General features: G+C 36.7%; 1 protein-coding gene across 3 annotated transcripts; it reads right to left on the bottom strand.

The window, feature by feature from the left end:
- Nucleotides 1–4655: 4655 nt before the first annotated feature.
- Nucleotides 4656–113932, bottom strand: dph6 (diphthamine biosynthesis 6). Of its 3 annotated transcripts, none has more exons than XM_042338264.1 (15): nucleotides 113494–113932; nucleotides 112289–112383; nucleotides 108616–108800; nucleotides 81956–82029; nucleotides 80527–80645; nucleotides 72765–72826; nucleotides 71604–71698; nucleotides 67439–67532; nucleotides 59333–59480; nucleotides 58616–58747; nucleotides 57591–57720; nucleotides 56502–56676; nucleotides 32807–33049; nucleotides 17551–17947; nucleotides 4656–6630 (listed from the first exon to the last, which is right to left on the bottom strand). In XM_042338264.1, the coding sequence occupies exons 1-15, from the start codon at nucleotides 113514–113516 to the stop codon at nucleotides 6512–6514; spliced, it is 2091 nt and encodes a 696-aa protein (XP_042194198.1). In that variant the 5' UTR covers nucleotides 113517–113932; the 3' UTR covers nucleotides 4656–6511. The 3 variants fall into 3 exon arrangements, with proteins under 3 accessions (XP_042194198.1, XP_042194199.1, XP_007886220.2); XM_042338265.1 differs by having other exon boundaries at nucleotides 59333–59477; XM_007888029.2 differs by lacking the exons at nucleotides 4656–6630; nucleotides 17551–17947; nucleotides 32807–33049 and adding an exon at nucleotides 35214–35262.
- Nucleotides 113933–119625: the final 5693 nt, after the last annotated feature.

Here is a 119625-nt window from a genome sequence, read left to right as displayed (position 1 = left end):
ACAATTAGACATGCATAGAATGCACTAACTGAACTCTAGTTTGTTTTTGCATGTTATTAAAGAACTGGAACTAAGACAAGCTTTTTAATATTAACACAAACTTTTATGAACATTTTTTAAAGTTTGAAAGTTCATATGAAATCATCTGGAGCACAAACTAAATTTATTCTGCAAACAATCACATTGATTATATTCCATTGTTGGACAGGTGCTTGCAAATCAATGCCTTTGAAACTGAATGTAAAGTACACTTTCAGCATCAGTTCAATAGAAATGTTTTACATCAACACAAGCTTGACAACATTAATTAGCTATGGTGCTGAATTCCTGCTTCCAGCAGTTGTCAGAGGATATAGATTCTGTGTTTCCTAAACACCGTGTGAGGCAAAGGTAGTTTGAAGCCACAGCTCATCTTTAGAACCAGACTCACGTGGTAGGGTTCAGCTCCAAATTCCTCTATATGTAACATCATATGGATAGATTCAACAGCAAAATTCTCACTAAAGGAATTACTCTCCAATTTAAATGAAGCATTTCTACACCAAAACATTGAGGACTTGATAACGTAAAGTAAAATCAAGTTTTGATGAATTCAATTTTATAGAGGTATTAATTTATAGCAGGAAGTTAAACCAACTGTATTATATAATTGTACAATCAATGGCTCCATTCGTTAATATGCTGAACCCTTTAGCTCTGATTGATATTTTCTCTGCAAAAGCTCAACACCAGAGTGCTAGCTAGTATGGATACAATTCTACCTATACTTAATGTGACCACTATTTTCAATAGCTAGTTATAATAGTGTTCATCAATACTTGATCATCATTTTATCATAATTGACTTTTAATTTTACTAGTTAATATCACTAAGCTGTTACTTGTTGAACATCATTGTTTAACGCGAGTACTGTACGAAGATGTAGGAGGTACTGACAAATACTAGAGAAAAATCATTGTTTAAATTTGTATAAGAATAGCTGAACGTTTAGATATGTCAGAACCAAAGAACAATGGGGGGAGTGAGCAAGGCAACAGGAACTTTGCAAACTTGTTCAAACTCTGCAATGGCAATGTTAGATCCCAGATGCTCCATGAGGTCCACAGAGAGCAGCAATTGTGACCTGGCAAAGTTCAAAGGGTAGGTGCTATTCCTTAGTCAATAGCAGTTATATAAATGCATTAGGTGACAGATGATCTTTAAGCAAATATGAAGCTGTCAGTTATTGCACACTGTAGGCTCATAGGTCAAATGAATTAGCAACAGAAAAGCTGCAATTAGATTTTCTTTGAACTGAGATTAAACTTCTGGGAATCTAGATTATTTGAATTACTAAACACATAGCTGAATCTCAAGTGCACTGTTAATCTATCTGTAAGACCTGAGTTGGGAACTTTAGTTTCTATTGAAACATATTTACGAATGCAAAATTATCATAATTACAGTGCAGATAGAATAGAGCATAATTAAACTGAATTAACCTAAAAATAAAACCATACCTTTCCTCTAAAACATGATAAAATCTGAGGAAGCACATTTGCCTGATAATATTCAATATTTTATGTACATGGTACTGTAGACCAGTTATTTTTTTCTCTTGACTTTATTAATGCATTTACTGCAATAAATATATAATATCCAGAAATCTCTATTAATTTATTTTGAGTGCAAGAATATATGGACCAGATGTGGATATTTTCCATCAAATGATAAAGCTGCAGAATATTATTGTTTCAATGAGATTATTTGCAACTAAATTTGTTACTAGAGAGAGTAAAAAAAAATTCAATCATGACACAGATATTATTGCTTTCATGTTTTTAAAATTAGACATTCACATACTGGTGCTGTTAAGATGCAATCGAAAAATAAATCAATAATAAGATGGGATGTTGCTCTCAACTTCTAGCACTTGGGGGCAGCAGCACCCACTTAATGCAGAGAGTACCACTGTGCTTGTGGAATTAAGTCCAACATCCTGGCTCAACCACCCTCTTTTTTTAGATACTGTAGTTAAGTGTATAAAACTGCAACACAGCTTACTAAATATTGCTGTAAATGCTGGGGTTTACCTACTTTACTAAGACCAACGTAGTAATTGCAAAGTTCAACTGAAAGTTACATTCGTGCTCGAGATCCAATGATTCTGAAAACATACAAGACTAAAGAAGATCACGATCTAGAACACAGGAATAATCAGTGTATTTTGCATACCATATCCTGCTAAAGATCAGTGAATTCTGTGTTGTTTTTTTACAGGATTCCTGTAGAATCTGCAAGCCAAACTAAAATTACAATTCAAAAAAGTATCTAAAAACTGGACAAAGCATTTAAGATATAACCTCAATTATAGCTGTTGTTTTTCACATTCCCCTGGTGTGCTTAAAATGAGCACTTGACTACTGGTAATGGGACAATGTTCTGCTTTATTTACTACTTTGCTTCCAGCCACAGTGGGTTGCCACATAAGGAAAAACAGAGTAATAATGGTTAATGGTAAAGGTCTTCCCCCATTGACTCTGCTGGTAAAATCATTGTAGGTAGAAATGAGTCATACATGTCCATAAGGATTGATCCCTGATCCACAGCCACTATAATTTTCCTCAGCAGGAAACAAGTCAGCCAAGGATTCCTCGCTCACTGGTTACGCAGTGGCCTTCAATAGAACGTGCTTCTGCATTGAGTAAGTTTGGTTCCAATGTCTTCCCTCCTCTTCTACAAGGTGAAATATCCTGGCAACACGAGACATCAAGAATGATCATGGAGATGTGAGAAAATTGTTCTAAAAACGGCACTAATTATCCAACCACTTTAAAAACGTTTATTAGAATAGTTTTCCAGTGCTACCTATTGTGTACATTTACTCAACGCATGCTTGATTAATATTTTCAATGTTTTTAATTTAGGTTTAATTTAAATTTCTACAGATGGTTTAATAATGCCAATAATGCTGAGCTGCCTCTTAACTCTCCAGATATGAATGGCAGCCATCCAAGCAATTCCCCAATGAGAATCAAGTTCATGAGCCTCTGTTGGGACTCAAATGCCATTTCTTCTCAAATGCCATTTACCTATTGAATCAGGGTGATAAATATGTTTGTTTGCTTATAGATTCTAAACTCCAATACAGTAAAAGGAAAGGTCAATTTACTGTTAGTTACTGTATGAACCTAAACTATTTTAAAAAACTAAATACAGGCAATTTACGGGGAACGAAGAGAATTACTTTTAACTATGCAAGCAGCATATATTTTTCACGTACTGTGTTTATGATTGAGAAAATTTAGAAAAAAATGTATGCTTACATAATTGACCATTTAGTAATGATTGGAGCTTAGAATTGCTAACCAAACAAACAAGCATCAGCAGATATGTATCTCACATAAACATTTTTAAAGGTTCCCTGCTTAATTTGCTAATGTTTTAAATCTAAGTGTTGTTACTAACCAATATATATATATATATATAAATAAATCAAACTAACCTACAACATTAAGGTTTGTTGACCAGGCTTTTACTTTCTCTGTTGTAGTTTCATTCTGTTTGTATTTGTGTACATGGTCAGGCAGTTCAATGGAATAAAGTGAAAAACAAATTTCAACATTGCAACGGTTGCACAGTAATTTAAAGAAACACAATATTGAAAAGATTGCTCTTGAAGCAGACTGGCTATTTCAGATCACTATTCTTACCCAAGATATGATCCACTTCTGTTGTCATCAATTTACAGTACCTAACTTTTCCTGTGCTGTGTCAGGTCTGATCCAAGTTTAGCTTTCTGTAAAATGTGCAGAATAAATAGATAATGCCTACTTAAAATAACCTGAGTGTCATTATATCATCCGCTTATAATGGCTTTGCAATGTCATGTCTACACCACCATTACTGCATTTCTGTTGCCAATAAACATGCCTGTGTTCAGAGCTTTCCTGGAAATAATAAGATTCAGTTGTGATTTTATTTTGGAACATTTCAGCAAATGTCTTGACTTTACACAAATAAGATGGTGCTGATATCTTTAGAAAGAGTTTACGATTATACTCAATGCCCTGGCATTTGGAAGCAAAATAGTTTTGCATTGTGATCCAGAGTGCTGGAAGTAACATGCTATATTACATTGTACACATGCAGTTGCTTCCAGTGTGTGAGTGTGGGAGTATATGATTGTACAAGCACTGTATTGTTGCTCCATTTTCCTCCAACTAAAAACTGCAATTGGAGACTACAAATGATTTGGAAAAAATAAAGAAAATTAGATGCTAACAAGAAAAATTGGCACAAGACCAAATATTGGAGATGGTCTTGTTCAAACCTTCATGATTGATGTTGAAATACTGTAGTGCTGGATGCAACACCCTGCACTTCTCAGGCCAGCTTAACAATGATCTCAGCAAGGCATTGATCCTGACCCTGCACTATAATGGAGGTAGGAGATATAATTTCATTTGTCTACATTGCTAATTTTCAATGTTACCAGGTGGCTACATCTTAATATGCTAATATATACAGTCAGTTAATGTGTACTGAAACAGTAGTCACAACGGCAATGTTAAATGAATAATAGAATGGAAACAATTTCAAGCACAGAACTGTGCAGCACTTTTTCTGCATTTTTTTTCCCACAAACCTGTTGGTTGATAGCTCTTGCTGTCCAGCAAACCATGTATATACCTGAAGCACTTCCACTCAATTGGTTACATTTGTTTAAAGTTGATCATTGGTGTATCTCCATTCTCTTCATAAGGCTAGACTGCAGTAGTACTTTTATATAAAATATGGCAAGCAAATAGTTCTATTTGCTTGCTATATTTTATATTCCTTATTGACAACTGTTTAAAATATACATACATATATTCCACACATTACCTTAGAATGGTAAGAATTGTATAAGCAGACATTCAGTTCCATGAGCTACTACTGCCACACTTGCTCATGCCCACAATACGCTGCCAAAAATGAATCTGGTTTCCTGACATCATGCATCTCTTAACCACTAATGGGTTTACATCATTGGATATGTACTTTATTTACAAGCAAGAAGATTTATCCCACGGGCATGATCAAAACAGAAAGGAAGAACACTGTCTCGCAATAGTGAAAACACATCTGTAAGTGTGACCACAGTTCTGTGGTAATATTATGAGAACAGATGCAAACATGTCACTGGACAATGACACTCACTACACAAATTGAGAACCATTTCCATAAAAACATTACATTAAATATGGGGAGGGGTTGGTGGATTTGAATTTCAGCCTTAACTGGCAATCAATGACACAAGCCTTTATCAGTTGACAAATTGACAACCGTTCAAGTTGTCAGGCTCGGCTTCAAGAAATGAAAGCCAATGAGAGAGATGGAAGAAACCTAGTGGCCAATTCATAAGCACTACTAATTGCATTTGCGAATTGGGACATCCTTTGAGTCTTATTAGTCTGAGAAGATCATTGCATGTTGGGAAGGGTGAAATGCATTATTTGCCAATGATACTGGGCGGGGCAGAATGAAGTAATTGACACAATCCAATTTGCTGTAAATTAAATTACACTTGTTGGCTGATCAAGGAACACTCATTGAGAGTCTGTGGTCATGGTTGCCTTCCACTCTTAGTTGGAATGCGTGCAGAAGAAAATTGGATTTAAAAAGTACACATGTGGAAAGAAAACATTAAGCAAGGAATGCACACAGGAGAATAAGGAGACTATGTTATTGGTAATAGTGGTTTGAAGCCATTCTTTTATTTCTTCAAAGTACTATCACACGGGTACTTCATACTCATAAAAAATTACACATAATTCAACCTTACTGGTGGGATATTCTCGATTTCCTTGAAAATCGTAAGTTGCTTAACCTATGCAAAACCAATAAAAATGATTTTTTTCTGAGAGGTTCTACAGTTTTTTTAACACTTTTAAGTCCAGGACAAAATTACTCATCATGCAAACTGAGTTTTACAAACTGCTTTTTTTCGCATTTCAGGAGGAGACAAAGGACATTTACCACCCTTTACGAGTTACTGAAGTATATTTTTCATCAATTATTATGCAGGACTTAAAATGCTAAGCATGCAATACTGGTCGATGGCAATAACATAGTCTTCTTATTTGTGGGTCAACAAGAAAACCTTATAGAAAATGGTTCCAAATTATAAAATTAATTTATACTTGTGCTCTATCCACAAGATATAAAGAATGATTGTCTTTTCTTTGCCAAATTTTACAGAGCAGTCTTTAGACACAACAGTAAAGCCAATAATACATAACACTTTTTTCTCCTTTTATCAGTTGCCAATAAATGCAACAGTGAACTTTGGCTGGAAATAAGAAGGCCATTGTTACTAGGTAGACAGAAGTGTTGACAGAAATGTTATTTGAAGTGATTGCAGATGCATGCTGTTGGATCTGCTAGGATAAACACAGGTGGGGAACTTCTTTGGTTTTCTTTTTTAAAAAGGGAGGAAATTGATTCACAGTAGCTGGCTAGTACTTATTCTCCATCCTGTCTTTAATTCTTAGATGCTTAACCAACAAGCGATGTGCAGTATTTCCAGGCCAGGCAGGTCTGCCACAGGTACCAAAATAAGAGGTGGGAACTTTGAACCCATCAGTTCTTCCAGACATCTCCTGAACTCTGGAAAGATAATGACAACAATGTTAAATATATGGTTCAATAACTTACTCACTGCAGAACTTAAAATTATCACATTTGGAATGCACATAAGCATTGATTGAATCAAAAAAATCAAAGGGGGTGCAACTGAAAAATATGGGCGTCATCCTACAACTGTGCACCATTAAAAGGAAAGCTGGAGGGCAGGCTTGCTTGAAATGCTCTCTCTGATACTGATGATTTTTATATGGTGAGATAGCCACCACATAAGACCCACAAGCTCTTTGTCTTTGCAAAAAAAAATCAATCTGTAATGTCTGAAATATTCTCACTTTGTTTGCAGCATATGGTAGCTGATTTCAAGCACCTCACATCAAACGCTTGAATCACCCAAGGACAACCCCTCAGAGTATAAATCCCATACATGGCTTATGCTGTGAAAACGAGTCCCACCGAGGATTGGATATCTGGTACTAGGATAAGAACGCAGTCCCTAAAGATGTGCCCTATGGTCAGTGGAGCACTTAACCCATTGACCAGGGCCTATATGATTATTCAGAGTTATTGATGTCCCTTAGTCCCTAACAGATTGTGGAATATTCACATCTTCTTACTGTCAAAGCATCTGGACACTAATTGGATGCATTAGAAAGACAGTGGCTTTGGCTTCATTGCTGGCGAATTGAAGACCTGTGGTAAATGATTCAAGTTTGATTGTTCTCAATGGTGGCTTCATTTTTTGCTGGGTGATTGTTAATTATTTTGTATTTTTTCTGCAAAATTTAATCAAAGCTATCTTTAAATAGTGAGTTTTTAGAAAATGAGTCTCTGTGATAAAAAAAACACTAAGACAAATTCTTAAAATGAGATCAAAATGTCTTAGAATTGGCTGCGGGTGCAACATTTGCAATGTGATGACTGCCCCATAGTTGTTAGAATACAATATTAATATTATTTCTGTACACTCAAGGTGATCTCCTTTTATAACATATGAAACACAGTAACCTATTGTGATCAAGATAATATCATAGTGTGAGGATTTAAAGGGTCTAATATATTACAGTATACTAAAATCCATTTTTTTTTAAACAAAGAAAAAGTTTATCTTTGATGGAACTCCTGGCTACTATTTGAAAATACCAACTCACTCGGTTATTCTCCACTTGGTAAATAATATATTCCGACAGTCAGATAATACGCAGAATTATAGGTAATCTTAAAGTGTGTTAGTGACACTGGGTGGCAGTGACAGTATATGACCTCTCTAGCACCACAGCAACATAATTACCACCGATTACAAAAACAACAACAATGTATATTTATATAGCACTTTTCACGTAGGATAATATCTGAGTGCCATTTCACAAAGATGGTGTCAGATACAAAGCAAGGCAGGAGGGGTGGTGACCATAGGCGCGGTCGAAGAAATAGCTTTATAGGAGGAATTTATAGATAGAGAGGGAGCAGATGAAATGGTAGAAGGAGGGAGTTCTCAAAGTTAGGGGCATAGTTACTGAAGGCTTGGTCACCGATAGACTTTTGGAAGGGTGGAGGATGCGCAGCAGGCCTGAGTTAGCAGAGGAGAAGAGGGAAGCAGAAGGGTGAGATAGAAGATCACACAGATAGAGGTCATAGGGCATAGGTTGTGACGCAATTTATAGGTGAAGGTGAGGACCTTGAAATCCATCAGTTGGAAGACAGGTTAGGATCAATCAAGTAAAAGAATTGTTCTGAGAAGTGTGAAAGATCATCTCAGCAATGAAGCAAAGGAACCACATGATGGTAAGCACATGGATCCTTGTGTTGCAGTCATGAGATATTGGAAAAATAAGATTATGAAATCAAGGGAATGTCTCTTTAACTAAGACATATTGCACTACATAATTGTCCCAGGACACCAAGTTGCATCTAAAAACAACAACAAATTGCATTTGTATAGCGTCTTTCACATCAGGAGGAATCCCAAGGCACTTTATCTAAATGATAAAGCTGGACTTTTTTGGTGTGCAACTGGATGTGCCCACTGACTGGTCACTTCTACTTGCTTGTGTTTGTTACCTTAATGTCTATTATGAGCTGGCAACATAAACAGCAGGTGAAGTCACATTCAAATGTATTGCTGAATACCTAACCTCAACCTTTTTCAAATTCTAAAGTTAACAGAATATACCAATGAACCTTTAGTGGTTAAAGGCAGGAAGAAAAGTGTGAAAACTCGTGTGAAGGAGTCACATTTAAGCGACACTTTGCATTGGATCAGTAAGCATCAGCAGCTAAACCATGCCATGACTTCATGAAGTACTCAATGATCTGAAACAAGCAAAAGTAATGGCTAGGAGCTGAATAACAAAAGGTTTGCATTTATTTGTCGAGAGTTGGCTGCTGGATACAAATACGCTGCCTGCTTCATGCAGAAATTTATTCATTTCCAATTGATGAGATACTTCAGAGAATGTTTGTACTTTACAGCAAACTTCCCAATTTCTTATTAACTTATAACTCACTTATCTTAATTAACTTATCTTCACAGTGATCCTGGATGATTCACAAAACCAACAATATTATCAGATCCAATGGTTCAACAATATGAATACAGGGTTTCAATTTAAAGCTTGCAACAATGAGAGATTTCATTCCTCACTCTTCACGTTCAATGCTATAGCACATAGTTCAATGCACTTGTTAATAATATTACTCCTAAAAATAAGAGAAGCATTAAGGAGTTACTCAGATGTTTCAGGCAATAGCATTTTAGACCTGTGTAAAACTGCCTAGTCTTCTGTCCAGGGCCACATTACATGGCACCTCATATATCCCTACTGGATCATTTTGTCGAGCACTTACTGCAAGTTCAGTAAAACTAACAATGTGACTATATTAGTAACTCATTCTCAGATATGGAATACAATGAATGCCTTGAATCCTAGAAGCAGAGTCTAGAGCTGCTCAGTGACAAAAGCTTGTAGTTGAAATTTAAATTTAGGTATTTACACAAATATGGACTGAAGTTATGTGTGGCTATTCCAACCTGGCAATGCAGCTTAATGTAGATACTCTCCATCACTATATACTTGTGTGAGACAAGGCTTAGTGCCGACAGCTATGCAGGCTAAACATAGAACGTGGTTTCAAATGGAAAACAACCTCAGTGGGGCAATGTCCAAAATACCTGGGTGAATCAGTTTGTTGCTCTTCAGGAAAGCTTGTCATCTTTTATAATAGGAGAGTTATTTCTCCTCCCCTTCATTTGTCACTACATGGCAGGTATCGATGCGTAACTAGCCAGAAGACACTGGTGAAGCTATCAATATCATTGCAATACTTTTTCTGGCCAGAAGGAGCATCTGGAACTTAACTTTGACTCCAAGGAAGTGATATTTCTGATCTAATTATTAATTAAATAAGAAAAGTACCAGAACAATACAGGAATGGAGAAGACAGATAATTTAACTTTAATTGCACATATATATCTACAGGATTTAAAAAAATATATAATTGACATTCTTTTCAAACAAACGTAGTTAACAAATACTATTTCTTGACATATGACTGTTTTAAACAAAGATCATTTTAGTTTTACCCTATACTAATTTAATATATTGCATAGTAAATGCGTGTTGATGTAAAATCTGTATCTGACAGGGCTTTGTGCTACTGCAGGCAACAACAAAGTTCTAATGCTGCAGATGGATTTCATTCAATTGAGCTTCAACACTCTGAATAATTGATTTCTTATGTGGGGCATATATGACTGAAACAGGGATAATGCCTAAGCATATGCTTAGAGGCCTGAAACAATTACAATATAACTATGCGTGCCAGAACATATGGCTTCATGCCTTTACCAAAAGAGGTATACTTTCTTTGAAACTTTACACTGGTTAAGTTCTAAGTTCTCTCAGGCGCATCAGAGAAATCTGGCTGATCTTTTAGGATTAACATTTATTCTTGAGAATGCAATAACAGGTAGCAAATTAATTGTCAGATTCTAAAGGTACCGATCAACTGCAGACATGGCTCAGTTGTTTTTTGACGAAAGTCTGCCCTATATTTAGCTAAATCAGTTTCTCATCTGAGAACCAAAAAGGAGTCAAAGGCCCAGAGAATAGTAGAGAAAGACTACTTTAGTACAACAGAGTTAGTATGACATAAAATGAAAGCTCACAAGTATTCAATAGTCAGGATCAGCTCAGTCAGTGCCTCAGGTAACATACCAAGAAACTGGAGACTCAGCAAAGTAGCATGGAAATTGAGGTTGGGTCATCAACCTAGTCCACATAAATAAATCTCAATAAGAATGAAAGGGATGTATACCAAAAGGTAAGAAAGTTTCCAGCTGCTTGCTTTTTTTTAAAAAAATGTTGTTTTTATCCATCTCAACTCTTTCTCAGTTTTAGTCACAGCCAAACCAAATCTGCACACTGTGAAAAGGAATGTACACTTTCTTCTAACAGCAGCGCCACTTCATGCAGTCCAGGGTTGGTAGCAGCACTGAGACTATTTGGCGATTTTCTTCATGCCTCTGGAAGTAGTAAAACAAATCTGTCCCCCTCACTGTTTTTGTTAGTTTTCACCTCACTGATCAAGGAAGGCTGTGTAACTAGAAGTCGTGAAGTCACAATTCAAGACTTCGAAAGCATGCTTGAGTGGCCTTACACAAATTAGTCATTTATATTTTGCCTATTAACTATGCAAATTGGTGAAATTGTGTCACAGCATGACGAATGACAAATATTGCAAGGCCCTGCTATTTTAACATGCTATTAAAGACTGAGGAAGTACACATGAACAACCGCTGGCTTTTTACACTATATTTGAGAAAACATTTCAGAATCATCCAGCCTTCTATCGATGTGTTAGTCATCCATTCACAGCTATTCAGCTGAGAATTACCATAACAAAATAATTGAGATTTCATCTGCTATTTAGGTATGATGCATGCACCTTCACCTCAAGAAACTATTTTAAATGTAATCTCCTTATTTAAAGAGCAAGGAAAATAAACACAATAAAAAAGGAATTATTTTAAGGAATTACTATGTACTCTTTCATAAAAGGGATTGTTCAACACCCAGAGTGAGCCACAGGTCATACTCTGTTTAACGTCTCAGGTATGGCAAATGCACATTGTCTATACTTGTCTCTTACACAATTCATCAATTTGGCTCAATTTACTCTGGTGAACCCACTCTACCACATTGCTTTACTAGTTGGTATTTTAAAACATAAAAGTTTTATCATCCAGCAGACATGATATAATGGGGTAAAAATTTCACTCAATTCTTTGAACCAATAGTTTTCTTAGTTCTATAATTCACTAACCAAGAGTAAAATGAATAATTTACATTTTTAGCAAAAATAATATACGTTAAGCTTAGATACTTTTTAAAATAATTTTGCAAAACTGCCACTGAAATAGCGTATTCCCAGGATCAAATAAGAATAATGTAGTTATAGGTTCTACTATTCCCATTTGTACAATACAAGCCAAGAGAAATAAACCCAGTAAATTTGTTGTCAGTAATATTAACTCAACAGTAATCAAATAATGAATGTCGTCTATGACATTGCACAATGCTTTGGAAAGCTAAGTGAACATCAACTTTAGACACTTTAAATAAAGTAATCAAGAAGGAAAAGATCAAGATGTCAGTATAAGATAGTAATCTAGTGGAAGTATGATCATTAAGCTCTTTAATTCAGATATGGAAAACATATGGCTTTTTCCAAATGAGTATGTTTTCTGAAGAGCTTATTTTAAAACATTTAACACTGCAATATCATTTTATTAAAGCCATCATTTTGCTCTTCATTTTCTACAAAAAACATTGAATCTCTCCTCTAATCAATGCTCTGACCCATAAATAAGCCCCACAGCATCAATCAAGGGCATAACAGCACATTGCTGGAAAAGGTAACAAATTCCAGTTCAATGGCAAGAAAAAAATATTGTATAAAATGAGGGTGCTTCATTTCACTTCTCAGCTACGTACACTTTCTTCTATTGAAGATTTGATATTCATTTGTTTTACTATACAAACTCACACAATCGATGCAAAAGTAACTGACAATATTTTCGAGAGATCTTATTGCAAAACCAATAATTCTATAAAGAAGGCTTTGTGGTAATCAAGTCAGATTTTATCTTTGTTACTTTACTGACTATCAAACTGAGAGCGACAATAATAGGCAGTTGTGGTTGCTCAGTTTTATTCTACTTATTCACATGAATTCAGACTAACAAAAGCACAAACTTTTTTTCAATAAAGTTTGGTAAATATAGCTGGGAAAGCAACAATTTAAACCTGTTCAGAAAATATTTTTCAGTTTTGAGCAGAATGCCTAATTTTAGCAGAGCAAAGGAACTTGAATGTGAAATTACAAACAAAAGATGAATTGGTCAGAATTTAAAAGAAAGGAGTTTCTGGCATAGTAAGTAATATTCTATGCTCGTCTTATGGCTTCAATTGTTCTATACTAAGTACTTTTTTTCTGGAAATGAGAGATAAGTCAACTATTAGTAATGTCAATGTCCATAGTGTAGTAAAATAAGTTATTGGGTCTACAAGTCATACTCTGCAACCAGAATTCCTTCTCACTTAAACAAACCTCTAAATTACAAGCAGTAAAGCTATTGTAATTCCAGCATGGAAATTAATTTATCTTTAGCTCACTCTTTTACTTTATCCTTATCTTATTGTGTCTCTGCCTCCTGCTTATAAGTACCAATTACCATTGCTTTATTTTTCTTAGGCTTTAGTTTTTGACATACCACTGTTAAGTTTCCAATTCTCAAACAATACCTTAGTAAAATGAACAACTGGACAGTTTATCGGTTTGTAAATAGTGTAGTGCAATGATCCATCTTGGGACATGATATCACAAATTTGATTCTATGTGCATGAAGAAATAAATTACTCCACGAAACTGCACTGCAGCAAATTAACACTGCAGCAGAAAATATACAATTTTCCTAACAGCCAATATGGAAGCTATAAAATTGAGTTTTCAAAACAGGCTGTTTCAGAATATAAACATATCCAAAGCAACAATTTTCCCTTTTATCTTGATATTTTCTACTGAAGGAAGCTCCTTATTCCTCATGAATTTCTTTTATATGTTTTCCCTGCAAATCAAGAACATGGTATGCTAAGAATCCACATGTCTTTGCAGCACAATGCATTGATGCACTCATGTGTCACATCACTTGGCCACCAAATGTTTGATTCTGTACTTCTGACAACTGTCTGTTATCCCTTTGTTTTTAAAAATAATCCTTGCTATTTGATATGGTGCCTTATCACGTCTTTTGAAACATTTCACAGAGTAAAGTGAATTGACTGTATATTTTGTGGGCGAAACACAGCAGCCAATTGCACACAGCAGTGTCTCACAAACAGTTGTGAATTGAGTGACCAAATTATTATTTTTTCCTCATTTAGTATGCAATTGGCTTGTTTTTTCGGCATTTAGGACCATTCCGAAGGCCAAAGAATGTAGCATGATGCATGACTAATCCACAGCAGGGAAAGTAAATCTTTGCAATATAAAACGTATTAATTCATAGCACATATCAGTGCACCCTTAATACAGAAAAATTACAGTAATGAGGCACCGCTGAATGTGTTTGTTTATATATGTATTACTCGCTTTTCATATAGTGCCTCGGGCTGTAAATGTTAGTATGTGGTAATGGTAGTAGGAGAGCATTACAAAGAAACAAAGGGTGTCAAAGAGATGTTGATCTTTCTGTGACATTTTCTTGTGAAAAGTTTGCTCACATTTCTTTTGTGCTTAGCACATGGAAATTGTGGACACAAAGCTGCATACTGTCATTCTGTGCTGCATTAGAGTCCTATTCTTTTGTGTTTAAATTTAAAAATGGGATGGGTATATTCCTCTCATTAGGTATAAGTGTTAAAGAAAATAGGTTTATATCTACAGAACCCTTTTTCAGCACACAATGATCCTATCAAGTAGTCGTGATAATACGTTAATGAAGATGTCTGAGAATTTGACCCTAAATGACAGTGGGCTAAAATTATGGTTGAAGTCTTAAGTGAGATTTGATCTCATAGAACAGGAGTCAACAATGACATTTTGTAGCACAGGGAATGGAATTGATTTTGTACATGGCAGACTTTTGACCTGAAGCATAATTTGGTTGTATCACAATTGTTCCAAGTGAGCTCCAATGTATTATTAAGTGGTTATCTGACTGTGTTTAGGGGATAGATCACATGCCAGGCTGGTAAATCCTATAATTAGTCATTGTGCTACAACAGCACTACAGTAATGTGACTGAATGTACAAAAAGAAACATCTGTAGACTATTTTCTTCCAGGGAGGCAGCAGATGCTGGAATAATTCCACAATAACGCCATAGTGTGTATTGTGTATTGGGTAAATCATATCATTACATGTCAAGAATAACTAACTCGGTTTTTATATTACAGTTTTGTTTTGTTATTATTGTTAAAAAAAACTCAAACTTAGGCAGACCCCATGGGATTCATTTCCATGAATGTACAATAAAACAAAACAACTGTAGTACTGAGTCACAATATCGACCAGAAACTAAATCCAGTTTAGAGGATTCTTTTACCAGGTAGTCTCTGCCTAACATTGATTTGTGGTCACAGAAATTTGTGTTGTTTTGTTTCCTTTAAACATTATTATTCAGTCATAAGTCAGATTTTAAAAACAGATTCTAAATTCAGCCCACTAATGGCTTTCTAAAAGAAATTGTATAAAATGAGGGTGTTTTATTCCACTTCTCAGCTACTAACACTTTCTTCTATTGAAGATTTGACATTTATTTGTTTAAGAAAAATTGTTATTCCCCACTGTCACATTTTAAAGAACATTGTACGAACTCACACAATCGATGCAAAAGTAACTGACAATATTTTTGAGTGATCTTATTGCAAAACCAATAATTCTGTGAGGAAGACTTTGTGGTATTCAAGTCAGATTTTATCTTTGTTACTTGACTGACTATCAAACTGAGAGCAACAATAATAGGCAGTCGCTGAGCTTACGCTGAGGTTACGCACTTTTATTCTGTTACTGTTCTGCTTATTCACATGAATTGAAACTAACAAAAGCAGAAACCTTTTAAACAGGGAATCTGGATTTAGATCAATAACTGATAATCAATGCTGACAGTGAGTTACTTAGGACTTAAGTCTATTGGCATCATGAGCTATCAGGTGGACATTAAAGATCCCATGGCGTTATTAGAAAGAAGAAAGGAGTTTCTCCCGGTCCTCTGGCCAACAATCCCTAACTAAAATTAATCTCTCACTCCATGGCTGTTTGTGGATCATTGCTGTGCGCATATTGGCTGTCGCATTCTCCCACAAAACACACAAGTTACTCCACTTTACAGTACACCTTGTGAAGCACTTGGATGTCCTTGTGATGTGAAAGGCACTATACAAAATGTAAGGTTTTATTTATTATGCATACAATGTACATTTACATAGCGCCTTGCACATCAGGAGGACGTCTCAAAGTGTTTGAAGAATAAAGCACGAGCGTTCTGAATGGTGGCACGGTCCCAAACTGAATTCCTGCCATAAACTCACTATTTTAAAAAAAATTGGGGGTCAGTGAAGTTTCCTGATACATTCGGAAATCCATCACCATGCTTATGAGTATCCGAACCAAGCTGAGACTTCCAAGCATCCCATTTGGAAATCCCAGAGATAGATTGTTGGAATGGAATGCACGCTCTCTCCCTGGAGGGACACAACCTGCCCACCCAATTCCGTAAAGTATTAGGCGCAGGTTTACAAGAGTCAAGGCTTGAGAACGCCAGAGTGTGTGTTAGGGTAACTGTGGAAGTCTAACCAGCAAAAACCGGATAGCTTGCCATTGATATTGCTGTCTAGCAAGCATTGCCACTGCTTGTCCAGCTAGGACCACCCTAACCGTTAGGGTTTGGGCTTGCAGGGTTAACAGGAGCTGAGTGGGATGACTCCCTGCCCCCAGTGACTGGTCTGCCCTTCTTGGGTCTGCTGATGAGCCAGGCTGGCTGTGCTATCATCAGCAGTGCCTTGGAATACTGCGGACCAGCCTGGCTCAGGAACCGGATTCCCAAGACCGCTACAGAGGGCTGGCTCGATTCCGACATTCCATTGCCAGGCATGTCACTTTGAAGCCAGTTCACCATTGACCATTAGTTTTTCTTTTTTTAATATCGAATTGTATTGCATGTTTTGGTTTGAAGTGTTTCCTAATAATACTGTGTGATATGGTGACGGCAGCAAGAAGTACGGAAATGCTAATAAATTGCATAGGACCTGAAGTCACATGGCAGCAAGTCACTGATGTGTTATTTAAAGATTTCCCCCATCCAGTGATTCACTAAGAAAATAAACTTCACACGACAGTTACTGTTTGTTAATGGGTTGTTAACAGAGGATCTGTTATTTTTCATAGCTGGCAGTGTACTGAACAATCCTGCATAAAGGTTCAATTTATGGATTTGGATTCTTGATACCCAGCATTTTATATTCAGGTTAAGTATATTTTCATACAACGGTGTAAAAAAATGTCAGTTGTTTATTTTAATGGATACACTACTTTCTCATGCAGTGTTCCTTACTTCTTTCTCATCAGTCTCCTCTTCCCAATGTACCAACACTACCCCCTCATTCAGGACACGTTAACTCTCATAACACCAAGAGATCTGCCTTTGGTTTATCTAGGAGGTATGCTTGATTGGTGCAAAAATGAATGTAAAGACAATTTTCTCTCCCATATCCAGATTATTTTGTGATGACTGGGGATACTTATTCTCCAGGGAAAATCCATAACATCGATAGGCAATCAACCCAAGATTCAAACTCTTGTTGCTTGGCTGCCAGAAGTGTTACAGCTTTACTGTTACTGATTTCTGCACACTAAACATTATTGTCAATGTGATAGTCTTACCTATTTGCATTGAATTAGCATCTATGGCATCTTTCTGGTAGAACGTTCTGAAACACAGTGGAGTTTGGATGATATCTTGGGGGAGCTTATCCAGAGCTTGCTGCAACATAGTAGCGAGTTCTTTCATCACAATGTTAAGGTGCAAAGAAGTTACTGATGGCAAGAGAAGGCTCAGGGTCAATGAGATAGCAGCACTTGACAAGAAGCTTGACTCTACTACTTCACAGTCAATTTTACAATCATCCAGTGTCTGATTCATGCTTAATGATTTCCGCTTGCAGGGGTCATCAGTTAGGGCTACAACATGCCACTCTACTGCTGCGTCTTTTGGGAGGTGAGACACCACTGCCACGATCAAAGGTCCAAAGACAGCCTTTGACTGACCATACATATTCTCCTGTAAAACATAATGAAGAGATATCATTGGTATGTACATAAATCACAAGTTTGGTGCTCACAGACATGATCTATTAATTATTAGTCGAAAATACATGGAATCTGGCAAAACTGGAATTAATAATTGTATTTCTACAGTTGTCATCTTATCAGTACAGAGACACAATTTCAAATGAGGCAACCTGCCTGGCAACTGAAAACACGTACAAATTATTTTCTCGATATTTTTTAAACCGTATTTTTCAGTACACTTAGATTGTATTACAGAACAAAAGTAGAGGGGAGCTCTTTTTTCGACAAGTGTGTGCGGGTCTACATGTGCATGGGTATTTGTATTGAACTAAAAATGTGAATTAGGTCTGGGAATAATTTCAGGATGGCACAAGGGTCATCTGTGGAAAGAGCTGAAAGGAAGCTCATGTGACAATATCCTCTGCACTTGCAATATGTTTCAGAATAAACAGAGCTATCATAACTCACTCTTGGAACTAAACACTTCACTAGAATCCAGCGTTTTTTTACTTGATAAACAAAAGCAGTGAGTTATGCATTTTGCTTTCATTTTCTGAGTTGAACGTCCAAACATTAACATTTGCCAGACCGGTCTTAGTATAAGCAAATAACTTTCCATGTGTTTTTTATTTTACAGATTCCTGCAACTATTGCAGCCATTCACCTCCACGGATTGCTCCAGCTGCTTGGAGTTCAAGCAAATTGCCCAGCCACTTATCATGATAAGGGGTGACAGCAAACATAGTCAGGATTATGTTCCATTTTGACGGCAACATTTCCCATTTCCCAGGGCAGGAACAACATCAAAATTTAACATTTAGCACAAGTACATTCAAATGAAGCCCCAATCCCCGTCTCACATTAGTTGTACTGTACTATACATTGCCAGTATACTATTCCCATTATAACTACACATCTGCCTGTTCTTACACTTGGGAACAGGTCCCAATTTTGCTGCATTTTTGGGGGGCTCATGTTTTCTGAGCCCAGAGTTAAAAGAAAAATCACAGTGCTTTACTTGATTCTATAAATGGCCATTTACTTTTCATACAAGGCCTGCTAAACTCATTGTATCAACAGAACCCTTTCTGAAACTTGAAATCTTTGTACATTGATGCTGTGTTTTTAGTTCAAGGGCACACAAAGAAAAACCACCACAACAATTTGCACTACAAAACTATACAATACTGAAGAGATCATTTTAAATTAATTACAGAACAGCCAACTGCTGAGGACATTTTCCGTCTTAATCCAAACAAAAGAATCCAGGATAACATTATCAAATAGATCTTCAATTTAACACCATTTCTCTGGATTTCCACTATCGTTCAAAGCATTTGCTCAGGTTATTTTTAAGAAAAGATTAACCTACAGTCAAACACAAAGAGGAAAGCTCAATTTCTTATTGAAAATGGCACATTCAAAACAATCTAGGATTTGATCATGATCATATTCTGATACCTCTTTAATATCTATATAAAATAACAAAAATAGAAAATACAGCCAATTTTGAATCAAATGTCAGCATTTGCTTGTTGCTGTCCTGTTGCCAATACTTCAGGATTCACACATCTGACCTGGATTTGATTCTTTAAACAACAAGTGATAATACATCCCAGAAAAAAGCACACCTCTTTCTATGGTTTACTTTTCATGAACACATCATTATTTTGAAATAATTTTTGAAAATTAGGAAAACAAAGAGAAAATACACAGATCAAAGTCATTTTAAACATTTTTAGACTGTCTTAAATGCCTGGAATCACATAAATTTTATGATGGAAAGATCATTACAACTTTCGCATCTCATGGACCGTACAAGGACAGTATTTTACTTTGTACAGCATTAAATTTCAAGTAATTCCTTGTTACAAACAAATCGTTACAATCTAATCTCATAAAACCTTTAACGTAACAGTTAAAATTTAGAAAGTAATGTTAATCGCAGTGACATAACAGCAAGGGATCTATACGTAACTCTAAAAAACAATTGTACCTACAATAGGGATTCATTTTCCCCAATTGGTGTGCTTGGTTTTAGAACTCGATGGGAAATAAATTAGTAAATTAGTAAGAGAAAAATAAATAACTGCACGCACATCTGCAAGGGCATAACACTTACTCCTCTTTCAATACACAGGATCAATTTTCACCCACTTGCACTTTGTGAGTGGTGCATAATAATAGGTTACACATACTCCGTTTCACAACTCAGTTACTAAATTACTGTAAAGAATGCCTATAGCATCTTTCCACTGTGAAATGCATTGCTGCTTGATTGTGGTGTGCTGTTTAAATGAAAATCACCCTCACTTGTGGATTAAGCTTTAGCACAGACTAATTGTATATCAATAGCAATAATCACACTAGTATCTTTGTTGTATGAGGTATGGCAAAAATAGGAATGATTTTCCTCAAATTGCTAGCACTTCAGACACAATAACGTTTCACAGAATGTAGTTTGCTTTTGGTAAATTAGGTATGGCAGGGCAGCAGTGTAAAGTTACCAACAGATAAATGTTGCATTAGCACTTATAGAGACAGGCTATTCTCCTTCAGGAGACAAATTCTATCCTTGTCAATACTAATTCCACTCCAAGTGCTGGAAAACAGTTTGAAAAGATGAAAATTAGAGCTCTGTGCTGGAAAAAGCTATGCTCACTCAGGCTTAAAGGCCATTTTGTTGGCCCAAGGTGCTGAGGTGCAGCTTGAAAAATCTTGCACAACTTCCAGGTCAACCCATTCATTCATCGGCAGTAAACTTTTCTCTTTTTCACTCAACTTGTCACCGGTTTCAACATCAATACCCTTCCACTTAAACGGACTGTTGATGTAGGAGCATAAACAATATTTTGAGAGTATTTTTAAAAAATACATTGCCTTAAAATATACTCCATAGTATTTTGATGGAAATAAATCAAACAATTTTCTAATGTGAATTTTTGTGACAAAAAGCACAGTGTTTAACAAAAAATTAAATAATGCTGCTTTCCTACTATTCTTTAAAATGTAGTTTTTAGACTATTGGGAATAAAGCATAATAATTGTTTCAGTCTGATTTTTCATACATCTTTGCCCTTTCCAGCCATATGATCATTTCTTTCCATTTTCCTTTCCTATGCAGGTTACACTGCAATGCACATTCACCTGCGATAAGGAGAGCGGGATACTCTCCAGCTAAGAGTTTCTCTGCACATGCGTTCAATGCCATTCTATGACCAGCCAACATACATCCTGGAAAATAAAAACCTAAATGGTGTAGAGGAGCAAGACCAAAACTAGGTGCCATCAATATAAAATAGTCACAAATAGATCAAATAGAGAAGTTAGAAGAAATTTCTTCACACAGAGAGTAGTGGGAATGTGGAACATGCTACCACAAGGAGTTGTTGAGGCAAATAGCATAGATGTATTTAAGGGAAAGCTAGATAGGTACATGAGGGAGAAAAGAATAGAAAGTTATGCTTGAAGGCTTCGCTGAGGAAGGGCAGGAGGAGGCTCAAGTGGAGCATAAACACCAGCACAGACCAGTTGGGCCGAATGGCCTATTTCTTTGCTGTATATTCTAATGTATTCTAATAGGAGGCAAGGAACAATGACAGCATGCTAGAAGGTACCTTTTCTTTCCTTCTCTCACAAATGGATGCCAATTGTGCCAAAAATTCAAGAGGGAATTAGACTGAGCAAATAATTCAACTGTGAGTAGGAGAGAACAATTATATTTAAATTATTTTTAATTTCGACATAAGTACCTCAAGATCTTTTCAGGTCCTGTGTATTCCTACGTTCCCATGAACTTTCCAGTTTAAGCTTGAACTGGCATGTAGTACAGATTGGTCTCCAAAGCTTACTTGATCTTGCCAGCACAGCTCAATGTTAAGTTTCAGGCCAGCCTGGACCATTGAGGAACAATAGTGGAATGCAGAAAAAAAAAATTGTCTGAACGTGATTTTGCTGGTGAAATTGAATGATACAAGGTGTTGATTCAGAGGGGAAAAGATTCAAATGAGATGAGATGTCAGCCAGTGAATATAATTTTCCTAAAGTTTTAAAGATTAGCAGTTAGAAGATTTGTCAAAATGTCCCCCTCCACATTGAAAATAATTTTAATAATATTTAAATTATGAAGATAATATGGAACATGTTAAAACTGCTCAATTTAAAATATTGGTTCTTACGAATACCATTAAATGTAATAATACTACAGTATGTATCTTACAGGAATACTGCAGAACTTACTTTCACTACTTATCTGGCTGAGCCTGATGAGCAAATGTCTCTCTTGGTTCATGAAATACATTTTGATATCCACTACCTTTTTATAGCTGGTCGGCTGCAAACTCAAGTGCTATTGTTCAACAACCTAGTGATTTCACATTGTTGCTAGACAGTGCAGCCTCACATCACTAATAATTGCCCCCAGATGGCTCATTTTAATAATCAGCCACAAAAGCGTACTTTTATAAGGATATATAGATAAAACTGCTGTGTTATTGGGCATGAAAATAAGAAAATAGAAGCTGCATGACTGCTGGTTGCTTTAGGGAAAAGCATGATGTTGGTCATCGGTTGTAAATAGAGCAGGAGTTCAACAGTATTCTGTTTTGTGAATCTAAAGTTTTAAACTGACTGAATTCTTTAAAAAGCCTTTGGTGATGAAAATCCACAGGATATTGTGTATCTTTGAAAAGTTGAGGCTGTGAATTTCATAACTGTCATTGCTGAGGGCAAAATGATATGATCATACCAGAGGCCATATGGAAGCATTAGGCTCTGTTCAATTTGTTCCCTGCCTAAGGTCCATGGCAATGGACAACAGCTCAGACTACAGAAAGCTACATATTATAATGTTTGCTTCCTAACTTCCATCCCTATTGGTTTTAGTAATCTATTTTTGTTTGCTTCCTACTCCACAGCAACTTGAAAACAAACATTTAAGGGTTTAAAAACTGCTGGTGGAACATAATAATTGGGGCAAGGGATTGCATGTGTTTTCTCCACTCCTGAAAGTGGTATCTCATGCTGGGGTACAGATACAGCAGCCCTCCAGTATCGTGTCCAAGAGACATCTTCATGTGTGAGACAAGACAATGCGTGTGCCACCAAACTATTCAGCTCCAGAAAGTCTCTAACCCAAGCCTATTTATACTTCAAATCCATACATTTCCACTTTCAAATCAGCTCAGTGGACGGTAATCAAGAGCAGAAAAGTCAGCTGAATTGTCCACTCTTTAGCCCAGGCATATTGAGGTCAATTTTGTGCCTCTACTGCAGTCATAGCTGGCGTTGGTTAATTCAGTGTAAATAAGTAATCATCTTGGGATTTTCCTGATATTCAGTGTATTATGATTTATGAGCCACCTGATGAATGAGACAATATATTCTAAATACTTGGGGGGGAGGGGATGGTATCCTTGTCCTAGAATGAGAAACAAGCTTCCATAAACTGAAAATCCTTTTCTAGAAAAAGTAAAATGCACAGTTGATACAAACTACATTTTCAAATATATATAGAGGGATGAGAGAGAAAAGAGAAAGTGGGAGAAAGAGTGCTGGACAGCTTCCAGTTTTCCAAGTTGATATTTTTGATCTTCAAAAACAGAAGCAGGATATCATCAGCAGGAAAGGCTCTAACTGTCGTTGCCAGAGGTTTCAGGATCAACCAGGAAGAGATGAAAGGTTAAAGGAAAGCCTTCCATTGTTCCTCTGCTATACTGGCACATACAATGTGTGTAAACCTGGTGCACAATATCTACATCTATCATCAAAGCACAGGAGCAAACTCAAACATCTGCACTGATCCTTCCCAGTCCTCTCAATATAGAGACTATCTCGTAGTTGAACACACTGAGCATCTTCCTGCGATTTTCTTATGAGGCTACCTAAAAAGTACAATTCCTAAATACTTTAGCTGCATCTTGAATCGGCTTTTTAAAATATCTAATTTATAAAAGAGGTGGTTTTGATTCAAGCAGACATAATTGGCCTTTGCCCTTCTTTGGGTGAATGGAGCTCTAGACGAGGACCAATTTCTGACAATAGCCTGCTGACACTTCTTCTGAAGTCTCCTGGAGCACAATAACTAATCAAAGTAATTCTCCTGAATTCATGGTCCTCTTGGCAGCCTTACATTTTTGCAGTTGGGGGGAAATAGGAGGGGGAAATACCTCAATATCAATCTTATGTGACTCTTAGTCAGAACATTTTGTGTTGTAAGACTTATCAAATTCATCCTTAATGGTGATAAGACCATCCCAACTATCTGCTTTAGAGTGAGGACAACAGCCATACAAGTCTTTGTAGTCATTCTTATTCCAGCAAGTTTCATGCACATGTCTGCTCCATCCTCTCTTCCATATTGCCCTCTCAAGCTTTTTGAGTTTACCCTCCAAAAACTGGATTATTGACCTGTTTTTCCTTCAAGTGCAGCCATAATAGATTCTTCTTCCTGCAAAGACAGACTTCACCCATAGCAGTATAAAGATGTCAGTTGATATATTGATTAGAGAACTCCTTAGTCTCCTTCTGATGAAGACACAGAACTACTCTGGACTAGAAAGGCATTGAACCTTTTGCACTGTTTTCCCAAAGTCAAAGTCATGCAAGTGAAACGAAATCAACAGCAACTCAGAATGATACTGTATTTGGCTTAGGTCCACTGGTACAGTTGCAGAGTTTATTTGAAAAGAACCTAAGTAACTTGACACTGTATTTTACAACAACAAAATTACATTTATAGAGCGTCTTTCACGTCGGGAGGATGTCTCAAAGTGCTTTTATACCAATTTCAAAAGAACACAAACAGCAACTGGATTCAACTCAAGGAATACCAAGTTTTTCTGGTTAATATAAATTTCAAAGATATCCTAGCATTAGTATTTAGCCAGTAATCATCTCTTTCTACCCCTTTTATCGACTCCCCTGGCAGGCTAAACTAGATCTCTTTTTCTGAGATCCCTTGAACCGAAACAATCTCTCTAATAGCAAACCAACTGAACCTAACCAATAAATCCATGTAAAGAACAAACACTCACCACTTCTTTACTTGCTCTCCTGCTCTTATTCTCGTTCTTATGAAAAGAAAGACATTAAACTATCTTTCCTGCTTTTAGAATGTCAGCTGTCTTCAGGTCAACTTATAAGCCAGCCTGACTTTTTCTTAAAAAAAACCTCTAAATGGAGGAAGAAAAGTAAAGGCAATGAACAACTCTTTTTAAATAGTATTATTCTTTTCACCATAAATTTAAAGCTTGCCCCTAACTGAGTTTTTTTTTTCTCAACAGGCATTTCTGGCTCCATTCTTTCCCTGGGTGCTATCAAGTTGCTTTCAAGTTGTAAGTGTGAATATGTTCATCCTACATCACCTTTAGACTGTCTGGTGCAGATCCTCTAAGAGGACAACTCAACTTCTGGACTACTGAAATGGTTTACTGACACTTCTTCTGGTTGGGAGAGAAAACAGAAGGCATGCCATAAAGAAACTTCTTTCTGGAAGACTGACAGGCCATTGAGGTTCTGCAACAGAATCTTGGCAAGCATTTGTTCTGGGAGGTCACCATCAGATCTATCTTGAGACAGCGCCATTTATCAAAGATGATCTGGACTGATTCATGTTGCAGGGTCAGAATGAGGCCACACCTCAATCCGCTGAAAGCCTTCATCACAGTGTTCTTTATCCGATAAAGTATTAAGCAGAAAGCTTTGGCCGAGTGGCATATATGTATTGCATCAAGAGAAAGAAGAAAAGATCTAGCTTGAGTCTGCTATATGCCTTGAATATTTTGATTAGTTTTACATTCCTTCGAAATCCTCATTCCACCCTGTAAGAGAAGCATTGACTCCTAGGGCAAAAAGGAAGTATAAGGATTACAAATGAATTTACAGAGTACATATGCCTCAGTAGAACAGTGTAGGTGAGCATTAAATCCAATAATGGTCCACATCACACTAAAGAAGCCTGTTCTCCAAATAATATTGGATCAACAATATGATTAAAATAAAATTAAAAGGTGAGACAGAGCCCAAATGTTCTGAATGGTGTGAAACATCTTTTATAAAGCAATTGCCTGGAAAGAGTAGCAGAAATAGGAGTTCATAAAGTCATTATTACAATGTTTACTAATAAAAGTTTGTAAAATTATGAAATTACTTGAAGAAAATAAGCCTCTGGAAATGTTTAATAAAATCTTTTGGTTGTGCCCAAAAAGAGACACCGTCACAGTCACAACGACCAAGTACCTTTAGACATGTGGCAAGAAGCTGGAAAATTATTTTGTCCTACTCATGAATCTCATACAGTAAAATAATAAAAATATATGTTAAAATGGTTGTTTTTTGAGAATGCAGCATCTAATTTTGCACCAATTGTCCTGAAACTTGCTTTACTCCATTTATAGTATGGGCTTTTGGATTTGTTCCACATAGCTCTTATTATTTCGACTCTGCCAAAACATTTTTAACTAAGCATCTGGACTGAGAACCCCTAGAGTCCCTGCCACCATATTGAAAAGCAGGCTCCTTGCTCATTATCTCTTTTAATCTCCCTTGATAATAGTTTTTAATTTTTAAATCATGATACATAAAACTCTTTCTTTCATGTTCTCTCATGGATATAGGTCTAATCTCAGAACGGTGATATTTGCATGGTAAATGCAATAATCAGGAAACAGGTTAAGGCCTATTAGCAGCAGGGAACATATGTAGACAAACTATGCGAGTTTCCCCCACATTTCCTACGCAGCAGGGATTTCTAATCACACAGTGAAGCAGCTCCTCAGCACAGCAATAGACGGCTGTTTAAGCAACAGCAAGCCTACTTCCTCCTCTTTGATGCTTCGCTGCAGAACTAAATAAACGGTTTACATATAAACTTCAGGTTGTCACAAGAATATTTCCAACGTATTCAGTAAAGGGAAATACAGTACTGAATCATCTGTGGACACTGCAGTGTAGCATGATTCAGTATTCTATTTTGCTGTTTCAATTATGTTCGATGACCTGCATATGTATGTATTAAATGCAGATCATTCTTATATTTGTATTCTAAAATAATTGCCCATTTGTACATTTATGTATAAATGCCGTCAATAATAAATTATAATCATTTTGTGTTGTATTTTTTTCCCCCAAAATTTAAATGCCTCCCTAATTATGTGAATTCAACATGCAAACATGTTTTAAATTTTTCACACCTTGTGTGCACTATTTAGAACATAAACAAAAGGGATCTGGTTACATTATCATGGGGAGATGGTGTTAAGTAGCTCCTTAATTACAATACCTAGGTCTGTGAGTAAGGCCGATTAGTTTAATAAGCATCTGTGAATATATGAATATTAACCCTTTATGTTACCAGCCCCATAATTTTAACTCTTATATCCTGTGATCTGATTTGCTGTTCTTTAGCTTTAACTTTTTTTTAAGAACATTTTTGAAAGATTTAATTTCTTACTTGTAGATCTGGTGCTCAATTCTGCTTCATCTCCCATTCCATTTAATGGTTTAAGGTCGACTGGAGCAATATCAAGCAGCAAAAAAGCCCTACCATCATCAACAACAACAACTTGGATTTATATAGCGCCCACACGCCGGACGGCGTCTCAGAGCGCTTCACAGTAACGGATCCCGGGGCCAAGCCAGGGGGCGGGGGAGGAAGGTGACCAAAGACGCGGTCGAAAAGAAAGGTCTTCAGCAGAGACCTGAAAATAGGAAGCGAGGGCGAGGGCGAGGCGAAGGGAGTGAGGAAGGGAGTTCCAGAGCCTCAGGGCATAATGGCTGAAGGCACGGCTGCCGAGGGTGGAGCGGAGGACTCGGGGGACAAGGAGGAGGCCAGATCCGGAGGAACAAAGGCAAAGGACACTGTTTTGAGGAGAGAGGAGGTCAGAGAGGTAGGGGGGTGCAGAGGAGTGGAGGGATCAACCGAAGAGGGAGCAACCGAGTCTTCAGACATAATTTCACACTGCCACGATCACAAATAATTCATAAATGTTTTCATGAAACTTGCTGGTCATTTAGAAGCCAAATTAAGCTCATCTCTTTGTGCTGAACAGGAACCAATACCTCAAACAAATGTTTCTGTATCATTAAATACCCAAGAAAATACTTTATGTAGCAATCAACCTATTTGTCAGGTAAATTTAAATTATTAAATGATTATAAATGTAACAAGCAGAGCCATATTCCAGGTGGAGTCCTTTCTTTCCTACAATTGAACAGTAATGAACAGTGTAAATAGTGATAACATGGGTTCAGTTTTCCTAATATTATTTTAACACTCAGGTATCCAGGGCACCTTTATTGTTGCGTAGAGAGGTATGAAACTGCTGCTGAAGCACTGCATTTCGAAATGGCGGAATTATCCTTCAATTAATAGGGATGTATGTCTGACTTCTGAGCAAGAGAATTGTGATAATGGTCTCACATCACAAGATTAGATTAGATCAGAAGGCTAATCGGATCTCATCTTTCCAGAATACCCATCCTATGTCATTCATGCTGAGTGATGCTGCTCACAAAGAAGCTCGCAGGGAGTTCCTGGTACCTGCTGCCTACCTGTGCTTGTCAGATGTCAAATGACCAACTCAAGACTATCTTCCTTCACTGGGATGTGGGATGTAGGTCTATCTGGGCTGAGTTGGCTCCAAAATGACATGATTGGCAACAAAATGTTGAAATTAAGTCAACCTTCTGTGGACTGCCTCAATTTCAAAACCAGGCAGGTCTGCAGAAATCCAAGATTCTGCTTATGAATGACCAGCCAACCTGGCTCAGCAGCAGACCCATCACTGGGGGTAGGGATTCTGCCCATTCTGCTCTTAATAACCCCGCAAGCTAAAGCCCTTATGAGTGGGGTGGTTTTACCTGGTTAGATTCCAGCAATACCCCAACGCACACTCTGAAGTCCCTAAACTGGGTTCTTGCCAATCTGCGCCTAATATTTTACACAATTAGGTAACCAGAATGCAATCCTACAGGGAGAGAGTGAACATTCCATTCGTGGCTCATATGTGAAACTCTCAGACTGGTTGGGATAGACTTAAGCATGGTAATGGGTTTCCACATGCATGAGATTCACAACAGACAAAAAAAAGCTAATTTATCACATTTACAATATTTCTTTAAGGAAAACCACATCATCACCTTTGGTTCAAAGCAGTCTAAGGTGGGGAGAAAGAGAAAATATTCAATCTGCTATTTCTGCCATCTGCATTTGACCTCTGCTAAGTATTCTCCTTACATTTTCTTCAAATGAATACAAAACTTTTGTCTAATCTGAACTCCAGGGAAATCAAACATACCACATAGCAGATAAAAGTCAACTATGTCTTTTAAATTCGTTGTGCATACTTCACACGGTCTATAAAAAGACCTTTGGAAATGACAATGACCAGTAAAGCTAAAGTAGCAAGAACCCAAGAGTAAAATGAACAGAAATTAGATGTGGTGGTGCTTCTGCTAGGCAAAGCACAGCAGTAGCTAATTGGCAGCTTAGAAAAAGAAGTCATAATTTCTTAAAAAGCTGTGGATCCAGCCAGGGCCATTAACATTTATCTGGTTGTACAAATTATTGCATAAACACTCTAAAGGTTAAAGCTCTATTTAATGCTCATTAGGTTTATGCCCAAGGTGCATTTCTCTCCTTCGTAGCTCTCAGTTACTGCCATTTATTATTTTTTGGTAGTTTCATTAGAACGTGGGTGTCTGGTTTCAATTGCAAGAAGGATTAAACTTGTGGGAACCTCTAGAGGCAATTTATGCAAGGCACAAACAGGAAGAAGGCTACCAAAATAGTCAATAGCATCACAATAATAAAGGCAACACGCCCTAATTAATTATAAAGGTTGCCTCTATTTATTTGTGATATTTTGCTACAAACAATCACAACTAACATAGCAACAGACTTTGCATCTGTAAGGAAAGGTTTGAAATATTCCACGGCATGCATTTGTAAATAAAGGTTAATTAATTTGAGTGAGAGTTAATTCATTTCTCACAAGAGAGTAATAATTATTTATTATGTAGGGTTCAAGTGATTCTAGGATGCAAGTCCATTTAAAATTGTAAAACACTTTTTGATCATTTTTGTATAAGTGCACTAGTATACCGTCATAACCAGGAGTATTATTCTTAAATAATCACAAAATTTAAATTTCTCCAAACCAATCAATTCCCAGAGTTGTTTTTGTATCTTGCTGTTGTAATTTGTTATTTAAGAATAAACTTGTGAGATGTAGCAAGGTTATCACCAGCTCAAATGTAAGTGTTAATTACACAAGCCAATAATTGTGTTCCAAATGCCAGCAATCAGAGAAGTGCAAGCTTGTCAGGAAAAGAAACATGTACAGACCCATGGGTCTGAAAAATCTATCAGAGCAGCAAATTAGAGAAGGCCACAGGTGAGAATCACAAAGTTAAGGTAAACACTTGAAGATACCGAAATAAGTACAGAATGACAATTCTCTGAAAGCACAGAATGAGAAACAAACTGTGATTTGTGCTTTTAATTAACATGGAAAACTATTTGTATGAAATCACAAGCATTCCCAGAAATGTGGTTTCAACTATGATTTTTATTCTGTTGGATTTGTACTGTTAAGTTCTGTGTAGGAGTCAGATTTCATTATTCAAATACATAGGATGCCTGTTTTATTTCATTTTTTTTGTGTGTTCCATTTCCAATGTTGGCGTTTGCCATCACATTTCCTCCATCAACTCCGAGGCAGGCACACTCTGGGCCATCACTCTTCACAGCAGATGTCAATGCTGTTTTGCAATCAGCAGATAAGAGATGTGCTCTGAAGAGTTTTTAAAGATTAGTGATCCTGATGCTCTTTCGTCTTTCCCCTTCATTCCAACAAACAGTAACCAACAAGAGTTCTACTTAATGAGGCTGCCAAGACATACTGAAATTCTGTAATTGAGTTGATATTGCAACCATTGAAACCTGGGCTTTGAATTCATGTCCTTTCAAGACAATTATTGTATATTACTTACCCAATTCTACTCAATATTGTGTTTTTTTTTGAAAGGTGCTCATGATGAGCTTGCTGCATTTGAAAAAATCTAATCGTTATGGGTTACTGGCTTTGTAATCCACTATACAGTATGAACACTTTACGCACATGTTTAACACAGACATCATTACAAAAATATCATTGACCTGTATGCAGGATTGGGACCCTAGGTGCACTGTGATCTTTAGAATCAAGATCCATCCTCAGTCCCAAAATGCTGTAATGATCAATAACCTCTTAAAGTGGATCGTTATCAAATAATTAAAAAACATTTTTACAGCTTTAAACACCCTCCTGTGTGACTAAACTTTTGCATAAACACACAGAGGCACATTCAGCTTCTGTCAGAGGGTTTGTTTTATTTTACCAAATTATCAAAAGCTAACAAGCTAATTTATGAAGTACAAACAGAAGTTATTTAGGCAACTGAACAGGGCTACACATTAGAAAAAGGGCATGCTGAACCTGGGATTTGTACTGTTAAATTAAGAATTTTCAGAAGATTCAGTTTTCTAAAGTAAACCCAAAATATAATCTGGTAGAATAATCAAGACAATTGAGATCTATTGAACATGACATGAAGGGCGCTATTGAAATGTAATTTTGCTGTTTTGCTAAATCAGAAATCAAAAATATATAAATCTTTAAAAAGCTTCAATATTTGTTGGATGTAAAACATTTCTTTCCTGTTAAGGGGTCCTGTTACTTTAAGTGGAATAGATTTATTTGAGTCCCAAAGTTGTGGATTGTTGCATTTCCAGATGACGTTCAAGGAATGATGAAAGCAGCTTTAATTCAGGTGGTTTTGCATAGTTACATTAGTATAAGATTTATTGGCTTTGAAAAGTATTGTTGATTGGGTAATAATGATTGAGTCTTTTAAAGGGCAAGTCCATCCTAATTAGCTGAAAGGTCACTTATCAACATAAAGTGGCTTTTTATTTGTGTGCAATTGATAAAGGCTTCTGGTGTAAAATGCACAACTCTCTTGGGTGATATTTCTCTGCATCCTTTTTCAGTGTTCTTCACTCGAATCAAGAACACTTTTGCTTCCGATTTGGAAGCACCAACGTAGTACATCCAGTCTTTCTTAGAGCTGCAAATTTTTTATACAGCAATTTATTTCTATTGGTAGAGCAATTCAGAGTGGAGAACTAGAATTTATATTTCTTGCTCCAATCGGGCTATTGGGGGCCAAGGAGAAGGTGCAATCTATTGCATAAACATGGCGCGTTAACAGTCTCATTTTTCTGTTCAACCTTTTCCTATTTGTTATTGTAATTCTCCTTAGCCATTGCTTTTGTTCTGTTTAAACAACATGGTCAGAAACTATGAATAGACAATCTGTATACTACCAAGTTATCGTCATTTAGATTATTAGTTGGCACTTTCTTTAATTCTCATGCTGTCTTGGACTTTTGGGTAGTGCAATCTTAAGATGTTCGGTAATTGAATATTTATTGAAACTGCATTTAATATGCACTTTGTACATTGAAAAACAGATCTGAAACCCAGGTGTTGTTAAATGTGAGCTCACATTATACATGCACATTTTTAGGAAAACACAACTTCGAATTACTTTTGCATATACGACTCCCCATTTTACTGAAAAGTAGACAGGAAATACAGCTCAAGCAAAACAAAACAGGATTCTTTTTGATGCAAAGCATCACATCACTACATTTTGAGATATATAAGTTAGCCATATTTTGTATCTATTATTGTAAACCGATGTAAATTATTGCAGTTAACGAACTTACATTGGGTTAATCGTATGAAATGCAAACTGTAGATTAAAATTTAGATGTTTTCTAAATGGATGCATCACTGCTTACCTCTTTAATATTTTCTTTTATGGTCTTCTGCCAGATGTTCTGCACAACAGAAACATATTTCTTGTCTGTGACATAACAGTTTGCCAGGATGATATTGCTCAAGTTTGTTCCACTCTTCATAGCTTCTAGAACTTTCTGAATATGGTTGAGAGAAACTATAGCTTGAGATCGAACTCCTTTGACCAGCTGCATGGTGCATGGAACTAATCCAATCTGACCAGCACAGAATATCACATTTGCAATCTAAAAAAGATCAAAATAATTTGGTACATACTGATTTCTATTATATGAAAGATTAGATCATTCAAATAGTAGCCACATCAGATAGATTCATTTTAGAGCACATATTAAGACTCATACAAAGGACAAAATATTTAATGTAACAGAGATTTCATGTTCTTTGGTAATTTATGATCAAACAATATTGATTAAACCATTCTGCTTCAACAGGTGCCCCACATTTAAGGGTAGTTTTGTACTGTGAGCCCACATCTACTTGGAATTGGTTTGAGAAAGCCAAATTTCACTTCATATAGGAATCTTGGAACCAAATATAGATTTACGCAGACTGTACAGCATGGAAAAAGGTCATTCAGCCCAACCAGTCCGTGTTGGTGTTTATACAGAGGAAGTTTTCCTCCCATCAACCTCGCGTCATTCAACTCAGATCCCCGGGTTAAAATCACTCTGTGCTGTCCAGTGCCTCATAAACACATTTAAAAAGTCGCTATTACAGTAGTTGCATTTGATTTTCAAATTATCTAACTGACATCGGAATTCAAAACTATTGGAAGTATTTTCAGATATATCCACGTTTCACTTTAGAAGTCATTACTTTTGGTAATTTTCTCCTGGTGATACACCACTGATTCCTTACCTATAATGCAAACTACAAATGCAAAGGATGATTGCAATTGCAGAATTGAATTGTCAGGAGATCTGGACAGGATAAAGCTTTTCCTTTTTTTCCTCAATTTAAAAATCAAACAAAATAGCTTTTTAATCATTTAGCAACAAAATATTGTTTTGAAGACAGAGGAAATCAAACTTTAAAGGAAATGTTGGTTTTGGAGTTTGGTAAAAAAAAGTTTTTAGATTAATTCTCGTATTTGGGAGACTGAGATCCTTAACTACATGAGTATATTAAAAAGTCAATTCCCACCACACTATTTAAAAATTAACCTTAGCTCTTTTTCCTTGCTACTCAAGCCTCAGGTTAAGAAAAATTAAATACTGTGGAGGGAATTGAGTTTCGCAAATGCACACATCCTGACGATTTCAACTTAGAGAGAACCCGAGGAGAACAAGAGAAAGCGACAGAAAATAGCCTGAGCAGCTTTATAATTAAGCAATGTATTGCTGCCAGTCATATCTGTATGAAAGGAAAATTCAATAACATTTAAATAATTGGCCCAAGGTTTGTTTTAGATGTTGTAGCAGGAATTGTCTTTGTGTTCCCCTTCAGCAACCTCTTATTTTGATACTTTACTTCAGTCTGTTGATTTGTTTTGAATCATCATGCACAAATATGAAATAGAGCTCTTGCATGGATTCCACTTATAGCTACCTTCCCTATATAATGCAAGGTTGCGAAGCACTGTGGGTAAATTGAAACACGAGCAGAGGAGCAACAATTTCAAAGGTTTTCGCTCTATAATCGGTGCTCATCTATTTCCTTCTCCACTCTCCCAAGATTCACTTACGTTCCAGTTATATCACAGGCATTCGGTCTATGGTAAAGCAATTCAGAGTAGGAAGCTATGACTGGATAGCCACCTTCTCCAATCACTCTCACCTGGGGCTGAAGTGGAGCTTGCACATACAGAGGACATACATATCTAGATGATACACTGAGCTTTGAAATAATTTGCAAGTTGAGAGCGAGTCAAGCTTTCAAATACAATTAATATACACAAAAATGATTCATGCCCATTTAGCTTTGTCTCGTACACAGGTATTAATTTTTTATAAAATAGAATTAGTCCAACAAGAACAACAACAAGATTCCATTTATAGAGCGCCTTTCATGTAGGGAGGACGTCCCAAGGTGCTGGACAGTTGGGTCAGGACCCGAGCACGGGGGGAAGAAGTCTGATTCACAAGAACTACTGTTATACCTTTTAGAGGACGCAGCAAGGTTCTTGCATTACACTCTGGTAATTTTGTTGTGAAGCCTGGCATCATTAACAGTGCTGGTAGAAAGCAAGTATAGAGTGGCTGGAGCTCTGTAATTTGTCCATTCACGATAAAGTGATACACATCAGAAAGGCAGGGGGCGCGGGCGGGGGGGAGGTATTTATTTTAAAATGACTAAGTTTACAACGTTTACACTACCTACTATCTGTGCAACTGGAAATAACACTATTATTTCTGCTTGTTTTTCTACTCCTTCCAGCATGCCCTCTCTCTCTCTTCATCCTTACTTCATTTATCCCATCTTCTTCATCTCAATATTCCTATTGAAAAACAAACACCAAAGTTATGAAATGACCCCAGGCTGCTAGTATGACCTGAAATTTGTTTTATTTTCAATGTCATAATCGCCATAACTTAAGAAATTAGAAAGTAAACCACTGTACCTTAGTCCATATCTGAAATAATTTAATTTTCATAACAATGCTTTGAGTAGGGAGAGCTCGATAACCCAACTTGTACCTGAGGGATATTGTCTTCAGAACACCTTTATTTGATGCCATTTTAATTGTTCTTTTCCGGTTTCATTGCCTATAATTTATTAAAATATATCTTATTAGTTTGCGTTATGCCTGCTGTTTCAATAGGTCACAAGCTCAGATAATGCCCATTGACCCACTGACCTGTCAGTCCAATACTTGCTTACAAGATATTGCCAATGTAAATAACCACAAGTGACAATGTGCTAATTGCTGGTTTCTGCAAAGCCATGCAACCTTATGACCTTAGGGTAGACATCAATGGCTGGATCAATTAATACCTCGGGCAAAGAATCCACACTAATATGTGCGGATAGAAAATCTCTTTATAACAAGATTAAAGATGTTAAACTTGTAGCATCACTGGTAAATAATGCTAGCTATTTAGGTTCAATTAGTGTCCGAATGGTTGAAAATTCTATTATTTATTTTAGTATTTCCTACTGCATCAAGCTAATGTGAAAGAAAATAAACAGTCCTCAAGATTACAATTTTATGAGACATGAATAAGGAAACGTGGCCCATCATGTGCATTGCATTAGAGCAATAAATGGATCACTCTTCTTCAATGATTTAGGTCTCCAGTCTAAAAGACTAAATTTAATAAATGAGATGCTAACTAAAATTATGTTCATCCTGTTGCTTCAAATGCAGAAATTGTTCATAATTAGTGTAATTATACAACCGGTTTTTGCAGCTCTTGGGTAATATGTTTTTAATCATGTTTTGTAGTTGAATCTTGTGAAAATCAAATTATACTTTTCATTAAAAGGCCTCAATTTGCAAAAGCCTATATCCATTCAGGATTCTGTGAATTGTGTATATAATTATGAATATTACATACCACAATTTGCTTTGTTTTCAGACTCCATCAAAGCAACATTTTCTGAAGTGAAAGAATGCATTTTTATGGCTCAAGTTCTTAAGTTATAGCGATTACGACATTGAAAATAAAACAAAAATCAGGATTTTGCATTTGGCATCATTTCAGTTCTCATCTGACATCGTTGTCTCATTCACGACATGGTTTAGTTTAGAAATGCACAATGAGAACTCCAAAAATATGACATCTTTAAACTGAAGGCCTGAGTTCATATTCCAATCTATACCGACATTCAACTTTCACTTACGCCAATTGTGTCATTTCAGCAAGGAAAGTACAATGGGACAGACTGATCTTCATCACCTATTAGTAATTCAGCCAACAAAGGAATACTGAAAGTGTCTAAAACATATCTACCTGGTCTCTTAACCAAACAGGATGGAATCGATGTGAGGGAATTAATATGTTCATAGAAGATATATCCCTTTTTTTTAAAAAAATCCCTCAAAATGTTTATAACTATGGGCTCTGTACTCTATCCTCAAAAACACAAACGTAAAGTTATAAGGCACTGGCAGTTTGGTGTCTTTGACCTCTCAATGAGAAGCACCAGTTCCAGTTCCACTCCACGAAATTCCAATCAGAGACTTGGGCTGCAGCCTCCACTCGGCTGGCTCAGGCCTCCTGTGTCTCTCGTCCCCTCCGTTCCACAATCAGTGGCCGTGACTTCAGCCGCTGTGTGCCGAAAGTCTGGAACTCTCTGCCTCAATCCTTCCACCTTACGCCCTCCCTCCCCACTTTCAAATTCCGCCTAAAGACCTTCCTTTTGGATCGTGCTTGCGGCCATCTCCCCCCTCCTCCCACTGGCTGGGTGTCAGGCTCCACCACTGTCAAGCGCTCCAGGACTCTACTCTGCGTGAAGGGCTCTATATAAGTCAAGTTTGTGTTGCTGAGCAGATGCTGTGATATCTACCAGGCAAGGGAGAGGCAAACTCAGGGGCAGAAAATTATGCCTGTGGAGTCCTGATGATCTGTTACGAGGAGGAAGGGGTATTGTTGACATCTGGAAGCAGACAACCAAGCTTCCCCTGTCAGCTCCAAGCATAAGAATCGGAAAGAAAATGGAATGGAGCTATAAAAAGAGAAGGGGAAAAAAAAAACAAAGACGAAAGTGGTTTTGAAATTGACATGGCAAGTGGCTAATCAGAGTTGAACAGTTCGTGGTCTTGCCACTTACGTAAAGGCAGCAGAATTAGTACAACTGAGAGAAATGTATAACACTTACAAATCATACATGTCAAGGGAAAATAGTGCAATGAGATTTTCAAGTGTTAAAGTACTATTAATGTTTCTCAAACATAGGCTTAGACAGCGTCTTAACACCAACGTTAAGCACTCCAAGACCCTGCCCTGCGTGAAAAGCTATATAAATGCAATTTGTTGTTGATACCAAGGAATTCAGTTTGCTTGTGTTTGTAGAGCATACTCATCTCTTTATGGGTTGACTCCTTGATTATAATACCAAAACTAAACTTCAGCTTTATCACAACCTGTTCCCTAAAGTGTTGCTACCATTAAAGAAATGCAATGAGAGCGTAACCTGGAGATCTGTTGGCTTACCACAAACAGAAAATGAGGGATTCCTTTATAAAAGAATGACCTGAGCAGTGTAATTTTTATTTGCATCAAAGTTGTATCACTGTGTATTGCTGATGTACGTTAGTGATCTAGAATAGTTGTGAACACTATATTCTTGCTTACAATTGCTCTTCCAATGTAAATGAATTCTGACTGCTATTCCCATTCTCTTTCTTTTCTATCCCAATTTTATAAAATAATTAATTTCAGATCTATTTATACACTCAAATGGTGTTAGATGTCTAGCAATTAATTACAGGACCATAAACCAGTCAAGGAACTCAAATGACATCAATAAACTGTGGGTTAGAAGGTCAAGCAGTTCATTCACCTGTTGAACCCCAAGCTTGAATTACTCCCAGAATTATGCAGAAAAAAAATTCTATGTAATGTAAAAATGATGCTTCATGGCAGCTGTTTTTCTGTGATATTAAGTGTTGTAGGACTTCAGAGGATTTACGTTATTTAGGATATGAAATAAAGAATGCACCATCGTACATATGATACAGTGTGGTTGTGAAATATAGAATCTGTTGCTTCAGATGGATGCATGAAAGCTACACAGTTGTTTCCAAAGAACTGAAAAGACATTGGGAAACCAGAGGAGCAGTGAATGTAACATCATTTGATTTACTATGCTCCTTTTTTTCTGCTGCAGAACAGCTGTGTTAACTATTTGTCCTTAAGACATACAAGAAAAAATGTCAACAACAAAAGACACTTGCCCTGTAACGGGACAGAGTAACTTCTATCTTTTTACATGACAATGGATAAGTCAACAGATACAACCATTCAGTCTGTATTCTATTGAAGAGATACCCTTCAAAATGAAGAGACGGTGGTGCAGTGCCATATGTTAGTTAAAAATATATTCATTCCTGTTCATTCGTGTTAGGTGAACCTTTTTTTTGGCAACACAATATATTTTAACATTTTTGTCTCTAATCATAGATTGATCGTTCTTTGTTCCTTAAGCCATTTAAAAACAAAACATTAACGGCAGTATTATTTTGGTTACATTTGGTTAGTTATTTAAGAGATTCAGAATCATTTTGCATTTTTAGGTAAGACTTTTGATATATGAATGAAGTAAAAGTTACTTAATACTTAGCCTTGCATTTGATATAGCGCCTAATCACGTCATTCAGATGTCTCAAAGCACTTCATAAATATATTGTAAAGTGAATTGACTATTTTGTGAGCAAAATGTTTATTTAACATCACTTGTTATTGTAATTTTGGAAAGCATTGGACAACGTCCTAAAACTGCAATGATGCGAATAAAGATTGTTTGGTATAAAATGTACTAAATTATTCATCCCTTGTTAAAAAGCCCAGCCACAAAAACAAATTCCAGATAATCTGTTAATTTAGCTCAACCAATATTTGGTCCAAAATATAAAATTCTCCACTAAATTGTTAACCTCAATCTCAGAGGTCAAAAGGATTGCTAGTGTGGGAAACAAAAATGTCACACTGCCACAGTAGGGGACATTCTTTTGTGGTTGGGGTTAAGTATTATTGCTCTGACAGAATTTCCACTCTTCATCTAATATACCGGATAGGATATCTGATCTGGAAATTACTCAATGACGACAATGGGTGCAAAAAATACTGTAAACGTGCATTATGTTTTCAATTGCAAGCCTGAAAATAATGACTTTGTGTTGGATGTTTCAATGTAAATCATAAAGAAATCACCAGACAACTCAGGATTGATGTTGGACCGTGAAGGGGTATATTTAAGTTGCGCATGCTTCCATCATGCAATATAATCACTGTAATTGCCAATCTGCCTAGGGAGGATGAACTGAAACTAGTTCACATATCCAACAGGATAACATTAAATTGGATTGCTAAATTCTCTGTATCATTTATGCAGTGTCAAGTGTGTACAGGGCCGACTGTCACATGAAGTTCAAAAAGAAGAGACAAATACAAGTTCATTCCTCTCCAAATCAGCAAAACACATAAAAGAGGAAGCTGAAATCTACAAAGCTGAAATAGATGAATGCTCTCTTTGCCTGTGAAAATAAGGTTAATCAAATACCGGAATGTCAGAGAAGGTGTATTATATTGTTGCAAGTGTTAATCCCATACTTTGAGCAAAGCGGGAGTTCTGGAATCAGCTCCATTTCCACTGTATTATTTTGTGAATACATACTTAATACGTACTTAAACTTACTTGGTATAACAAAAGTAGCAGCTTGAATTTGCATGGATAAATATCTTCGATAAAAAGATTAAGTATCTATCAGGATTTATATGCACATTACTAATGCGGCAACACTCAATATGAAAATTACGATTTGCCAGCATCAAACTTATTTTAACAAAATAAAGAAGCACGATCTTCTCTGTAGACAAAAAACCTATTTTCAAAGGATTAGCTACTTTCCTCGAGACATATTAAAATTTTAGCTGAATGAGAAATGCAAAGAACAAAACTAATCTTTAAATAATAAGGAAGTTTCATCAATTTAGTGCAATTAAACACTACACTTGCACTATGACCAGAGGGGCCCGTTATACTGCAATCGTATCACATCATGAAAAGCAATCAAGTTTATAGCTTTGTTTCACATTTAAATAATAATTCTTGTATTTGATATAGCGCCTTATCATGTCTTCGAGACGTCTCAAAGCGCTTCACAGAATATACTGTAGAGTGAATAACAAAGACTGAGGTTTTCCCAAGTTATTGTGCAGAACATGTTTAGAATTTTAATGGCTTTTTATTACATCCTCAGCACTGCTATGGCTTTCCATGTAAGGTAGCAGAGCACTGCATTCTTTTAGTGGGTGCAATGGAAGCTTGCTTCCCGCATCACGCTTCCCATGATGCTGCTCCCGTCTGTCAGATTTGCCTGTCAACTTTGATGCTTTTTTAGAGCAGCAGTACAAGCTTAAATTACTATGACTGCAAACCATAAATGAGAACCTCATGCTTTGAAACCATCAGATCAATCAGAAGATCATTTACTTGGAAGGGTTATTTGGTAAAGTGAGAGATGTACATCAACCACCCGCACCTGAAGGCTGAGGCAGCAAAACGACAACAACAAATTGTCATTGGCATTCCATTTATGATCCTTCAGACAGCATCAGAGTTCTGTTCCACGGGAAACCAGATAAGGTCAGACTTGCACTGAATATTTCTTAACAAGCTACCATCAAAAGAAGTTATGATTTGAATAAAAAGGCTATCATGCCTCGATTTCAATATCAAAGGGATCAACTGTGAACTCTCAGTGCAGGAAAATCTCCCCAAGCTGCATCAGGCAGGTGTTTAATAATCTATTATTTAGGATTTATTTTAGGTTGGTATATATAAAAAAAAGCCGTGTTACCAAGAAACCACAAACGGATAGCACAAAGGAAAGAATGTTATTAACATACTATTAACAGTTCAAAAGAATGATATGACACACCAATCAAACTTGTTAATTGACTGTCAATGATCTGTCCTTAAAAATGCAACATGAGTGCATAATGCAGCTCTAAATCTGACAGGAAGACAGTTACATTTGCATTAGTCTCATAAACTAATCAACAATCAGAATATAATGTACATTTTTAATGCGTTAGGCAATTGTTTGAATATGCATTCTTTTTCCACTGGGCAATGAAAGATTAAATGAAGAATTCTTCTGAACTATTATTGACATTAGCATTATCCCTTTTGAAAGTCCTGTATTTAAGTAATTTATTACCATAGATTCAATGGTTTCACTTCATGAAAGTTAACATTTCCTTTACTTTATTAAAAAATGAAATCCTGAAAATGCCAATACCCACCCAAAACACAATCACAACATATTAATTTAATTTGCATTAATTGTTCCTAATCGTGTCTTTAAAAGCAGATTGTAAACAAAATTAAAATCTTCTGAAACTTCTTTCAGAGGAAACTCAGTGTGATAACTTACAAGTAATAGGGTGTCTTGGTAAGGGAGAGGGGCAGACAACTTTCCAGAAAATAATTTTACTGACTTTTAAATTAGCTGTGTTTTGAGTGAAATACAATTAATCCAGTAAATACTGATGCTCTGCAGCTTGCTCTTAATGTGCATTTCCTCTTTGAAGAGAGGTGAAATGTTAACAATCTGGACTAAAAGAGCATTTTTACATTTCTAATAATACAAGAGCTTTTTTTAAACTATAAACTTGTGATTTTAGTTTGTGCATTGGTTTACAACTCAGTTACATCTTTGAGGGCCTCAGAGGTTAGGATGTGGGTTCTTGACATAATGAGCTCCTAATCTCAGTTACAACATTGGGGAGAACAATGAGTGCAGGGAGCAGAAAAGATCACATTGTGAGTTAGGTTGAGCTGCTCGCTGTACTTTCTAGGATCTGATTCAAGAGTGGAATATATACAAAACTGGGGCAGTTTGCTGACTCTCTTCCATTGGGGAATGGTGTGTAATCAAATGTTCCTTATGTGNAAAAAAACTCAGGAGCAAAATGGCTTTTTTAAATTTAAGTAAAGCTTCATACAAAGCTTTTAAGCAAAACAAGAATTATTGCACCAGACTGCATTCCGAAGATAAAAATGTACCCAGGGTCCCAACTGAAAATCCAAAATCTGCATAACGTATAAACATTTTAAGTACTGTACCACAGCATTTAGATTACACATAAAAATATCTGAAAGTTGTCATTTATTTACAGATTTTATGATTGTTCTGACTAGAATGTTAATGAGCGCTCAAAGTCTGGCCATATGGAGACAATGTCATATGGTGGAATAATGAACCCAACTGGGAAATGGTTCTGATGAAAACAAAATCACAAATATGCTAACAGTGAAACACCGTACTAAAGAAATCAATTATCGCAGTAAACAAAGGATAGCTAGGAGTCAGTCACCACATTTATAAATCATATAGGAAAAGCCTGACTTGATATAGCACTGTAATAATCAAATTCCTTGCTTTCATTCGATGCAGTAAGCAAATACATACATAGTGCAAGTGGTTTCTCATACAACAACACATTTGTGGAATGCATGTGTATATGTCACTGTTAACTCAATAACTATTTTTCAACACACAACACCCTACTTACAGCAATAATAAAAAATAAAACTTACCAGTCAGCATTCTGGACTGGATAAGTGTGATATTAAATTTATTCACAGAACATTTCCTACATAAGCCCACATTTCTTCCTTTCTAACCTGTGAATATTTTCAACTGTACTGTTAAAAAAATTGAATTTTAATTTTTACCAATATGACTATATGAATTACTGCTAGACATCAGTCATTGGTTTCTCATAATTTAGGTCAGAGCAGGGGGTGTTCTTATTTATTCAACACAGTTATATGCGATTGAAAAGAGAAACCACTGGAGACTTATTAAATAGTTTATTGAAAAAGATTATAATGGTCTTGCAACCTAAATTAAACATGCAGTGGGCTGGGTTTTTAAGAAACATTATTTAAATCCTCTCTTTTGTAATACGTTTTTTGTTCCACATACAGGTACATTAGTTGATAGCCTCTAATGTATTGAAATGACTGTAAAATACAGGGCATACATCAATGACGCTCTCGTAATAAACTCAATTAATTCAGATAGGGATTTTAAATCATTCATTACTATGTCTGCATTCTAATATTATCACATAAAACAAGATTATTTTAATATAGCTGATCTAAGAAGCACTGAACGTATATCTTACTGTAATTTAACTGACTGGGCAGTATTTTTGCATCACTTAGATTTTTAAAAATGGTATAATTTGCAATTCCAAGGATTTGATTACTTTAAACCTAGGGCGCAGAGTAACTAGTGCATCAGGAGAATGGTTTAAACAGGTTGGCAAAAAACGGATCTGAATAGTGGATTAGTATAGGAATGCTTTAAATCCTTGTAAACAAAATGACATTTTGTATCAGAACTGCCTGCCAATAGTTTTAGTTTTGTACTCATTTCAGAAGGAAAACTTCCCATTTAAACACTGGTTGCGAGATTTCTAGGTGCAAACTTCCACCTATATTTAAACCAGCAATGGATGGAACTTTACTGTAAATAAAGTGGAGAAGAAATGGCACGTCTACCTTCACACCAAAGCCCCTAGAATTGCTTAAAGGTCTAAGATTAGCAACCTAGAATGTATTATTATCTGGAATGAATACTAACAGTGACATTCTTCAGATTGAGATTAAGAAAATATTAAATGGCAATTATGACAAAAAACATAGCATAGCTATCCAAGAAATGGGACTAAAAGCAACGACTGCCATAATGCTACTGATATAACTGGCTTAAATCTGTGTTGAAATTATTTCCTTAATTTTTAAAATGCAAGTACCTTGATTCTACCTCCCACCCTCACCTCACCAATTTATTAGAATGTTTCTTTAAGTGAACTTGACTGCTGAAGCATTTTATTAGTGATTCTCTTGCCCGAAATTGGCCTTGCCACAAGCAAGAAAAGTCAATTTAACATGTTAACAAATGGCAACAAAGCATTATAATTAAAAAAGATGATACATCATTTAAAGAAAATTCTGTAAAAGAGAACAACTGTTCCTTGATTTTAAGACTTCACCATTCATAAGTAGCCATGACGTACCAGACAAAGAAAATAAACACTTCGAGATGATTAAATTATAAATAAATTAGACATTACAAAATTATATTTGACTCCATTACTTTACTTCTATTCTCCTTTTTTCCTGTAGCAATTATCCAAATAAAACCCTCAGTTTACTACAGTTGGCCTACAGGGCCTTATTCCCTTTCTTGCACTTTTAATTTGTATGCAGGTTTTGTTGCAGTATTAATTGAATCATATTGAAATTGATTTCCAATGCACGTGTTTGATATGCCTCATTATAAAAAAACGGATATTAATATCAAAAGGTGGTTACACATACAATTCAACAAAATTGTGCAAAAGATATTGCAAAATAAAAGCTTTTCAATCTTCAAAGAGAAGTGTCTTTCCTGTTAACTGAATACTTTTAGTGGTTCAACACCAATTTTTATTTTTCCAGTTACAGTTAACATTGTTAATTTAAAAAGCAGTTCAAGAACTAAATTCTTGCCAGTAGGATTTAGCATTTTCAAATAATATTTTCAGGTGATAAACATAACATGGATCTCATTTACAAATTGCACAACATTTTAAGGAGATAATACATCAATTAGGTCAATTTTCTCAAATTTGTGCTTTTTATCAACTAACAGAAAATCTACCATATCAAAAACAATGGAGCCATTCTTCACCCTTAAAAAAAAGGTGCACATTTTTCAATTCAGCAATGCACAGGCAAGCACTCAAATCTATGACTCTTAAGATTGTATTTTTGGAAGTTCAGTGTTGCCCAACACACACATTGTCTTAAATTTAATATTTTACATTTAATCATCCGTTCCTTTTACTCTATCAAACTTTGAACACCAATAAATGTCTCATAAATGTGCAAAAATTGTTTTCACTCGGAGCATAGCACAACATTGTGCTTAAAGAACCAATAATCAATGTCATTGAGCTACCTATATAACGTTATACTCTTTCAGTGAAAACCAGAAAAATATAAATGGATATCCACATATCCAACTAATATTTTGTACACTTCAATCGTTCTGTACAATAGATGTAAACCATTTTAGAATGTAAAATTTTAAGAGATTTTCAATGATAGTTTCAGTAATTATTTCCTCCCATATAACCTCATTCTAAAATTTACTCACAACTCAAACTAAGAAATAAATTAATACATGTAACAAATAAGGTATTAATACAAGGAAAATAATAAATCTTCAACACTTAAATCAGTTGTGGTTGAAATATTTCAACATACTTGATATCGTAAATCTTTTAGAGAACTGTCAAAAGAAGCTATTATTCATTTTATGCATAACCTTTGGTAACTTTACACATCAATAGAAAAACATTTGCTTTAAACAGTATGGATATTCTTACAGTAAGGAACATCTTCCCTTTTTAGAAGTGTATGGGCCCGTCAAAATCTGCTCCAAATCCTATTTAAAAAACCACAACTGTTGGTCCAAAATACCCATGTTGATATGGAAATACATAGTGAAACTCTGTTTCTAGCAATGTGGTGTACTAATGTATTGTACAGCAATGCTGCAACAAAGATATAGGGGGAGTGGTGTCACCTCTGGATTGTTATTTGTTTTTTAATATTTATATGTATTAAGTTTAAAATTAATTCCTACTTAATCAAGGAGCCAAGCTATTTTTTCTAAACTTATCCAGCATAAAATGGAGTACCCAGACAATCTAATCATATTGAGATATTGCATACTTTTCATGAGGCTATCAGCACAGCGGCTTGTGAAAGAAAGAAAAAAATTATTTGCCAAGTACTTTATTGTTTTTTAAAAGGATTAAAAAGTATCCATTTTGGATTTTCAAAGATCGGTAAAATGTAACAGTTTAATTTTACTGTGCATGTCGACAATATTTTATATATTTTTTAGCACTTCTGAAATCCTCAACCCGCGAATGCTCAACTGTCACATACGATCAGCGTTACTTAAGTGCCCTTATAAACCTTGTTATTTCAATGTATGTAGTAAGCGAAAAGGCAGACATCGGTGAATGTCTCATGAAATATCACCAAATCCTGCTCAATATTTATATGGTAAATCGCGTAACCTATGCGTGCGTACAAGTTTATTGGAGGGAAAAATATAAAATACCAAAAGAATGGCATCATCGTCAGTTTGTCCATAAATAGACTGTGGTCATTTCATGACATTGGACCTTTTCTTCTTGCTACGCTACTGTAAATAAGCGTATTCCCTTGCCTGTCTGCTTTCCTCATGCCCATTTCCAGAAATGCCGCAGCAGATAAGTAACACTGTCATGTCCGTTTTGTCAACTACATGCTGATTATCCTTTCTATTGGCAGTTTGTGAACATTATCAAGGTCAGAAGCAATCACTCAGAAGACACCTCCTGATGCTGTTATAGTTAATGACGATTTCTGTGAGAAGACTCCTTTCAGCAGAGGCAATCTGTTATTATAATAATGGCAAACGGAAATTATAGGACTTCATATTTTTTTCAGCTGCTTCATTTACTTAAAAAGCTTTAAAAGCAAAGAATGCAAAAAATAATACATTGATGAATATTACCAGGCACAGATCATGCAAAATTGGCTATATGTTTTGTGTACAGCAAGATTACTTGTAATGAATGTGCTATTTGGCGATATTTGCTGAGTTCAATTCTCCTTGTATTAGGGCAAATGCCCACTGTTTTCAACTGTCTGGACCTCAGCTTTTGACAAATTGGTTGTGAGGCATTTACGACTGATGCACATATCGGAAAATCATTTCTGCCAAGTTTCCTTCGTGACCTGCCCGTGGGACATGACATGCTCCAAGACGCATCGCTCTATCAAACCACATCTTTCCAGAACAATGCAAATTATGACAAATTCCATCATCCTGCATTATGCGCTTCATGCTAATCTCCCTAATTCGAGAGAATCAGGAGGCTCGCTGTTCTGCTGAAGGGCATGTTGTCTGATTGAATGATGGTGAAAAAATATCCACAATCCCCTTTGCCTCCTAATCCCAGCTGTGCCCACCTCTGCCCTCAAAGCACCATCGTTCTCATGCCTTTAACTTTTGCAAAAAAATTAACTTACCAACCACTTAGTGTCTGATGTTTAGGTTAGTAGAAACTAAATGTTTTAATTTCTTGCTGAAGTGAGTATTATATATTTTAGACGAGAAATGTTAATGAACTCATTTCTACCTCTTCCTGCTGACTTCCCAGGCCTGTCAGACTGTCACATTGGGAATGCAACCACACTGAGAAGCTAGGACTTCTCCCACACTGGCTTCTGAACCAATCATTTAGAAGATGGGATTCAGGCAATTCTGGACCTCAGCAAGTTGACTTTGCGAGGTTACGCTGCTTGCTTTCAGCAATTGGACAACCTGCAGAAGACATTAAAAAGTCTCCAGGACACACTCTCAATTAGGTGACGATGCGTCCCAATTTCAGAAGGTGGCAGCATTACTGCACGGAACAGGTCAGCAGCCAGCACAACATGGCAAACAAATGCAATATTCTCCAATAAATATGCAAATTCTGAACTCAATTAGGATTGTGAGTTATTAAAATTCAGGATTTAGAACTACAGAATCATCTGAACGTTTTAGTTCCAGATACAAATATAATTTCTTCTTCATATACAACATTTCTGTACTTATAAAAGTGGCATGTATTATAGGTTAATCTTCATTCAAACATTGGTGACTACAAAACATGGGTTATAACACCATACAAAAGAGAGTCAGTAATTCATGTCTCTACATTACTTCAGAAAATTGTGCAGGGGAAAAAAATAAGGTTAAGAATGTTTCCATTTCACTTCTATGGTTTCTAAAGTGTTAACTTATATTTTATAGGTTTTTTTTAAAAAAATGTTTTGTTTAACCTAAGCGGATGTGATTTTTAGATACATTGGGAAAGAATCAGTAGACCAAAAGCTGAGTGATTGAATGGAATAAATCGGCACGTTCTGCTTTCATTAATACAAAATGTTATGCTTTAGTTAGAACCTGAACCACTGACAGAAGAAAAATCTGGACATTAACTTGTTTGGACAGAAGATATTTTTAGTTAGGCCTGAACAGATTCACTACTACGATGCCCCAAGTCCATCCTTGTATGTCTGCATCTGTATCTGAGACTGATAATGGCCGCAGCCCTCTATGGATTAGGTTATGAAAAACCAAAAAGTTTGAATTTCAAAGAATTCTGATCAACAATGTATTTACATCAATTTTGTTTTTAAAGAATTACATTTCATGGGAAGTGAAACTGGCTAAAAGGCTTGCTTTAAGTCATCATGAATAACAAAGCCAAAAAAGGCCCTCAGAGTGCTAAAGGTTCAGGTATGTATATTGAAGACAGCTGCAATCAGGAGGCAAACATTTTACTAGACTGTAATCTGAGCACAGTAAAATCTCAGTAGTATTTGTCCGTGTGAGTATTTGCTTCTCAGGTTATCACAAAACAAATGTGAGAAATACATCAGTCGATGTAAATGTACTACACACAGCAAAAAAAAGGAAAAGATATTATATTGGGTCTGTCAATAATTATTTTCAAAAGCCAGAATAAAGGCATCAATTTTAATTTTAAATATCTAGTTATTGTAAAAGAAATGCCCTTTCCAAGTTCTATNAAAAAATTATACTTGTGAATGTGAACACTTGACATTAAATACCTAGAACAGCTTTAGGTCAGTGCGTGAGCTTCTATCTGGGGCTGAGCGATGCTCCACTGAATATACTGAACAGCAGAGGGTGCTGGGAGGGTTAACTTAGGTGCTGACATGTCATGCCTCACTGCTTCCAGGCTACCTGGTGCTCAGAGATAGTGCAAAACTGCCTTCTCCAATCCATACAGAGTATGCTTTACAATACTATTTCATATGAGGAAAAATAAGTTGACTAATTTAAAAAAACACAGCACTATCGTTTTAATAAGAAAAACTCCCATGATACAACTATTATTGAGGTTCATTATGGAATATTCCTTTAAATGCCAAGTGAGATCAAGAATATCATGAGTTTAACAAAAGGAAATGCCCATCAATCAGCTCAGCAACAGACCTGGACTGGCAAGCAATGGACCAATTGATTAAAACTTAACTTGCCAACTGGAAAGGAAGATGATAATGTCTAACCTTTCACATAGTCCCTGGGTGAAAGAAAACATGTAAAAGTAGAAACATGCCATTGTGGTTTCATAACCACTGGGAAAACAAAATTAGTACAAGAATATGCTCATCAATGGATTTTTAGTTTAGTGTCATTGTTAAATAAATTGAAGCAGATGTTCAACTGACATCATACAACAAGAACTCAGCAAAGGTCCCGACAATGTGAGAAAATATCTTTGGTTACTCATTCATTCAATCATTTGAGGCAGCAGTAACCCTTTTACCTGCAAACTGTTGCATCCCACATAATATTAACTTTAAATAAAGGAGGGGTCAAATTGCTTTATATACAGTAGATAGTGGAAGTTTACAATTGGCTAGAATAGTTACCTCCTCCATTATTCTGTCCTTTTGGTGTTAAGTCCATTTTTCAACAATTCTAATTCTCACCTACAGTTTATAGTGAGTAACGGACATCCAAACCAAGGATATTTTTTGAAGCCAGCAATGTTCGTCATTAAAAACAATGACTAGATTAGAATCTAAAGTTTGGACCCATTTTGGTCATGACTCCACCTTCATCCATAACCCTCATTTTTAAAAAAAATGCAGTCGAAAGATAAAAAAAATTGTAAATTATAAGAGTTGCTTTCTTCCCTATCACAGCACATAATGTTAATAGGCAACATTTTAAGTGGGCATTAATCTGAGTCACTCATGTCCAATTAATATATTCATTCCAATCGGGAGTACCACACTGCGTGTTTCGGTAAACAGTGAAATAAAGCTTAGTCCAGTGCAATTCAAGTACTTACTAAAATAACCAACTAAATCTAATCTTTTTTTTAGATTTTGATAAGTTTAATACCAGTTGTTATAATTTTATTGAACATTATTTTGGAAATAAACACTTTGAATGAAAAATATATTTCACATATAGATATTTTCCAGTCCTCAAAGGAATGAAGCACATGAAAGATATTCATAACTAAGCACTTTAAAACACTCTTCATAATGTTTCCTCCATTCATGTTTTATAGCCTTTATGCAGGCCCACTTTTACAACATTATACAGATGCACATTCAATATTTATTGCTATGGGATGAAGGGATCTTGGGTTTCTCACTTTGCTTCAAGCAAGTTCAGCACCTTAAGAAGTAAGTGACTATTTTAGTATCATTGCAGAAAAAGGCACTAGGCACACCCTACACTTGCTATGCCTTGTTGACATGAACCAGGGCAGGCAGAAACCAATAATACATGAAGTGCTGTTCAGAGGCAATTAGGATCAGTTGTCAAGGCTGGACCATTAATGAAGGAACATGTCAGCAAAGCCACAGACCTCAGCATTTGAGGGCGAGAAGGCGATTTAGTGTGACAGATCGAGTCCTTCCAATGTCCTCAGCAGTACATGCTAATACCAGCCGTAACAACACAGTGTGGCAGTGTATAATGCAACTAACATGGACTTTGATTCAGCAAAATGACTGCTGCCACTGCTAGTCCATCTCACTGCAGCTGCAGATAAGGCTGCCCTGCAAATAATTACCAGTTTGCCATACTCTTCCTTCTCTAACCAACTGTGTCCTCCTTACATGCCTAGTTAATTTATTATTGCTATCAAAGGGGTACGTGTAGAACAAAGATATGTTAAGCAATATTTTATTCACCTAAACAATTTACAATCTCTGATTTCTGCTGAGCTTTAATGCCATGCAAAATTCCAGGCTGAAAGGATGCGAGTGAATAAACACATCTGAACCAGCATGAGTTCATTGGAAACGCGTGGCTTTTTAAAAATAAAATCATCTTGCTGAGAATAATGCACAAAATCCCAATCAAACTGATGATGTCAACTGAGATACTACTGTAAAATAAATGTGATATCATTGCTATTGTCAGTGTAGGGCATGTCCTGAGCACTGGCTTTCTTTTAGAGCCAGTGTACATGTTATCACTTCTTACACATAAATTCAGAACTAATACATCCCTCATACAAAGACATGTTCTATCTCATAGACTTGTGAACATATTGTTCCTAATATAAAAGACTGCTGCTACAGCCATTCTAGTAAATGCAAGCAAAGCTATAAAATATATAATATTTTCTGGAATATTATTCTATATCTGTATATCTATAACATTAAAAACTTGACAAATCCTGAAATGTGTTAATCTGCTCTCTACTTTTTAAATTTGCTTCATGAATGCTGCTGATACATAGCCATTTAAACATGAAATGAAGCATGGTAGACAATATCAATCAGAAACAAACAGAAAGAAAGTTACACACTCCACCATCATTTCAACACATCCCTGATAGTATTTTGCATATTTAAAGGTGTTTTCCATGGTGACTCTCCCATAACAATAAAATTAAACATTTACATTGCCAGTGTGTTTTAACACCAGTTTTCTGAAGTTACTTAAACTCATTTCTCTAAAGGGATTCATAAAGTAAGGCTAATGAATTTAAGCAGGGGGAAAACTTAAAAACTAAAATGAATCTCCAATTAGCTATCATAAATATAAACTCGGACTAACCTAATGTAATTGACAGGCAGTCCATAGGGATCTTCCTAACCTATAGCAATGGACTTTATCCACAAGGATAACAGCATGATGCAGCTGGAGCCAACTGTAACCAAGAGAGATAACTCACAAAATTGACCCAGTAGTTACTGGGAACATAAAGAAATGGAGAAACTGTGCTGGGATGGTATTGGCCAAATCACAATAATAGCACACAGAGTTCCTAGCAATGACACTGTCTGGGATAGAGTTCTATAAGCAGAAGCTGTGTGTATACTTTTGCTTGCATTTTTATGAAGGCTATAGATTCCTAAAAAAAATTATGAGAAGTTCATTTGAAACTGTTCCTATTCCTGACTTGCAGCTTGCGTACGTTTGAAGCATTTGCAGCTCTTGAGCTCATGCTGAAGTTTGCTACATAAGTTATTATAGGGTAGGGTATAGTCTGACGATCGGTCATCAGTAAGCCGAATGGTCTGTGTTGCTGTGGATTGTGCTAAATCCAGAAGTTGACTTTTTCTACTAACTGACAAAGGGTCTTCAATATTCCATCACATATCAATGCCTTGGAACGTCCTCGCGATGTGAAAGGCGCTATACAAATGTAATTTTGTATTGTATTTGTAGAACAATGAAGTTGCCAAGCCCAAACTTTCTTAGGGTTCCCACTTTTCCACACATCTTTGTTATTTGCTTGAGATGGGAACCCTGAAAATCTGTACTATCCTTTTGGGTCTCAACACTGACAAAATTGTAAACTTATTAATTTGCTTTCAAACCAACTTAAGATCAGTAGCTTTTCAAGGAAAGTTTTAATTTTATTGTGCTCAATTGAATTTTATTGATCACAATTCAACTTTTTTTTTAAATATATAAAAAAGATTTTTGGTGCCAGAGTATAGATTTCAGATGACTTCAACAATTCAATAACAATTCCACTTTATCCATGAATTTCTGTCATTTTTGTCCGTTTGAAGAGGTGGATTAGTATGTGTGGACCCTATATTGGATAAAGATTTAATTCTTTTTCACCAGAATTTGAAGCCTGCGAATATAGTTTGGAAGTCATCTTGAATTTTTACAAATAATCTGAAGAGTCAATTCATACTGGGACTTGGTATGGAGATGGGCTCCCCTGTTGTTTTGGTTGCCTGATACTTTCAATCCCAAAAATGTGTTACAGCACACATTTCATTAAACAAGGGTACAAGGTAAACCAATGTTTAACAATTTGGATAGGATATCATGCTTTGTAGCACTAAACATGATCTGCTGTTCATCAAATCCCAGAAGTCCCAGTATGCCTTTGGTATTAGATGGGGAGACAGTCTCAGGTAGCAAAGTGCTGCTTGAGACTATTTCAATTTCAGTATCATATTAAAATGAGAGACTCCAGAGTTCTGCAAAAGAGCTCTTCAGCAGGGAAATCTATAAAACTGTGTGCTTGATATTGAAACCTACAATTGTGGAATATAAACAAGAGCATGTAATTGATCTTTAACTAGTCAAACTCTATATTATTTTCACCTTTCAGACCAACTTTCTGGTTGCCCAATTTATTATTCCTAACTTTAATTTCAGTTTATCAGGAATATAACATTGCTGTTGGATACTGATCTGTAATTTTCATTTATTAGCACCAAAACACTATCAAGGTATTTATCAGGAGCACATCACGAATGGTACTCTTGTGCAGCATCCGTCCATCACCCAGCCATATCAACTAGATGTTCAAGTCACAAATTTTATAATCTTTTGAAAAATGAACAGCTGCGTAACTTCTATAATGGTTAGGTGCTGAGCTGACATATTTGCAACACTATGTAATAATAATAATCCTTGCATTTGATATAGCGCTTTTCACATCTTCTAGACTTCCCAAAGCACTTCACAGAGTATACTGTAAAGTGAATTGACTGTATATTTGTGGGCGAACGCGGCAGCCAATTGTGCACAGCAATGTCCCACAAACAGTCATGGATTGAAAATGACCAATTTATTATTGTTTTTTTTTGGAGGGATTATTATTAGGCGTGTGGAGTAAGGAAACTTGCCCAAGGTTTCGCCCTGCCTGGAATTGAACTCAGATCTCTCACTTGCAAAGCGAGTGCTCTAACCACTGAGCTACAGGACTCCACATGTGTTGTAACACTGAGTTACAACACTCTTTAAGCAGGGAAGAAAAATTATAGATAGCCACGCATCCACTCGCTGTTGATAGGGCCTGTCAGCACCTTACATGATCTCTCAAGAATTTCATCATATTCCTACTTCATGTGTTCTGCCCTGGATTTCTATTGTAGTATTGAGTTAGTTGACATATTTTTTTTAAAAAAAGCAACTTAACAAGCTAATTACGGTTAGAAAGAAACTGGAAAATCCTCAATTTATTTTGAATAAAAAATAACCCACATTTCTCCAAACATTGTTTCCTTACTTTGGTTATCTTGCTTTGCAAGGAATAAGATTAGGCTTTCACTTCAGCATTTGCTGTTTTTACTTAAAATCATTATTCTTTTACTAGTTTTATAATTTTTGTCGGCCTAAATGAGGCATTTTACAGAAACCACAGATTCTTGTATTTTCCTGTTAATTTGATTAATCATTTTTGTCAAAGGGCAGTGGGTTATTCATGTGCTGCTTTACTTCACAAGCCATGTGAAGATGTTAACCACTGTTATTGCCTCCAGCACCTCAAATTATTGGTGTATTATTTCATGCATGCACTGTCCTTTTATCAATTGCTTTTGAAGTAATGTTAATAGACTAGAAAATTGAGACATTTATGAAGTATAGGCAGTGTTTATAGAAAAAAATCCATAAAATATGACAAAGGCAAGCCTTGATAAAAGCCGCTTTTTAATAGATTATGGCAAAGTGATCCTGCCAGTAGCTGACAACTGACTCCTCTGAGATCACTCATTTTTATGGGATTAATTTTGTGGTACTATAAATGAAGTTAAGCGTCCTAATTGATCTGTACACACAGTACAGTATTTCAGCACAAAACCTTATAACCCTCATACTTTGGTTCTGCTGATCCTCAGCTAATTATCTTCTACTGATAACTGGAAAAGACATTTCTGCCGGCAAATTAAACTAATCATTTTCAATACTTAATCAGAAATGTTCTCTGCCTGAAACTATCCTTGATGGTGCACACTAATAACTAGCCTTGGTGTCAATAAGGGTTTATAACCTATCTTGTCAACTGACCACAAATACGGGGGTGGGAACTGAGGGAATGAAAGAACCTTTTTTTTTAAAATCACAGGAAAGATTTTGACAAACATATTTCAAGAAGAAACAAAACTAATGAGCTATAAATATTAAGCTTCTGAAATAATTATGACTAAAGCTTTAGGCAAAATGTACCCAAGAGATCAATTGATAAAAAAAACAATTGTTCTGAATTTTCATTGTAAAATGTAAAGATTATTTCATGCCTTAGGGATTAGACGGTGTATAGTACAAGAGTAGTGCCATTTCACCTCTGAAATGTGCTTTGCAACCTAAGCCAGTCAAAAGGAACCAAAGGCACTCTAAGATCCCTGCTTTGGTATCCTAAATGGAATTTGGTTATCTCAACTCAGTTTGCAGTGGACACAAAACAATAGCAGACAAAGAACCTCACATTTAACCACAATTTATATCACCTAAATAAAATTGCATATTTTAAAGCTTTTGTAGTCCAAATGCGATTTTGATTCAACGAAAAGTACAGGTCTTGTAAAAAACATTCCATGAAGTAGGAAATCAGCCAAGTTGTGATTCTGACACCTGCCTGGGCTTTATTAACAGAAGTAAAAGATTTTGCCTGCAGGTATCTGAGGTACCTTGCAGCAAATTACAACACAAATGCAGGTGACAGTTGTTGGTTGTGTCAATAGTCTGGCACAAATATCTCTATTGCCACAGGATCATGTGATTTTACTTCTAGATATACGATACTTCAAATCAATGTGCAAGTCTATCTGAATTCTCTCTGTTGGTTAAACATTATTAATATACTATGACTAAAATTGTTATTTTGCATCAATGTTTTAAATCCCACATTGTAACAACATACAATTTCCTGTTGACATTTCTAACATAGTCAGCAGCAGCTCTCACCTCTCTGCAGGAGCATCATTAGCTGCAGGCAACTTAGACACAAGAGCTGAGGCGTTCTGCTGGTAAAATTCCTGTCTTGTACATTGATTTTGTCTGGACAATATAATAGATTCATTCCAGATAGCAGGTATTCAATATAGTCAAAAATAATTATTCTGAAGCAAGTCTTAGTAAGTGACATAGTAAGTGAGTAAAATTATTTGCATGTGTGAAATAGTGCAAAAAAATGTTTAATGTCTTACCTTGACTGACTGACTGTAGGGTCCAATATTAGCAGGTGCCCAATGTGAAATGCTCTGAACGTGCATCACTTCCTTTTGCTCTTTGAATGGCTCATGTGTGGTTAACTCATTTTTATGTACAAGGCAATCAAGCTGAAGTAATACACCATCAGGTAACGAAGCTTCTACACAAACCCTAAACAAACAAACAAGGACAATTTCACACTTGACATCTGCTGATATTATGGATGATCAAAAGTCCTTTTCAGCTCTACACTTTTCATGGGTAATACAAAGGGTAGATCTCGTAAACCAAGCTAAGTGAAGCTGTGTCAACTGCTCTCAGTTAGTAGAACTGCGGGTTGGTGAAGGCTGCATTGTTAAAGTGCCATCTTTCAGAAAAGACATTAAATCAAGGGCCCTGCTACCTGTTCTGTACCTAAAGTTATGGTCCTGGTTGCCTGTTCAGGTTTAAAGATTCCGTAAGACAAATGGAAAAGAGAAGGAAGCTTCTCCTGGTGCTCAAGCTAAAACTCCTCCAGATGAATGGTTGACCTCATGATCATTTGTGGGACCTTGAGAGTATAAATCGCTGTGTTTTTTGCCTACAAAAGCAGTCACCATTCTCGCTGAAGAGAACAAAAGAGTAATTACCTGTAATCACTTTTGAGACATTCCAGCATTTATAAAAATACAAATAAAAATTTATTACAAAAAGTCTTTCTTTACTTTCAGCAAAAAAGCTAAAGCTTCAGAAGAAATATTAACTTTAGAAAAGTAAAGTCTAATTGCAAATAATGTCGTCAGAGTGGACCCATTCTTCACAGATAATATCAAAGTATAACCAAGAGACTAAAATGGGATTGTCCCCATAAAAAGTATCTTTCCTGTGCTGGGTGAAACAGCCTTACAAACCCAAAAGTTCCAGATTCAAGTGCCATCAAGTGTGATTCCAGCTCGGATGGGCAATAATTGCACCACAATTAGACTCAGGATTCTGGGGCGGCAGTTGGAAATCTGCCAGGTTCTTGATTCTGATCACGATCAAGAGTTTGTCTGCTAGAAAATGCACATATGTGGACAATCTCAGACTTAGCTGTGTAACATTACCTTGCAGGCGGATTTAAGTTGAAGTAAGACTGGTAGACTACGTTTATAGCAGCAAAATCACTCATACTTTGCACATAGAGGTGAACCAGAACAATATCCGTTAACATGTATCCTTTTGTTTCCAATTGAGCTACAAAAGAGAGAAGTACATTAATTCCAGTCTGCTCCACATCCCCCGCCTGGCCCGCCCCACTGGCGGTCGGTGCTTTAGCTTCTCTACCCCCACCCTTTTGGACTCCATCTCAGTCCTTTCACCTTGTTCCATCCCTTGCCTCCTTCAAGGCACCTCTCAAGACTCTCCTCTTCCATTATGCCTTCGGCCACCCTTCTACCCTTACCCTCCCTGTCCTCCACCCCTCCTGATCCCAAACCCCTGCCTGGGTCCAAATCCCTGACTGTCCAGCACCTTGGGACGTCCTCTTGATGTGAAAGGCGCCATACAAATGTAATTTGTTGTTGTTGATGGTGATAGTCTGTAAAGGAAATGTTAGATATATTTCGTGTATGAAAATGAACATTCTAGTATTAAAGTGGTAGAAGTATAAAATATATTGATATTCTTCATTTGATAAAACTACAATGTCATGAAAATCAATTTGGCACCTTTTAAGAGACGGTAGCAATTTGTGCCTCATATCCCAGAATGTGATCAGAATTACCTTTTCTACAGTGCATTATAAAAGACGAGTGCAATGCATTATATACTTTGCTCAAGTTGTTCTATCATGTTTACCATTGTCAAGGAGATTGTTTTATAGAATGGAACAGAGAACGTTTTTTTGTGTTGTTTCCAGCTAATGACAATGTTTTCCATATTACTGCATGGTCCCAAGTGCTACAGTATTTTCCAGATCATTCCCTGCACCCTGCTAGTGATGTGTAGTACTGAGAGCAAACTGTGTCAAAGGCCTCATGTTACTGAAGTGACAAATAATTATAAAAAATTTATATTGAGTGGAAGTTATACTATATTTCCTTGGCGCAGGATAAGAATGCTGCCTAAATAAAGAACTCTAACAAAATACCCTGCAGTAGGAAAAATGCTTCATTTGTCACATTATCAATGTTCTTCCCATCTGCAGGAGAAAAAGCCCCATGAATCCCATTAATCCACTGGTATCCACTTTTCGTCTTCCCAGACCAATAATTTAACTCCTCTGAAAGAAAAAAAGGAAAATAACACATGAAAACATTAACAGAGTATCAAGATGCCCCTTTTTGACCATGCCACCCTACCTCTCTGCCCTCCACCCTCCCTAATTACAACCCCCCCCACATCCCAACTATTCAGCACCTTGGGACATCCTCCCAACGTGAAAGGCGCTTTACAAATTTAATTTTGTATTGTATACACATATATATATTACATAGAGAACAGCACAATTATTAACAGTCTAACAGTCCCAAGGTGGGGCTTGAACTCATAACAATAACTTGCATTTATGTAGCGTCCTTCACGAGGGGTAGTGTCCTGGAGCGCTTGACTCAGGGTTCAGAGTGCTATCAACTTGGCCAGGGTGATACTTTGTATTGTAAACATATTACAAACAGGTCTTAGTGATTGTGACCAGAGAGTTGAAGCTAAGGAATTAAATTTTAGAATTCCTCTAGAGGAATGGAATTTCCATCAATTACACACCAGTGAAGTCACATTATCTGTAATACAACTTTAAAAGTATTTTAACCCCAAAATGTCCCTGATTAATTAGCACACAATGCAATTGATTCAGTCTCAAACATACCAGTTTCAGATGGACTATGAGAGGTTGGATTCCACATGACCTGTAGATTTGAATGCTCTCCACTAAGTTCAGTTTCTATATTGTTCTCCATGTCACAGCAAAATGAGCAAGAACCCATTTTACTATGCAATATGCCTACAGTCACCTGCTGTATAGAATATATATTTCAGTTACCAAAAAAACTCTACTAGGGAACAAATGCAGAATTAACAACAACAACAAAATGAAATTTGTATAGCGCCTTTCACGCTGGGAGGACATCTCAAGGCATTAAACAATCAGTGTTTCAGACCTGAGCTGAGGTTCGGGATCAGGGAGGGTGGAGGGCAAGGGGGAAAGAGGGTGATCGAAGGCATGGTCGAAGAGGAGGGTATTGAGATGGGTCTTGAAGGAGGCAAGTGAGGGGGTGAGACGGAGGGACTGCAGGATGGAGTTCCAGAGGGTGGGGGCAGAGTGGCTGAAGGACCGCCCATCAATGGTGGGGCAGGGAGGCGGGAGACAGAAGCAGGCCGGAGCTTGCTAGGCGGAGGAAGCGGCAGGTTGGTAGCGTGTCAGGAAATCACAGAGGTAGGCGGGAGCAAGCCCGTGGAGGGCTTTGAAGGTGAGGACCAGGATCTTGAACAGTTTCCTCTGTGTGATGGGAAGCCAGTGGAGTCGGACGAGGATGGGGGTGATAGGGTCACGGAGTCTGGTGCGGGAGTGGACATGGGTTGCAGAGTTCTGGATGATCTGCAGCCTATGGAGGGAGGAGTTGGGGAGGCCGACAAGCAGGGAGTTTGCATCGTCAAGCCTGGATGTTATGAATGCATGTATGGGGGTTTTGGCAGCCTGCTGTGTGAGACAGTGGTCATAAATCAGGTTGTAAATAAGTTGACTTGTAATATTGAAAATTACAGAAATATGTATCCTGAATATCTCCAAATTATTTGTTAAATTTATTCCATTATCCATAAGTGCATGCATTTGCTAATTATGACATGAGCTCTTTTTATCCTTTTTAACACAATAAATATTACCTCTTTTTACACAATACGTATTATAATGCAGATTCTATAATACAGAAATTTGCAGTGAGTACATTTTATCAGTAAAATGTCTTGTATTGTAATTCATTGCAGTGTACAGGAGTGTGCAAATGGTGAAATGGAGAACTGATGTACGTCATGCAATCACTCATCCTTCTAAATCACACCCTGTATTTTGAAGACCATATTTTTTTCTCATGGTTGTACTTGTAATTTACGCATTTAATCTAATAGGCCACCGTAATCAAAATATACTGGGGCATTATTATAAGGCAATATGTGTACCATATAATTTACAGTACTACCACTACTCAATAAGGATAGTACTTAACAAGACTTTATAAAGTCTTTTAAAACAAATTACATGCGGTAGTCCGTTATAAAAAAAATGGCACAAAGGTTTACAAATGAGAATCTTGGAAAAACAAGAAACATGCCTAGAGTCGAAACACACACAAAATAGAAGGGTTAGTGCAGTGAGCAGAAAATATTTTAATTTTGAATGCATAAATGCAGTGACTGAAACTCCCATGAGAAAATGTCTGATTTCTTTGGTTGTCGTAAGAACTTTAAAAGAAAAATCTCTAGATTTAAATATTGATACCAAGGAATGTTGTTCTTGTATGTGAGTGAACATGTTGATAAAATATGCAACTTGAGATTACATTACTCTTCCTGAAGTATCAAATTATTGGTGGAAAACCATAATTGGACAGCACAGTATTAACAGAGCCCTTGCTATAGAATCGCATTCCTCACCTCATCTAATCAGTTTCCAGTTTGGGCTGCATGCTGAGCAACAAAAATGCAAACATTAAAGACTTGCATTATTATCCTCTCAGGAGAAGCTGCTCATCTGAAGTACTCCATGAACTCTCTACACTGTACCAACATTAATTTTGCATTAAAAAGAATTAGTACAAGAAGTGTGTTGGAGGATAGGGTACATTTTGCCAAATACAGATTCTGTACTCGTGACCAATGTGTAATTGCATTTTTAATGAACACTCGAGTGCATCAAGATGCCTTCCACCAGACACAAATGCTGTGTTGGTGTCGAAGAGAAATCTTAAACATAACTTAAACTGATCTTCTGGCAATAAGGCAATATTGTCAGAGAGGTGAAACAGTAGCGCAGAAAGCAGGCCGATTTCCTGGAAGTGCAGTGCTACAAGTTCATAACTCACCGTGTTGATTTCCAACATGGTGAGTTATCAATCTCGGTTGGTTGAGCTGACACGTGGAACCCTCAAGCAGAAAGCAGGCATTTGTCTACTGAGAGAAACAATGAAGAAGTACCATCTTGCTCTGCTGGCACTCACCTCCAATTAGAGCAGCTAAAGAAAAACTGGATCTGATAGTACTTCAGATATCTTTCAAATGTTATGATAAAACCAATCTCAAGAGAAATCCCACCCATGTGTATATCTAATTAAATGTTCAGGCATGCTGGGTTACATAGGGCAAAAGAATTTCCCAAAACAGCTTCCACTTCACATCATTTGAGAACAATATGTTCATTATGCTATAAGCTTTTGCAGACAGCTTTAAAGCATCCACCCACCCAGGTCCTGCCGAGCACTAACTCTCCCCCCGCTACCCCAGGTCCTGCTGAGCATTTGCTATTTCATCTCATTCAATGGATCAGATTTCAGGATGCAAAGGAGATGCAATTGAATTATCTCTTCATATTTTGGCTCTCACTGTAGCCAATCACATGAGAACCAGCATGCAACTGAACACCAATCCAAATTGGAATACAAAGTGAATTAAAATGGGACATTTTGGTTTAATTTCCTCCAAACAAAAGCTGAATTAGGACATTGTAACTATTTTATATTCTGGTCTGACAGGTGTTTGCTAAACACAGCAACAAAATTGAACAGATAAAACTGAAATGGTTACACTACAGTGAAAATATCACGATTGACTGAGATGACGTTGATAGGGGCTTGATATTAAACCAGACCTGATTAAGAATTTTCTGGCTTTGGAAAGACGCCTGGTTGGGGATAGCGACATGCATATGTCCCAAGTTACACTTCATGTGTTTCAGGCAAGGATTACAAATAATTGAGGTGAAGATTTGCTGCTGGAAATATATGCCGAAATTTTTTAAAATCGTTTTCCTTTTTAAATCTTGCAATTTTGTGGTATTTTCCTGGGGTTCTGGCTCTCGAGAGGCAAGGGGAGGACGACACTGAGGAAAATTGTGAGAAACATTTGGACTTTTAACACATTTGTTGAAGGGGTTTGTGGGATGATCTCTGAGGCATGCTACATTTAAGAGGGCCATTTATTCTTTCATGTTTGCACTGGCACACAGTAATACAAAGTAATTGCTACCAGAACCTTCCACTGTGATCTAATGGTGACCTTGTTCCATACTCCCATCGGTCCTTCTGCCTGATTTGTTGTTAGTGGTTTATTTTTAATTACGTGCTGAATTGTCACAAAGATGAATAGGCAGCAGCAACACAACAGTTGCAGCAAGGATGGGGCATAGGAACAGACACCTATTTTCAGATAAAACGGGAAATACTGAAAATATTAATCGGGAAGGGCTCTTGGGCACATTTCTGCCGCCTCTTCTTTTTGTGGCAGTTTTCACAACAGACCTCCTCCCAATTAATATCGCTGTACTTTGATATACAAGATGTCAAGACTCTAGCAACAACGTACTCATTAGTTTGGATATATTCATGCCAGTCTTTGCGCTACTAGGTAGTTGTAGGAATTACCCAAAAGGTATGTCACAATTCCACTTAGCACAAGGAAGCAAGTTTCTTATTTAAAAATGTTAGTTTTAAAATTATTCTGATGGCAACATCTACCATTCTTGAAAGGTTACTGTTTGTTCAGCTTCAATCCCAATGTTACCAACCAAAGCATCCACTAAACTCCACTTAAACCCTACCATGATTGTTACCCATAAAAGAATGATAGCAAATCAACTTTCTTTTCACTCCCCACTCTCCCTATCTGAGATTGTGCTGGATGGCCATTTCCAATCAAAACATGCACGGTTGGGTAACCTACTCTTAGGATCCATCAACACTACTCGTGACTCCTATTGGGAAATGTCAAAAACAGCATGGTGTAACTTTCCTTCCACTGAGAAAGTGTCTGGATTACTCCCAGTGATAGCACAACAAATTTTGGTATCACATCATATTAGTGAAAGCCTATGCGGTAAAAGGTGCTGGATCTACAACACACCATGCTATCTGAAAACACGTTATTTTTAATTGACAGACAATGTGTATACTGATAGAATCTGATGTCTTCTTTTTCTTTGCTCTTCCAAATAACTCAACATACTCTATTTGAATTCATGATTCATAACATTTTCCTTTGTAACAATTTTCTAATGTTTTAAATTAAATTGGTTAATTAGTTTTCCTCATTTAAAACAGAACAAATAATAATCCTTGCATTTGATATAGCCCCTTATCACGTCTTCGAGATGTCTCAAAGCGCTTCATAGAATATAATGTAAATTAATTGACTATGTCATTTATGGGTGAAACACGACAGCCAATTGCGCACAGCAGTGTCCCACAAACAGTCATGATTAAGTGACCAAATTATTATTTTTTATTATTGTTTATTATTTTGAAGGGATTATTGACCACAACTGTACAGTCAATTCACTTTACAGTATATTCTGTGAAGAGCTTTGAGACGTCTAGAAGACATGAAAAGCGCTATATCAAATCCAAGGATTATTGTTATATTATTATATTTACTGCTAGGTAAACAGAGGTATGTGGAGAAAAGAACTCGCCTAAGGTTTCGCCCTGCCCGGGAATCAAACCCAGGTCCTCTTGCTTGTGAGGCAACTGCTCTAACCAATACACTGCAGGCTCCACTAAAGAAAGAAAAACTGTAAGACATCGATTGACAGCAAGATAGTGTACACGTAACTAAGTCTTTCCTATATCAAATATTTACTGAAAAGCACCATTTTGTTTCCTAAGTAGTCTATTGAGGATGTTAAGCTATAAGTGCATTGACCACAACAAGAAAACAGCTTGACCTGGACAAATATTCCCAACAAAGCATAACCAATTTCACTTTTATTGTGTATTCTTGACCTAACATTTGTATGAATCATTACAACTGCAGCAAGAAACCTACACATATTCAATAGAAACACATTGAAAGAATACATAGCAATTTTATAACTGGCAAAGTAAGAAAGTGTGGTTTTCCCTAAGAACAAGGACTTTGAGCACTCAATGAAAGGTCAAAACTATCTAAAAAATTTCTGTGCACTTCTTGATCTGAGCATTTCTCAAGGGTTCAATAGAAATCTCAAATAGATGGATATTAGATGAGGAACAAAGGTTGAATACATTTTGCTTTACAAATAACTATTTTATTTATTTTTTACAATATTAATGTAAAATTTAATGAAGTGTAAGCAACTTACTACTTGCAGATACAATTCACACAGAAAAGTTTAAAACTCCCTTGACAGCTTGATGGGTAAAGGCACTGCCCATTGTAAGACTGAGCCATACAAACCACAAGGTCGTAAATTCAAATCCTGGTTTGTAGTGAGTTAACAGATTTCAGCTGAGGAAGCAGTTGGGACACTAAAATTGTGCTCATTGCCCCAGGGCAACGGGGAAGAGGGGTGGAAAACAGCCAGGGTTACTGCTCCTGAATGCTATCTGGTAATTCCCACATGTGTGTGGATGTCAGATAAGTGCAGGATTGGACTTGGCCCACTCCCAACATTAAATAGCCTGTTGGCACTCAACTGTTAAGTCTTACACATTAAGAATAGCCACTTGGGTAAGATAATGGGAGGCAGCGAGAGTCAAAATCAGCATTTTCAGAAGTGACAACAGATTAATTAACACCAAAATATGTTGGTGTACCAGATGCCAAAGGCTCCTGGAACATCAATTGATTGCTCAGGCACAGGATTTTTTTCTAAAGTAGATGTCACAACTTTACTTTGGGCAGCATATTTAATATTATTATTATTTCTAAATATCTCTTGATCACCTCGGTCATTTTGTGCACAATAGATAAATTACAGGCATACAAATGGTTTCTCATGATGATAACAGACGAAAGTCCGTCTCCTTTAGAGTTTCAAAAGTGATCTAGAGAACAACTAGTTAGAGGCCAGTCCCTAAGCAAGGATTAGACTAAATGTAAATACTAAACGTTCTATGTGTGGAACTTCCAGAGATACAACTTGAGAAGGGCTGCTCCTCTGGAAACCAACAACAACAACTTGCATTTATGTAGCTCCCTTTCTAGGTTTCTAAAAGACGTTTCCAGTCAACCAGGAGAGTGGGGGGAGAAAGACAAGAGAACTGAGGATACAGTTTAAAGCAGAGTGTCTTAAAACAGAACTGGGGAAGATCAAGGCACTATTTGCTTAAAGGGGAATTCTCTAGTGATGTTCCCCACAGAATGACAGCCTACAGTCTATTGTACTTTGATTGAGAAAAACTGCTGGCTGTTTTTGTTCAGAATATAGATACATTTTTAAGTTAACACAACACATGTAAATACATTGTGGAAGTAAATAATTCTAGATTCCCTTCTCCCTATATATTGTTAGCTAAGCTCAATGGGGTTTATAATCTGACCAGTATGAATCTTAATTCTTTCTCTTCACTAATCAAGGGTGACCTTAGTTATTAGATTGTGATCCGATACATAGTGCCTACTAATGTTCTTTGCTTTGGTATCCCACTAAAAGCCTCAGGTTACTGCTCTGTGGGAAACTTTTGACAACCACAATAACAGGCAGTCCTTCAATAATATTCTTATTACTCTTAGTATCTATACCTGGGCAAAAGATGGAGGTATAGCTTGCCTTTGGAGAAGTCCCATCTAATGATAATCTGATACTTCTTGCAATAATATTTTACCAAAGCCAATTAGTTTCATATATACGATGCAAGTCAAGTATTATGTGTTAGACTTATTATTGTTATTATGTTTGGTCGACTGTGCTGTACAATGCCAGCAACCTCACATATCTGCTCTAATCACATTCCCCTCCCTTTCCACAAACTTTTTTAATATCTTCAATCACTCAGCTTCAATAATGAGTCTCACGTTAGTAATTAGTACTGCTTGGCTATATCCTCTTCGTGTTCTGGTCATGTGGAGTCCTGTAGCTCAGTGGTTAGAGCACTCGCTTTACAAGTGAGAGACCTGAGTTCAATTCCAGGCACAGGGCGAAACCTTGGGCAAGTTTCCTTACTCCACACGCCTAATAATAATCCCTCCAAAAAACCCAAAACAATAATTAAATTGGTCATTTCCAATCTACGACTGTTTGTGGGACATTGCTGTGCGCAATTGGCTGCCGCGTTCGCCCACAAATATACAGTCAATTCACTTTACAGTGTGTTCTGTGAAGTGCTTTGGGACGTCCTCCTGACGTGAAAAGCGCTATATCAAATGCAAGGATTATTATTATTATTATTATTATTATAGACCAAAATAGTCTTAAAGGAGATTTCTTTTATCAAGTTATTTTTTCAGAGGTAGACAGGAAAAATACTTTTTCCTTTGGCTGGAGAATTGGTGACAAGAAGTCATTAGAGTTATTACATGAAAAAGTAGGTGAGAAACGAGACGGAATTTCTTCACTTGAGGGGTTTGGAATGCATTATGACAGGTGGCTGTTGAGCTTGGATCAAGAGAGAATTGTTCAAAAAACTGGCAAAATGGGCAACTGAGCAGTGTAAATATTAAGGGATATAGGGAAAGAATTAGTAAGTGGAAATGATGACGGAAGAGCAATTTGGAAAGTCTGGTTCAGTCGTGACCACAGACATGATATCCGAATGCTCCTCCCCTTTCTGGGAAGAAAATTCTATGTTTCTATATGTAATTTTTGTCCCTAAAAGCATCTACCTCTACTATTAAAATGCCCCCATGCATATTATACAGTAAGTTCAATAAACACTGATTTATTCAGCCTATATGAAAAGCATTATATAAGCGTAAGCTGTGTTGCAAATACACAATACGTACACATCAATTAGTGCACTTCAGCTGTTTACACATTTACCAGAAAAATTATCAAATAGGAACTTACGTTCGGTTTATTCTCCAGATGTACGCTCAAAAACCTAAGATACCCCACAGGTGCGAACGCGTCAGCTGAATGGATAACTACTTCTGAGGAATCACTGCAGAAAATAATAAAGAATCATAATTGCAGAATGCATCAGTGAGCAAAGTATTCACTATCAAAACAGCAAATAGTGCCATCATTTCAGGAAATATTTAACATTGGAAAAACAAATGAAGGGTCACACCCAAAACGTGAACCTATCTTCTTTTTTATTTCCTAATTGCGTTATTATGGATTTGAGCCAATTGGTGTTTTTAGTTCAGATTTTCAGCATTCATTCACTTTCTAACAAGTGTCACTGGATAGAATCTAGGAGCAGCAATCTTTGCTATTCTTTTCCCCCTTCCTAACATTTGTAGCACACCTATTGCTGCCTCAGACAAGAAGGGTTAACTAAACCACGATCAAACTTCAGACCTATTGGATCAATTTCACACGACAAAATAACTTTAGTATTTAAACTATTGGAGACCTAGAGAATTATTTTCAGTTGAAAGTATTATACCAAAAACAACAACAACTTGCACTTACATAGTGCCCTCCACGCAGGTTAGTGTCTCAGAGCTCTTTACAGTGGGGGAGTCTAACTCCAAGCCAGGGGAGGGGGAGGTGTAAAAACATTGTAACTCAAGTCCTAACCGAGTTAACTTATTTTGATCTTTATTTTATTTAAAAATAAATCCATGTTAAACCCCCCCCCCCCCCCACACAAATAACATTTCAACATAACCATTACTTATCAATGTCACCTCAAGAATTATGCAAAAACAGTGAGAAAAAGACACAAACGATAGATCAAAGATAAATGCACATTTACGATCCTGAATCCCCAACACCACCAGGATCTCATATTGTTAAAGCGTACTAGAGGCTTATCAGCAAGATTTGTTTGTGAAGGATCGATCAATACAGTCTTTTCTCCACATTAACCATTCCTTTACTCTCCCTGTTCTCAATTATGTTAACTGACCAAACCAAACCATCGCAACAGGTAAAACACAAGCAGCAGTAATTTATATAATGAATTCAACTAAACTATAAAGCCATACATCATGGCTGTAGTCTCCCATAGTAGTATCAACCAGAATGTCAATGCATATTAAAGGGTGATGCTTTTACGAATAATAAATAAAGCAATTCAAACAATTTAACGATAGGCAAAGAGTTAATTAGTGGAGAAGGTAAAGGGTTATCCTGAACACTGGGTGAAATATATTTTATGGGTAGAGATTTTAGTAGGCCACAAACTGCAGGAGCTGATAGGCAGTGAGTGGTAATGTGTTGCCTCGAGTGATAACCAGGAAAAACTGGCCTGGTGGGAATTCCTTAATTGGAAAGGCATTCCAACCAGGCTGGAAAGGTGCATTTGAATAGCAGTGGAGTAGTGCAGCTCACTGGGAAGTTATAATCCTTCTCATCTCTTAGGACTGTGAAAGACCTCAAAAACATCTTAATTAAAACACTTCTCAATCAATGAAGACATTTTAAAGCATTCACCGACAGACTCTAGCTGGCACATATATGTAATAAGGTTTAAATTATATTTTTCAAATGTTTGCTTTTATGTTATGAATCAAATCTACGTAAGAAAAGGGATTCCGGTCGAAAATATTAAATCTAAGGGGATGATTGACTCTGTAAGACTGTCATAATGTTAGTTCCCAAGTATGTCAGCCCATCTAAGAAAAAAAATCAAATGAATGTTCACAGGGACAAATTTGCCCTGTGGTATCACTTCACTCTTGTTAAAGCTGATCATGTAACTAGAGAGGTACTCTTCTTGCTGGACTGTTTGAAAATACATCAATGGTAGCCTTATGTAGAGCAGACTATTAGCAGTATAAAGGGAATGGTTATATCCATACCACCAACCTCCACACAGTACATGATTGGATTTGATCTAATCGCAAGAGTCAGGAATTCAATCATCAAAGCAAAGGTGACAGAGGACGTTGCCAAGATGTATGAACCCCATTGCAATGGGAAAGAGAATGAATGCTACCTTGCTTATAGTAATTAAGGTCCTTTTCTCAATCTTGGAATGAAGTTTAGTTTATAAACTCAAACAGCAGAATCCTGCAAAATCAGTTGGATGAATTACTCTTAGGGTTTAATCACTTTCATTTTACACTTTGAATCAGCTTTAGTGACTCATAACCTCACTCATGACCTTAATATTTGTGTTCAAGAGACAAGTAAAACAGTTCAATTTCACGATTCAGGAGACTGATTAACTATAACAGTAATCACAATGTGAGGCATCAAAATATATAAGTATATAAAGTATGTGAGGCACCACTAAGTATAACAAAAATTATAAAAGTAGCAGAACGTAAAACCTTGCCCATGCGCAGCACACAGTGGAAGCATCAATACATTATCTTTCTTGGAAGCAACTGTGTCAAATTTCTCCCATTTCAGCACAAGGAATCTATCTCCACTTTATGGGCCTGTGCCAATATCCTGAATTTCCCCGCCCCCCCCCCCCCCCACCCCAGTGTTATGAATATCATTCCCTTTTCACAATGGACCTTCAGCCCTGCCAGAAATGAAGATTGCATTACCTCAATTTCCTCAGACATCCTGAAAGATTGCAGAATCCTACTTTTTATAGACTATTACAATAAAAGCAAAGAAAAATAACGTTTCAAGGGCCTAAATATCAAACTACCAGCTAGTTTCCTTGCAAGGTGGTGCATAATTAACCCAAATAGTACTTAACCCAAACTCCCACCTCCTCAAAAAATACAGCTGCAGCATCATTTAGTTCCAACACAATATCAATTCATGTCCTCAGGTTTCCACAGCAGTTCATTTTGTTCCAACTCCGGATTATCTAAGCAGACACTTTGTTTTGGACACTTTTAATCTTTCAGTTGTGCCCACGTTGTCACCTAACTCTGGGAAAGTTGCCAACTTGCCTCAACACAATAGTGGCCAAGCAAGAATGAGTTTCCTGGACTCCTCATTGGAATGGATCTTTTTTGCTAAAGAGATCCATGATGGCACACGTCCAACCTTTTGAATGGAACAGAAATATCCTCCGACAGGTAGGGGAAGCCTGTTTTAAAAAAAACTACTGTACATTTTTCTTGGGAAGGAGCAAGTAATTTGGAGTGAAGGTCTTCCCTCTTATGTTTATTTAGTACGTAACCTTTAAAATACCGTACAACATTTAAAATGTGTGTATACATCAAGCTGCAGCTTGATTGTCCATTGTTGAAACTTACTGGTACTCATGACTGAACAAAGAAAATTTCTCCAAGCTTTAAGAAGTGAAGGATTACACCGAAGGACACAGCTTGCCAGCACTTGTTAAATAAGCAAATTGTTTAATAATAATAATAATAATCCTTGCATTTGATATAGCGCTTTTCACGTCGGGAGGACGTCCCAAAGCGCTTCACAGAACACACTGTAAAGTGAATTGACTGTATATTTGTGGGCGAACGCGGCAGCCAATTGCGCACAGCAATGTCCCACAAACAGTCGTGGATTGAAAATGACCAATTTATTATTGTTTTTGGTTTTGGAGGGATTATTATTAGGCGTGTGGAGTAAGGAAACTTGCCCAAGGTTTCGCCCTGTGCCTGGAATTGAACTCAGGTCTCTCGCTTGCAAAGCGAGTGCTCTAACCACTGAGCTACAGGACTCCACAGGAGTTTAGGTCGTAGATTAAATTGTGTTCTTCAGTGTAATTCGAGTTAGGCAATTAGTTGAGATTCTACGGTTATGTGGCATAAATAACCATTGTTTTCCATTCAAAATATTTTCAAAATCATTTCCCAAGTCAACAATGCAGCTATCAACCCTTTAACAAATAGTAGACAGAACAATACGATTATGTGAGCTTCCTGAATAATTTACAGTTTGAAACTTAAGGTGACATGAACCATGGGTACAAATTACAACTGGAAGTTTAAACATACAGATTTGCACCATCAAAAATGTTACTGTTAACATAGTTATGTAACAATTAAAAGAATAATTTGCTTGAAAAATTGAATTTTCCCTAAAAACTAGAAACAGGAAGTCAGCAAAGCAGTATTGTTCACAATAACAATTTGCCTTTTGTAAAACTGTGCTTGTTAAGGATGGACGATTAAACTGAGGAAACAGCACTCACACAACTATTCTCTTCTTGAACAAAGGGCAGTCCAGAGTAAACGTTTCATACTCCCCACCTTCTCCACATACATGAACTCCATACTTCTGAGAAATCTGCAAAAACAGATATGTTGAATAAAAGCTTCTGGTATTGTCAACACAGTGTTATGATATTACTGATGCTGAGTTGTGGTGTGATGAAGTTTTATTTCTGCTGCACTTGTTAATACATGTTCAAGAGCACAACAATCTTATTTTGATGATCAGCATGCTCTGTTTTTAATGTTTTTTTATACTGTCCAGAGTGCTTTCAACATAAGGAGCACTGCACATCAGTTACATCACAGTAATACATTTTTCACTACATGCAATCTTCAAAAACATGCCACTAATTGTGAATATTTTAAAGTATGGGACTACAACATTAAACATTTCTTTGTTATCAAAATTCTCTATCATCTGGGGTCCACAAGTCTAATCTTACAGACTTCTCTCATACAGTATGACAGCATGGAATGTAGTGCCACTGGGTTATCTTGAACAGAGGCATGAGCTGCAGCATGTACTCTTACAGAGTTGGATTTCAATCCAAAAATCAATCAGACTATTGAAGTAGTCAAGAATCACAGGAATACCACAAACGGCAGGGGGCTGTTCTGATACACTTGCCATCAAAGGGCCAACATTTTCCATTTACTGTTATAAACAGACCATATGGAAGGTTTCTTTGAAGAAACGTCTCCAAGCAAATCCTGGGTTTGTAGACTCTCACCAGACTATCAACTTGAAGTAGAACATGTTTGGGTGTCAGAGCCTTTCCCTTTTGCAAGGACAGGAGAATCTTCCTCCTTAAGAAGAAAACTGGAAATCTTCAATGAGAAAAAAAGTTCATGAATGTGTGGGTCCTTGGAGAGTTACATTTCTGCTCTGAGTCTTACCACACTTTTCACTTGGAGCTAATCAGCAGAAAAATTTAACGTCAGAATGAAAAGAGTTGCCACATATTTCGTTGTTTGGTTAGTTATCGAGTTATGCTCATGGACTCTTCCTCATCAAGCTGCACCATTTTAACAGCACAATTAAATAGTCTGGAGAGCTGCCAGCACCCGTAAAACTGTACCCAAAAAGAGTGAGCACCTTCGTGAGAAAATCGCAAGAGAAAACTAGATCCTATTTCTACCTGAATGAGATATGGCTCCAATTGTTCCAATGTTTTTCCAAGATGTTTCTCTGGATCCAGACCTGCAAAATAAAGCAACCATTTCATTATTCTTAATTTTCATTAATCATCCCTATGTGCGAAATCAACTGTGATGAAGTTTGGGAGACAGCTTATTTACTTTACACTGCTCCGCCAATGGCAACTCTGCTGTCACGGAACACTGCCTCGAAAGTTCATCAAAAGGAATTGAATGAAAAATGACCAGCATTTCTTTTAATGCCTTATGTCAACCTGTTAGTCAGTTTACACATTCTGAAACATTTTATGTTGCTTGCTTTCTACATTACAAATATATTTTTGTAAGCTTTATATGTTTTTATAAGTTTTATAAGGTTTTTATTTTAATTTTTTTGATTTATCTTAATTTACTTTGAACTGGATATACACAAAAAATGTTTAGTTTTTTTTTATTAATTGTATTCACAGAGGAAAGTGAGTTCTGGCCACAGATGGTTACAGTGTTGAGGCTTTGATGCATTTGTTAAATATCAATGTGAATGATGTTCTCACTCGACCCACTGTTCAGCACCATTTCTCTTTAATTTACAACAGAATGAATAAGGTTGATATTATTGACCAGTGACTGGGTAAAAATATAACCAGAAAAAACTCTGCTCACACGGCCTTACAAAATCATGAATGATGGTAGAATGGGTGCTTCTGTTTTCCTTTTAAAGCTGTGTTTCATTCTGCTTGTACTGTATTTCCAACTCTTTCCTACTAGTAAAAGTTGTTACTTTATTTTAAAGCATTCTTCCAACATAAAAACAGTACTTTCAAGCCTCAAGTGTTAGGGTTAGTTGGCACTCGGCTGTGCTTTCCTCAACTAGGTGAGATTACCAGTTGTGAGCCAGAAACTTTGATAAGAGTTCATGCAAAAAAACAGGAGGTGTTTCATCTCAAGGCAATTAACTTATGGCTGAAAGGAAATCAGATGAAGGATACAACTGAGCAGTCAATTGAGGTCCTGCAGGAGCTAACCTTGGTTTGATTTGACCTTTAGATTTGATCCCAACAAATGGGTTGATATTCATTACAAAAACACATTTATGCAATGCTAATTGTTCTGCATTTACTTGAAGCTACTGCTTTTACCCTCCCATAGCAAGTTTACTGCATGGAGACATGTGATAGGAGCAGAAAGATCCATGTTAAAAAACAGTTCCACTGAGCAAGATTATATCAAGATTTTAATATGTGACTTAACAAATCATTGTAAATTCAACAACATAAGTGGGACTGAAATTATAGTATCTGTAACAAATTTTGAACTTTTTAAAATATGATTTGGTACATTACATTGCCATATCTGAAAAGGGCCAATTTGGGAAAAAGGTGATGTGCAGAAGGCTTTAATCTAATTAGAGTTGATCTCTGTACATTTGCTGAATGTGTCTACCTAATTTGAATTGAAGACTGTATTGCAAGTTTAAATATACATAAAGTCTCCAGTATAAATCACATTAAGAGTTAAACGTGTTACAAAAATGAACTGCTGCATGAAACAGGCTGCTGAGAGGAGGGAGTGGACACGTTAGTATGCTTCAGGTCGCAGGTGTAGGAAGAAGCATGATCGTGGATGGCTTTCAAAGTGAGGGCAAGGATTTTAAATTTGATTCTTTGAGGGATGGGGAAAATTACAAAATGGAAGAATGCTTTTAAAACATTAGAGAACATTTTGAACAGATAGATGAAAAGATGGACTAAGAATGGCTCAAAGCATGAGTGATAAGTAAGATATAGTTTATAAAGGTTCGTAAGCACTGTATATGCACATTTTATGACTGACAAAAAGATGCAATTTTATTTATTTTCATAAACAATTTAATAATCAACTTCCTCCCCCAGTCATCATTTTAACTTACATTAACTTGAGGAGTGCAAAGAAAGGGAGGACCTTTCAAGAATTTGTGACCAGAAACATGTGAAAACCAGACAGCGCAGTATTGGAGGAGAGCTGCATAAACAAAGGTACCGTCCCTTCAGATGAGACATTGAACTAAGATCCTGTCTGTTTGTTCAGGTGGAAGTTAATACGCCACAGCACTATTCAAAGAGAAAGGAGTTAATTCAGCCAACAATCTTACCCCAGATAAAAAAAATTGGTAAATTTCATAGCTTTTCGTGGGGCTCTGGTGTGTGCAAAATGGCTGTCATGGTTGTCTACAAATACACAGTCAATACACGTAATTACTGTGAAGTCCTTTGTGACGCTTCAACAGGATAAGGTGCTATATTAAACATAAGGATTACTATTATTATAGTGAGCTTGAAATGAAACAAGCATTCATTGGGACTACAATCTCAGAGAAAACTTCATAGGCACATAAACTACCTCATGATCCACATTTACTTTCTTCCATGCCCCTGGAAAGCAAAAATGCATTTGATTCAAACTGATTCTGATGCATGCAAGATGAAAAAGAAACAAAAGGAGATTCAAAGAATTCTGTGAAAGGTCAAAGTAAATGTTATGCTAAGGGCAAACTTCAAGCTCTAACAACATTTATATTTAATGTACAGATAACTACTCTCCGATATCCAGTTCCAAGCACAAATTCAGTATTATTTCATTCCCACAGTAAGATTTCCAACGAAATCAGACTGCTAAAATATTTCTGTCACCAGAAATACACTGGAACTTTTGGCTGGGATTTAAGAATAAAAATTAAGATCTAAATATGAACTAAATTTTAGATCAGAAGCCATTACATGTTAGCTCAACATGGCTCAAGAATGGACCGTGACAATATTAATTGGAGGTTTCAGGACACCTGTCCCAATTGTTCATTCATACTGAAGAAAATCCTGAAGCAAATTCAAATTCAACATTTAAGAACTGTGTCCACAATTCTCTTTAACTGCAGACATACATAATCTGAGATATAGAGATAGGCTATTGGCCTCTTTTTGACAATGAAAACTGCCAACAAACGATAGAATACAAAGGGATTTCACAGGTGTTTTGGGGAAAAGTGGAGTCCTGTGGCTCAGTGGTTAGAGCACTCACTTTGCAAGTGAGAGACCTGAGTTCAATTCCAGGCAGGGCGAAACCTTGGGCAAGTTTCCTTACTCCACACGCCTAATAATAATCCCTCCAATACTAAAAACAATAATAAATTGGTCATTTTCAATCTACGACTGTTTGTGGGACATTGCTGTGCGCAATTGGCTGCCGCGTTTGCCCACAAATATACAGTCAATTCACTTTACAGTGTACTCTGTGAAGCGCTTTGGGACGTCCTCCCGACGTGAAAAGCGCTATATCAAATGCAAGGATTATTATTATTATTATTTAAGTATCTGGCACCCACTTCAGCTTTTCATTTTTATTTAAAATTATGCCTTGGCTGTTTTTATTCATCAACCTGCAAAGATATTTGAGGACAAGCCCAAAATACACTTTGAAAAGCTTGCCTAATGATATGCAAAATTACAATGTGAAAATCATTAGGGTTTCTGAACTGGACATCTAGATCACTAAATTTAGCAAAATTACACAATTAAAATTTAATTAAAGAATTCTTGGGTGATAATTAAATGGCTGACCTTGAAGTTAATATCCATGCAATTTTGAATTTTTAACAATGATTAAAAAAGTTTCCTAATGCATGGTCTACAACATATCAAATGTTAATTAATAAAAGAAAACAAATTGAGAATATTCCATCAATAAAATACAATGTTTTAACATTTCAACAAGCACAAGTTATTTTCAAGTATCGATTCAAAACAAGCATGATTGCCCATTCTATTTACTTTCAAACAGTGAACATACACCAAAATCCTGCTGTAGAACTGATCTCTAGAAGATTTTATGTGCAGCATAACAAATGAGGACTAATTGCTTTGTATGATTCTAACGACATCATAAAAATAATCCTTGTATTTAATATAGCTCCTGTGATCTCAGAATATTTCAAAGTGCTTTGTAAAATTTCTGTGAAAAAAATTGTGTATTTCTAAGCAAACAGCTAATTTGAGTACAACAATGTCCCACAAAAGTGAATGATCAAATTTATCAGAAGGATTGCTGGCAGAATACTGGGAGAAATTATTTTTTTTTTGGAATAGTGTGATGAGATTTTTAATATCTAGCTGAATAAGCAGAGACCTTCATTTAAGTTTAAGATTAGCAGTAACCCCTCATGTTCTACTGTACACAGTCATTACATGGCACAGTAATAATCCTGTGAATAATAAAACACTCTTTTTATTCAATAAGCTGTTACACCATTACGTTTTTTAAACTGCATCTGCTTATGGGTCCTGAAGAGCAACGGTGCTGCAAAATAAATAAGGTAACTGCTACCTCGGGAGTTGTTAAGCACCTCACAAAAGACGTTTCTCCCCTGCAAGCTAACGGATGTTTCCCAGTGCCCCTGTGCATCGAGAGTTGGTTGACTGTTTCAACTGGTTCTGTGTAATTCATCCCAGTGTGAAAGAGGCAAATTTGACAGAACCAGCAGCTCAGGATATTGCAATGTCGCCTCTAATTGAAGAAGCTCTACAGGTCGCCTTCAATATAAATGGAGAATTAAAGGGAAGAGGGCCCCTTTGATTCTCCGTTGTTGGCAAGGTGATTACTCAGGATATGTGAAGTATAACAAATGAAGAGGAAGGTCCATTTTTAATACAAGTTGTTTTTCAAGTTCAGCAACAATCTAACCATCTTTCCGTTTACTCAGATCTTCACAAATCAAGATAAATAAAACTGTTCCCCAGCATGCACATTCTCTAAAGCAACAATGTCTGATGAAAGAAGTCATCTATAAAATTTGATTAAAATACAATGGAACATTTTAAAGTTGAGGTGACAATTTCATAAGTGTTGATGGATAGATAAAAGGACAGCTCGGCTCCACAGGATCAGCAGGAAACGCAAAATGTAAAAGACATTGATGTAATGATGATGATATTGCTTACGTGCAGTAGGTGAGTATCTTGGTAGAAGGTATATAGCAAGCAAAAGTAAAATAGGCATCCTATTTCACAAATGACAATATTAGAAGAGAATATCGCTCTCTGCATTCTGTTTATACAACTGGAGGATGATTAGTTTTGAATTCCTTTAGTTTTGATGAGATTTTTGGATACGAACTGAGTGCTCTAAATAAAATTTGAAAAAAATTGAGGAGATGGATGATCCAGATCCAAAAGCATAATGGATATGGTTTATACCGTAAGAGCAAACAAACCGCAAGGCAATAGTCAAAAATTAAATAGCCTCAAGCGGGATTAAATATTAGAATACTCTAGCAGTGGATATGTTGGACAGAATCCCAATACTGTTGACTGCTTTGATTAACCACTTCAAAGTAAGTATTAAAGTATCTGCTTGAGAACAACATTGTTAGAATTAGGAATGATAATCACACTGCTACAACAATGCCTGAATATTCCGCAGTTTGTGCTTGATATATTTTACCTTGAAAGAGTACCTAAATATTTCCCTGCAGCAGAAAATGTGGGTGGGGTGAAGTCAGTGATAGAGTAATCTTTGTCTGCCTCTGGAAAAACAAGAGCTTGATAGGCCACACACCTTTCCTTGTCCCATGCTTTAAAAATTTGCTGTCAGACAAAGCAACAAAACTGTTTTATACATTCAATTCGATACAGGTGACAGTTAAGTAAATCTGGAGGCCAACTGGCAATGAACTTTTTCCAAAAACTTTTAAAATTCCATTTGTAAAGTGAGTTTCAGGTGTATTTCTGATTTGCATCTTGAAGTTTAAGATTCAGTTTAGGTTATTCCTTAGTTCACTAACCCTTGACATCATACAGCTACGTACTTCCAATTCTGTCTCCAGGCAAATGGAAGGAAGCATCTCTTTAAATCAGTTATCAAAACATCACTCAGAGTACACCTACATATTTAGATTTTTAACACAATTACTTTTACAATACTCTCAAATTGAACCCCACAAGTTCTAAACTCTTATCTAAAAATGCATTCACTGCTATGCTATTCAGCCTTTAAGCATGCACAATATATTTAAATTGGAATTAAATATCTTTTAGCCCAACTCCACCAAAACTTAATATGTTTGATAAAAGGCAGCCTTCAATCCCTAAACTTGCTTAAAAACTCAAATTATTGTATTGCACAATGCAGCAGAGAACAGGTCCAAGTTTGCTTAGACATAATTATCCCAGCTCCAGACAGGTGAGAAACCAAACGAGATAAGATCTTATCATTCGCCTAAAGCCAAAAAGTAGTAGTGATTTTCCGTCTAATTACTGCCCAAAACTATTTAGGCTATTTTGGCTCAAAGTGACTATTCAACAGAGTAGTCTTTGTCTGTGACGAATTCAGTCTGGTATTTTACATTACGAGTCAGTCAGAGACAACAGGTTTGTCTAGCCAAAGGGATTGTTCAGGTCACCACCAATGTCATTCTTGCCAGCTCTTTTTACATCAATTACATTTTTGCTTTTGAAACTGCTCCTTTAAAATTAAATGCTGCACCAAGCAAAAAATTACTACGATTTCCAAAAACTTCCAGCATTGGAAACATAGTGTAAAATAAAATGATCATGAATGAGTTACAAAGCACCAGAGCAATTGAAGGAATTCTAGTGATATCAGATGAATAATTAAAATTGGCTTAAGTATTTTAACATGTCATTTGTACCAATGACTTGTGTTGCTGTGGTGATCTCATTGAATGCCACCTACAAACTTGTAATCAGTTTTCTGACCCTGCTCGTAATTATAATGCAGTGTATGAGATTCTGTGGTGGATCGGCATTAAATTGGCACTCTTTGCACTATCAGTGTAAAAACCAGCAGAGGTGAACAGGCAGCACAGTGGGACAGAGTGATTAAATGCTGTGCCACTGAGTAGCTGGATTCAGATCACATCCGATATTCTCTATAGTTAGGTCCTAATCTCAACTGTCTGGGGAAGTGCAAAGTAGATCAAGTGTGGGAATATCAGGAGTTGACTTACATCATTCACTAAAATAGCCCCCCCACCCCACCTTCGAAATCAGTGGTTTAAAGGAAAAGAGGTGAGAACAGGCTGCCCACGAACTGTGTGTTGGCACAGAGAATACTGGATAAAATACATAAAGAACTGAGTGGATGAAATGCACTTTTTTGCATAAATTACAAGCAAAATATTAAAAATTGTATAAATCAGATAATTTGATAAATCAGATATTAGATGGTGCTTCATTAACTGATTTTTCTTCTTGAGAAGATTGAGAATGGTGCACATAGCTTCAATGTAAAATAAGAGTTTTCAGTGTAAATATGAACCACTAATGTTAAATGAATGCAGCGTATTTATTAAATACAGTATAATCATATTTTTCTTTAAAGGCTCATTCATCTGTGCAGCAGACATATCGATTTCGAGCTACTTTCTGTTTACTATTCTTAAAGGAATGCAGACTAATAAAATTCCTCTCCTGCTTCTTATACTGTCTAATAACATGTGATATTGACAGGTTTGATTAAAGGCATTTAAAAGTAATTACCTACCTCTGGCAGTCATTTTCCAACATCCTGCCTTTTCCTTATCTGTTCAAATTGTTTTGCGTTCAAATGTGTTTGCCTCTGGCAGATCTCTTTACAGTTTTATAAAAAAAAGTGATTGATGATTTTAACTTTTTCTCCCATATTTGACAGCTGCTCATTTGCAGGTTGTGGTTATACAAAGGAGTGGGATTATGTTGTGTTAATAGACTGCTCCCATGCGGCCTGGATACCTACCAAAAGCTGCTACTTTGATTATCATAGCTTGAACATTAGACAATATAATTTCTCGCAGCAAATCTTCCTGGTTTCGACGCCAGAGGTAAGCTAAGGACTGGAGATTAAGTCGCCTGCACCTGTGCTGGGAAAAAAAGAGATGTTCATGCTGGATACATTTCAAAAAACTGATGCTCTTTAAAAAGGTGAATCTTTTAACTACTATCATAGCAACAGACCAAGGGTATTAACATGTTGCACATTCCAGAAGACAAGAGCACAAGACAGGCCTTAGGGTCTTAAAGAAACAAAATACGAGAAGCTAGCTCAAGAGCGAGGTCAATTATTTAAATTAAATTGCTGTAGTTTTATTTCTAAAAACATTCTAAAAAAAAGTGGGGATTGCACAACAGGCCTAAATTGCCAAAATGTATTGTGGTGTTGCATTGTTCAATGTTAGTATGCAACCACAATTCACCACACAGTGAACTCTCAGTTTTGCCCAATTTGTCTGGGGTAGATAGCAAGAGATGGAAGACTAGAGTGACAGGTACCCTGACCCTCTCACACACATCTCGGAGTAGCCGATTAAGGACAGCATTAACAAGTGGACTTCGAGCTGTAAATGTGGAATGATAAAGGGAGGGAATGGAGGGAGGCGTAGAGCCCCTTTACAAATGAGGAAGAAAACCATAGCAACTTGCTTTTTGAAGAATAAATGGAAAGATTAGAAAGCTGTCAGTAAAATCACAACAGCAATATTGTAGACCACATAACTACATTGCAGCATTTGGGTTTAATGGATATTACAGATAACTTTTTCTTGTTTATTTGTGATGTCTGACCATCCTAATTTTAACAGGTAGAAAAATGAAAGCATCTTCCGGTTAAAATAAAATATTTAACAAAGGGCCTCAGTGATCTTTTCTTATATTTATATTACAACATCCACAACAACAAAACCTATTATTAAATCAGTAAGGGCATTATAACTTTTCAGAGCACACAGAATGCCTTAGGATACCTATACGGTTGAACCTAGTATTCTCTGGATACATCCAAATGCTGCCCTAAGGTTATGCTTGGTATAAAGATAGGGATAAATCAAGAAAAAAAAACTTAAAATTACATTCATAGACCATTTCTAACTATCGGAAAGGTCAGAGCATCAGCATTAACGCATCATAATAATATTGCTCAGTTCACAACTTCAGTGTGCCAGATAGGATCAATAAACTCGCATGTACCACTTGCATAAAACAACTCAATTAAATCATGTACAATTTTTTTCTGCCAAGATCACAAAAGTTCATTAATGCACAAAAATGAAGAGGGTGCCTGTAAGATTTGCCATCATTTCTTGCCATGTACAAGTCAATACATTAAACAAATTAAATGTAAAAGTTTTTATCAAGTTTATAAAATAAGAGATAATGAACAGATTGCTTACACATGCTCTACCCTGACACGCTGGTAGTCAGAAAGAATAGCACCGACTGAAACTCCTTCGACTCCTTCCTTCTCCTGCAAAATAAAGTATTGAGTGGTCAACTCCAGTCAAATCAGCTGGCCAGCTTCAGGCCATCACAATGTAAGGTAACTGGGCAACAATTGATATAGCAATTCCTCAAAATCTTAAAGATCTAGAGGGTTTACAAAATATAATTGATATTTGTCAGTTCTAAAGCAGCTCAGAAGATGAACAATGAGATCAGTAAACTAGAACTTCTAAAGATTACCTTACCAATTGCCCTCTTTCGAAAATGTGAAGCTCCACATAAAGAAGACATTTCTACAGGAGAAAAGTTCATCTTGGGATGCTTACAGGAATTACGATAGGGAAAAATCTCACCTCGAAATGCTTATAGGAATTGTTGTAGGGAAAACCTCACCTTGGGGTATTTATAGGAATTACTGTAGGGACAATCTCATTTTGTGATGCTTAAGCATGTATCATCAAGACTAGCAGTGAACCTCCTCTACTCAGTTGTATACAAGATCTTTGAGGTGATTCTCAGCAGGTCAATGTATTTATGGCTTTTAGCGGGCAAGAACATCTTATTCTCTGGAGGGAGCTTAACATGAACCAAAGAATTTAGGCCCCTAAGGTAAAGTAAATACTTCACTGTGTATAATATAGTTTACGGGGTCTCCCTAGGGGCACGTTGTTGCGTTTTTCCATGGGAGGGAAAACATAGGTCACTCCTTACCACTTTCCATCCAGAGTATGTGTTTATAAACTGTCACCTTCGTGGCCTTTCTTTCTGATTTATTGCTAACTTTGTGGGCCGAGTAGGCTTTTCAATTGTTGAAATCACTAGTAGAACAATTTGATACTTGCTTTTTTATGATGCACAGTGGTGTTACAGAAAACACGTCACTATTTCTATGTAAAAACAAGCTGCAAGAATTCTGGTGCCCACTCACATATTTGCCATTTTGGAAACCGTCTCATGAGTGGGAGTTTTCATTGTAATTATTTTCCCGAAAAATCTGCTATCTTCTGCAACAGCATATCAACCCAATACTATGATTCTACTTTCATCTATTGCTCAAATAACACAACGTCCGGTTTCATTGGCAGAAAAATACAGGCTACTGATACGTTTACACTTATCCCACCAAAACATTTTAGGTTTTAAGACACTATTGTGCCTTAATGCACTTTGTTGCACAATGAGTAGGAATTTAAAACCCAACTAAATGCAGATGTTATACAACAAAACAACTATATTTCGCAATGGATCTTAGCCAAATTCTGAGCTGTTTCACTTCTAAAAAAAATATCAATTCCAAAAGGGGTAAGGGAAATAAATGGCTGGAAAGTCAACACATTAAATAGTTTGAAACTCAATCTCACTGCACCGAGGAATGAAATCTTTTACTCTCTCTCTAAGTCTGTTACTGTCTAAACATCTTAAACTTAACTTTTCAAACCATGACTAGATACTACTTACTGAAACGGACCCCAAAGCTTCAGTGAGTTGTTTTAATAACTGAGAAATATTCATTTTAAACAGCACAGCCTATCTATGAAAAGCAAAAAGTATGTTTAATCAGCAAAAATTCTTGAAAGCTTTAAATCAACTGTCAGATTTTATTAAAACAGAATTAATCCATTTGCTTATGCAAATCTTCCCTATCGCATTTCTGAAATCCCAGTTTTAATTCTCCTTTTACAGTGCCTACAAGAAACGTTTAAATCAGCTTCATGACAACACTGCATTAATTCAAAAATCCTTTCTCTCCCCCGTCTTTTTAGTTCCAATTGAATTTCAATACAATTTCCCTCAATCCGTTTTTAGAACCTTCGTTTTCTCTAAATTAAAACAATACCTTCTAGGAGACTAACCTCATTTTACTTCCTTTGACTTGTTAACATTTGTCTCAGATTCAACCTAACATGCAAAAATAAGTCTTCTTAAATTCAAAATTATCTTCTGGCTCAATTGCATCATTTGGTTTGTCCAAGATAATCAAACTGAAAACAGAACATACCGTAACTGGTTAACAGCTTGTATTTATTTCAAAGGGACGAAGTTTGATAACACTAAGCTCTTTATCAATTATGGAGCAAAGCACTATTAATGTGGCAATGATTCAACCAGTACCATTTATGGTTCTGCCATTTCAAACAGAAAGAGAATCTTATGTTAGGAAGCTTATTTCCGAAGTTGACAAAAATAAATCTTTAAAAAAAAAGGTTGCTGAGGATTAAGGCAAATAGGACACTTTCCAGTAAGTTCCAAGCACTCAAATTAGTTACTTTCAAAGTCTGGTGAGATTCCAGGAAGGATTTCCAAGTTATACAGATAATTTTCTGTAGCATATGCAGATAGATAGATAGATAAAATTGTGGGTTTATCCTTGAACATCTGGCGAGATAACAATTCTGTAGATTCTGGTGCTTACACTTTTGTTCCTTTAACCAGATGAGTGCATGTGACTTGGGGCACTGTGCATATTTGATTTCATACCCTTTTCAAATACAGCAGTGCAAGTAGGCCAACTTTAAAGGGATTCCACAGTGTAAAAGGATAAGGTACAGAATTATTTCTGGTTATGATAAATACATTTTTGTATAACTAAACCCCAATCCACACTTACTTTGAAGTTGAAATTTCCTTTTAAATTCCTTGAATACACACTGACATCAGTTAGGCAGAAGAGTATTGTAAAATAAGATTATACTGCTTACTGCCAGTAATAACATATGTAAAGTTGCCTGACTGAATATGGTAATTTTTTTAAACAAAAAAATAGCAAACCTGGTCCAAAGTGTAGCGAAAAGTATCTTCCATAGGAGCTTTTTGTCAGTGGCAAGCTAACCTTAAGGGCAGCAACTGGGATCTGCATTTCTGAGATAAACCTTCAGTTAATTATGACAGTTGCTTGAAATCAAAACGAAAAAATTTTTGTTCACAAAAAGTACTGTAATTTACTTGAATAAAATCATTACATATTCTGTAAGACTCTTCCAATCAAAAAAGCAGAAAAATGAAAAGTCATAATTCCACTTAGTGATATTATCTGCATTCTCTCACTTAATCATTTCAATACTGGCTTAAAACTAGCTGAAATATTATTTCAATTACCACATAATCAGCAACAAATGAAACCAATAATTTTCAGACATAATTTTTTTTGTCTTGACAGCATTCTTCATGCTGATTAACCCACAATGCTCACCATGTCTAGTATAATGAGAGACTAATGACTCTTCATTTTAAATCAAAGGAACCTAATCTAACAGTAATAATGAGCGCGTAGTCATTTATGTTACAACTAACTATTCAGTGAAATGAATGACCACCAAGAGAGAAGCCAGGTCTCATTTAATAAGGTGAGGGCCATCTCACAATTAATGCTTTAAACAAACCGAATTTGTCAACTTTGCACAACTTTGCCTTTTGTGAAATATAAATTTCTCTCCAGTAGTTCTATCCTATTTCAGAGTATTTAACATAAAATGAATTGCGGTTTTGTACATTTTTGTCACCTATTCCAAGTTTTAAAGTTCCAATATACTAGAATTCCTGCATGGTGAAAAAAGTCAATGTCCAAATTCAATTACGTCTGTTATAATGGCAATGCTATCTATCCATTTGCAATAAAATAATAGCACCAAACTTATCATATAATCTTTCCTTATGAAGAACCGAATGTACTTCCATCATAAACCACTCTTAGGAACCCTTAATGCGACAGTATTAAACTAACATCAGAAAAATTGTCCTATGTTTAAGTTTACTTTATAACTATGAATTAAGATCTGTTCCTTGGCCAATTTCACTGCCTCCCATTTACAACAATCAGTCATAGAATGCAGTCATTGTACAAAGATAGAAGCAGTCTTTCGAAAGGTGTAAAGGTCTTTATTGATGGGTCTCTGCTCATTGTGACTTTAACTTCTCATTCCACCTGTTAAATATATTACTTACAATTCAGCTACTGGTAACTGGGACTGTTCACAAACATTGAATATATTGTAGAATCAGCACAGCGTAGTGTTCAACTGATACTAGCTCGGGCTCATAACCTGAAGCTGCATAGAACACCGCAAGTTCAAGTTCAGCTACAGTTCAGGAAACCAATTCAGAATTCAAAGCTTTCTGTAAATGTATGTCAAGCCAGAACTACACAGAACCAGATTAAGCTTCACAACTTCCTGCTTTCTCCATTTCATTAAACTGTCAATCAGCTCGGCCTCAGAACGATGACATTCCTGACCCTGACATTTTGTCATGGCAATCAACATTAGGAAAGGGTTCCCCTGTAGTATTGAAATGAAATCTTTTAATACATAGTCTGCTATATACTTGAACTAAACATACTTTTTTTCTGGAGATAAAGAAGGTTTGAATTTCAAACAAAAATGTTTTTCAAACTTTGATCTCATGTTAAATGTTACCAATGTAGAACAGGCAATAACTCAACAGTTTATCACAAACCACATCTTAAATAGCTCTCAAAATAATAGCCATGGCCTGTTATCTGCTTTTGCTAGAACACACAGCAACAGCAGAAGTGATTAGTATGATTAGAAACACAAGATACAGAAACAATGTGATAATAGGTTCAAGCAATTGGGAACAATAACATTAGGACTAAAATTGCTATCACTCAACAGTAAACTATGTTTGTTTGATCTGGATAAACAAATGCAACTAACACTTTAGCTAGTATAATAACTATTTATCAAATTGTAATAATAATTAGATTTGATACAATACCTATAAATGTTGCAATGTTTCAAAGTGCTTCCAAAGATAATTGCTGCCAAGTGATGTGAATGTATTTGTAGACAATGGGTTATGCTATTAAATTAACAAATCATCAATACCTGATTTGTACACACTCAAACTATGGGACCTATATTTCTGCATTGGTTGTCATTCATCTCAACAGCTTCTTAAAAACAAACTTCCTTAACCATTTGTTTTCATATTTAAAAAGTCAGCATTCTTAGCTCATCTTGTTTCTAACATCATTTACTTGTAGAACAAATATAATAGTTGCTCTTAGGTTCCTTGAGGTGTGCCAAAACATTTTCTACATATCTTGAGACTATCAAGATTTCGCCTCAAAATACACAGTGACTACACGTTTTAGTAATTCATATGAGACATCTTCCTGACATGAAAGGCAATACATCAAATGCAAGGATTACTATTATAATAATAATAATCCTTGCATTTGATATAGCGCTTTTCACAATGAAAAGGCATACTTATTCATGATTAGATTAGCACAGAAAGTACCGCTCGACATATGCGCAATGAGAAGAAAAAAAATGGAAAGATATGTAGACAAGCATAATACATATCCAAGACATTTTGTTCCGCTACATAAAAATATTTTACCAGGTGGATTAAAAGGGGTAACTCAAAATGATCTGAGATGGGTAAAATGCATTTCAGGATAAGATTTCAGTTTAGGTACTCTAATAAATCATGTTGTGCAAAATAAGCTTCTAAAAGTATTCATAAATCAGTTGCAGAAACCTTGTTAAAGGGTTACAGCATCTCATCCAAGAATTTAAAACACAGCACCTTCTTCCATGCAGAGCATGAAGTACAGCAAACCTATAAACTCTGGTCTCAGTACAGTACCGTTGGATGTAGATCTTTAAAGAATAAAAGCTAGTTTTGAGAAAAACAGCAGCATGGCATAGAGAAAACTGTGAAATTAAAGACAAGGATTGTGGTACCAAGGGTAAGATCATCTTTAAATGGATGTCTTTCATGCAAATCAAAGGTGCATTTAAAACTTTCACAGCTACAATGCTGATTTGTTTCAGTTTGCAAGTTGTTTATTCACTGCCAAACGGTTGCTAGGGTTATACTGTGCAAAGGATAGAGTTGAAGAGCCAAGAAAGTGTGGGGGGGGTTTTCAGATACCCCCTTGGAGATGAGACCTGGCATCACGCCAAATTACTCAGTTCTAATTTTCTTAATAAATGTAATTAGTATCAGATCACAAGGAGAAATGAGAGCTAGAGTGATGTCATGCATGTGGCTATTATGGAGACCCAGATGTGCTGTAATCTAGGGCTTATTATATATTTTTTTGTTTGGTAGTGAGCTATGTCATAAAACCAGACTGTAGTACACGATCCCACTTTTGAATGTTTTCAGGTTTAAACTATTATAATCATAAGATGAGTTACTGTACCTTATCGTGCGGTTGGGCTACAGATGATGCAAGTTCAAATGAGAATGTCAGTGACTACTTTCTGCAGTGCTCACTGACATGCAACTAAATTCTGTTACACAATTGCACATTATATCTAGGCAAGTGCTCTTTGAACATAATTTGTAAAATGTCTGTAAATAAAAGGGTAGAAGATCACAGTACAGTAACAGGTGAGAATACCAAAATATATTCAATAGTTTATCACAATGGTCAGGCATCCACAGTTACTGCTCTGCTGTTAAATGTATTTACTGATTTTGAGAGTGTTGAACTCTAACATACCTGCAATTATCTAGAAGACACAAAGCATACCATATTTGCATTGGAAATCTGGTATTTAAGGTTTCTGCTACTCTAAGCAGAATGTAATTACAATGACTTGTCCAAGGATAAATTTGCGTGCAGATCACACTCCAGGTTTCCAACATAGTGGTTAACCTTTGCAATTGTATCAATTCATGTATTTACTGAACTGTTGCTTTCGAGCAATATTTATACAATGGTTCATAAGCAATCACCCAATTCAGAACTATGCAAGAAACTGAAGGACATTTTATTTGACTGAAAAACACTTAAATTATCCTGATTCATCAGGCAATAATGAACTTGAAGCTGTACATATCACGACACCAAGGAATGTTTTGGCATGAAATGCTGTCAAGTGCTAAGGAACTTCATTTAGTTCATTATCATCAATGGATTAACTTTGTTTATCATAAACAATAATGTATTTTTAGTTCTCTGTGATTCTCTCAAAGAGAATATGACATTCTCTGCTACTGAAGTGTACTAAGCTTGCCAAGTACGATTAGTCTTGGCAAAAATAACCTCATCTCACATTTACTTCTTTCAAGTCAGGCTTTAAACATGATATATTCTATATTTCATAAAACAACATTTTAATTCAGTATCTTATTTTTTTCTGAAGAAGATGAGGGTCATCATTTCTACAATAACGTTACAGATGTTTATTTTTGAAATTCGTCAGCTCTAGATTTTGTGTTTACCAATAGCTAACTAATAATGCACAGTGCCATAAAGTAATGCTTTTTACACTGCTGTTGAGAAAAGTTACAAGTGACTAAAAAGTTAGTTACTAGGATTTAGTCATTTGGAGTTTTTTTCCAGGAACTACTGACATCTTTCAGTATTTATTCAGTCCAGCTTAAACCTTCTTTCCTCCATTTATCAACTCGTAATTTTATATTTGTATATTGTTCTTCCCGCGTACAAGGCAATTCAGATAGGTTTGTGCTTTAATTAAATTCCATGCTCTGCCTGGGGCCAAGACTCATTTCAACTAAACCCATCAGCCAAGCCAGCTGAAAAGCTATTATCTATCTGTTCTTCCATGGAACTTGCATTCATCAGCACTAGTGAAGAGCAATGAGCTATTACAGCCTTTTCAAAGAAAATACAAGTGTACAAATCCTGCAACGTCCACCTAAAGTTATCCGTTAATTTGGCAATGGCTATTCAGAGATTGCAGGGCATATGGTCCTGGGAGTTCTTAGTGACATGCTGGAGGGCATCTGCAGGCTGAATGTGCAGTAAACTAGCAACTGAGATTGTATTCACACATCATCCAAGGACAAAAAATGCATTTTGTACAAGTATAGTTTCACAATAGAACCTGAGTTACTCTTCAGAGTCACAAAGGCTAAAATCTCTGCTAGTAGATTAAAACTTCAACACAGACATTTCTTTCACAGAGTGCTCATTTACCGAAGTGCTTCCTGATTATTCTGAACACAACCAAGCTTAGCATTACCTGATACATTCAAACACAGGACAAAATGGCAACGTATTTTAAACAAGTTTTAATGGAGCCAATTTATTTGCAAATAATGGAAACGGCATTCAATTTTTTCTTTGTAATTTGAACAGCAGACATGTTTCTATTTCAAAATAGTTTCCTTCAAGAACTCCAAATTCCTCAATTTCAAATGTCACTCAGAATTTCCCTTGTAGTTTTTTGTTCTATAAGTCTGTAATTGCCTAAAATGACTTTTTTTTCCTCCCCCGTGAGAGCTCATTCAACACAGAAAACACAGCACATTTCTCCAATGAGCACCAATCCCACTCTAATCACCTAACAGCGAGAACAAGACTAGATAATGTCAATCTTCCTCCATGTATGAGTCCACCCCAATATGTCAAAAAAAGATACTTCAGATTGACAGCTCACCTCGATATTGACAACTAACTAGAGTTCGTAGAAATCGATTTTGATTGATATTGTCACATAATGTTGACTTAAAAAAAATTAAACTATCAATTTTCGACAACAATTTTTTGCGCTTGGACGCAAAATAAGAGACAAATCGACAATTGTAATTATTTATCCACATTTATTGCCTGTATAAAAGTGCTCATTTTGGATAACTTTGGTGAGTCATTCTCATTACAGGTTTAGAAACATAGAAACAGGAGTAGGCCGTTCAGCTCCTCGAGCCGGTTCCGCCATTCATGGCTGATCTGTACCTCAAGTCCAATTACCCACCCTTACCCTGTATCCCTTAATACCATGATCTACTAAATGGCTATCCACCTCAGCCTTGATCCACGTTTTTAGACTCCCTCTTTGCTCACTTTTTTGACCCCACCATCCTTTTTTCTGAAGCCCTGGAATTCAAATCTAGCTACTTTAATTACTAAACCACAAAAACAAGATTTCACCAGAAATTTCAATTTTTTTTCCTGAATGGAAACTACAGTGAACCAAGAGGCTTACTGTTAATACGTGATACAACATAACACAGGTGATATAACCATCAGAAATGGTTTCCGTTTACATAAAAAAAGGTCCTCTCACTTGCTGTATAGACAATACCAGCAAATATTTGCTGTTAAAGCTTTATAAGAGTGATTGAACACAAGGGAGAATACATGAGTTCCAGACATAGCTCACTTGTTTTTACATCTTCTCATCACCACTAAATATTGGAGGTGAGTATGACACGTATGTCCATTACAGATGTGCAGTAACCCAATGCTAAAACCAAAATCAAAAGCAATCTCAGTTTCTTGTCCAGTTCAAAACACCCACAGATTCCAGCTGGATTCATCTCCACCTTGTGTTCAATAAATGGAAACAGGATTTTGGTCATTAGATCAGCTAGGCCAGTCATCGCTGCTTATGGTGGTCACGAGAGGGAAGGTTGAAACCCCCAAGCTTGCTCTTTTACTGGCAGTGGACAAGGCCAAAATCATTACCACTGGTGGGGACTTGCAGCCTGTCATCAGAAATACGGGATGGAGAGTCTAGCCAGCACCACACAAGGGTTTCATTGTATAAATTAGAATGTGGAGCAACTGTGACAAGAACAGTGAGTTCATCAATTTTAATAATTAAAAACATGTAATGTTACTCTAACAGCATAATAATCTAAATAAATGAGCATTGTTCTCGAAGCACATTTTAACATTTGGGATGTATTCACATGAACTGAATGCAAAAGAGAATTATAATAAACAAACGATTTGTTCAGCTTTGGAATTTGCTTCCCTATCAAAAGAATGAAATTCATAACAAATAAAAATGCCTTCAATGGTTGCTTCTGATTTGTGATCTATTAAACCACATTTATTATATGAGATAAGAAATGCTCAACTAGCTGCACACAAAACGTCAGGCTTGCAACTTACACAAACATTTCCTTGTGTATGAGTTGCCCTATCAAATCATGACTGTGCAAGATACTGGTTAACCCCAGTTAATGAATCTGCTAGTTGACTGACAGTGCCCTGGGCACGACATTGTCGACTGACAGTGGCTCCCTACACACAATCTGTCTTGGATAACAGCCTTCCTTCGTATAAGAGACGAAAGAACAGTGCAGGAAGAAATTTCAAATGGATCAATTTCTCTTTCATGAAGCACCACTACTACGAGTAATCAATAGCTTTAACAATTTAACAATACAATTATACTTTCAAAACAAATAGTACAGCAAATAAACATAGCTTTGAGCAAAACAAGTTCTAAACTGTTTGCAACGTTGTAAAATGTGTGTTATAATTGTTGTACAGAAACATATCCTCTGAAGCGCTTTGAGACGAGGTTAAATAGACCCAATCATGGTAGCAATGGGGGGGAAGGGTAAAATTGCCTTCAGTAACTGGGTCAGGAAGAGAAGGGAGGTTGAAATCAACCGGGCTTTCAGCTCCTGATGACTATCCAGTGGTCCCAAATAGAAATTATGTGCTGAAAATTTGGATATCAGAATACAGCTTGTTTGCAATGTTCCTCCATCCCATTGTCAAATAATCTTTCAATGCTTACTGATGGGCTCATACAAAAGGACCCGGATTTGCAAACCTAATGGAAGATTTTAAAATTTTCAGATGACACTAATTTGAGGGGAAGTGTGAAATCAGAAGAAGTTGCAAAGGTCTTACAAAGAGAGCTTGAAAGATTGTGCACATGGGCTGATGACTGGCCAATGAAGTTTAATACAGATAAATGCAAGTTACTACTTGTAGGAAGTACAAATAGGCAACAAATGCATTCCATGGAAAGGATAGAACTTACCAAGAAGAAAATCTGACAAACTTCTCGGCTGTTCGATGACATTACTCACTATCAAAACAATGTGGAGGCAGCAATAAACAAGACAAACAGCAAATTTGGCTATATTTGCAAATCAGTTCAGATCCTCAGTCAAGTCAATCCTAGAGCGCTGTACACAGTTCTAGTTGCCACAAGAAAAGGACATTGAGGCAGTACAGGAGAGCAACGAGGATGATCCCAAGTTTTAGCTATGAACAAAGAATAAACAAGCTTGGGTTCTTCAGTCTTGAAAGGAGATGTCTCAGAGGGGATCTGACAGAGATCTATAAAATTTTAAATGGAATTGAAAAAGTAAACTCTGCACAATACTTCATGACACACATACTTCCTAAGATAGATGAATAAGATAACATAAGTGTAGAATGGCAAAGAACAATTTCCAGACAGACTCCAGGAAGTTTTTCTTTGGCAGAAGGCAATTAACAACCAGAACAGGTTTTCATGAAGGGCCGTTGAGGCTAGGACACTGTGTCATTTAAAATGTAGCCTAATATGATGATCAGAAGATGGCAGTGCGGGTATTTCGGAAGGAGAAAATCAAATGGGCCGAAAGGCCTTCTTCATCCAAACCAATCTTGTGATACCAATATTGAATGCAATGCCAGAAAGCAGTCATTGACTGTGAAATTGTACTCCAGGATGATTGAGCAGTTCCCCTTGTTGAGGGAGGAAATTAAACCTGGAAAGAAATTAGTTTTACACAAATTACCACCTTAAACATCTCTAAATGTAGTTTTTTTAATACAAGGAGAAAACTATGGTAACTATATTTACCAATGGAAGATGAAAGAAAAAAATCATTTACAATATTTTGATTTTGAAACATTTAGATTGTTGCTAAGTCTTAAGTACTTAATTATCAAATCAAGCTTTTTTTTCCAAACTCCGCTGAGCACGAAAGACACATGTTGCTGGTCAGAACCTAAAGCTTTTAGTATAATTTACACACACTGACATCTAATAAGAGGCTCTACAAAAACAAAAAAAATCCAAGCATACTGAAAATAGTCCTATTCTTTAGTGGATCCAAATGTAGATGCCCCCTGCCCTAAAATAATCAAATTGACATTCCCTGCTTCATCAATGGCAATGTGAATGGCTGGCTCAGTGTCAACTTCAATTTCCTTGTATGTTATGAATGAACATAAACAAATAAATAAAATCAATCAAAACCTCTTAAAGCCTAAAGCAAGGAAACAATTTTCTATTTTGAGAGGGATTGAGAAATGAACAGGAGGAGGTCTGATGAGTACTACATTCTGGCAAGTTCATTTGGTTCCCGATTTATAATTTGCAAGTTTGAACAGAACGTTTGCTAGGAGCAGGGGCAACCATTAAAATCTGATATAATCAGCCACTTGCTTTGGAAACTCACTTATAAACTGTAAATGGTTACCAGCCACAGTTTGCAGTAATTTCATCAACTATATCAAAAAATATTCAGATTTAATTTGGAAAGTATTTACCAGGAAGTCAATACTGCAGGAGAGCACTGGGTTTTTGTGTAGCAAAGATTCTGCAGATTTTATCATTCTATAATTCAAACTTCAAAATGTTTAGGAATCTATAATTTAATAAACAACCAACTGATATGTTAGCATTCTCAATGCTCTTCTATTTCACCAGCAGAGAAAGCATACAATTTATGATATAAATGATATAAATTAAAGCAGAAGGCACCAATGTAGTTAAAAGGAACTTGATGCATATCTGTGAGAGAAGGGAATAGAGGGGTATGGGAGAGGGAATTGACAGGGGTGAGGTTGATATGGAGTATAAACACTGATACGGGCTGGTTAGGCCAAATGGCCTATTTTCGTACTGTAGTGTTCTATATAATTGTGCTTCCTCTATGGTTCAGATAAAATATAACAGCATGTGTCAATTCAGAAAATACATAGTTGAAGGACTCAGTTAATGGGTCATAGTAGAGTACACCACCTGCATTAAAACAGCACCAGAGAAAACAAAACAGAGGCGAGGCAAGAACTGTTGTAGGTGACATTCAACTTGGAATTTAAAAGTCTGCAGATTGCAGGAAATAAAACGCTCTTAGAAAATGGCTCTTGGGAAATAATAAATTTGTGTAAGAGACGGCACAATGAGTTTTGATTATAACAATGAAGATTGAAGAAGGAAGAACCTGTAGAATGGCATATTCAATTTTAGAGGAAGAAGATCGGAAAGTTCGGAGGAACCTAATAACATTCATAAAATAATATCGGAAAATATTACGATAGAGAAAAAGTAAAGTGAGGGAAGGATCGCCTACTGGATCATTTATTTATTTTTATTCTGTACAGAAGTGCAATAGAGGTACTAGAAAATTATTTAAGAAAGTTAAATAGGATAGCAGAGCACTCAATTGTTTTGAGTAGCAAAGATACAGAAACACAATCACATCTATAATGCGAATCTGGATTTTAAGGCAAAAAACAAGACAAATGGAATACATTTGTCAATGATTTTGAAACATTTTATCTTAAAGAGGCTATATAAATTCAAGTTGTTGTAAACATATTTAAAAAAACTAAAAAAAATACAAAATTTGAACATGAAAAGATTTGAAGCTACACTTCAACAGAAGTAATAGATCGCCCAGGTACTTTCCTTCCAAAATAAACCCTTCCACTTGACCTACACATTTGCCTACATGGTTCTCAACCGCACAAAGTACCCCACTATCCCCAATTGGTCTGCTTTGAGTAAGAATTCTGTTCTAAGTTCAATACACCTTGCCCAAGTATCTATTGTTAAACTGTAAACATAAGAACTCATTTCCCAAGACTACATAAACTTTAAAACAAATGTATGCAAAAACTACCTATAGCTACAGAACATATACAGAATTAGAACAAATACAAATACAATTTTGGTGTATGTTAGCTATGCTAATTATGTAAAATATATATAATTGTTTGTGTTGCACAGCAATTTGGAGGATAGGTTGAAAGACTGATGGATGTGACCTTCAGGTCTCATCCTTCAATCATCCTGGCTATTCTCAATTTGGGAGGACATTACACACATCCATTATTGCTTAATTCATGAATAGCAGTACACATTATAAACAGTGAAGGGCTTCCAGACAACCCATGCATGTGCAGAAACCTCAGTTACAGCTAGAAAATGTTTATTCCTTTAGACAAATGACCATGAATTTCATGCATTAGTAGGTTTGGGGCATTTCCTGATCGGAGCCGCACTTAGGATTGTGGTTAAGAAATGTTTAAACAAGCATCATATCTATTTGTAGTCTGTAATTTTTTTAAAAAATGTGGGGTCAAATTGTGATTTGTGAGTTGCAGATATAAAAGCTTTAGGTTAAGATAGTATTTCATTTATGTGTGTACAACGTTTTCTAAGCTCTATATCAAGCCCTATTTCTTTGGAAATTGTAATTCTGAATCAAATTTCAAACCTCAAGTCTCCTTCTCGTCCTCCCCCAGCCCCTGTTAACTTTTAAAATTGGTTAATTGGAGTAATAAAACGTAGTAATCTTCTTGCAACTGAACTAACAACAACAAAATGTAACATTGTATTAAAATTGATCTGAACTTTGCTGTTTGGATATACAGAGAGCTTTTGGCTCCCTCCTCTTTCCCTCCACCACCACTGTCTTCTCACAAATACAACAGCCCAACAAAACTGAAACATGGTGACAGACGTCATATATCTGGAATACACCAAAAAGGATAAATGCTTTGAAAAATGTAACTGAATTTTAATGGGAGTGTTTGATCCTCAACATGTATTGAGATTTAAAAATGAAAACAAATGTATTTCTTTAGAAATAAATACATTGATGATTATTCCTTTATATAAATATGAGTATAAAATCATTGTGCATTGTTTTAAAAAAAAGTTTAGTTTCAATCTATAGCATCGCACATATCATTTAAACATAATTTTGTCAAAAAAATAACTTTGATGGTAACTGGTACAGCCAAGTACAGGGATATGCCAACATATATAACAGAAATGGTCACTCAATCCACTCAACCATCAATGTTTGTGGGACTCTGTTGTGTGCAATTGGCTGCCACGTTTCCCTCACAAGATATATAGTCAACTCACATTACGGTATATTCTATGAAGCGCTTTGAGACGTCTTAATAACGCCATAAGGCAGGCACAATATCAAATGCAAGGATTATAATTATTATTATTATTTTAACATGATGCTTCAGAACCAAAATCGTAAGACACTGTTCTGTGGTGTGGTCAGTCCTACCTCTTGGTCATCAAGTTGCTGCTCAGTTCACCTCTGACTTCTGATTTGTTGTCTCTACACATGCACACAACTTGCAGGAAGCCAGCCAGTCAACCGTGATCACTCTCGTGACCATTTTTAGCACAAGAAACACTCGTGAGAGCTCATCAATTATACCAAATTGACAGATGAATGATTGGTATCTTGCACCCCACGCATGTGCAGGAAGCTGGCTGGTCTGCACCAGAAACCAGAGGCAAACCATGCTTCCACTATCTGTGCATTTTGCTGGAATCAGCATTTTCTTTGTTTGTCTTTTACCATACATTTTCTCAAATCTAACGCCTTTTAGATACACTTTAAACCAGTCATTTGGTCAGAATATTTTACATGACACAAAGTATTCAAGTATTGCTTCTTTGTTTAACCTCACTCATTGTATAAAGGTGATGAAAGTGGTTGGTGTCTTACATTACTTGAATATTGGTTACAAATACAACGCTAAATTTATGCACTGTTATCTTTAATGATATGCTTAGTAAAGCTATTGCTAATGCTATGTTGACATGCTTGAATTTCCACTAAAGAAACAAATGTTGAATGTTGAATTAAATGGAAACATCATTTATATAGCCAAGGAACACAGAATTTTAGAAAATTCAAAAATAATGTTATGAAATCATGTATGTATTGGAAACTAGGAAGAAGGCATTAAAATTAATACACCAAGAGAATTCAGGAGATAAATAAACTCAGGTCACAATGGCCAGAGAGTAACCATTAATATGATCAGTTAAGATAGAGTCAGATACAAGTTCATTCATATACATTTTAAAAATCATGAAAGGAATTAATTTATGAAGCTTCCGCTAGATGTTTTTAAACTAGTGAATTTGTATGTCAGTGTTCTTGGGTATGGGCATGGCTCCAAGCATTCTCAATATTTACAAAGCAACCCAGGTTTTGATGAGAAGTCATTTGTTACATTTGCTCAAATGTTACTGATACAGTATTTCTAAGCCAAAATAGCATTGCAAGTTATTTTGGTCATTAGGCCACAAATTCCATCTATTCAAAGCCTGTAAAACCATTTTGTCTTACATTTTAATACCACAAAGCATTCTGGAAAATTCTCAAATTGAGTTGCAATTTGAAAGTTAGTTGCCTCAGTTCTCACAAGTAACTAGCTTCCAAATTCGGGCTGAATTTGAGAGTTCAAATCAGGGACAAACAGGTACCACATAACATTCCTTCCACCCCCCCCCCCTCACTATTCACTAGTACAAAGAAAGCAAATAAAAATCAAAGTTTTGCTCACAAATATAGAAAATGCACATGTGTGAAAGGCAATCAGCAATTTCCCCATTCAGTATGAAGCATCCTCTCCCAGGCACCTTTTAAAGAACTAGAGTCTATAATATAAAATGTGCATCCAAAAAGTAACATTTTCAATGATTACCTTCTGCATATGCAAAGAAACACAGCAGGTTTGAGTACCAAAGGTTCATGTAACGTCAGGTTATATGAGATTTATGTTCAAAATAAATTCAACTAAAGGGCGACACTTGTCCACAAACGGCAGTGTTATGGAGCGTTGTGGAGAAAACGATGATAAAATGACACAGTAAAACTTTTATTAGCTGAATCTATTATAGGAACCTCACATTTCTGTCCATAGGTCCCAGTTAAATTCCTATTCATATATACTGTACAGAGTTTGAGAAGAAGCTGGCAACAATTATTACAAATGCTGTTTGTTTTAACCACACAACAAAAGTCTTTTAAGAGTTATCATCCATTGATCATTCGTCCAACTAAACTCCACAGCCAAATGTAGCTTCTCCTTCAACATAAAGTTACACTTTCCAATAATACAACTTTTAAAATTTTCAGAATTTAACTTAATTTAAAATACAGTGCAAATATAGGATATCAAAGTCAAGAAATCTGCTAAATGGAAAATAATAAACAGCCTGTGGCTTATCTACTTGCAGCAAGCCACAATAAACTATCTTTTGTCATTATTATTCAACATGATTGAGCAGAAAGTATATTAAGCAGAAAAATACAAACAAATTACTGCTGTGGTCAGAGGTCTGTGGAACTGGTGCAGTTACAATACATTTACAAGTCTAATCTGGCTGTTAATGTTGGAAGCAAATATAGCAGTCACAGAAAACTCCTCAACATTTTGCAACTGCGTTAAATTAGGCTGTTGAAATCAGATCCTGTCTTACTGTGGAAAACATTGAACCTACAGAAAAGTTGCAGGATTAGCACGATAAGTGTATTAATTAACAATGCTGCATGTTTCATATAACTATAAATTAGCCAATGTCTCTTGCTTGGCTCCAACATACATTATTAACATCTGCGATCTGCACTCCTGTGCCCTGACCTGCTGAAGCAAGCCTCATTTAAGAATAACCTAGTACAAACCAACTTTAAGAGCTTTCACTCATCTCTCTTTCCCCAAAAACACAACCCGTTATTTTGAAGGCTGAGTTCAAAGTGGAGCTTCATTAGCTGAATGCATGATTTGGATAGATTCTGTCATTCTCGAATTACCCTGATGAAAGTCAGATAAAAGTCCACTTTAGCAACCGAGTACTGATAAACGTGAGTTACTAACCCAAGTAAGGACTCAAAATGGGCTTTTGTTTCCTTTGTTGGCTGAGAGGCCCCATTGAAACTGAAAATACTTCTCAACCAAAAAAAATCTCTTTAGAACTAATGAGTTAAGGAGGGAATGCCTTCACAATACTGATTTAAAGTCTGTCTTAGCTTTCTGTAAACTCAGAACTATCATTCCAGTCATTCAGGAGTGGGCCATAGAGGGCACTAGTGTAACATCAATACACCACTGAGAGAAAAGATGCCTCATAATCCCTTAAAAAAATAATTTGGTCACTCAATCCACGACGGTGTAGAACACTGCTGTGCGCAATTGGCTGCTGCATTTCACCCACAAAATATACAGTCAATTCACTTTGCAATATATTCTGTGAAGTGCTTTGAGGCATCTAGAAGACGTAATAAGGCACTATATCAAATGCAAGGATTATTATTATTTTTTTATGATTGGGCAAGTTTCCTTACTCCACATGCCTGATAATAATCCCTCAAAAAAAACAATAATTGGGCATTTCAATCCACGACTATTTGTGGGACACTGCTGTGCGCAATTGGCTGCCGCGTTTCGTCCACAAATATACAGTCAATTCACTTTACAGTTTATTCTGTGAAGCGCTTTGAGAATTCTAGAAGACGTGAAAAGCACCATATCAAATGCAAGGATTATTATTATTAATAATAAAATGGTCACATGAAATCTGTGGTACAGTTCAGAAATTCTCATGCAGAATAAAGGAATTTAATGGTATGAGACTGAGATCTAGTCATATTCTAAATATGCCTGAATGTGAACAATTTTATGATGCAGCTCCAGCCTTCATCGGTACATTCTCAATGCCCTCAATTCACCAATAAAAGACCAGTAAAACACGTTAGCTTCCTTTATCATCAGATATCCACAAGTTCAATAACACGGTTTTATCAAATACTATTGTCCAATAACATATGTCCTATACAGTATTGTCATTTCTTTAAAATCCTTCAACCTTAAAAATGCTACATCCACACAATCTCCTAACTGATCTCATCAGGGCAAGTACAGTTCAGAATAGTAACATAAAAATAAAGAACATTCCTAAATGTTTCTCCACATAGCCAATTTTATATAAGAGCTATGTGCTGAATAAATATACCATACAAATGCACTGATTTACATTACCAATTTCAGACAAGGGCTTTTTGCTTCATCAGTACTTTAAAGTCTTTTAATACTGAATCTTTTTTTTATATTATAATGATAATTTTATAATATTCACCTTTTTAACACATTTTACTTGCTGTTTGTGTGGAGTGGATGTTCTAAGCAATATCCTCTCTATACATAGCTCAAAACTAATGTATTAAATTAGGTTAGCTGTGAAAGGCAATTTGGAGATTGCATACAGAACAATACAGATTTAAAAATGCTGTAACTTTCAGCTTTGCATGGATGGCACAGGCAACCAATTGAAATGATAAACAGATGCACCACTTTGTTACCAACACTGGATACATACTGGGATCGATGCAACTTAGTGTTCTGGTTCTACACATACTGTATTTATGGACTGTGGGAAGAGTAACTTGCAATTACAGAACTGTGTAAACTCAAACAAGGGGAGAAACATCAGGACAAGGAGCATTTGCACGGAAAATGTTGCAATGGCCAACCAACCACAACTTTCCTGCTAATTATATCATATGAACTTCAATATTGCACCACTGTTTTTCAGGGTTTGGGACGTCAAACCCTGAAAGGCGCTTTATAAATACAACTTGTTGTTAAGATATATTAACAAGTTTATCTACATATGCAACACATAAACGAATGTGATCACATTTCATCTATGTGAAATGGGCTAAATATTTTAAAGCAATATCAGAGACGTAGTTGTTGAGAATTTTATGCCATAAGCACTTTCTCCTTAGAGGTTATGTATGACCCTTGCACAGTGAATATGTAGCAAGAAATTCCTGTGGGTAGTTGTGCATCTGAAGAAGCTGTAAAAGAAGAACGATTTAAATGGAATAGCTAAAACATAGAAAATACATCCATTAACACAAACAGAGTACGCATAATGGTAACCTAACATTTTATCTCACCACTGATTTTAATTAGATGACTCCATATTTTTAAAAAACAATTACAAAAGATCAACACAAGTCACCACGAGAAAGATTTTCACACAGATGTATGCAATCTCATCTATTATTCTGAACAAATCATTGGGGGAATGGAAACTAACTTTTCCGTTCAACAGCATTAAGGGCTTACCATGTGGAGATGCCATTCTTGAGGAGACGTTAAACCATGGTGTTTCGCCACTCCACACCCCCCCACCCCCGCCATTCAGGTGGACATGAAAGATCCCATGGCACCATTTGAAAAGGCGGAGGAAAGGGAGTTTCTCCTGGTGTCCTGGCCAACATTCCCCCAAATAACACTGGTCATTCATTTACTTTGTGTCTGTTTGTGGGACACTTCAGTGCAAACAATTGCTGCAAAATACACAGTAACTACACTTTTCCGTAAATCCTGTGAAGTGCTTTGGAGACAGCCTGCCAATGTGAAAGGCGTTACATCAAATGCAAGCATTGTTTTAGCAGCCAGCAGTCAATTTGACATTTGTTACTGCACCAGTTACTTCTGGTTATTCATAGAATACAATCTAAACCTGCAACTGGCAGTATTATTTAAGCAAACCATCAAGCCCAAGAGGGTAATGCTTGCCAATTGGAAAAATTAAAAACAAAGATTGTTTCAGTACTGAACATTCCTATTTAAGTGCACAGCTGCAGCCCTGGCCTGATGTCAAGTTAGTTCCAGCCACCGTATCAGGAGATGGACCTTTGTTTTTTTAAAAAAATGTAATCTTAGTCATGTATTAATATAAACCTAGATCTCCTCATCACTGGCTTGATTACATGTACTGAAGTATTAAACCTAGTGTAGATTTCAGCAGGAGAAAGGTGAAATCCAGTGGATACAACCACTAGCAGGTAAAACGGAAAAGAGAACCGCAAAGCAGAATTACCACCCAGTGGAAAATCTAGCCCCTGATTAATCAAAGTTTAAATTAAGAGTCCAACCGCTCCAATTATAACAAGCAATTAAATCAGATTACTCACTGTGGTACTGTGAAAAGCAGGAGCTCTTTCAAGAGGTATTATTAACAGAATTGTCCTAAAGGCTCACACATTAACTCATGCTAAATGTTTTCACTCAAATTTACTGGTGGTCGCGTCTGATTTCTGCTTTTAAACATGACTACAAACAGAAGCTGTACACAAGCTACACACATTAAACAAACCCAAATGTAAAAGCAGCTCAATATTTTTATTACAAGATTGGCTGAATGAAATAAAGGTTTCATTGTTTTTCCCTTTCCAAAGACTTGCCAGACATTGGTAAAGCATCCACGGGAATAAGCAGTTAACTGCCGTAACTAAATCATAACGGGAATAGTTCGGCACACCATTAGTGAGTTTTTAAACAGGAAAAGAGCTGAAGGGAGTAAGTAAAACTGGAAACTCATACTTCACATTCTGTGATCTCCCTGATAAAAGCAGGAAATGTGTGTTTATCAAACTTGCTGCTGGTGCACAGTTCACTTGGATTTGGGTAAACAATGCATGTCTAACTATTCCATACCCACATGAGAATGTGGGAGACCCAGACTATCAAATGGAGCAGACAAGGTCATGGCACCAGTACCCTGGAAACTAAAATTAGGAAAACCTGGCAATCAGCAAGTTTATGCTGATGAGTAGAGCCCCGAGGCTTTCTTGCCACCATTCACTGCCTGTGCCTGACTCCATGTATTCTGCACCAACACAATCAGAAAGGAGCAGGGAAGGAAACCAAGGTTCTCCTCAATACATTTCAGCCTGTTCGCATCAAGAAAAAAATCTGTGGTCTAGTTTACAATTCCATAGCAATGTTAAAACAACAGTGTTATTTCAAATATCCTACTCTTTGCATGGGAACTGCCATCTCATTGTTAGCCTGGTCAGACATACCACCAAAATATCTATTTTCTCATGTGTGTTGTCGTTTTGTAGCCTTTTGCATGACCTTGTTCAGTTGGGAGACAGATCCAAACTATGGGTTTTCTACATGGTCTGTAACCACGGTATTGTTAGTTTGTAGTCTCACTTCTTCTCCTCTGCCCCCACACAGCCCCCCACTATAAAAGACTCCTGAGACAATAACTAATGATAGACAGAATACAGATTCTCACCCCAAATTTCCCAGCTGATTTCAGCTTGCCTACAGGGAACAGCTATGAGGGGAAACCCACAGCACAGGAGGCAAAGTCAATGACCAACCTGAGCTGCTTTTCGTGCATCACCTAGCATGCGGGTCGAGTCTGCTATTGGCTGATGCCAAGGAGCAGGCTGAATACCTGCTCTCTTAACAGAGAGTAGTGTGTGTCATATTGATGGGCCTAAAAAGGGGAAAGACATACATACAATCCCTCATTAACCACACACACACACACACACCATCAATAATAAAATGCAAAATGAAAAAGAAAATCTGAAAACAAAAGCATATGAAAGTATATCACTCATAACAGGACTTAAGAGTCTTCTTTGGGCATGAGATGTCATATCACCTGATAGTACATTTTAATGAACTATTATTAATAAAAGGAATTACTATTAATAATTCTTGAATTTGATAGAGTGCCTTATCACATTGAAATGTCTCTAAACACTTCACATGGCTTACTGTGAAGTGGAGCGTCTGCCCATTTATAGACAAACACGGCACCTAATTTACACACAGGAGTGTGCCACAAAGCCATGAAATAAATGATTTTTTAAAAAAAAAACAGGAGGATTGTCGGCCAGGACACTGGTAGAAATTCCATTCTCTTTTCAAATGATGCCAGGGGAACTTGGTTGAAAATCTCATCCACAGGACAGCTTCTCCAACAATGCAGCATTCCCACCTACACTGCACTGTAGCATCAGCTCACACTCTCAATTTGGTGCCTGAACTCAGATGTGAGAGTGCTGACACCTAAATTCCACATCTTTTACATTGCTAATCAACTAATAAAACATGCAATCCAGCTAGGGTTGAACCTGACGCCTAAATTGTGCACGGGTTCGATGAGTCTGAGGGAGAGCCTGGGGAGGTTGAGGAGTTCAGACCCACAGGAGAGAAGACGTTGACGAGAGCCAAAGAGCATGGCTTCCATCTTGCCGGCATGCAAGAAACAGGGTCTTTTATTTGAAAAATAGAATAAAAATAATGACAATTGGCTATGCCAGTCTTTTCTTCCTCCCCATATGAATAAGTGAAATTCAATATTGTACCTTCTTTCCAGCAGTACATTGTGGCATTATTTTTACAGTGGGTAAGTATGTCAGCATTTGCTAAACTTGCAAGCTTGATATTAGCAGTGCATACATAGATTGCATTGCAAGAGATAAAAACAGAAAATACCTTTAATACTTAGCACTCAATCTACATCTGAAAGAAAGGCAGCTTAACATTTCAAACGTAGCAAGGGTCATGCACACAATGTTAACCTATCTTGCTCAACACAGGGTTTGATCACTATCCAGTGACCAATGCTGTGTGGCTATCAGGCAAGGGCAGGATTAGACTTATCTGCAATAGCCTCCATGTTGAATAGTTGGCAAAGAATCACTGTCCAGATTCAAACATCAGGAATCCCAACAACCAGGGAATTGTGCATCAATATGAACCTCTAGCTTTGGGAAGTGGGTGGGGAAGACACAGACCCCTGGGCAAAATATTTCCGAAACAAATGGAGAGAGTCCATCTAATTGAGCGCTACCAGTACCTAACACAAGTACCTTCATTGCCTTCTAGACGTTTATTCAGCATTGTAGAGAGAAATGGATAGTGTAAGTATGTACGTATGCACGTATGTATGAGAAACGGTCTTTCCCCAGATTTCCACCAAAGGGAAAAAGTTAACCTTCTACCTGCCATGGATGAATCTCTCGTATAGACCTTGCAGTAATAGCAGAAACTGCAAGGCATTTCTTGGAAACTGCATACATAACTGCCCGCTAAATGATTAATTAAAAAATTAAAGGATCAAGCTATTTCCTGGCCTGAATAGCTGAAAATTTACAGCTCTAATTAACCTTTTCCCAGTTGACTGTAATTATACAGAAAACTAACAGATTAATAATTCTTCCAGCTTTAATTGATTGCGATTTAAAAGAGAATTTTAAATATTCCGCCGATTAATTATTTGCCATTTTTAAAGTCGCACAGCATGATAAAGTGCAAAAGAAAGGCAGGTTTCAAAAAAGAAGACTGCTGTTGCTGAATAAGACAATGGATAGAATGCACTTTACTCACAGCTGTATCACGTAACTTAAAAGCACCATACATACATTCATTCCACTTTCCACAAACATATTTCCATTTATGCGTAGGAGTAAATTGGCTCATATGAAATCAACAACAATCTCACATTTTCTGTAAATTAAAAAAAATAAACTAAGAGCAGGGAATTTGTGCTGGACAATTGCTGTATTTGTACTTCAGATAGAAAAAATACACAACAGCTACATGATGCCAGTTGACCAAAGATCCTGAGAGATTAGCAACACAAAAACCTTAATTGAACAAACGTCTGGGTGAGGTGTTGGAGGTGGCTTCCTTAAAACAGAACTTTGAACAGAAGTCCAAATGCCTGTTTTCATGGATATCAAGGAACCCTAAAAAACAAGGGATTTTTCCCATTACCTGACCAACAATCATCTAGATAAATTGGCCATGGCTGGTTGTGCAAACTTGCTATGTACAAAATAGCTGCAGTAGTTACTTACAAAAATAATTACTACACTTGACAGCAATTACTTGTGCAGTGTTTTGAGATGTGTCAAATTTGTATTTGTTGAGAGGACAGATATTACTGTACTGTAGTTGCGGGGAATAAAACACCTAACTTCTGCTAGAAGCATTCTGAGGTTAGGAATAGCACAATTAAATGCAGTGTAAAGATCCCTCCACACTGTCCCAGCAGCAAGCCTTCACACAGTGGTGTGAGCCTTCCATTTCCCACACTTCTATTCCCATCCAAAGTGAGTTTCAAATTATGGACAGTTTTATTCTGTAAAATCACAACCATTAACAATGTGTTTCACACAACCCAAAGAGATTTACAGTAGGTGGTTTGGAGCTAGGAGTGGCTCCTTGCAATTAATCTGACTGAATTTAATATTCCATCTTAGTCCTTAAATTATTAAATTTCAGCAGGATGTACAAAGGGCTTTTGTTGCATTTGAACGTGATAGGATTTGTGTGTCGTATTGATCTGCTGAATTGAAACACAGCATTTATAAGAATATATTATATTGACAAGAACCATATTATTTCGGTAATCCAAATACCGGTGATACTGTGTAGTTCGTGGCGGTAGTGTGGCTATAACATATATTTCCTCACAATAATACTGTCACATATGTCTTTGCTTTCATATTAATCCATGTATTTAGAGTGCCAAACAATTATTCTTTTCTTTGATAAGAGGTATCAACTGCTTGGCAACTGTAAATCATTCATGATTTGTTTTATTAAAATTTATCACTAACTTTTTTTTAAGAGAAGGATGGCATGAATTACTTTTTCCTTTCAGAATTGGGGAGCAGCATAGACATTCCATGGTCTTGTATATCATCACAATTCTTAATAAGTTATAATGAACTTTTTAAATTATAGTTTTAGTCATAACTAACTTTAAGAATTATGATGATACACAATGAGTTAAGACCACATGAATGTCTATTCAGGTCCCCAATTGTGAAACGAAAAAGCAGTTAATGCCATGTTGATTAACTTCTCTGGGAAAAAAAGAGAAGTTGATAGATATCTGGATAGCAATGGGATTGAAGGTTAAGGGGAGGAGAGATAAATCAAATACTCTATGGACTACAATGGTTCTTGTGTTGCTCTGACTAAAGAAATGTCATCTCTGGAAGACAGCTGGCCAGAGATGAATAGTGGAGACAGACAGATATTCTGCAGTTTTGTTCAATTACCTTGGGGTACAGGGAGAAATTCAGCAGCATTTTCTCAACAGATTAAATATGCAGCATAGAATCTATGAGGATATATAGTATACACATTCCTATGGAAGAAACAGATTTGATTGGCTAAATGGCCTTTTCATCTTCTACTTTATCCTTTTAAAAACACAGAGTGTTGGAAAACAAAATGACATTAATGATGACAAAAGTAACACCAACAACAGTATGTACATTCTCTAAATAAATAGTGTCTGGAGAGTGGAAGTCGGTTGAGCTTGGATGCAACACAAATAAGCATTTATTTATTCACATGCCAAATATTGTTTAAAGGGCACTATATAAATGCAAGTTATCGTTATCCTTATGCCACATTTGTGGTTTAAACTGAATGTTGAATGATCACTTTATCTCCAAAAGACTTCCCCATCATTTTCAGAATTCCAGGTGATTAAAAACAATGGGAAGCAAAGCACCACATATTTTAAGAAAAAAAATGGTGAATTTCAATATTAGCAAACACGTAAGTAACTGATAGAAATGTGAGGCTAAGGTGAGGTTATTGGTGTAACCCCAGACTTCTTTACCTCCCCAGAATGAATAATCTATTCGATTTTAAACATCAAAGGTTACATTTTACTTCCTGGCCAGAAGTAGCTGAGCAAACGTCCTGATTATTTCCAGCTAACTTTATCCCTGGTGAAGACAATTCCCAGACAGGGCATTCTGTGTCTCTCTCTCCGTTTTGACCCCCCCCACCCCTCATATCTTCATTCCTTACAGACTCCCCCCCCCCCTCCATTTGCTCCTCACGGGAAAAACAAACCATCTACAGGCCTCCAGAAACTAAAGTGTATAAAAACCATAGCTACAGAGCTCCACAGTATTATACAGTTCATAAAAACTATAGTTGATTTGGTCTTGTATCTATTTATCACTGTTCAAAATCTTAGAAAAATAAGTCACAAAACTGTTTAAAATGCCCCATCTATACCTTAACTTGCTTCAGTAAATAGTAGAGATCTTCCACTTCATCTCCTTCACATTTGGTATATTCTCTTCCAATTGCTAGGCTGCTACCCTGGATTGTGTGACGGTATAGTGGGAGGCCGATAGCTTCAGAGTACAGGTCTATCGTCTGGTGACCCACCGTCTGGTACATGTAACTGTCAAGCTCATCTGCGGGAATAAACAGCCAGACAAGGCCACAACTTAAAATGGACGAAGACATTGAATGTTATTGACTTTAATAATCAATACAATTTTGCCTGCAAAATATACAGTCAATTCACTTTACAGTATATTCTGTAAAGCGCTTTGAGACGTCTTGAAGACGTGATAAGGCACTATATCAAATGCAAGGCTTATTATTATCAATGCCATGAAAGAATAAACTTTTACACTGCCTTATCATGTCAAAAGCACTTCACATAAAATTGATGTAATCTGGCTTTTCGGTTGGCAAGCAAGACAGCAAATTATTCCTGCTGATTGTTGGCCTGGGCACCAGCAGAATGTCCCTTCTCTTTTTGAACAGTATTGTGGGAACATCAAGAACATCCACTTGACCAGATAGATGGGACCTCAGTTTAACATCTCATGCAACAATATAGCACTCCTCAAACAATGCACTGCAATGTCCAGTCTAAACTATGAGCTCAAATCTCAACCCAGGCTAGAAACCACAGCCTCCAGACCTAGAGTTGAGAGTGCTACATCATGAGACAAGGTAGGATAACAGACCCTCAAAGTAACATGCTAATTGGGTGTTTGGGGGGAGTGTCCATAAAAGTTTAAACTATAATAGGGCACAATCACCAGTCAGCACTTCTGCATTCACTGTGATGGCAGGCAGAAAGCAGGCTGGCTTTCTGCCCTGTTTATTGACCTGCAGTTCATCAAAATGTTATGACATACATTATGAGTAACAAATAAAAAGCTTGTTCAGGAGGCAGAGGGATGCAGTAAAGTGGAGCAGAAGATGGGTGAGGTCAGAATTATAATTATTTTTGGATTAGAACCTAGGTACTTGAAGTGACAGAATAGTGTGCAATCAACTCTACCACCCAGTCCCCAAAACTGTTAAATTTAACTTCTTAAATGTTTTTAAATGCATATTTCTGTTTATATTGTGAATGCCATAATCATCATAAAATAGTTACTCATGCAGACTGTGAGGGAACTGAATTAACCTACACAGTTGAAATGGCAAGAACCCTGAAGCACCCTGTGTTAATGATTTTATCTTGTTAATCTAATTCAGCTTCGTAACATTCTCTGGATCAGTAACTCTTCCAAACCAGATTCACAATGATGTCATTGTATCTCATCATTTAAACAAATATAATCAAACAAGGGAGAGAAAAAAACAATGATGAGATTGATCTATTTAAACTTTTTTTTAACAGAACTGTTGAGACTGTCCTTAAGAAATACTTTGTCTTTCTACCATAGGGACCTTAAAGTATAGTTTGAACACCCTTCTTTGAAAAATGACTGCACTTCATTTTATTAATGATTCCAGATTTGTTTCCTCAGTAGATATCCCATTGTCTCCCAAATTGGCAAATTCTGTCCCAATTGCATTAACCACAGGGAGATTCTATTCCATTCAGTGACTCCCTGGAATGAAAAAGATATTTTACCAAGGCCCATTTTAATAAGAAGTAAATAATATATCTCTTATAATTGATCTCATGCAGAGGCACTTCTCCGTTACAGGCATTCAGAATCTTGAATTTAACGATTATGGTCCAATTCTTTGCTTGTTTCAGATGAAAACATGTTGTTGGCTTCTTGACCAGATGATCATTGTCTATGCTTTACTTTGATAGTATTTGGGAGTGATTTTGGCTCATGCATGTGATGAATTGAATTCTGGTGATTTTTGTTCTCTAAGGTAGCATTGATATGTTCGTAATGTTCTCCAGTATAAAAGGTGCAGCTGTTTACTCCAACAATAATTGTGAGTAAAAACTCCAGTTCCTGGCTGCAGATGTATTACAAGAAATGTTACAACCATACCATTTTACAATGAGCAAGTACTCAGCACTGCACCTACTTCATGCATTTTACAGTACTGGCACTAGGCAGTGTATTAAAATATTAAAACAACCACTGTAAGTTTTTGGAAATGCAATCTAATGCTGGCAGCAGAGAGAGGATGGAAAGTCCCGTTAGAAACACAAAGCGATTGTTTTTTAATTCACCAGTACATATAAAGTCTTTAAAGATCCCTCGAGACTATTCGGAAAGAGAACCAAGTTTCTCCCGAGCCAACAATCCATTCAACGTCCTTGCATTCTGAGTCAGAGGTAAGGATAAATAATAATAATCCTTGCATTTGATATAGCGCTTTTCACGTCGGGAGGACGTCCCAAAGCGCTTCACAGAACACACTGTAAAGTGAATTGACTGTATATTTGTGGGCGAACGAGGCAGCCAATTGCGCACAGCAATGTCCCACAAACAGTCGTAGATTGAAAATGACCAATTTATTATTGTTTTGTTTTTTGGAGGGATTATTATTAGGCGTGTGGAGTAAGGAAACTTGCCCAAGGTTTCGCCCTGCCTGGAATTGAACTCAGGTCTCTCGCTTGCAAAGCGAGTGCTCTAACCACTGAGCTACAGGACTCCAAATGAAAGGAAAGTGGGAGGAAAGTGGACACAATAACTTTAATATGGTTTTCTTTAAAACCTGTTTAATCTTTGAGTAGGATGCTTTTACCATAGAGGAGAGACAGTGTTCTTTGACATTTGTGGGATTAAAGTCCAACAACCAGGTTTGCTGAAATAACAATTGCTTAATAATGCAAATCCTTGCATTTCATATAGTGCCTTTCACATCGGAAGGATGCCTCAAAGTGTTTCATAGGATTTACTGTAAAGTGTAATGATTGTAGGATTTTGTAGGCAAATGCAACAGCCCAAAAATTGTGTATAGCAATGTCCCATAAACAGCCATGATGCGAATGCCCAATTAATCTGGGAGATTGCTGGCCAAGACACTGGGATACATTCTCTCCTATTTCCAAATAATGCCCTGGGAGTTTTAATGCCCACCTGAACAGGCAAACAGGACACATCCAAACGACAACACCTCAACAATGCAGCACTCCATCAGCATTGTATTAGACAGTCAGCCTATCAGTGTCAGCAAGTTCAAAGTCCAGACGTAGGGCACGAACCCACAACCATCTGACTCAAGAGGTAAGTGTGCTATCAATTGAGCCAGGCTGATACCTAATCCATGTCACATGTGTGGCTTCAGCTGAAAAACATACCTGTTTTCGGGCTGTGATCTTGTGACTCTGCATCAACATGCAAAATGAAAGTCCAGGATGCATGAGAATCCTACCCCTGCCCGTCCCATCATCTTGCAGGCATTTTCCCTTTTTATCACAAATCTACCTCCCAACTTGATCTTGGATCTCACACATAGGTCACAGAAAACCTTTTTCTCACATACATAATAATTTTAATGAATGGAGAACTATTCAGTCACATATTGTGTGTGGCAATATTAACTAAGGACTTATCTTCACTTGAGGATATGAAAAAGCCCAAAGACACTTTTACCACATCTGAACACAGTCTCACTGAAACACTTGGGATCGACACTTCGGCTGTTGCAATTTAAATGGCTGACAGTAACAGAAGAAACTTACCTTTATGATCAACAGGTTTTAAATTAGCCAATGCCACAACCTCGTGCCCAGCTGCCACACACTGCATCATATTGTAACAACTGTCCTTCCCACCACTAAAAGAGAAATTAAAATCAATATTTTTCCACTGGACTAAAACAGATTAACAGCAATTCCGTCATTATGACTATTACATATTCACATATAATGACAAAAAAGGGCTGTGATATGCAATTCTCCACAATTTATGGAATTAGTGCCTTTTACGTTTCAAATATACAGACATTTGGTCAAATATGCATTTGATCCTGTTAATTGTAGAGGTAAATTCGGCAATTATTTCAATTCATATTAACGTGGATGATCAATATTGGTGCCAGTGTACTTTTTAATTCTTTATTACACTTGTATTGCACGTGAACAAAAAGGTTACACAAGCACATTTTTGTTCAGTGTAAAACAAACACAATTATGGGTGGAAATGTATTTAGCACAGTCCCTAAAACTCCTTACATGCCATAATATCCAAATAATAGTGAAACAAGTTCAATGGTTTGAAAGGCCTCCTCCTTTCTGTTTCTAACATAAAAATGAGTTTGCAAAATGAGTTTTTAATATAAAAATGAGTTAGCATTAAGCATGCAGTTTCTTTACCGTTTGTGTTCAATCTCTTTTACTAACTCAAGGCAAAAGCTAATGCAGGATTTTAAAGATTTTTTTCAAATGTAAATACTGTTAGGATTAATTTAAGGATAAGGTACCATTACTGTGATGCATTCCATACACTATAAAATGTACTTTACATTGTTTTCCTTCATAAAGAGCAAGCATTTGTTCTCAAACACCCGGCTGACAAAACAAAAATTGTTGTCCTCCCCAGGTTTCAGTTTCAGTTTATTTAGTAGGATTTGGATTAAAGCAATATACTGTATTCAACTGATATTTAATGCCATAACATTAATCACAAATGTGTATCACTCTTATCAAACAAAACCCATTATTATTCATCTTCTGAGTAGATTTCACACCATGTTTGGATCTGAAATTTAAAATCTTGAAAAAAAATTAAAAACTTTTTCTACATTAGAACATTTTAAATCATTTGTAGATGTGTTATGAGCCTCAATCTTGTTCTTTCCCAAAACAAACTTTTCAGAGCCCAAAAGCTGAGCCAGTCAACATAACTTCGCAGCAACAGAGGCAACTGGAGTTGCTGCTTCAGTTACCTGATCAAAGCAACTACTTTCATGGTGCCGTTTCACAGCTTTAGGCTTAATGTGTCTTCCTTAGTTCCTGTCCCCTGTCCAGAGTCTAACTGTGTATCCCAGTCTCCCTCACACACGATATTTCAACCTCTGTCTCTCAGTTCCTCTCTCACACTGTATTTCAGTTGCTCCACAGCATCTCTCTCTCACATATATATGTAACTTATATATGTAACACTCATTCTTTGTATCTCACACACATATGCTCTCACTCTCTCTGGTTGTATCTCACACTTTCAGACAAACAATTCTCTCCTTTTCTGGTTGTATCACACACTGGCACACTCTGGCTGTATCTCACTGTCTCTCTCCAGCTGCATCTGTCTCACAGGCTGTATTTTAGGTTGTCTCTCCCTCTGGTTGTCTCACTCTCTCTTCCCCTCTCTCCTTCCTTCTGGCTGTATCACTCTCTCCCTCTTTCTCTGGCTGTATCACTCTCTCCCTCTCTCTCTCTCTCTGGCTGTATCTCTGTCTCCCTCTCTCTCTCTCTCTCTCTCTGTCTGTATCTCTCTCTGTGGTTGTATCACTCTCTCTCTCTCTCCCTCTCTGTGGCTGTATCACTCTCTCTCTCTCCCTCTCTGTGGCTGTATCACTCTCTCTCCCTCTCTGTGTCACTCTCTCTCCCTCTCTGTGGCTGTATCCCTCTCTGTGGCTGTATCCCTCTCTGTGGCCGTATCCCTCTCTCTCCCTCTCTGTGGCCGTATCCCTCTCTCTCCCTCTCTGTGGCCGTATCCCTCTCTCTCCCTCTCTGTGGCCGTATCACTCTCTCTCCCTCTCTGTGGCCGTATCCCTCTCTCTCCCTCTGTGGCCGTATCACTCTCCCTCTCTCTCTCTGTCACACACACACTGTGTGAGGGCCTCAGAGCCAGGACCCTCCCTCGTCCTCTCTCAGGCTGCCCTCGCACCGCCTCCTCGGAGCAGAAACGGTATTAACGGCCTCAGCGCCAACGGCAGCCACGCGCCTGCGGGGGGGTGGGGGGGGGGGGGTGATGGGGCGGCACAGTGCGCATGTCCGAGGCTGAGGCTGAGCCGCTGCCGCTGCTGGAAAAAATGGAGGCGAAGGAAGTGGCCGACTGTCTGCCGGCTTAATTAAAGGGGAGGTGCCATAAACATTTTCTGTTTGGCCAACAAAAAAATACCAAGCAGTAGGGTGCTGGGGTGGGGGAGGGGGTAAGTTGACAGGTTACCATCACCATCAGCAGGGAATATAACATCCCCACAGAATAATATCCCGGGACACTTATACAAACATATCAATGGTGTTAGAAATCATGACGGGATAAGGCGCTATATCAAACGCAAGGATTATTATTATTATTATTATAATTATGCACAACTCTTACCCTGAAAAGTCTTCCAATAGGTGAGCGCGGGCAGCGCATCTGCGCACTGCCATATCCCACAGACAGGCCTGAAGTCAATGACCAAATTTAGCTGTTGGATTCGTCAATGATGGCGAAATATAACTTGATGTCAGGAGGAAGTATCAAAGCACACACAGCGTATTTTGTAGGGCGAACAATGGGTGAAATGCGAATTAGCATAATTAAATTAACTCCTGTCCCAGGCGAGCGCGATCCCCAAAGACGCTTTTGATGTAGTTTACTAAGTAATTCCAGCTTGAGAACCCAAATGTCAATGTGCGGAGATCGGTCGAAGGGGGAAGAATGTCCTGTTAAATTGTCAAAACATTCGCTTATTCATTTCCCCTTATTATTCCTGGATTACGGACCTCTCCTCATCCAGAGAGTTACCCTTGAATGAATGGACCAGTGATGTCTTGTTTATAGGATGTTGCTGGCTGCCCAAACCACAACATTCAATTTGATTTCTCAGCAATATTGCAGTATTTGTAAACAATGTAGAGGTGTTTATCATACATGTAAGGTGTTTTGTCAATGCATGTTATTATTGTTGCTGATTATGTCTATTCTAAAAGAGAATAAGTAGTAACGTCAACAATAAAAATAATAACAACCTATCCAAATGCTTTAACTACGGTGTATTACACCTGCTTACTTGATTTTACAGCTCTTGATATAACTGCATCAGACAGATCCCTGCTCCTGTACTTTCCATTCAAAAGAGTCCATTGTGCCAAATCATCGCACGGCTGCTTTTGACTGTGGTAGCAATTTCTTACAAATCAAAAACATCTTTTGTACTTGAAGTTCCACGAAACAGGGGAATATTGCTATGTCGTCTTCCACTTGACATCTTAGATACAAACAAAACATTAGCAATTTCCTAAGGAGCGTGACAACCATCCAAGTTTTATTTTATCCCAGTTCATTATTATCCAAGAATCATGTGAATGGAGGAGAATGTCAGTTGTGCAAAAGAACTTGATCTTGGGCTGATCTTGGTTCCTTGCTACAGCAGAGTTCCAGATCATCTGTATATTATCTCAGAAACAAATATTTTTCTGACTTTTTGAAGGCCTTGAATCAAACCATTATCCACATATAACAGTAGTCTTCCCATAATTCTGTAGTGCATTCTTCAGTGGTGAGTGCAATTGAATGATGTGCTCTTCGGGATATATATTGGCTCATTTATGATTCATATAAAAGAGAATTATCACCACAGACATATCCACATGGCTGAGCAGCTCTTGCGGTTCATGGATAGTGTCAAACAAGAGAGTTCCATACCATCAGCAAAGCCAAGGCTCTTTGGAGGTTAATGTAAGGTCAGGCATGTTGTGGTAGTGTAACAAGAATCCCATCAGAAATGTTTTGGAATTATTGTGAAATTAAATAAAATCTCTAAATAAAACTAAATCTTAGATTCATAAAATAACAGGAAAGAAACAGGGAATAACAGAAATAATAATAGGTGGTCACTCGGCCCATGGAACCCATCATTTATTTTCAATGTTCCTGTTTGACATTCTGTTCCTTTATGGGCAAATTTGGTTTTCTTTGCAAAGGAAAACACAATGCAAAATACTCAAATCAGCCTACAAGCTTACAAAGCTTTTCTCATTGCTGTCGAGTTGGCAGTTCTGACACAGATGCTTTATCTTGTGTCTTGATGTGAAATGCCTTTCCCAATTTGGAGAAGATTTTATTCATTCCATGCTTAGTTCTGGAATAGTATTTATTGACAGGCTTTAAAGGGTATATTTTGAGCTTCAGTGGGTATCTACATAGAACTGTTTTCTTGTCAGTAGTGTCCACTTTAGTATTTACATTTCAGATGGTATTAAATAAATTATCTCACTATAGATAGCATTCACATTTATTTTTATGTATGATGCAAACGATTAGATATCAGCCTGACTCAGTTGATATTAATCTCGCCTCTGAGTCAGAAGGTTGTGGGTTCGTACTCCACGTAGGAATTTGAACGCATAAAGCTCATATTGAATATTTCCTTTTCTTTATCCACCTTTTAAAACAATTTCAGTTGGTTTGTGTCTGTTAATTAAGTGATAACTTTAACTTCCTCTGGTGAAAAAGTTCACCATTCCTGTTGTCTCCAAATTACATTATCTGCTCTTGTGAAGGATGCTGACCAAGGACTGGTCTGCTACATGACAAAAGGAAGTGTCCTCACGATGTCAGCACTATATAGTTAATTCCTTCTGCTTATCAGCGTTACAAGACTGAACAAGTATATCCTACAAGATGTTGAATTTTAAGCTTCCCTTAAAGGCTTCCTTTCCCATTATCTGAATCGTCAGCTGAATATTTTAGAAGAGGTGAAAACAATAAGTTGTTTCACAAACTTCCAGGAAATACATTCTCTGAAGATAACAAACAAGAAAAAGATGCAACATTTTGTAGTAATAAAATGCTTCTAGATTGACAACACAACAGTTCTGATACTCTTGATATTATTCCTCAAGGTTTACCAATTTCTAGAGCTTCATGGCTGAAATATGTTACATTCTCCACAAACTCCACAAGGCAAGTTGCAAGAAAAGAAAAAGTTGGAACTTCTTTTGTGGATTCACAACTCATTTGAAAATCTGCCTATTATCCTTTGATCAAACTTTTTGAGTCCTTAGCTGACAAGGCTTGGATAGAATCCCACAAGCCTGTACACTTTGCAGAATGTCTGGCCAATAAAGAAATATAACATTTGTTCATGTTTTGTTTCAATTATTATCTTACAAATGTGGACTGAGAGTATGTTAAAATATATATGGGGTACATTTTCCACTATATTTGTACAGAAAGGTATTGTCAATGAAAAGCAATGTAATGAAAATGGTTTAATTTTTGAATAACAATTGCATCCCTCCACCCCTCGTATTTATTTTTAATGCTTGGCTATGCAGAAGCAGTGGAGTCTTTGATGTGTTGTTTTCAGCTACTTTGAGATTAGCAGTGGAAGAAAAGTGCACATCAGGCCCAAGTGCTTGTGCAAAAATGAGAGGCAGAACAACAATAACAATGTTTTCTCACTACATTCCTGTCTCCTCTGGACCAATATTCATTTTTCTTGTTACCTTGTAGGTTTGCCTTGAGAACCTATGGGCTCAGCCTCTCCCTATTTTCTTTTGTAAACTGACCACAAGGAGGTAGCTTGGATTAGGGTGATTCATTTCTTAAGATTTTTCTTCCTTCCCTGTAGGGGAAGCAACTTGTTTATGTTGTGCTTTTGTCTGTGCTAGCAAAGACATAAACAGGAGTTCCGTTGCATGGACTTGAAGATCTGAACAGTAGTTTTGGTAAAAATAGCAGATGAAATCAGCATGCATGCATATAAATGCATTGGTAGGATAATGCCAGAACAGTGGACACAATCTTAACCATATGTCTGAAATCAGAATGAAGGAAAATGCAGTTTGTTTGTAAAAACCCTCAGGCTTTTTAAAGAATAGTGTGAAAATTAAAATAAAAACATGCATTTCACACTCACTAGGATGGTCGCCTGTCCCTTTAAGAGAGACTGAACTGTTTCCCCTGTGCAAAACAGAGATAAAAAAAGTTTATGCAGCATATTTATATAAAGTATTTGGCTGATTAAAAAAGGCTTCAGCTGGCTTGTTTCTATTTGTGAAAAAATGCAACCCTATAAAAGATCACTCAATCCTTTTTTTCCACAGCGCACAGAGAGAACAGAGGTGTTGATGGACAGTGGAACTGAGGCAGTAAACTAGGCATGAGACATGTAAACATGAAGAAACCAGAGCTCAGCATATCTCATTGTAACCTTGGCCTCTTTCGAAAGAGCTTGAAAGTGTCATGGCTGATTTCCACAGTCACAAAAATAATCTTCCCCATGTAAAAACAGAAAGCCCTAAGCTCTTGAAGAGGTGACAAGCATTAATGTCACTCCGAGATGCCGTCCGGCATGAAGGGCACTATATAAATGCAAATTGTTGCTGTTGTAATGTTTGTACAGTTTTTGCACTCATCAAAGCAAAGGACGGATGAAAGACATAATGGCCACATGCAAGCAAATGTATCACTTTACACTTTCATTTTGGGAAAAATCAAGAGATCTTAATCCTAAGGAACATCATGGGAATTGCTCTTGTAAACAGAGACTTGTGCATGAAGTGCTTTACAAATGTGTCTGCTAAACCCTTTATATTTTGTGGCGCAAATTGTTTAACGTAGAGCCAACATTTCTATTGTGTATCAACAACATTAACTTCTAATTTTGTGCTTGGGCTCTTTGATCACACCAACAAAGAAATATCACCACATAAAAAAGAAGGGATTTGTTTAAACATTCTGACCTTGAAAATTAAAACAGTACTATGGAGCAGAGAAAAAGTTGGTATTTTGCAAGAGTTTTTAAAAGCAAACTCATCATCCAGCAATGCACAATTGTACATTTCCAGTCCTCCAATCCTACAGAAATTTACACGTTTTCCTGTTGGATCTCGTAATTGTGATGGAACATTTTTTAAAATAAAAGATGAATATTTTTGTTTCAAAACTGAACTGATGAAATAATGTATAAGAGGCTCCATAGAAAAATGATTTACAAACAAACAAGCAAAGTTAACATGTTGAGTTATATGATGGCATAGCATATAATACATGTTCTAATATCCTGTATAAATGAATGAGAACTTTTTTTGGTCACATCTCATTGTAACCTTGGCCTCTTTGAAAGAGATTGTAAGTA

Source organism: Callorhinchus milii, unplaced genomic scaffold (assembly GCF_018977255.1).
Source record: "Callorhinchus milii isolate IMCB2004 unplaced genomic scaffold, IMCB_Cmil_1.0 Scaffold9, whole genome shotgun sequence".
NCBI lineage: Eukaryota > Metazoa > Chordata > Chondrichthyes > Chimaeriformes > Callorhinchidae > Callorhinchus > Callorhinchus milii.
This window is presented reverse-complemented; position numbering and strand designations above follow the sequence as displayed.

Coding starts and splice junctions, on each gene's coding strand:
- dph6 (XM_042338264.1), bottom strand. CDS start 113,516: ATGAAAGTAGTTGCTTTGATCAG. Junction 57,721..58,615: donor AGCATTTTTCCTACTGCAGG/GTATTTTGTTAG, acceptor TCTCTTTTGTAG/CTCAATTGGAAACAAAAGGA. Junction 56,677..57,590: donor AACTTAAATCCGCCTGCAAG/GTAATGTTACAC, acceptor TTGTTTGTTTAG/GGTTTGTGTAGAAGCTTCGT.